The sequence below is a fragment of the Manis pentadactyla genome, chromosome 5 (assembly GCF_030020395.1).
Source record: "Manis pentadactyla isolate mManPen7 chromosome 5, mManPen7.hap1, whole genome shotgun sequence".
In the NCBI taxonomy this organism is placed as follows: domain Eukaryota; kingdom Metazoa; phylum Chordata; class Mammalia; order Pholidota; family Manidae; genus Manis; species Manis pentadactyla.
In genome coordinates, this window is record NC_080023.1 from 86,658,688 (window position 1) to 86,774,603 (window position 115,916).

The 115,916-nt window shown below is 37.3% G+C and overlaps 2 protein-coding genes and 1 pseudogene across 2 annotated transcripts; 1 reads left to right on the forward strand and 2 right to left on the reverse strand.

The window, feature by feature from the left end:
* Nucleotides 1-11,987: 11,987 nt before the first annotated feature.
* LOC118909069 (polyadenylate-binding protein 1-like) lies at nt 11,988-13,444 on the forward strand (annotated as a pseudogene).
* A 597-nt stretch (nt 13,445-14,041) lies between these two features.
* On the reverse strand, nt 14,042-81,574 carry SLC9B1 (solute carrier family 9 member B1; the record flags this gene model as incomplete). The annotated part of the gene is made up of 9 exons (XM_036879174.2): nt 14,042-15,724; nt 17,099-17,235; nt 29,975-30,083; nt 32,391-32,540; nt 33,387-33,493; nt 36,939-37,114; nt 78,901-79,028; nt 80,117-80,259; nt 81,394-81,574. Coding segments are annotated over 9 exons (1,344 nt in total), but the record flags the coding sequence as incomplete, so codon positions are not given.
* Nucleotides 58,973-59,404, reverse strand: LOC118909078 (molybdopterin synthase sulfur carrier subunit-like). The gene has a single exon (XM_036879203.2). The coding sequence runs from the start codon at nt 59,377-59,379 to the stop codon at nt 59,113-59,115; it is 267 nt and encodes an 88-aa protein (XP_036735098.2). The 5' UTR covers nt 59,380-59,404; the 3' UTR covers nt 58,973-59,112.
* Nucleotides 81,575-115,916: the final 34,342 nt, after the last annotated feature.

The following is a 115,916-nucleotide window of genomic DNA, read 5'->3' on the forward strand; positions in this document are numbered from 1 at the left end:
GAAATTGGAAGAGAAGGAGAACAAGATGGAGGAGATATACATTGAGGAAGGGAGCTGGCCCCCATGATGGGCCTGGAGGAGTGGGAAGGGGGGTAGCCGAGATCCTCCACCGAGTCCGTCAGAGAAGAGCCTCCCAGTAATAGGAGTGGTAGAGATTGGCAGTTTTTGGCGGAGGCCTGGGCTAACAAAACTTGGGAAGGAGTACACTTAGCACACAAATATGGCAGGTGCACAGAGTCCAAAAAGCCTGCACATATGGGATTTCACTCCACTTTCTGCTCTGATGGCAATAATTAGTTAAGTCGGTGAGGAGGCCAAAATCAAAAGTTCCCTCAGGGGGCCAGCGAGATTGGTTGTCCAAGGGATACTGAGGCCAGGCCTGAGAGCAAAGGAAGACCAGCTTCCATTTGTGAACTTCCCGGGACAAATATAGAGTAGCCAAATTAGAAATGAAACACCACAATGGGGTCTGGGCCTCCGCTTTTGAGGGCTGGTTCCCCATGTCTGCGTCACCCCCCAACTAATCCTGCTGAGAGGAGTGCCCAGCGTCCCAAGTGTGCCAAGTCAGGGGAGACATCCTGGGGCCTGGGGTAGGGATGTCTCCCACACCGCAGGGCCAGGGGCAGGCCGGATGCCCGCAGAGTGTGGGCCAAATGCCCAGGGGCCGGATGCTCCTGGACGTACATATGATTTCTAACAGACCAGGTAAAACAGAATTAGGAAGGGAAACAGACCAGGGGAAACTGAGGGACTCACCGGAAAAAAGTCCATGCAGCGGAGAGCAGGCTGAGGTCCCGGGTTGGGGAAGGAGGGGGCGGGGCTACCAGTGGCCAGTCAGGGCCCCGCCCTCATGCTCCTTCCTGGGATTTTGGCACCAAATGTAAGATAAATTCCAATAAATTCCAACCGAAATAAGCAGGCAAAGAGAGGCAACAAAGGGCCAGACAGTTTATTTGAATGCAATCCCGGGTGATGTTCCTCTGTCTGAAACACAGGCCGGGGAAGTCACACCCAGCAGGGCAGGCAGCAAGTCGTTAAAGAAGGCAGCAGGAGGGAGAGCAAAGGTGTACAGTGGCGTGAGGATTGGCTCACCTAGGGTACATAGGGGTCTCTCATTGGCTTTTAGCCAGGTACTGGAAAGTTACCTCTAATCTCTTAGCTTGGGGGAAGGGCTCTAGTTGGGAGGGTTATCCGATCAGGCTCTGGAATGTTGTCAGACCAGAACCTGTTGGTCTCTTTGCCTCGTGAGGCCTGAGCTTGTCCATCAAGCTCACCCCTTCCCTTGTGCCTCCATCCTTACAGAAGAGAGGAATGTGTTTGGCATGCATGTGATCCATTAGGGTATCTGCAGGTAATTTCTTGTTCAGTTTTGATGACTCTACTTAAGTAGACAAGTGTAACAGCCATGACTGAGCAGGGGATTCCACTTGGAGCCAGAGAGGAAGGTGACCTGGGCCCAGACCCCTCAGGGATGGTGATCTGGGCCGTCCCAACAGGTAGTGACCAAGATCAGCAGAGGAGCAGGCCAAGGGTGGGAGGAATGAGAAGAGACACATGGACAGTAGAGGAGGGTGATGATCAGCTGAAGGTACAAGACCAGCTGCGGAGCTAAGGGGCTGTGGTTCATCCCCCTAATGTTCCTTTCACAAACTTCCCCAGCAGAAGAACCAACCAGAATCCTGGAGGAGATTTTCCTAGAGGGAGTGAAATTACATAAAGCAATAGATGCAAATGGTGCAAGGGATGGACATAGTATGCTCTGTGACGTGTAGCTCAGACACCTCTCCAGTGCAAGGCACTCATTCCCCTGCCTGCTTTGAATGTTGTCTGTCTTTAAAGAGGATCCTGAGATCCTCTGTGGGAGTGTCTTTCAGACAAAAGGAATTCTGTAGCGCAAATTCCTTGGGGGCAGCACATATTCAATGACTACTTGATTGGAATTCATATTAATTGTTGCTAATAGAATTTTAGTTAACATGTTAAAGTGGACGGAAAAAAAGACAAAACTTGAGATAAGCTGATACAGAGTGGGAGTGTTGGTGGGAGAACAGGATATAAGGATGTGGTCAGTGAGGGTGCCTGAAGTTTAGAAAGTTATCTGAGCAGAAAGCCACTGAAAGAGGCTTTGAAGAGCCGCTGAAAGTGGTTTTGAGGCCCAGACTGGAGCACTGAGCAGTAACAATGTATCTGGGCTTCAATTTTCTCATCTGGAAGATGAGGGAGGTTAGGCTAAATGATCACCAAGTGTATTCTAGCTCCTGTATTCTGTAATTCTAAAGTCCTCTCCAGAACATACAAATACCCTTGAAAACTATACCTTAAAAAAACTATACCTTAAATATATAACTATCTTACTAATAGATTATTCTTTAATATAACGATACAGATGGCTATCCATAGCCTAAATGTTCCCACACATTAAATAATTCTTGTGTGTATATTTCAATTATCAATAACTCCTCTGATGAAGCACAGCAAAAATATTTTTATAAAAAAATAATATGGCATTAACAAGAATGCTCTTACCATTGGAGTATAATGTGCAGTATAAATTAATGCAGTAGCAAGTGTATTAAATGCAACAGTACTCATGCCCTGAGACAAGTTTAAGTCACTTAAACACGGTCTATTCAATACTTTCATGAAAAGCATTTAGGTTCCCTGATCCACAGGCTCATTCTATATGTCTTTCCCTGTGCAGTAGATATTGGATTGACTACTTTACTGCACATTGCTACACACTGTTCTCAAGATGCCCGCAGAGTAATATGAACTTTCAGTTCATCTGAAAGTTCTTAAAGAAAATAAATAATCAAGGAAAGTCATAGGGAAAAAGGAGCATTGAGAGTAGTTAGCTCTGCCAGATATTCAAACATACTATAAAGCTACTAAAACTTTAATTTTCTGGGATTAGTCAGTGAATAGATAAATCAGTGAAATAGAATAAAACTACAGAAATGGACTCAAGCATATATATGGAAATTTAATATATGATAAAGTAGACATTTCAAATCACATGGGGAGAAGGATAGATATTTTAATAAATGGTACTTATAGGTTAAATTGTGTCCTCCAAAAATTGTGTTGACATCCTAACCCCCCAGTACCACAGAATGTGACCTTTAGAAAGAGGATCATTGCAGATGGAATAAGTGAAGGTGAGGCCATACTGTGGTAGGCTGAGCCCAATCCATATGACTTGATGCCCTGATAAGAAGGGGAAATTTGTACACAGGAACAGACACACCCAAAGGGAGGATGATGCAGAAACACACAGGGAGAATGCTGTGTGAGGATGATTGGAGAGGTGCACCCACAGGCTAAGGGGTGCGCAGGACCACCACAAGCTACAACAGATCTAAAAAACCCAGCTCGTGATGGAAAGTTCTAGCTACATTGTCACTCAATTCCCATTGTCAGGTCAGTCCAGTAGCATTCCAGGAACTATTACTAATGTGTATAATTAAGCCATATAATTATATGACATATAATTATCAGAAGATAGCATGGCCTTGCAGGAGAACCCTATGGGACTATGTTGTGATTCTCCTATTGGGGTTTGCCATAAACTCCACTTGGTATTTTTTTCCATTGTGTGTACCTCTAATATCGTAGGGCCTCCTGGATTGTGTGCCCCGAATTGTAGAGTTGCTTGCATTGTAGCCTGGATCAGCTACAGAAGTCTTTCCTGCTCTGAGCTCCTATAAAAGCTGGAAGCCTCTGTCACTCCGCGAATATGTCAGAGCAGTGTTCCTAAGTTTGGAACATGCAGCCTCTAAAGCCCAAAGAGCCTTATGAGGTATTGTTGACAAGATATTAGGCCTAAAGATATCAAATTTTTAAACTGATGTGTATACTGCAGGTACTTCCTTCTTCACGGTGACAATGTGAGATGCCATAATTTGTCCTTAACTTTAGACCTACCCCAGATTACTGAACTTCCTTAAAATCTCTAGTGATATGGCAGATGCCTTAAGCTTCCTCTGGAAGCTTTGGAGGGAACATGTCTCTGCTGACCCCTTGATGTTGGACTTTCAGCCCCCAGAACTGTGAGAGAATAAATGTTTGTTGTCTTAAGTCACCCAGTTTTTGGTACTTTATTTTGGCAGCTATTCTAAGCTAACACTGTATCAGAGAACTGGATAATCTTTGGAAAAAGGTAACATTGAATCCATACCGCATGTCACATATCAGGATAAATTTGAAATGCATCAGAGAAGTAAAAGTAAAAAACAAAACTATCAGTGTGCCGGGGGGAAAATGAGTAAACACCTTTCTAACTATGAATCAATATTTAGAACCATAAAGAAAAAGTTTCATGTATTCACTATATGAAAACTCTTAACAAAGGAAGCACCATAGAAAAACTGGAAAAAATATTTATAATTTGTATCACAGATAATTGGCTATTCTCTCCAATGTAAAGATCCTTTTAAAATAGAAAAATACCAAAACTTTGATGAATGGACAAAAGATATGAACAGATAGTTTGCAGAAAAAGAAAGGCAAATGGCCTTTAAACTTAAGATACCCACTCACTCATAATCAGACAAACTTAAAATTATACTGAAATACCATCTGTCCTTTATTAGAATGGCAAAAACTATGAAGTTTGACAACATATGCTTTTGTTGTAACCCTGGAAAAGACTGCCTAAGTGTGCGCACACACATACATATACACACACACACACAACACAAACTCATGTGTTTATTTATCTGGGGATTATTTACAGCAGCAAAAGATTGGAAGGAACATTTATCAGTAGACTGCTTAAACTAATTGTGACATAGCCACAATGTACTACTATTGAGTGGTAAACAGGAGTGAGGTCAATTTATGTCTGTACTTCCCAGGACAGAAAAATATATACAGTATGGTTCCATTTGTATAATTAGAGGGGTGTAGATTTCAACAATAAATTCCTATTTGTGTATAATTGTTAAAAATATAAGAAAAAGAAGGATGGGAAGAGCCAAGATGGCAGTGTGAGTAGGGCAGCTGAAATCTCCTCCCAAAACCATATATATTTTTGAAAATACAACAAATACAACTATTCCTAAAAGAGAGACTAGAAAATACAGTATAACAGCCAGGCTACATCTACACCTGCGAGAACCCAGTGCCTCACAAAGGGGGTAAAATACAAGCTGCATCCCAGCAGGACCCAAGGGCACCCCCCACCCGAGCTCCCCAGCAGGAGGAGAGGAGTTGGAGTAGGGAGGAAGTGGGAGCCCAGGACTGCTAAATACCCAGCCCTAGTCATCCGCAATGGGAGGGCAGACACAAAGTGCGTGGTGTGCTGGATACTAGGAAAATGGAACAGTAAAACCTGCAGGCAGGTTCCCACAGCCAGCGCCCATGGGGGAAAAGAAAAGTGAGTGGTTTTTGAAAGTCTTACAGGGACAGGAGCCTCACAGCTGGACAGAAGCATCATGGCACACTCACCCAGCAGCTGGGAATCCCAGGGGAACTTTGGGTGCCCTAACACCCTGGGCACCAGTGCAGCTCTGAGGCCCCTCATGGTGATAAATAGCCTCCTGCCCGTTCACCCTCTGGTGCAGTCCTGGATAGCGGAGCAGCAGAATGAGACCAGCCATGCCCACAGCAGCTGCGCAAAGCCCCCTCCACAGCCGCCCAGGCCAGACTCAGAGGCCCCATTGGTGAACAGCTGCCCAGCACAAGCCGCTAGGGCTCACCATTCTCACAGGAGAGGAAGGCGACAAGCAAGCAGGAAAGAACTTTGTTCTCTCAGCTGACACACGTGGCAACTGCCCATGAGTACCTCTATCGCCATGGAAAGGCAGAAGAATTTGATCCAGACTAGAACCATACAGACATCCCCTGAGAGGGAATCTGGGGAGATAGATTTAACCAATTTACCTGAAAAAGAATTCAAAATAAAGGTCATAACCATGCTGATGGAGCTGCAGAGAAAAATGCAAGAGCTAACGGATAAAGTTGGGAGGGATGAGACAGAAATAAAACAGTCTCTGGAAGGACATAAGAGCAGACTGGATGAGGTGCAAGAGGCCATTAATGTAATAGAAATCAGAGAACAGGAATGCAAAGAAGCTGATGCAGAGAGAGATAAAAGCATCTCCAGGAATGAAAGAATACTAAGAGAAATGTGTGACCAATCCAAATGGAACAACATCTGCATTATAGGGGTACCAGAAGAAGAAGAGAGAGAAAAGGGATAGAAAGTGTATTTGAAGAAATAATTGATGAAAACTTCCCCAAACTGGGGGACGAAATAGTTGCTCAGACCACGGAAACACACAGAACTCCCAATAGAAGGGACCCAAGGAGGACAACATCAAGACACATAATAATTAAAACGGCAAAGATTAAGGACAAGGACAGAGTATTAAAGGCAGCCAGAGAAAGAAAAAAGGTCTCCTACAAAGGAAAACCCATAAGGCTATCATCAGACTTCTCAACAGAAACCTTACAGGCCAGAAGAGAATGGCATGATATATTTAATGCAGTGAAAGAGAAGGGCCTTGAACCAAGAATACTGTATCCAGCACAATTATCATATAAATATGAAGGAGGATTAAAAAATTCCCAGACAAGCAAAAGTTGAGGGAATTTGCCTCCCACAAACCACCTCTACAGGTTATTTTAGAGGGACTTCTCTAGATGGGAGCACTCCTAAGATTAAAGAGATGTCACTAGAGAAAATAAAATCACACCAAAGAAAGTGGACCAACCAAATACTAACGAAAGGCAAAAACTAAAATCAACTACCCATAAAAGCAGTTAAAGGAAACACAAAAGAGCATAATATAAAACACCTAACATATAAAGAATGGAGGAGGAGGAATAAATAAGGAGAGAAATAAAGAAACATCAAACAGTGTTTATAATAGCTCAATTAGCGAGTTAAGTTAGACAGTAAGATAGTAAAGAAGCTAACCTTGAACCTTTGGTAACCACAAATCTAAAGCCTGCAATGGCAATAAGTACATATTTTTCAGTAATGACCCTAAATGTAAATGGACTGAATGCACCAATCAAAAGACACAGAGTAATAGAATGGATAAAAAAGCAAGACCCATCTATATGCTGCTTACAAGAGACCCACCTCAAACCCAAAGACATGCACAGACTAAAAGTCAAGGGATGGAAAAAGACATTTCATGAAAACAACAGGGAGAAAAAGGCAGGTGTTGTAGCACTAGTATCAGACAAAATAGAATTCAAAACAAAGAAAGTAACAAGAGATAAAGAAGGACATTATATAATGATAAAGGGGTCTGTCCAACAAGAGGATATAACCATTATAAATATATATGCACCCAACACAGGAGCACCGGCATATGTGAAACAAATACTAACAGAACTAAAGGAGGAAATGGAATGCAATGCATTCATTTTGGGAGACTTTAACACACCATTCACTCCAAAGGACAGATCCACCAGACAGAAAATAAGTAAGAACACAGAGGCACTGAACAACACACTAGAACAGATGGACCTAATAGACATCTATAGAGCTCTACACCCAAAAGTATCAGGATACACATTCTTCTCAAGTGCACATGGAACATTATCCAGAATAAACCATATACTAGGCCAAAAAAAGAGCACCAGTAAATTCAAAATGAAATTCTACCAACCAACTTCTCAGACCAAAAAGGTATAAAACTAGAAATAAATTGTACAAAGTAAGCAAAAAGGCTTCAAAAAACATGGAGGCTTAACAACATGCTCCTAAATAATCAATGGATCAATGAACAAATTAAAATAGAGATCAAGCAATATATGGAAACAAATGACAACAACAACACAAAGCCCCGACTTCTGTGGGACACAGTGAAAGCAGTTTTAAGAGAAAAGTATATAGCAATCCAGGCAATTTTAAAGAAGGAAGAACAATATCAAATGAATAGTCCAAAGTCACAATTATTGAAATTGGAAAAAGAAGAACAAAGGAGGCCTAAAGTCAGCAGAAGGAGGGACATAATAAAGATCAGAGAAGAAATAAACTAAATTGAGAAGAATAATACAATAGAAAAAAAATCAATGAAATCAAGAGCTGGTTCTTTGAGAAAATAAACAAAACAGATAAGCCTCTAGCCAGACTTGTTAAGAGAAAAAGAGAATCAACACACATCAACAGAATCAGTAACAAGAAAGGAAAAATCACGATGGACCCCACAGAAATACAAAGAATTATTAGAGAATACTATGAAAACCTATATGCTAACAAGCTGGGAAACCTAGGAGAAATGGACAACTTCCTAGAAAAATACAACCTTCCAAGACTGACCAAGGAATAAACAGAACATCTTAACAGACCAATTACCAGCAATGAAATTGAAGCGGTAATCAAAAAAATAACCAACAGCAAAACCCCGGGCCAGATAGATTTACTGCAGAATTTTATCAAAAATACAGAGAAGACATAATACCCATTCTCCTTAAAGTTTTCCAAAAAATAGAAGAAGAGGGAATACTTCCAAACTCATTCTATGAAGCCAGCCTCACCCTAATACCAAAACCAGGCAAAGACGCCACCAAAAAAGAAAATTAAACACCAATATCCCTGATGAACAGAGATGCAAAAATACTCAACAAAATGTTAGCAAACCGATTTCAAAAATACATCAAGAGGATCATACACCATGATCAAGTGGGATTCATCTCAGGGATGCAAAGATGGTACAACATTTGAAAATCCATCAACATCATCCACCACATAAACAAAAAGAAGGACAAAAACCACATGATCATCTCCATAGATGCTGAAAAAGCATTCAACAAAATTCAACATCCATTCATGATAAAAACTCTCAACAAAATGGGTATAGAGGGCAAGTACCTCAACATAATAAAGGCCATCTATGATAAACCCACAGCCAACATCATACTGAACAGTGAGAAGCTGAAAGCTTTTCCTCTGCGATCTGGAACAAGACAGGGATGCCCACTCTCCCCACTGTTATTCAACATAGTACTGGAGGTCCTAGCCATGGCAATTAGACAAAACAAAGAAATACAAGGAATCCAGATTGGTAAAGAAGAAGTTAAACTCTCACTATTTGCAGATGACATGATATTATACATAAGAAACCCTAAAAACTCCACTCCAAAACTACTAGAACTAATATCTGAATTCTGCAAAGTTCCAGGATACAAAATTAATACACAGAAATCTGTGGTTTTCCTATTCACTAAAAATGAACTAACTGAAAGGGAAATCAGGAAAACAATCCATTCACAATTACATCAAAAAAAATAAAATACCTAGGAATAAACCTAACCAAGGAAGTGAAAGACCTATACCCTGAAATCTACAAGACACTCTTAAGAGAAATTAAAGGGGACACTAACAAATGGAAACTCATCCCATGCTCTTGGCTAGGAAAAATTAATATTGTCAAAATGGCCATCCTGCCCAAAGCAATATAGAGATTTGTGCAATCCCTATCAAATTACCAACAGCATTCTTCAATGAACTGGAACAAATAGTTCTAAAATTCATATGGAACCACCAAAGACCCCGAATAGCGAAAGCAATCCTGAGAAGGAAGAATAAAGTGGGGGGGATATGGCTCCCCAACTTCAAGCTCTACTACAAATCCACAGTAATCAAGACAATTTGGTACTGGCCCAAGAACAGACCCACAGACCAGTGGAACAGAATAGAGACTCCAGACATTAACCCAAACATTTTTGGTCAATTAATGTATGAAAAAGGAGCCATGGACATACAATGGGGAAATGAAGGCCTCTTCATCAGATGGTGTTGGAAAAACTGGACAGTACATATAAGAGAATGAAACAGGTCATTTTCTAACCCCATACACAAAAGTAAATTCGAAATGGATCAAAGACCTGAATGTAAGTCATGAAACCATAAAACTCATAAAAAAACATAGGCAAAAATCTCTAGGACATAAACATGAATGACTTCTTCATGAATATATCTCCCTGGGCAAGGGAAACAAAAGCAAAAATGAACAAGTGGGACTATATCAAGCTGACAAGCTTCTGTACAGCAAAGGACACCATCAACAGAACAAAAAGGCATCCTACAGTATGGGAGAATATATTCATAAATGACATATCTGTTAAAGGGTTGACATCCAAAATATATAAAGAGCTCACACACCTCAACAAACAAAAAGCAAATAAGCCAATTAAAAAATGGGCAGAGGAGCTGAACACACAGTTCTCTGAAGAAGAAATTCAGATGGCCAACAGACACATGAAAAGATGCTCCACATCACTAATCATCAGAGAAATGCAAATTAAATCCACAATGAGATATCACCTCACACCAGTAAGGATGGCTATCATCCAAAAGACAAACAACCAGAAATGTTGGCGAGGTTGTGGAGAAAGGGGAACCCTCCTACACTGCTCGTGGGAATGTAAATTAGTTCAACCATTGTGGAAAGCAGTGTGGAGGTCCCTCACAAAGCTCAAAATAGAAATACCATTTGACCCAGGAATTCCACTTCTAGGAATTTACCCTAAGAATGCAGCAGCCCAGTTTGAAAAAGACAGATGCAATCCTATGTTTATCGCAGCACTATTTACAATTGGCAAGAAATGGAAGCAACATAAGTGTACATCAGTAGATGAATGGATAAAGAAGATGTGGTACATATACACAATGGAATATTATTTAGACATAAGAAGAAAACAAATCCTACCATTGCAACAACATGGATAGAGCTAGAGGGTATTATGCTTAGTGAAATAAGCCAGGTGGAAAAAGACAAGTACCAAATGATTTCACTCATATGTGTAGTATAAGAACAGAAGAAAAAACTGAAGGAACAAAACAGCAGCAGACTCACAGAACCCAAGAATGGACTAACAGTTACCAAAGGGAAAGGGACTGGGGAGAATGGGTGGGAAGGGAAGGATAAGGGGGGTGAAAAAGAAAGGGGGCATTATGATTAGCACGTATAACGTGGGGGGCAGTATGGGGAGGGCTTTGCAACAGAGAGAAGACAAGTAGTGATTTCACAGCGTCTTACTACTCTGATGGACAGTGACTCTAATGGGGGTTGTTGGGCAGATTTGGTGAAGGGGGGAACCTAGTAAACATAATGTTCCTCATTTAATTGTAGATTAATGATACAAAAAAAAAATAAGAAGAAGAAGATAAAGAAGAAGAACCCAGAAATTAAATATAGAAATTGGGGTAGAATTTTTAAGGGACAGGAAAATAAGAGTTCTCCAAAATACCTTTCATTAGTTTTGACTTTTAAACCACATAAATGCCTTACATATTCCAAAGTCATACTTAAATCTTAAATATGACTGGATTCCTGATAAGAAGGGGAAGTTTGGACACAGGAATTTTAAAACAGGAAATTTATTTATTATTATTATTTTTTGCTTATGACCAAAGAAACTTATTATCTTACAGACCATAGGTCAGAAGTCCAACACAGATCTCAATGGCAAAAATCAAGTGTTGACAGGGCTGCTCCAGGAAGGTCTTCCTGGAAGAACTTTTTAGAAGCTCTAGGGGAGAATCCATTTTAAAACAGGAAATTTAAAAACAAATTTTGGAACCATATATATTGTAGTTACAGAAATAATTATATCAAGGAACTTTAGAATTCAGTCTTTAGTGAATATTTTTGGTGAGATACAGTCTATGGACAAAAAGAACTACAATGTATCTTAAATTTAGTTCAATAGTTTATTATAAATAATAATATTGGTATTGTTATTTTGAAGTTTTTGAATACTCTAAGATAAAGCTAATAAATATAATATTAGGAACCAAAATATTCAGTTTAGGGAAAAAAGAGGTTAGGCAAAAACCTATGCTACATTTGAATTAGAAATATCAAGTTGATCTCATGTTTTTTATAGTTTCATATTTTAAATTATTTAAAAACTATGATAATTTAGGAAACTAAAATATCTAGTCATTTTACAGAACCTATGTCCTATAATTGCATTGTTTCATATAATACTTTTTCACTTCAGTAATCATCACTGAGGGGATTCTGACTAAATATAATCAGTGCTATGAATTATATTCTAAAATCATGAACACTGAAAACAACACTTGCTATTCTATAGTGAAAGCGTGAACTGTTAAATTCTAAAACATGTATTTCTTAGTAATGTTTACTGGAAAGGACTAGATGCAATGATACTCCAGTAACAGTGAGCATCCCTGGCCCCCAGATACTGATTTCAACATACCCTTTCTCATAGAAAGTTACCAGTGTTTTTGGAGAATAGCTGACTCCATATCTGGAGTAGGGAAAGTGCAATATGAATCTGGAATAACTTGTTATGCCTGAAAATAAGAAAGCATTCCAACACTATGGCGTCATGTCCAAAAAGTACAGAAACAAATGTGAAGGGGACCCAAGGGCCAAATATAGGACAATCTGAGAATCAAAAACTAAATAATGATGGGCTGAAATACACTGCATATTTAAAAATCATGAGCTGACATGGAAAGAATACAGGGGACTTCCGGCTCTTGTGGTGACGGAGCAGCTAGTACCAAACTTAAAACACTAGCCACAAACACATTCCCCCTTCAGATTACTTTGACAGACATCCCACAGATTCTCAATCACACTGCATGTTATCTTCCTAGCCAAATTGCTCAACTGAGACCAAGTCCTCACTGGACCGCTCACGGTGCTGGACTTCTTATTCCAGTCCAAAATATGTCCAGTGCTATCTGTCCAGCAGCTCCTAGATCACCATATAGCATTATGAGCTCAGCTTTTTCACAGATTCCACAAATCGTGTCAACAGTGTTGCTAACACGTAAACACAGAGCACGGCAGCTGCTCTGTAGCTACTCCTGCACTCCTTACTCTTCCACAGTATACGCTGCAGGAGTTTACGGTCCTCAACAACGTCTTAATGCACAGCCGCAGATCAGCATGCAGCAGCCTGCTAATCATGCACACTGTCAGGAGCCTTTGCTGCTGTGTTGGCATCTGCCCCTCAGAAGTGATAAGCAAATTTGGGTGAACACTTGCTTCCTCTTATTCAAGCCACGCACCCTACCCTCGTCGGTTAAAATCACTGGCATATTGTTGGAGATGATTCAGAACTTCTTCACATGCTTGAATCTCCAGAGTTTTTGTCTGTTTTGAGGTTGATGAAGCTGTCCTGGTACTACAAACCCACGAAGCTAAACAGGCTGCCCAGGTAGCAGTAACAGTGCCCTGGGGTTCCAACTTTTTAAGATTAATCAGGGACCATGAAAAGAAACTTGTGCTTCACTGAAGAAAAATATCTAAACACCAAAAACTTATTTTGGAAAAAAATTGCTAAATATAAATTTAAAAAGGAAAGGAAATTGCAGCCTTTATATATTGAGCAAATACCAGGTCTAGCAAATGTAATGCTAGTCCTAGATTACTTGCTGATTTAAAAACACACTCAAAAGAAATTTAAAAAAGCAAAATATGAAAACTATTATTTTATAGATACTGGGAAAAACAATTTTCAGCAAAGTACAAAAAAGCATTCCTTTTAATTTGTACTTCTTTACTGTGGTAAAGACATTCTGTGCTCAGAATGTCACTTCTGTTTTAAATAACAGAATTAATAACTGAGGAAGAAAATGTAAGTTGGATTATAAAATTTTTGCTTTAATAAAAATTCATTAAATAGTGAAAAAAATTTAGTGAGTACACAAGGACACACTTGATACATTTATATGGAACAATATTTTTACTTTACTTATTTAAATACCTTGAATACTTGAATATTATACACATGGTTAACTGGTTGTAATTTTTAAATGACATTAATAAAGTTAATTTTTATAAAAAGCTTTTATAATAGAAAATTTCAAATTCAAATTAAGTATGGACAGCTGCAACACTAACTTAAAAAGGAGAATATTTGGTCTGGATGGACATATAAAACAATAAATTAAATACTTAGAGAAAAATCCATAAATCACAAAAAAGACAGTTTTCTCTATATTTTAATTTTTGTTTTAGTAAAAATATGCTCTCATGATTTAAATTTTAATCAAAACTTTGATGTAGTTTAAATATTTAGAATTTTAGTACTAGAATAAAAATAGTTGAAAATGAAGCATTGGGTCTCTGCTAAGTTGTAAAAGTATAGCAGAAAATGCTTCTAGAACAGTACTGTCTTATATTCTCCCAGAGTTATCTGGGTGTTTCAACTTTTGTTATATATTTTGTGAAAGGTCTCAGTCTTAATAGGAATAGATACATAGTTTTGGTTGCCTTTTAGTTGCCTCATTTTGCAAATTTATGTATAAATTTCATATTCTGTGCTGTTTTAATACTTTGCTTGTACAGAAAATGGAAGAGAGAAACCAAATTAATGTTTATTCCCTGCATTTGGCTTTTGCCAAATAAGTCTGAATAGTTTCTAAGAGGCCATTCACTAAAGCTGTCTGAGAAGCTTTTATGTTACCCCTCCAACTTTAAAAAGAGGAATCTTGAAATCAACTGACACTGCATTTTGCTTGTGATGGATTCTATATTGGCCTAGCAGATTTCATCAGCCAGAATTAAAAGTTGATTCTGTATTACTAAGGAAAAGAAAAATCCATATGGACAATAGTCTATTAATCTTTCATTCCTGCAGGCTGACTTTAATTCCTATAGTATTTTATACTAATTGAAAAATTATGGTTTTTTCCATTTGTGTTTTAAATTTATATCTGTAATTAAACACTACAGATAGTGTTTCATTTAAAAAGTACTAAACCAGACTGTCATTTGAAGAGTGTTGCAGAAGGAATACAAGTTTAACTTTGGTTCTTTTGCTTAACAAATTATTTATTCAGATCGTCAGTAAAATCAGAACGTAAAATCTTTCTTAGTTGACCCATATAAACTTGGTGTGTTTTATTCCTGTAATTGTTATTTCTTTTTCTGGTGATCTTTTTTTTGATGGACATTGGGTGGTTGTTACTCTCTGGCTATCGTGAATAGTGCTGCTGTGAGCACACATGTACAAGTGCTTGTGTGGACATATGTTTTCAGTTCTCTTGGTTATATACCTGGGAGTAGAACTGCTGGGCTATATTGTTTGATCCATGTTTAACATTTTGAGGACATGCCAAATTGTTTTTCAAAGTGGCTGTAAGTAGTTTACATTCCCATCTGGTGATATTTTTAACTGAATTGCTAAACTGATAGGGAGTTCTACTTCTCTTACTTAGAGACTTAGACGATCTTACCTTTCTGTCATTAGGTCCATTTAATTTACTGTTATGCTTAGTTTATAATACAACAGCAACTTCAGCCTGGTAGATTACTTTAAGCTTTCCTAGAATATTTACAGATTTACTTTGTTCTTGAGATATGAAAACAGTAAAAGGGCATTCTACTTCATATTATTTTTATTAACTTTGGAATAAAAAATCATACGAAAGTTCTGTAGTGAAATCACGTATTTACTAAATCCTTGGTCCTATGTGCAGTCTCCACATATTTGTATCTTTTAATTTTTCTCTTTTGTAAGATAATTCATTAAAGAAGTAGGCAGGTGATAGCAAATAAACTTTTTAATGAACTTCTAAATTTGTCAATTCCACTTTTATTTTGCTTGGATCATGGCATGTAAGTACTTTGGGCCCCAGTATGCCAATAATTAGAGCTCCATTTGGAGCTGTGAACAAGATGGCTAAAAATGCTACTGTCATCACATCCTTTGAATACGGTTCCAAGTGGGGTGCACTGATTCTTGCTGTTTCTAGAGCCAGAGGACCTAACACAGCCTGCATTCAGGGGGAAAAAGATGAGGCATAAAGAAAAATGTTAAGCAAAGTTAACATAATAAAGTAAATGTCTCTGTGAAATTAAACAAACAAAACCTCGTACTAGACTATTAGAAAAGAGATAAGACTTAAACTACTGAGGAATTTTCATGAATATCATTAATTCTATATTCTTCCTAGCAAACATGTCTGAAGGGAGAGTGAAATCAGCATGCACACATTTTGAGGATGATTTTTGTATTTTTGTCCTCAGCTTTTCCAGTTTAAGTATCTTTTTTTGATTGTTCACATTACTCTCAGTACCCCAGGAGTTCTAACTGAACTAGATACCTGCCTTTACCATGTACCACTAGGTTCTTGAGGCAACAAGACAACACAAAACACATGGCTTCTTATGCTTCTCTAGGATATTGTTGCTCACCTTCTCTTTGTTCTTCCTACTTAGGAGACTGTGTGATACAGTAAAACTGAGAAGAGGTTTGAGATCTACAGACTGGGTGCTGAGAGATGGTGAGGTGACTTGCCTAAGGTCATAGGCAAGGAACATGGTATTTCATGCAGGACGTTTGGCCCCATGGGCCTGCTTTTCCAATGACAGCACAGAGACTTGATGCATGGGGGCCCTCAACCTTCTCTTTTGGGATAACAATACAGAAAAGAATCACAGGAAATCAAGACATTATGCTGCTAGGTTAAAAAGTAACAATGCCTTTTAGTAGGAGGATATAATTGAATCAGAGGGCAAAATTTTCCTTTCTTTCATTTACTCATTCATTCATCATTCATCATTCATTCTTGCAGGCATGCAATATTTGTTTATTGTGTACCTCCTACTTGCAGGCACTGTGTTAAGAACTAGGAGAAAAAAATGGAAAAAAATAGATACTGTTCCTGTCCTTCCTATATAGTCAAGTGGGGAGATTCAGTCATTCATCAAATAGTCATACAAATTAAATGTATAATTAAAAATCCTCTGTGTGCACGCATTCATATGTGGTGGAGTGGGTGGCAGAGGTAGGAAAGGTATATTTTAAAAAGAATCAATGTATCGCTATTTAAACCAAAACATTTGTTTCTACACTATTCAGCAAAATATAAAACTTCCTATTTTCAGGTATTTTCTCTTATATTTTGGGAAAAGAGAAAATGTTTTCATAAGTTAGGAAGTATTGTCATTAAAAGTACACTTTTTGATTTCAGTAGAACTGAGATCTTAAAAGATTACATTAATTTTAATAGTAGTTATAATCAATCAGCATTTTAGAATTAAGGCTAATATAATAGTCCACATTTTGCAGTTGGAGTGACACTTTTCATTTAGAATTTAAAAAATCATCAACATTAAAATTTTTAGATGACTTAATATACTCTTACCTGGACTGTAGCTTTGGGTATCCATGATAAAGCAATAAACATTTTCTCCTTCAAATTAAAACCAGCAAAACACATCAATGTAAATGTAAAACAAATTCGAACCAATAATGCCAAACTGATGGTAGCAACACAAATGCCTACAACAGATAAGAACAAACATAAATAACAAAACATTTGGGGGAAAGTGATTCCTTATGCTTAGATATATGATTTGTAAAACTGTTGAACACATTTTAAAGGGATTGCCTCTTTCTGTTTTTGTGTTCTTATGTAAAAATAATAATCTTGAGAGGGCGGAGCCAAGATGGCAGCGTGAGTAGAGCAGCAGAAACCTCCACCCAAAACCATATATATTTTTGAAAATACAACAAATACAACTATTCCTAAAAGAGAGACCAGAAGACACAGGACAACAGCTAGACTATATCCACACCTGCAAGAACCCAGTGCCTTGCAAAGGGGGTAAGATACAAGCTGCGGCCCAGTGGGACCCGAGCGCCCATCCCCCCAGCTCCCTCGCAGGAGGAGAGGAGTCAGAGCGGGGAGGGAGAGGGAGCCCAGGACTGCTAAATAGCCAGCCCTAGCAATCCGCACCAGAGAACAGACACACAGTGCATGCATGGGGTGCTGGAAACTAGGGTAACAGGACAGTAAGACCTGTGAGTGGGTCCCTGAAGCTGGCGCCCCTGGAACAAATAAAAGCGAGTGCTTTTTAAAAGTCTTAAAGGGACAGAGACCCCACAGGTGGACAGAAGCGTCTTGGGACACTTAGCCCAGCAGCTAGGAATCCCAGGGAACTCTGGGCGCCCTAACCCCCTGGGTGGCAGCGCAGCTCGGAGGCCCCTCATGGCGATAAACAGCCACCCGCCTGTTTCCCCTCCAACACAGCTCCGCCATATTGGAGCAGCAGACTGAGGCCAGCCACACCCATAGCAACTGCGGATGGGTGGGCAAGACTCACAGGCCCCGTTTGCGTGCAGCTGCCTAGCTCAAGCCGCTACAGGTTGCAGTTCTCCCAGGAGAGGAAGGCCACAAACCAGCAAGAAGGGACGTTCTCACAGCTGACACACGTGCCAGCTCCACACAACTACCTCTATAGCCATGAAAAGGCAGAAGAATTTGATACAGACCAAAATTACAGAGTCAACCCCTGAGAAGGAGGTGGAACTAACCAATCTTCCTGAAAAAGAATCCAAAATAAAGGTCATAACCATGCTGACGGAGCTGCAGAGAAATATGCAAGAGTTAAGGGATGAATCTCTGGAGGGAGATTACAGAAATGAAACAATCTTTGGAAGGATTTATAAGCAGAATGGATAAGATGCAAGAAGCCAGTCACTGATGGAATAGAGAAAAGGAATGCATAGAAGCTGATGCACAGAGAGATAAAAGGACCTCCAGGAATGAAACAATATTAAGAGAACTGTGTGAACAATCCAAAAGGAACATATCCACATTATAGGAGTACTAGAAGAAGAACAGAGAAAAAGGGATAGAAAGTGTCTCTGAAGAAATAATTGCTGAAAACTTCCCCAAACTGGGGGAGGAAATAATCAATCAGACTATGGAAGTACACAGAACTCCCAACAGAAGGGACTCAAGGAGGACAAAACCAAGGCATATAATAATTAAAATGGCAAAGATCAAGGACATGGACAGAGTTTTACAGGCAGCTAGAGAGAGGAAAAAGGTCACCTACAAAGGAAAACCCATAAGGCTATCATCAGACTTCTCAACAGAAACCTTACAGGCCAGAAGAGAATGGCATGATATATTTAATGCAATGAAACAGAAGGGCCTTGAACCAAGAATACTGTATCCAGCACAATTATCATATAAATATGAAGGAGGGACTAAACAATTCCCAGACAAGCAAAAGTTGAGGAAATTTGCCTCCCACAAACCACCTCTACAGGATATTTTAGAGGGACTTCTCTAGATGGGAGCACTCCTAAGATTAAATAGATGTCACTAGAGAAAATAAAGTCACACCAAAGAAAGCAGACCAACCAAATACTAACGAAAGGCAAAAAATAAAATCAACTACCCACAAAAGCAGTTAAAGGAAACACAAAAGAGCACAGAATAAAACAACCAACATATAAAGAATGGAGGAGGAGGAAGAAGAAGGGAGAGAAATATAGAATCATCAAACTGTGTTTATAACAGCTCAGTAAGTGAGTTAAGTTAGACAGTAAGATAGTAAAGAAGCTAACCTTGAACCTTTGGTAACCACAAATTTAAAGCCTGCAATGGCAATAAGTACATATCTTTTAATAGTTACCCTAAATGTAAATGGACTGAATGCACCAATCAAAAGACACAGAGTAATAGAATGGATAAAAAAGCAAGATCCATCTATATGCTGCTTACAAGAAATGCACCAAAAACCCAAAGACATGCACAGACTAAAAGTCAAGGGATGGAAAAAGATATTTCATGAAAACAACAGGGAGAAAAAAGCAGGTGTTACAGTACTAGTATCAGACAAAATAGACTTCAAAACAAAGAAAGTAACAAGAGATAAAGAAGGACATCACATAATGATAAAGGGGTCAATCCAACAAGAAGATATAACCATTATAAATATATATACACCCAACACAGGAGCACAAGCATATGTGAAACAAATACTAACAGAATTAAAGGAGGAAATAGAATGCAATGTATTCATTTTAGGACACTTCAACATGTTACTCACTCCAAAGGATAGATCCACCAGACAGAAAATAAGTAAGGACACAGAGGCACTGAACAACACACTAGAACAGATGGACCTAATAGACATCTATAGAACTCTACATCCAAAAGCAACAGGATACACATTCTTCTCAAGTGCACATGGAACATTCTCCAGAATAGACTACATACTAGGCCACAAAAAAGCCTCAGTAAATTCCAAAAGAATGAAATTCTACCAACCAACTTTTCAGATCACAAAGGTATAAAACTAGAAATAAATTGTACAAAGAAAACAAAAAGGCTCACAAACACATGGAGGCTTAACAACATGCTCCTAAATAATCAATGGATCAACGACCAAATTAAAATAGAGATCAAGGAATATATGGAAACAAATAACAACAAAAACATAAAACCCCAACTTCTGTGAGACGCAGTAAAAGCAGTCTTAAGAGGAAAGTATGTAGCAATCCAGGCATACTTAAAGAAGGAAGAACAATCCCAAATGAATAGTCTAATGTTACAATTATCAAAATTGGAAAAAGAAGAACAAATAAGGCCTAAAGTCAGCAGAAGGAGGGAAATAATAAAGATCAGAGAAGAAATAAACTAAATTGAGAAGAATAATACAATAGAAAAAAAGTCAATGAAATCAAGAGCTGGTTCTTTGAGAAAATAAACAAAACAGATAAGCCTCTAGCCAGACTTTTTAAGAGAAAAAGAGAATCAACACACATCAACAGAATCAGAAACCAGAAAAGAAAAATCACGACGGACTCCACAGAAATACAAAGAATTATTAGAGAATACTATGAAAACCTATATGCTAACAAGCTGGGAAACATAGAAGAAATGGACAATTTCCTAGAAAAATACAACCTTCCAAGACTGACCAAGGAAGAAACACAAAATTTAAACAAACCAATTATGAGCAAAGAAATTGAAACAGTAATCAGAAAACTACCCAAGAACAAAACCCCCGGGCCAGATGGATTTACCTCGAAATTTTATCAGACATACAGAGAAGACATAATACCCATTCTCCTTTAAGTTTTCCAAGAAATAGAAGAGGAGGGAATACTCCCAAACTCATTCTATGAAGCCAACATCACCCTAATACCAAAACCAGGCAAAGACCCCCACCAAAAAAATTACAGACCAACATCTCTGATGAACAGAGGTGCAAAAATACTCAACAAAATATTAGCAAACTGAATTCAAAAATATAACAAAAGGATCATACACCATGATCAAGTGGGATTCATCTCAGGGATGCAAGGATGGTACAACATTCGAAAATCCATCAACATCATCCACCACATCAACAAAAAGAAGGACAAAAACCACATGATCATCTCCATAGATGCTGAAAAAGCATTCGATAAAATTCAACATCCAATCATGATAAAAACTCAGCAAAATGGGTATAGAGGGCAAGGACCTCAACATAATAAAGGCCATATATGATAAACCCACAGCTAACATCATACTGAACAGTGAGAAGCTGAAAGCTTTTCCTCTGAGATCGGGAAAAAGACAGGGATGCCCACTCTCTCCACTATTATTTACCATAGTACTGGAGGTCCTAACCATGACAATTATCCAAAACAAAGAAACACAAGGAATCCAGATTGGTAAAGAAGAAGTTCAACTGTCTCTATTTTCAGATGACATGATATTGTACATAAAAAACCCTAAAGACTCCACTCCAAAACTACTAGAACTGATGTAGGAAGACAGCAAAGTTGCAGGATACAAAATTAACACAGAGAAATCTGCGGCTATCCTGTACACTACCAATGAACTAACAGAAAGAGAAATCAGGAAAACAGTTCCATTCACAATTGCATCAAAAAGAATAAAATACCTAGGAATAAACCTAACCAAGGAAGTGAAAGACCTATACCATGAAAACTAAAAGACACTCTTAAGAGAAATTAAAGAGGTACTAACAAATGGAAACTCATCCCATGCTTCTGGCTAGGAAGAATTAATATTGTCAAAATGGCCATCCTGGCCAAAACAATATACAAATTCGATGCAATCCCTATCAAACTACCAACAGCATTCTTCAATGAACTGGAACAAATAGTTCAAAAATTCATATGGAAACACCAAAGACCCTGAATAGCCAAAGCAATCCTGAGAAGGAAGAATAATGTGGGGGGGGGATCTCACTCCCCAACTTCAAGCTCTACTACAAAGTCATAGTAATCAAAACAATTTGGTACTGGCACAAGAACAGAGCCACAGACCAATGGAACAGAATAGAGACTCCAGACATAAACACAAACATATATGGTCAATTAATATATGATAAAGGAGCCATGGACATACAATGGGGAAATGACAGTCTCTTCAACAGATCGTGCTGGCAAAACTGGACAGCTACATGTAAGAGAATGAAACTGGATCACTGCCTAACCCCATACACAAAAGTAAATTCAAAATGGATCAAAGACCTGAATGTAAGTCATGAAACCATAAAACTCTTAGAAAAAAATATAGGCAAAAATCTCTTAGACATAAAGATGAGTGACCTCTTCTTGAACATATCTCCCCGGTCAAGGGAAACAAACACAAAAATGAACAAATGGGACTATATCAAGCTGACAAGCTTCTGTACAGCAAAGGACACCATCAATAGAACAAAAAGGTACCCGACAGTATGGGAGAATATATTCGAAAATGACAGATCCGATAAAGGCTTGATATCCAAAATATATAAAGAGCTCACGCACCTCAACAAACAAAAAGTAAATAATCCAATTAAAAATGGGCCAAGGAGCTGAGCAGACAGTTCTCTGAAGAAGAAATTCAGATGACCAAAAGACACATGAAAAGATGCTCCATATCGCTAGTTATCAGAGAAATGCAAATTAAATCCACAATGAGATATCACCTTACATCAGTAAGGATAGCTACCATCTGAAAGACAAACAACAAGAAATGTTGGCGAGGTTGGGAGAAAGGGGAACCCTTCTACACTGCTGGTGGGAATGTAAATTAGTTCGACCATTGTGGAAAGCAGTGTGGAGGTCCCTCACAAAGCTCAAAATAGAAATACCATTTGACCCAGGAATTCCACTTCTAGGAATTTACCCTAAGAATGCAGCAGCCCAGTTTGAAGAAGACAGATGCACCCCTATGTTTATCGCAGCACTCTTTACAATAGACAAGAAATGGAAGCAACCTAAATGTCCATCAGTAGATGAATGGATAAAGAAGATGTGGTACATATACACAATGGAATATTATTCAGTCATAAGAAGAAAACAAATCCTACCATTTTCAACAACGTGGATGGAGCTAGAGGGTATTATGATCAGTGAAATAAGCCAAGTGGAGAAAGACAGATACTAAATGATTTCACTCATATGTGGAGTATAAGAACAAAGAAAAACTGAAGGAACAAAACAGCAGCAGAATCACAGAACCCAAGAATGGACTAACAGTTACCAAAGGGAAAGGGACTAGGGAGAATGGGAGGGGAGGGAGGGATAAGGGTGGGGAAGAAGAAAGAGGGTATTATGATTAGCATGTATAATATGGGGGGGGGATGTGGAGGGCTGTGCAACACCTAGAAGACAAGTAGTGATTCTACAGTATCATTAATCTACAATTGCATGAAGGACATTATGTTTACTAGGCTCCCACCTTCACCAAGTCCCCCGCACATCCCCGTTCACAGTCACTGTCCATCAACATAGTAAGATGCTGTAAAATCACTACTTATCTTCTCTGTGTTGCACAGCACTCCCCGTGCCCCCCCACACTATACATGCTAATCATAATGCCCCCTTTCTTTTTTTTCCCACCCTTATCCCTCCCTTCTCACCTGTTCTCCCCATTCCCTTTCCCTTTGGTAACTGTTAGTCCATTCTTGGGTTCTGTGCTTCTACTGCTGTTTCGTTTCTTCAGTTTTCTTTTGTTCTTATACTCCACATATGAGTGAAATCATTTGGTACTTGTCTTTCTCCACCTGGCTTATTTCACTGAGCATAATACCCTCTAGCTCCATCCATGTTGTTGCGAATGGTAGGATTTGTTTTTTTCTTATGGCTGAGTAATATTCCATTGTGTACATGTACCACATCTTTATCCATTCATCTACTGATGGACATTTAGGTTGCTTCCATATCTTGGCTATTGTAAATAGTGCAGCAATAAACATAGGGGTGCATCTGTCTTTTTCAAACTGGAGTGCTGTAATCTTGGGGTAAATTCCTAGAAGTGGAATTCCTGGGTCAAATGGTATTTCTATTTTGAGCATTTTGAGGAACCTCCATACTGCTTTCCACAATGGTTGAACTAATTTACATTCCCAGCAGCAGTGTAGGAGGGTTCCCCTTTCTCTACAACCTCGCCAACATTTGTTGTTGTTCGTCTTTTGGATGGTGGCGATCCTTACTAGTGTGAGGTGATATCTCATTGTGGTTTTAATTTGCATTTCTCTGATGACAAGCGATGTGGAGCATCTTTTCATGTGTCTGTTGGCCATCTGAATTTCTTCCTTAGAGAACGGTCTATTCAGCTCCTCTGCCCATTTTTTAATTGGGTTATTTGTTTTTTGTTTGTTGAGGTGTGTGAGCTCTTTATATATTTTGGATGTCAACCCTTTATCGAATCTGTCATTTTTGAATATATTCTCCCATACTGTAGGGTACCTTTTTGTTCTATTGATGGTGTCCTTTGCTGTACAGAAGCTTGTCAGCTTGATATAGTCCCATTTGTTCATTTTTGTGTTTGTTTCCCTTGACCGGGGAGATATGTTCAAGAAGAGTCACTCATCTTTATGTCTAAGAGATTTTTGCCTATATTTTTTTCTAAGAGTTTTATGGTTTCACGACTTACATTCAAGTCTTTGATCCATTTTGAATTTACTTTTGTGTATGGGGTTAGGCAGTGATCCAGTTTCATTCTCTTACATGTAGCTGTCAAGTTTTGCCAGCACCATCTGTTGAAGAGACTGTCATTTCCCCATTGTATGTCTATGGCCCCTTTATCGAATATTAGTTGACCATATATGTTTGGGTTAATGTTTGGAGTCTTTATTCTGTTCCATTGGTCTGTGGCTCTGTTCTTGTGCCAGTACCAAATTGTTTTGATTACTATGGCTTTGTAGTAGAGCTTGAAGTTGGGGAGTGAGATCCCCCCCACTTTATTATTCCTTCTCAGGATTGCTTTAGCTATTCGGGGTCTTTGGTGTTTCCATATGAATTTTTGAACTATTTGTTCCAGTTCATTGAAGAATGCTGTTGGTAGTTTGATAGGGATTGCATCGAAACTGTATATTGCTTTGGGCAGGATGGCCATTTTGGTGATATTAATTCTTCCTAGCCAGGAGCATGGGATGAGTTTCCATTTGTTAGTGACCTCTTTAATTTCTCTTAAGAGTGTCTTATAGTTTTCAGGGTATAGGTCTTTCACTTCCTTGGTTAGGTTTATTCCTAGGTATTATATTCTTTTTGATGCTATTGTGAATGGAATTGTCTTCCTGATTTCTCTTTCTATTAATTTATTGTTAGTGTATAGGAAAGCTACAGATTTCTGTGTGTTAATTTTGTATCCTGCAACTTTGCTGAATTCCGATATTAGCTCTAGTACTTTTGGAGTGGAGTCTTTAGGGCTTTTTATGTACAATATCATGTCATCTGCTAATAGTGACATTTTAACTTCCTTACCAATCTGGATTCCTTGAATTTCTTTCTATTGTCTAATTGCCATGGCTAGGACCTCCAGTACTATGGTAAATAATAGTGGAGAGAGTGGGCATCCCTGTCTAGTTCCCGATCTCAGAGGAAAAGCTTTCAGCTTCTCACTGTTCAGTATGATGTTGGCTGTGGGTTTATCATATATGGCCTTTATTATGTTGAGGTACTTGCCCTCTATACCCATTTTGTTGAGAGTTTTTATCATGAATGGATGTTGAATTTTATCGAATGCTTTTTCAGCATCTATGGAGATGATCATGTGGTTTTTGTCCTTCTTTTTGTTGATGTGGTGGATGATGTTGATGTATTTTCGAATGTTGTACTATCCTTGCATCCCTGGGATGAATCCCACTTGGTCATGGTGTATGATCCTTTTGATGTATTTTTGAATTCAGTTTGCTAATATTTTGTTGAGTATTTTTCATCTATGTTCACCATGGATATTGGTCTTTAGTTTTCTTTCTTGGTGGGGTCTTTGTATTTGGTGGGGTTTTGGTATTAGGGTGATGTTGGCTTCATAGAATGAGTTTGGGAGTATTCCCTCCTCTTCTATTTTTTGGAAAACTTTAAGGAGAATGGGTATTATGTTTTCTCTGTATGTCTGATAAATTTCTGAGGTAAATCCATCTAGCCCGGGGGTTTTGTTCTTCGGTAGTTTTTTTATTACCGCTTCAATTTCTTTGTTGGTAATTGGTCTGTTTAGATTTTGTGTTTCTTCCTGGGTCAGTCTTGGAAGGTTGTATTTTTCTAGGAAGTTGTCCATTTCTCCTAGGTTTCCCAGCTTGTTAGCATATAGGTTTTCATAGTATTCTCTAATAATTCTTTGTATTTCTGTGGGATCCGTCGTAATTTTTCCTTTCTGGTTTCTGATTCTGTTGATTTGTGTTGATTCTCTTTTCCTCTTAATAAGTCTGGCTAGAGGCTTATCTATTTCGTTTATTTTCTCGAAGAACCAGCTCTTGGTTTCATTGATTTTTGCTATTGTTTTATTCTTCTCAATTTTATTTATTTCTTCTCTGATCTTTATTACGTCCCTCCTTCTGCTGGCTTTAGGCCTCATTTGTTCTTCTTTTTCCAATTTTGATGATTCTAACATTAGACTATTCATTTGGGATTATTCTTCCTTGTTTAAATATGCCTGGATTGCTATATACTTTCCTCTTAAAGACTGCTTTTGGTGTATCCCACAGTATTTGGGGGTTTGTGTTGTTGTTGTCGTTTGTTTCCATATATTGCTGGATCTCCATTTTGATTTGGTCATTGATCCATTGATTATTTAGGAGCGTGTTGTTAAGCCTCCATGTGTTTGTGAGTCTTTTTGCTTTCTTTGTACAATTTATTTCTAGTTTTATGCCTTTGTGGTCTGAAAAGTTGGTTGGTAGAATTTCAGTCTTTTGGAATTTACTGAGGCTCTTTTTGTGGCCTCATATGTGGTCTATTCTGGAGAATGTTCCATGTGCACTTGAGAAGAATGTGTATCCTGTTGCTTTTGGATGTAGAGTTCTGTAGATGTCTATTAGGTCCATCTGTTCTAGTGTGTTGTTCAGTGCCTCTGTGTCCTTACTTATTTTCTGTCTGGTGGATCTGTCCTTTGGAGTGAGTGATGTGTTGAAGTCTCCCAGAATGAATGCATTGCATTCTATTTCCTCCTTTAATTCTGTTAGTATTTGTTTCACATATGCTGGTGCTTCTGTGTTGGGTGCATATATATTTATAATGGTTATATCCTCTTGTTGGACTGAGCCCTTTATCATTATGTAATGTCCTTCTTTATGTTTTGTTACTTTCTTTATTTTGAAGTCTATTTTGTCTGATACTAGTATTGCAACACCTGCTTTTTTCTCTCTGTTGTTTGCATGAAATATCTTTTTCCATCCCTTGACTTTAAGTCTGTGCATGTCTTTGGGTTTGAGGTGAGTCTCTTGTAAGCAGCATATGGATGGGTCTTGCTTTTTTATCCATTCTATTACTCTGTGTCTTTTGATTGGTGCATTCAGTCCATTTACATTTAGGGTGATTATTGAAAGATATATACTTATTGTCATTGCAGGCTTTAAATTTGTGGTTACCAAAGGTTCAAGGTTAGCTTCTTTACTATCTTACTGTCTAACTTAACTCACTTATTGAGCTATTATGAACACGGTCTGATGATTCTTTATTTCTCTCCCTTCTTATTCCTTCTCCTCCCGTCTTCATATGTTGGGTGTTTTGTTCTCTGTTCTTTTTAGGAGTGCTCCCATCTAGAGCAGTCCCTGTAAGATGCCCTGTAGAGGTGGTTTGTAGGAGGCAAATTCCCTCAACTTTTGCTTGTCTGGGAATTGTTTAATCCCTCCTTCATATTGAAATTATAATCGTGCTGGATACAGTATTCTTGGTTCAAGGCCCTTCTGTTTCATTGCATTAAGTATATCATGCCATTCTCTTCTGGCCTGTAGGGTTTCTTTTGAGAAGTCTTATGATAGCCTGATGGGTTTTTCTTTGTAGGTGACCTTTTTTTTCTCTCTGGCTGCATTTAATACTTTGTCCTTGTCTTTGATCTTTGCCATTTTAATTATTATGTGTCTTGGTGTTGCCCTCCTTGGATCCCTTGTCATGGGAGTTTTGTGTACCTCTGTGGTCTGAGAGGCCATTTCCTCCCCTAGGTTGGGGAAGTTTTCAGCAATTATTTCTTCAAAGACACTTTCTATCCCTTTTTCTCTCTCTTCTTCTTCTGGTACCCCTATAATGCGGATATTGTTCCGTTTTGATTGGTCACACAATTCTCTTAAAATTCTTTCATTCCTGGAGATCCTTTTATCTCTCTCTGCATCAGCTTCTCTGTGTTCCTGTTCTCTGTTTTCTAGTCCGTTAATGGTCTCTTGCATCTCGTCCATTCTGTTTTGAAGTCCTTCCAGAGCTTGTTTTATTTCTGTATTCTCCCTCCTTACTTCTTGCATATTTCTCTGCAAGTCCATCAGCATGGTTATGACTTTTGTTTTGAATTCTTTTTCAGGAAGACTGGTTAAATCTATCTCCACAGGTTCCATCTCAGGGGAAGATGTTGAAGATGTTGAAGCTGTCTGGGTTAGTCTTGTCTGGATCAAATTTTTTTGCATTTTCATGTTGATAGGTGCAGTGGAGTGGTATTGACACGTCTGTCAGCTGGGAGAGTCAAGCCTCTTTCCACTTGGCTCCTGTCCTTCCTTTACTGGGACAACTGGGACCCCTCGTGGCTTCTGTTGGGCAATTGCGTGTAGACTGGGTCTTTGTATCTTGCCCGGCCGGTATGGAGGAAGCTCCCTTGCTGAGTGCGTGGCCAGCCTCAGGCTGCTGTTCTGCTATGGCGTGGCCCCAGAGGGGTAATGGATGGGGGGGCTGTTTGGCTGTTTACCTCAGTGAGGGGTCTCAGAGCTATTGCCCAGGGGGTTAGTGTGCCTGGAGTTCCCTGGAATTTCCAGCTGCTGGACTGTGACCCGGGATGCTTCCATCCAGCAATGGGGTCCCTGTCCCTTTCAGACTTTCAAAAAGCACTTGCTTTTCTTTGTCACAGGGGTGCCAGCTTCGGGACCTGCTCACAGGTCTTACTGTCCTGTTTCCCTAGTTTCCAGCACCCCATGCATGCACTGTGTCTGCACTCTGGTGTGGATGGCTAGTGCTGGGTGTTTAGCAGTCCTGGGCTCCCTCTCCCTCCTCTCTCCGACTCCTCTCCTCCCGTCGGGAGCTGGGGTGAGGGGCCTCGGGTCCCGCCAGGCTGGGGCTTGTATCTTACCCCTTTCACCAGGCTCTGGGTTCTTGCAGGTGTGGATGTAGTCTGGCTGTTGTCCTTTGTCTTCTGGTCTCTCTTTTAGGATTAGTTGTATTTGTTGTATTTTCAAAAATATATATGTTTTTGGGAGGAGATTCCCACTGTCCTACTCATGCCGCCATCTTGGCTCCGCCGATTCTACAGCATCTTACTATGCTGATGGACAGTGACTGTAATGGGGTTTGTGGGGGGACTTGTTGAAGGCGGGACCCTAGTAAACATAATGTTCTTTATGTAATTGTAGATTAATGATAACAACAACAAAAACCTATTACAAAACAATAATAATAATAATCATGAAAAATACAAATATGATTGAGGCTTCTATGTAAAGTGCAAGGGATTATCTGATGGTGGAGGTACCATGAAATATAGTTTACATTTATTTAATTCTGAACTAATAGCCTGTGAACTTCTCCTATAAATGAAAGTATTCAAAGATGCTGGTGGTATCTAATATTTCCCTCAGAAAAAAATTCCAGTCTCCTTTTCTTGAGATCACACAGGGAAGATAGTCAGGGCTTTCCTTGGTAACAAGGAATACATAGGATATAGGAAGACCAAGGCGTATACAGCAAAAATGAGCTTCTGAAGAAGGTCCTTGCAGTATTCAAAGACATATTATAAATAAAAATTATTCAGAGTTTTTGTCACTTGTTCAACTCTTGTATTTATTGTGCCTCTCACCATTCTTACCAATAACATTTGATTTAAGAGATGCAACAGATACTTCCGATCCAACCAAACCAAAAAGAAGGGGTTGAAAAATATCCCATACAGCTTTAATAATGACTTGGACTCTGATCTGTAGGAAAGAGGAATACATTTTAAATTACTGTGGCACATAAATAAATAGCATTTCTGAATTTTAAAGTGTCTCAACATTTAATAGTGTTAAGATATTTTATTTGTATAAGAAATGCTAAAACAATAAAAATTTATTGAGTAGGTTAATTCTTTTATTCAAATACTTAGGTAGAATTTGATTAAAAGAAATCTACAAAGCTATAATATAAAAATATTATTTGGTAATTTTGTCATGAAGCAAGTTAAGGTCTTTGGAATTGCAGACATGTTCTGATGGTTCAGTAAGAGTTCTAGCTTTTGTTTGTAAGGGAACTGAACAGAGGTAGAACTACATCATGCCCAATGAGAAGGTATTCAAGATCATGCAGACTTTTCAGCTCTCAAAAGGAAGTTGAGAAGATTTCCCTGGAACTCAGCCTCATAAAAGTGAATCCTGACATGTCTTAAGCTATTAGGGAAAAAAAAATTGTGGTCATCTGTTAGGTCTGTTTCCAATGGACCCACATTAAAAACTTGAAAGTTGTTTTTTCCTTAAAACCAAACCAAAAACAACTAATAGTTTCTTAATTGGTTTCTTGCCTGGTTTCCCTTTCTGGCAGCAGATCTTTCCCAGGGCTACTTCCCCAGTTACATGGTTATAGCAAAGTCCCCTATGGACAAAACAGTACTCTGCCTCTTCTCCAGGAATTTGGATGAAGAAGATTTTATTCTCAGTCTGGGCTTATCTTTTTTTACAGAAGATAGCTATAACTTGGATATCCTTTGCTTGGGGCATAAGCTATTTTCATAATTATTCCCTTTATGACTGGGTTTTCTGATTGCCATTTATAAAAGCAAAGTTTAAAAGTGGAAAAAACAAATAAAGCATAATATTATTCTTTCTTTTTTATAGCACATTATAATATTTGTTACTCTTAATCTTTAAAATTTATTCTTACTGCTTGATTTCCTTTACCATATTTAAAAAGCTAGTAGTTTTCATTTTATTTATCCAACTGTAATTTATTGTTACCTATTTAATTGCTTTTATAATTATAATTTTTACTGGTACAAAAATAAACTATCCAATTCATATACATATATCTATATCTATAGATATGTATATGTATAAATCTGTCTGTGACTACATCTATATAAACATACACATATGTATATTATATCCTTATCTTACAGAATTCACAAAAATAAATTCCAGATGGATTAACGAACCAAAAGCAAAAACAAAACAAATAAAAACTACCAAAGTATTAGATGATAATATAGGAGATACTTCAATGTTTGTAATAATATAATCTTGAGTGAAGAAATCCTTCTTAAACAAGCTACAGAATCCAAAACAAAAAGGAAAAACTGACAAATTTGATTACAGGAAATTTTACTTCAGTACAAGACACATCATAAAGTTTAACATAAAGCAAAAATTATAAGCAATATATATACAGCAATAGTAACAAATAGAGAAACTCTATAAATTAGGAACAAAAAGGCAAATAAACCAATTTAAAAATGGACAAAGAATATGAATAGGTAGGTGAAAAAGAATATATGAAAATAAACGTACTCCACCACTAATCAGAGAAATGTAAATAAAGAATAACAATGTTATATAGTTTCTTACCTATCAGATTGTATAACAAAACAAAACAAAACAAACCCAAACTAATGATAATATCCAGGATTGTTGATGGGTTGGTGTATTAGGGACTCTCCTACACTGCTGGTAGTAAGAGTAGAGTAAGTTAAAATCTTTTGAGAGGATAATTGGGCAATATCCAACAAAATAGAAATGTACCACTTCTAAAATCAGCAATCAGATTTCTAGGAATCTATTTCTAAAGAAGTAGTTGTACATTTGCAAAAAGACACATGAACAGGACCGTTCATGGCAGGACTGTTTGTAATAACAAAAAAGTGGAAATGATCTCAATGTTTGCAAATAGAGGACACATTAGAGGAAATTATTAATCCTAAGAAGGGGGATTTGATAATTGGGAGTGATAGGGGGAAAAGAAGTCTTTTACATTTTATTCTATATATGGACCTTCTGTTTTAATCTTTTATGAATATGTTTTCATGTATTAATTAAATAACTAAAATTTTAATGAATAAAATAAATCAATAAAAGTTACATAACCATATTGTATAAAACTTGGGAAAAAGATTCATACACTTCCTAGAAGACACAAACTTTTGGAAGACCTTCCAACTAGAATGAAGAGATTTCCTAAATGTTCATTATAGATGTAAAAAAAGCAGTTATTTATCTTTTTAAAGAAGTTATTTTATCAGTATTCAATATATTCACCTTTTCTTTGGACCAATTCATTCCTGCAACAAAAGACAACACTAGTATGCATAATTCTCCAGCTCCATGTAAACCGATCTGATGGCTGCCTAAGACGGCAGAGACACCCATACTCACAACAAGGAATGCTCTCTTTAATGGAAGTCTTGTCTAAAATTAGATAGATATTTAGAAATTAATATACATTTAATATATAGTACAATATTTGCATCACCTATTGTTTGTTATTGACCCTTTGATACCATGTCTCTAGATGTTATATTAAATAATGTCTAAAACTTTGCTCTCTGCCTCACCAAATATTTTAGCAGTCTTGGTACCAAATGACAAAATGTGCAATTATTCAGTTTTATATTTTGTCACATCTCTGACACTAATGTCAATTAAATGGTATAACAATTTAAGTGTAAGTGAATGAGAGAGGAAAGAGACCTATATAACCCATAGTTTCATTTAACATATCCATTTTTAAAAGCAAATTTATGAATATCTCTTCAGCTAATACAATTGTTACAGGGAAATTACAGAAATACAAGAGTACTGATGCATCATTTAGGGCTAGAAAGGACTGAGTTTAATAGTGTTGCCTTAGTCAAAGGGAATGGGAGTGAATTTAAGCTAAAAATACCCAGTTACAGTAGGAATCAGTGCCCCTTAAAATGTTCAAGGGAAACGTTTAAGGGTAAAAAAGACCAGGAACAATTGTTAGTAGTCCACAGGGAATTCAGTGAATAAAGGGGTGAGGTGGAAAGGAAAGGATACTTTTATGATATTCCTAATTTGCCTAATCAGGAAGCAGAGACTTCAGTCATGGCTACTGACTGGTATCAACCACAACTAGGCTTGATTTTAAGCAGAGAATAGGCACTGGAAGCTACTTTTAGGGAAAGAAAATAGAATATTAAATTTAATATTTCATGGGCCTTCCAAAAGCTCAAATTTTTGAAAGAAATGTCTATTTTATACTTCTAAAAAATAGATTAATTTTTTATTTACCTGATCTTCACTTGGGAAATATTGAACAAAAATTCCCAAAACAGCTCCTGTCAGTATACCAACAAGTATGTCCCGAAAAGGGGCTAGGACATTATTAAGTATACTACCTGTAAGGGCAAGGACACACAGTAAGGAAAACGTTTCATAGAGAAATATTTTCACATACCCAACACATCAGAAAATCAAATTTGGGTGTAGAATATACAAAAATGGGCCTTCATTATTCACAAGCATGAAAACATATGTAGACCTATTTGGAAAATTAAATATGTACTCTTAAATGATTTAATATATGCACACAACTCAGAAATGTTCATTGAATAAACAGGCCAGAAAACAAAAGAAGTAAGTAGCCACAATATGCTCCCCTTACATACTCATCTAAAAAACCAGATAAGGTAGAAGAATAGACAAAGACTGACAAAGGAGCAGCTCCGGCACTCTCTGATGTACTATTATGACAAAGAAACAAATGACTTCAACACAAAAAGGAAAATTTCACAACAATAACATACAAAAGATTTATTCCAGGGTCAATATTCAATGGTCAATTGAGTTTCCAGTATATTTTATGCATCCATAAAGTCAGTTAAAAAAAATGATCCCAAGTCACAAAAAAAGTTGTTATGCTCTCTCTGTGTGTTTAATTTAACTCAATAAGGTATGTAAATATGTATATCTTAGAAATATATTTCCATTAAAAATAGAAATGGAGGGTGAAGATGGCAAGGTGTTGGGATGAGAAGCCCTAGAACCACGATCTCCCACAGAGACACCAACTTAACAATATACAGTCGAAGGCCTTCATGAACCTCTACAAACCAATTTAGCTGCATCAAGAGAAAAGCAAATCATCATTACAGGGGAGCTCCTGTAAGATTATCAAGGATTTCACAGCACAAAGCTTAGAGGCCAGGAGGGTTGGGAAAATATATGCAAAGTGTTGAAAGAAAAAAAACTGCCAAACCAGAATCTATTGCACACTATTGTCCTTCTAAATTAAGGAGAAATTAAGACCCCCAAATAAACAAGAGCTGAGGGAATTCATTACCACTGGACCTGCCTTATAAGAAGTGTTAAAGGTAATCCTTCAAGTGGAAATAGAAGGATGCTAGCACCACAAAAGCAATAAAATTAAACCTATGGTAAAGGTCAATATATAGATGAATTTAGAATCCTGTAATACTGTAATGGTGGTGAGTGAATCATTTTAATTCTGTTATAGCCTTTAAGATAAAAGCATAAAATATAACAATAACTATAAAACTATGTTAATGATCTACAATATAAAAAGATGTAAATTGTGACATTGATAACAGAGTGAGGACAAAGAGATATAAAGGAGTAGAATTTTTGCATGCAATTGAACTTGTTATCACTTTAAAATAGATTGTTATAAGGTTGGAAAAAGATAGTCCATGCAAATGGTAACAAAAAGAGCACAGAGGTGGTTGTATTTATATTAGACAGAAGAGACTTTAAGTCAAATATTGTCACAAGAGATGAAGGACATTATGTAATGATGAAAGGGCCAATTGATACAAAAGATAAGGTTAGGTCTTGATATCTATCATATTCCAAATATAGATGTATTGAAGATCAAATGTATAAAATAAAACCTTAAAGTGCTCAAAATTTTAAGCGACTGTATAATCATGCAGAAGAAGAGGATTTTCTAAGAATATACTTGCTTGGTTTTTCATTTTTCTGGTCCTCTTCAAATTTGGTTTGGTCTCCTATAGTGTGCTCCACAGCATCTCATACTATGTAATGTTCATCACATTTGTAATTATCTCTTTAATAAGAACTCAGTTCCCTTGTCTATAACATGAGTGCAGCACTATTATGACTATTAAATGAGTGGAATAGTCTATGAGACTTAGAGAGTGTGTCAAGACATTACTAATAAAAGCTAATATTATTATTCGTTTTTTTATCCTCAGTGTTTGGCACAGTAGTTGGCACAGTGAAAGAAACACAAAAATTAGTTTTTGAAAGAATGACTGATACTATTTTTGAAAGAAAAGATTTCCAGATTTGACAATAAAAATTTTAGAACTTCTGAATGGCAAAAGAGATAAAGTTAAAAGTCCCATTACAAATGTGGAAAACTACAGGATATAAAACAAAAGGTTACCATTCTTAATTTTTTTGCAGAATCTTAAATCAAAAAGAACAAAAGATGAACACACCTATAAGATATAGGCAAAAACTTCAAGAAAAGCAATTGATAAAACAATCCAAAATGCCAATGGCCAATAAACATGAATATTTGTTTAACATCATTATTATTCAAAGTATTTCACTTAAAGAGGTCTCACTTTTCTTCTATCAAATTATTAGAGGTTAAAAAAATCTAATACCTAGTTTTGAAGAAGGGTGAAGAGAAAGGGGCAAGCTTGTACACCTGATAGGATATGATATTGTGGCAATATATTTCAAAAAGCTTATAACTCTATATACTTTTTAGCTCACAGTCCCACTTTTAAGATTAAGAAAATGTTAAGATTAGGAACAACTAATTAGTGATAAGATGTTCAGCCAACCATCATTTTAATAGTAAATATTGGAGTCAACTTCAATTTTCAATAGGTTAAGTAATTGTGATGCAGCCAATAAATACTATGCAATCACTTAAAATGTCATACAAAAATATATACTTACTGAAAAGAAACATGTTTGTAATATACAGTTAAATGTAAAACAACTCAGGTTACAAATCTGTATGGTCAATGTTTAATAATTTTATAAGACTATAAGGGGAGAGGGAGAGAGAAAGAGAATCTGGGTGGATATAACATGAAAAGATTCAGAACTATTATTCCTGGAGATATGGTTATTGAAGATTTTATTTTTACCTTTGTCCTCTTTCCTTCTTATTTGTTTGTATGTAATAATTTAAAAAGAAACCATACAAGTATTTACTTTCAACTTAAAAATATCTTGGTGCTTCAATAATACAGAACACTGAATTCCAAGCATTGCAGATAATGAAAGCATTACTAAACGTGGAAAAGTTGACTTGCACAATTACTGCAGGGTGACATTCAGGACAAAGTATCACCTTGGATTCAGAATTAGTGCAGGATCTTACCACATCACTACTGGAAATGCACCCAGAGCTCTCCCTGTTGTATATATTTAAGTTTTCTTAATAATAGAGCAACCATTTATTTATAAATGATGGCCAAAGGTACATTTAAAAAATGTCTATTAAATATATTAGTAGTACTAATAATATTGTTGCTTAAAGTTTTCAATTGAAAACTGTGATCAAATTCCAAAGCAACATGAGCAGATTAATGGTAATAATATGGGTTATCAAATTAATTGAAATACGTGGTTGTTAACATGAAATCATTTGTGGTAAGTAGTGGTTTCTTAACCCACTGAAATTTCTTTCCTGGTCTAGAATGAGCTTTCTGTGAATAAAAATATGGTAAATGTGAAAAGATCTTGGTTAATAAATGAAGAATGAAGCCAGAAACCTCATTTAAAGAGCTAACTGAAAAAAGCTATGAATAATAGGGCAGCTATTGCGTTTTTCATTACCTGAGGAGAAGACTATGCTGAAGCATGTATTGAATCCAGTGATAGCCAGGATGTCGTCTAAACTGCTAGCAGCTATTAGCAACGTCGGAATGCCTTTCTCAATACCATATCCATTTTCTTGCAAAAGTAGCATGGAAGGGATAACAACAGCTGGAGAGACGGCACCTATTACAAAACTGAGAGGAGGACTTTGAAAACCAGTTTGAAAACATCCTTTTAACTAAATAGGATATATTTTATCATCAATTTTACAACAAATATGCTAACCATTACTGTAACTTCAAATGTAACAATTCTGCTTTAGAGTGAATGTCATTTAAGGGTGGCAAATTTTTTGCAGTTTTTTTTAGTGATGGCTAAAATGTAATAGAGACTTCATTCAAGATATTGAGCAGAACATAAATGCAGTCTCTACCTCTATCCCTAAATTCTTTGAGGTGAAGATATAAAAATAAAAGGAAATCCAAAATCCAGCTAGGAAAAAGACCCCAACCAAAGAGAGCATTCCTCAATGGACAAGAAACCAATGTATCCCAGAAGGTTGAGGCAGTTTAGGACTGAGAAAGGAAACCACAAGCAAAAATGTGTACAAGATAGCTTCAAAAGATACGGTGTACTTCTACAAATGCTCTAGGGCCAGAAATGTTGGATGCTGGGAGCAGAAGGGAACTCTGAGGAAATCAAATGAGTGATTATTTGGAGTATCACTGTAAGAATGGCCAGATAGAGAAGATTCAAGGTGGTGGCGTGAGAGGTGAGACAGAGAACTCCTCCCAAAAACACATATAATATGAAAATATAGTTAATACAACTAATCCTAAAAGAACAACAGGAAATAAGGCTGCACCAGACTGCATACACCTGGAGAACAGAGCAGACTTCACGAAACAGGGTAACGTAACAAAGCCTTGATCACATGGGACCCAAGCCCTTCTACAACCCCAGCTCACTGGCGGGAGGAAGAGAAACAGAGCCGGGAGGGGGTGGAAGCCTAGGACTGCTGAACACCCAGCCCTGGAGATCTGCTTTGGGAGCACAAACCTACATTGCATGGTGCTCTGGAGATTAGTGGGGTTGGAAAGCTAAGACAGGGCAGAATACTTGGAGAGACTTAGTTCCAACTGATTGTGGAGGACAGGATCCACATTCAGCTGCTCTGGAATGAAGGAAAGGTGGGCGGTCTTAGAGGCTTCGTAGCAGCGAGAGGGCTGCTGAAGGGGCGGGATTTGCATGGAGCTTGCTGACTGGGAGAGGGAAGAGAAGCACAAGGTTGTCTGGATACACTCTACCCAGAAGCTTGGGAACTTTTAGGAGATTCAGGCACTCCATTTCCCAGGCTGCCTACTCAGCTCCAAGGCCCACCAGTGTGATATGCAGCCCACTGAGTCTTCTTCCTGGTCTGCCAGCATGACTCGCAAACCAGCAATGCATGCCCTAGGGTCAGACCAGCCAGAGGGAAGCCCCACCTATGGCAGTTACAGATGCAAAGCACAGAGGCTTTACACCTGTGTGCTTGGACCAGTTGTTCTGACAGTGGACATAGGCACTGCAGCCTGGAAGCAGGAAACAGCTCTTTTCTACCCCTAGGCATGAGCACTGCACCCCTGTAAACCCCAACATCACACCAGGGGCTGAGCAGTGACAGAGACTAGAGATTCTGGGCCCTAGAGGGCACCACATACAAATATGAAATTTCAAAAGAACCTGGTTCAAACAAAAATCTCAGAAACACCAGAAAAAGGGCCAAATGAAACCAAACTCACCAATCTTCCTGAAAGAGAGTTCAAAATAAAAATCATAAACAAGCTTATGGAGGCACAGAAAAATATTCAAGAACTCAGGGACAAATTTAGGATGAAGATTCAACCATTAAGAAATTCCATATCTGAAATGAAACACTCAATGGGGAGATTTAAAAGCCGATTAGATGTAGTAGAAGAGATGGTACATGGAATAGAAATTAGAGAACAGGAATACAAAGAAGATGAGGCACAGAGAGAAAAAAGGATCTCTAAGAAAGAAAGAATATTGAGAGAACTGTGTGACAAATCCAAACAGAACAATATTCTCATTATAGGGGTTATCAGAAGAAGAAGAGAGAGAAAAAGGGATAGAAAGTGTCTTTGAGGAGGTAATAAAGCTTCCCCAATCTGGGGAAGGAGATAGTCTCTCAGTCCATGGAGGTAGACCAATCTCCCAACACAAGGGACCCAAGGAAGACAACATCAAGACATATAATAATTAAAATAGTGAAGATCAAGGATGAGGACAGACTTTTAAAAGCAGCTAGAGAGAGAAAAAAGATCATATACAACAGAAAACCCATCAGGCTATCATCAGACTTCTCAACAAAAACCTTACAGGCTAGAAGGTGTTGGGACCTTCTGCCTCTTTTAGGCCTGTGATGGCCACAGACTGGAGGTTTCCATCCTCCCTCATTACTTCCGCGTTCGTGGCCTAACTAGCTTCTCGCACATGTGCTCTTGGCCCTAACTCCGCCTCCCCACCTAACCCAAAACCTGCCTAAAGACCCTAGTGACAAATAAGATAATCAATTCCTATTGGTTTCTGTTACTTCCCTATCTTTCCCTATATAACTAAGCCTCTGATGGAATAAAGCTGAGTTTTGCTCTGCCTCCAAGGCTGACACATCTCCCCGCTTGGTGTGGTTTTGTTTTTCCCCGGATCTCAGGGGAGGGTGTCCAAGCCGCCGACACTTGCCCTCTCGCTCAACCCCGGGGATAACAGGCTTGTCCTGCTTGTCCCCCTGCCTTCTTGTTGCTGAAGAGCAACAACTGGTGCCCTGTGTGAGGAATGAGGAACTTCACTGATGAGCTAATAGGACTACGGGTAAGTGTAATCCCATAAAATATGGGACATTCTTCTTCCAAGCCTGATCCCTCTCTTGAATCCCTTAGGGTCCTCCTCCGAAGTAGAGGCCTAGAACTCTCTGACAGCCAAGCTATCAAAACCTGGGAGACCTTAGTTAAGGTCCCCCCGTGGCTGCCTGCAAGTAATTTGTTTGACTGGGAAACTTGGGACAGGGTGGAGCAACTCGTACGCAAAGCCCAAGTTAATCGGGGTGATTTCCCCCCTCTGGGGACCTTCCCCACTTTAGCAGCCCTTAAGAGTTGCTTCCCTCCTCAGCCATCGAGGCCAGCTGCCAAGAACTTAATAGACAGGGAAACCACCGGGTTGGGAGCCCCTTCCTGGGGAGATTATGATCCCCTTCCTCAGGCTGAGTCCATGCCGGCAGGACAAGAAAGCCATAAAGAGCTGGATGAGAATCATGGCAATGGCGCCCTCAACCCTTTTGATGCCGCCCCCTGGCCTCCCAAATCCACGGCTCCTTTGCACCTACCACTTCCTGGTACTAGTTCCTCTTCTAATCCTTTCAAATCATCATCAGCCCCCCCTCCTCCATGCCAACGGGCAGAAGTTTCAGCTCCTTTCCCATATAAGGACTCATGCCCTCCCATTGGCTGCCAACCCCAAGAGAATCCATTGTTCCACCCACAACCTAACCCAACGGGCCAACGAGGATTTGGCTAGCTTCATTAGTAGAGTTGAGGGGAGCATCAAGAGAAAGTTCCCCCCTGGGGATCTCAGAGATCATTTTGTTAAGATGATAGTGTGGGAGGGTATGAATCAAGAACATAAAATAGTATGTACAGGGTTAAAAGATAGATCCATGGAGAGGTGGATCATTGCCACCAAAGATATAGGAACCCACTCCCATCAGGCCCAGACCATGGCTTCCATGTTGCAGGCCTCTCGAAAAGATGATATGACCGCCCTGGTATGTGCTCTACAACAGGCATTTCCCGGTAAAGGCCGTACTTGTTTTGGGTGTGGTCAGGAGGGACACTTTAAGCGAGAGTGCCCTCATAAACAAAAGAGGCCTCCTCCTCCTCCAGCGAGGCCCCAGACTCCTGGCTTGCCTCGCACTCCTTGTCCGAAATGTCAGAAAGGGTTCCATTGGGCCAAAGATTGTAGATCTAAGACTGATATACATGGTAAACCTTTAAACTCCAAAGGGGGCATTCCCCAGCCCCGTTAAACAAGGGGAATCCCCCTATGCGGGATCACTGGACAGTTCCTCTGATGCCTGGAATTAGGCCTAAAATGATACTCACCAAGGGGGGGAAAGCTTTCAAATGCCTCATTGATACCGGTGTGGATAGAACTGTCCTCAGAAAAGAGGAGATTCCCCCCCAATGGAGATTGGTTCCCAGCCCTCTCCTCTTGGGGGTGGGTGGATAGACCAGCTCCCAACAAACTGCTGAATGGGTTCCCTGGGTTGACCCAGATAGAAATACAGGGGAGGTGCGCCCTCTTGTGGCTCCAGGCCTTACAGCCAATCTATTGGGCCAAGATGTCTTGGGGGAAGCCGAAGTGTATATTTCCACTGACCATAAGGCTTTTTTTGAGGATCCCCTAGATGAGGAAGAATACCAACAACAATTTCAAGGGGGCCAAAAGTGTCACCCTAACTATAGAGATGACCCCGCATTTGAAATGATCAGAAAGGGCCAACCTCGTTCAAACCCCTGGCCCCACCCCCAATCCTAAGGGCCACTGCTCCCCCTGGGGCGCCGAAAATAAAACGGATTCTGGGCTCCCCTGTCTGGGTGGAGCAGTGGCCTTTGCCTTCACAAAAATTACAACTACATCTTTTAGTTAAACAACAAAGATCATTGGGTCACCTCCAAAGGTCAATGAGTCCCTGGAGTTCCCCCATATTTGTGATAATAAAAACCTAATGGTAAATGGAGGCTTCTCCAAGACTTAAGAAAAATCAATGAAAGAATGGAACCTTTTGGGACCCCCCAAAGGGGGCTGCCCTGGGTTCCTGCCATCCCAAGTGATCAGCACCTAATAGTGATAGATATCAAGGATTGTTTCTTTTCCATCCCCCTCCATCCTGAGGACACCGAGAAGTTCGTCTTTTCTCTTCCATCCCTAAATTACAAGGGACCTGACCAGCGCTATGAGTGGACCATGTTACCCCAAGGGATGGCTAATAGCTCCCCCTATTTGTCAAAACTATGTCTAAAATCTTATCTCCACTAGCAGAAGAATCTGACATTCTCTTTTACATATATATGGATGATATTATCTTGGGGGACGCTTGTTCCCGCAAATTAAACCACCTCTTCAAATGGTGCCTTTCCCTGCTAAAAAACTATAACTTTCAGATTGCCCCAGATAAAGTTCAACAGGTAGCTCCTTTTAAAATTTTGGGGACTACTTTGACATTAGATGTTGTCTCCCTTGTTAAGCCCCAGTTATGTATTCAGGATGCATATACGCTACCACAGCTCCAGAAATTGCTGGGAGAAATCAATTGGATGAGGCCCTGGATTCCTATAACCACAGCTGATCTTATCCCTCTTTTCGACCTATTAAAAGGCCTTGATCTAGCTTCAACAGTGACTTTAAACCCTATACATAAAGATACATTAACAAAAGTTCAACATGCCATTGATAATGCTGCCTTAAAAAGATATGATCCAAACTTGCAGCTGGTCCTCTATATTATGGAGGGAGAGACCCTCCTCACTGCCCTTTTGGCTCAGAAGGGGGATCCCGTACATTGGATACATCTATCTGCAGGAGGGGCACCCCGAGTGTACTCTATAGTGGATCAAATGGCTGACTGCATTGTCAAGGGATGAGATCTTTCTGTCTGTCTTTTTGGGTGTGAACCCCACTCTTTGATCGTCCCTTTTCAGGTCAATGATTTCTCGTGGCTACAGAGAAATAATTCCAGATTGGCAATGGCCATGGAAAGCTTTCCAGGGATAGTGGACTGTCACTATGGTCCCTATAAATGGATGAGTTCTTTTAGCCAGTTGGCGTGGCAGCCACCAAAAATGTTCCTCACTGAGGCAGAACCCTCTTTCCCCTCTGTTTTTACCGACGGGGATAAATGGGGAGCCTCTATGGTAATGTTCCCCCCAGGCACAAGTGAGTGCCCTCCGGCCATAACCCTCTTTCATGAGGTACAGGGCTCCGCCCAGTTTAAAGAGCTTTATGCTGTTGTTTTAGCTCTGTCTGAGATCCAAAGCCCTATTAATTTGTTTTCAGATAGCCTTTACGTTGTCAATCTACTGCCCAACCTTGTGGGTGCACACATCAGACTGGACGACAATCCCATCACTCCTTTGATGATTCAAGCCCGCAATTTGTTAAAACAGAGACTAGTTCCCCTTTTTGTACAACATCTAAGGGGACATCAATATTTGACAAGCTTTTTGTTGAGAGGCAATGCTCTTGCCCACCGACTAGCTTCAGCCTACACAGTACAGGAGGCCACGTCTTTTCATCAATTTACACATGCTAATTGGAGGGGACTACAGCATCGGTTCCCTCAGGTCCCCATCAGAGACTTAAAAAAGATCATTAGGACATGTAAGTCATGCCAGCCTTTTCTACAAGTTCCTCCGCTTCAAAAGGGTGGAGTGAACCCTCAAGGCCTGAGGCCCAATAACCTTTGGCAGACTGATGTCACACATTTTGCCCCTTTTGGGAAGCTTAAATACATATTCTAACAGTTGATACCTTCTCCCATGCTTGTTGGGCTACAGCCCATATGGGAGAAAAATCTAAACATGCCATAAGCCATTTTCTCCAGTGGTTCACCAATCTTGGCCTGCCAGATCAAATCAAAACTGATAATGGTCCCTGCTTTATTAGTAAATCTTTCACTGAATTCTTGAGTAAATGGCAAATTTCCCATATCACTGTAATTCCTTATAACCCTAAAGGACAAGCAATCATGGAAAAACACAATCATACCCTCAAATGTCAAATAATAAAACAAAAAGGGGGAATACTCCCCCCCCATGATCAACTAAAGATGGCATTATTTACTCTAAATATTTTGAATTTTGCCAAAGGCGAACACTTCTCACCCTTCCAAAAGCACTGGACAACAACCGTTACTTATCGGACGATTAGAGCCCGATGGAAGGACCCCCTTACTGGAGAATGGAGGGGCCCAGACCCCCTCATTACAGCTGGAAGGGGATTCGGCTGTGTCTTTCCGACCAATGAAAAAAGGCCGATCTGGGTCCCCGCAAGGAATCTCAAGTATTACCCCCCTAAGGAGGGGGAGTTCACTGATATCAATGATGACCCAGAAGGCCCCCGGCCTCCTGAGGATATCTCTCTTCTTTCTCTCTTTCAGGGTCTGCAATGAACCCAATGATGCTGGTCTTCCTGTTAATGGCAATAAATCTCCCATTAGCTAGGACAGGATTTGGAGATCCCGGTCAAGCAAGAGCCATTCTACGAAAAACCATCAGAGACCCCTGCACAGCCTGCGCTCACTCCAAGGTCCCTCCCCCTGCACACTGTTATAATTCTACCAAAACCTGCCCTAATGGGCAATGGGCAGTTACACTTACGCAAGGGACAGAAAATGGATGTCCTGGGAGAGTTCTCTCTCACCATTGTTGGCCAGGCCCCAAAATATCTTCACCTGCCCAAGGGAAATCCCCCTCTGAGTGTCCTTGCACCACTTTTGTTGCCTCTGTTCATGCTCAATGCTATCAGGAGGTTATCCCCTGCACTCACCGGAACAAAACATACTGGTATGCAACTCTGATAAAAGGCAAGGATGAATATGCTGACTGTCGAAAGAATAAGGAAGAGAACATCTGCTGGAATAAATTTGCCCCTATAGGTGCCTCTGATGGGGGCGGAGTCCAAGATCAGGCTCAGCAGTACCAAAATTAAAAAACTGGTAGACAGGCTGATTGAAGACCAAAATCCCCTGATTTACCACCCTCTTAGCCTCCCGGAGATCAGGGGAGAATTGTTTCTTGATCCTAAGACACAATCAATCATACAGGCTGCTTTTACCTTACTCAATAGAACCAATCCCGATTTAGCTAAGGATTGCTGGCTGTGCTTGAGGCCGGGACCACTACAAGCCAATGCTCTTCCTGTTAACCTGTCACAGACCAAGCCCCAGTGCCAGCTGTTACCCCCAAGTTCTAGAGTCTATCTAGACCCTCTTTCCCCTAAAGACCCACGCTTCAAAGCTGACCCCCGTACTGATAATACTAGTAGGATAGATGTAGGTCGAATCCACTATTCTTTTTGCCAACAAAATATTACTGTGAACAATACCTTTCTCTGTCCCCCTAATGGAACAGTCTTCATTTGTGGGGAAGACGCGTTTGGCTTTCTTCTGACAGACTGGACGGGGCTTTGTGCTCCAGCTGTAATTTTCCCTGACATTGGAGTGGTCCCTAATAATCAGAGCCTCCCTATTCCTGCTTTAGACCACATTGGAGGTAGATCAAAAAGGGTCATCCAAGTTATCCCCCTGCTTATAGGCCTTGAGGTGGCCACTAGAGCTGCCACTGGGGCAGCAGGATTGGGGACCTCTATGCATTATTATAAAGCCCTTTCTCAACAGATGATATACAAGCTCTAGTCAGCACAATTTTGACCTCCAAGCACAATTGGATTCCCTCACGACAGTAGTCCTACAGAACCGTAGGGGGCTTGATCTCCTCACAGCTGAAAAGGGAGGCTTATGTCTCTTTTTACAGGAAGAGTGCTGCTTTTATGTGAACCGCTATGGCATAGTCCAAAATAAGGTCAAGCAACTTCAAGAAGACCTCGAGAGACGCCGAAAAGAATTACAAGCCAATTTTCCTTGGACTGAGTTACATGGGTGGTTGCCCTATATTCTGCCCTTTCTTGGTCCTATCCTTCTTTTGCTCCTACTTTTCACTTTTGGGCCCTGCATTATTAACAAGATTATCCAGTTTGTCCAAAAAAGAATTGAATCAATTCAGTTGATGTGTGTGCAGGTACATTACCAGAGAGTTGCCACAGGGGCCAGTGACCCCTATGATCGCTGTGAACCTTATGATGAGGCCGTGTCCATTAATTCCCCCTAACTATCTCCCCACGCGCCCATGATGGGTAAGATCTCCAAGGTGGAGACAACCTAAGACAGGCCACGGAGGATGAGTAAGCTTGGGACAACCGAAGAGCTGCAAGGTACCCAGTGACGGGTAAGAACCCCAGAGGGGGACAACCTAAGACAGGGGCCTTGCCTGCCGGGACATCCCAGAGCATTTATAAAACAAAAAGGGGGAATTGTTGGGACTTTTTGCCTCTTTTAGGCCTGTGACGGCCGCAGACTGGAGGTTCCCATCCTCCCTCGTTACTTCCGCATTTGTGGCCTAACTAGCTTCCCGCAGGCGCATTCTTGGCCCTAACTCCGCCTCCCCACCTAACCCGAAACCTGCCTAAAGACCCTAGTGACAGATGAGATAATCAATTCCCATTGGTTTCTGTTACTTCCCTATCTTCCCCTATATAACTAAGCCTCTGATGGAATAAAGCTGAGTTTTGCTGTGCCTCCAAGGCTGACACATCTCCAGGCTTGGTGTGGTTTTGTTTTTCCCTGGATCTCAGGGGAGGGTGTCCAAGCCACCAACACTTGCCCTCTTGCTCAGCTCCAGGGATAACAGGCTGGTCCTGCTTGTCCCCCCACCTTCTTGTTGCTGAAGAGCAACAAGAAGGGAGTGGCATAATATATTTAATGCAATGAAGCAAAAGGACCTCGACCCAAGAATACTTTACTTGGCAAGATTATCACTTAAATTTGAAGGAGGCAATTTTCAGATAAGCAGAAGCTGAGATAATTAACCTTCTACAAACCACCTCTACAGTGTATTTTGGAGGGACTGCTATAGATGGAAATATTCCTAAGGCTAAATAGCTGTCACCAGGGGAAATAAAACCACAGCAAAGAAAGAAGAACAATTAAATACAAAGCAGATGCAAAATCAAGTCAACTACTCCCAAAGTCAATCAATGGATAGACAAACAGTACAGAATATGATACCTAATATATAAAGAATGGAGGAGGAAGAAAAAGGAGGGGGAAAAAAAGAACCTTTAGGTTGTGTTTATAATAGCATATAAGAGAGTTAAACTAGACTGTTAGTAAGGGAATTACCCTTGAACCTTTGGTAACTAAGAATCTAAAGGTTGCAAAGGCAATAAATACATACCTATTGAAAATCACCCTAAATGTAAATGATCTGAATGCACCAATCAAAAGACATACAGTCACTGAATGGATAAAAAAAACCAGGCCCGTCTATATGCTGCCTACAAGAGAATCACTTCAAACCCAAAGACATACACAGTGAAAGTAAAGGGAAGGAAAAAGATATTTCATGCAACTAATAGGGAGAAAAAAGCAGGAGTTGCAGTACTTGTATCTGACAGAATAGACTTCAAAACAAAGAAAGTCACAAGAGACAAAGAAGGACATTACATAATGATAAAGGGATCAGTCCAATAAGGTGATATAACCATTATAAATATCAATGCACTGAATACAGGAGCACCTACATATGTGAAATGAATACAAACAGAATTAAAGGGGGAAATAGAATGCAATGCATTCATTTTAGGAGACTTCATCACTCCAAAGGACAAATCAATGAGACAGAAAATAAGTAAGGAGACAGAGGCATTGAACAATGCATTAGAACAGATGGATCTACCAGACATCTACAAAGCACTATCCAAAAAGAATAATATACATTCTTCTCAAGTGCACATGGAACATTTTCAAGAATAGATCATATACTAGGCAACAAAAAGAGTCTTGGTAAATTAAAAAAAATTGAAATTATACCACCGAGCTTCTCAGATCACAAAGGTATGAAACCAGAAATAAATTATGCAAAGAAAATGAAAAATCCCACAAACACATGGAGGCTTAATAACATGCTCCTAAATAATCAATGGATCAATGACTAAATAAAAGCAGAGATCAAGCAATACATGGAACAAATGAGAATAATGAACACTGCAAAATCTTCTGGGACACAGCAAAGGCCATGCAAAGAGGGAAGTATATTGCAATCCAGGCCTACCTCAGGAAAGAAGAACAATCCCATATGAACAGTCTAAGCTAACAATTAACAAAACTAGAAAAAGAACAAAAGAGGCCCAAAGTCAGTAAAAGGAGGGACATAATAAAGATTAGAGGAGAAATAAATAAAATCAAGAAGTATAAAACAATACAAAGAATCAATGAAAGCAGGAGCTGGTTCTTTGGGAAAATAACCAAATAGATAAACCACTAGCCAGACTTATCACGAAAAAAGGAGAGTCTACACACATAAAAAGAATCAGAAATGAGAAAGGAAAAATCAATATGGACAGCACAGTAATACAAAGAATGATTAGAGAATACTATGAAAAATAATATGCTAACAAACTGGATAACCTGGAAGAAATGGACATCTTTCTAGAAAAATACAACCTTCCAAGGCTGACACAGGAAGAAACAGAAAATCTGAACAGACCAATTACTAGCAAAGAAATTGAACTGGTAATCAAACTACCTAAGAGCAAAATGCCTGGTCAGATGGTTTCACTGCTGAATTTTATCAAACATTTAGTGAAGACCTAATACCCATCATCCTTAAAGTTTTCCAAAAATAGAAGGGGGAATATTCCCAAACTCATTCTATGAGGCCAGCATCACCCTAATACCAAAACCAGACAAAGACACCACAGAAAAAGAAAATTACAGACCAATATCCCTGAAGAACATGCATGCAAATATATGCAACAAAATATTAGCAAACAGAATTAAAAAATACATCAAAAAGCTCATCCATAATGATCAAGTAGGTATTCATTCCAGGGATGCAAGGATGGTACAACATTCGAAAACCCATCAACATCATCCACCACATCAACAAAAAGAAGGACAAAAACCACATGATCATGTCCATAGATGCTGAAAAAGCATTCGACAAAATTCAACATCCATTCATGATAAAAACTTCCAACAAAATGGGTATAGAGGGCAAGTACCTGAACATAATAATGGCCATATATGACAAACTCACAGCCAACATCATACTTAACAGCAAGAAGCTAAAAGCTTTTCCTTTGAGATTGGGAACGAGACAAGGTTGCCTACTCTCCCCACTTTTATTCAATATAGTTCTGGAGGTCCTAGCCACGGCAATCAGACAACACAAAGAAATAAAATGCATCCAGTTTGGCAAGGAAGATGTCAAACTGTCCCTGTTTGCAGATGACATGACATTGTAAATAAAAAACCCTAAAGACTCCACTCCAAAACTACTAGATCTAATATCAGAATTAAGCAAAGTTGTGGGATACAAAATTAATACACAGAAATCTGTTGCATTCCTATAAACTAATGATGAACTAGCAGAAAGAGAAATCAGGAAAACAATTCCATTCACAATTGCATCAAAAAGAATAAAATATCTAGGAATATATCTAACCAAGGAAGTGAAAGACCTATACTCTGAAAACTGCAAGAAACCCATGAGAGAAATAAAGGATGATACCAATAAATGGAAACACATTATTGTCATTTGTTACATATATTGCTTGATCTCTGCTTTTATTTGGTCATGAAATCGAATCTGCGCTCATGGATAGGAAGATTTAATATTGTCACAATGGACATCCTGCCTAAATCAATCTACAGATTCAATGCAATCCCTATCAAAATACCAACAGCATTCTTCAAGAAACTAGAGCAAATAGTTCTAAAATTTATATGGAACCACAAAAGACCCCAAATAGCAAAAGGAATCCTGAGTAGGAAGAATAAAGTGTGTGTGGGGGGGTTATGCTCCCTGACTTCAAGCTCTCCTACAAAGGCACAGTAATTAAGACAATTTGGTACTGGCACAGGAACAGACCTATAGACCAAAGGAACAGACTGGAGAGCCCAGATATAAACGCAAGCATATATGGTCAATTAATATATGATAAAGGAGTCATAGATATACAATGGGGAAATGAAAACCTCTTCAACAGCTGATGTTGGCAAAAATGGACAGCTACATGGAAGAGAATGAAACTGGATTATTGTGTAACCCCATACACAAAAGTAAACTCAAAAGGGATCAAAGACCTGAATGTAAGTCATGAAACCATAAAACTCTTAGAAGAAAACATAGGCAAAAATATCTTGAATATAAACATGGGCAGAGAGAGGATTAAAGATAGCAGTGTGAGAGGTGAGACAGAGGCTTCCTCCTAAAACTGTATATAATGTGAAAATAAAATTAATATGACTAACCCCAAAAGAGCAACAGGAAAGAGGGTTGCACCAAACTGCATACACCTGGATAAAAGAATAAACCTCACCGAACAGGTATGAAAGCCATGGCCTGGCTGGACACAAGCCCTTCCCCAACACCAGCTCACCGGTGGGAGGAAGAGAAATGGAATGGGGAGGGAGTGGAGGCATGGGACTGCTGAATACCTAACTCCTGAGATCTGCTCTGGGAGCATAAACCTATATTTTATGGTGCTTTCATGGTATTCTTATGATTAGGCAGTTGGAAAGCTAAAACAGGCAGAATACCTGGAGAGACTGAGATTCTAGACACTCATGGAAAGTAGGGATACATATCTGGCTGCTCTGGGACAAAAGAAAGGTGGGCAGTCTGAGAGACTTCCTAACAGCAAGAGTGCTGCTAAAGGGACAAGGATTCCACAGAGCTTACTGCTCAGGAGAAAGGAAAGGTAGACAAAATTGTCTGGACACACTCTGCCTAGCAGACTGAGAACTTTCTTGATCTTCAGACTCTGCAGCTTCCTGGCTGGCTACCCAGCTCCAAGTAACACCTCCATGTTATGCAGCCTACTGTATCTTTCTCCCAGCAAGCCCCACCTGGCTCACAAACTGGCAAACCCTACCCTGGCATTAGGTCAGCCAGAGGGCAGCCCCGTCAACAGCAACTACAAATGCAAAGCATAGAGGCTTATAACTGTGTGCTCGGCCCACTCGTTCTGGCAGGGGAGGCAGTCATAGCAGCTGGGAAGCAGGAAACAAGTCTTTCCTCCCTCCAGACATGAATACTGCTGCCCTGTGACCTCCAACATTGCTTCAGGGGCTGAGCAGCTCCAGAGAGTAGAGATTCTGGGAACTAGAGGGCACCATATACAAATATGAAATGCCAAAGAAACCTGGTTCAAAGTAAAATTATGAATACAACACCTCAGAAAGATTCAAATGAAATCAACCTCATGAATCTTCCTGAAAGGTATTTCAAAATGAAAATCATTAACATGCTCCTGGAGGTACAGAAAACTATTCAAGAACTCAGGAATGAATTCCAGTCAGAGATCCAATCATTGAAGAGCACAATGGAGGGTATTAAAAGTAGATTAGATATGGTGGAGAAGACAGTAAATGAAATAGAAATTAGAGAACAGGAATACAAAGATGAGGCACAGAGAGAAAAAAGAATCCCTAAGAATGAAAGAATATTGAGAGCACTGTGTGACCAATCCAAATGGAGCAATGTTTGCATTATAGGGGTACCAAAGAAGAGAGAGAAAAAGGGATAGAAAGTGTCTTTGAGGAGGTAATTGCTGAAAACTTCCCCAATCTGGGGAAGGAGATAGTCTCTCAGGCCATGGAGATGCACAAATATCCCAGCACAAGGGACCCAAGGAAGACAACACCAAGACATATAGTAATTAAAATTTCAAAATCAAGGATAAGGACAGACTATTAAAAGCAATCTGTGAGAGAAATTAGATCACACACAAAGGAAAGACCATCAGGCTATCACCAGACTTCTCAGCAGAAACCTTACAGGCCAGAAGGGAGTGGCATGATGTACTTAATGCAATGAAGCAGAAGAGCCTCAAACCAAGAATACTTTATCTGGAAAAATTATCATTTAAATTTGGAGGAGGGACTAAACAATTTCCAGATAAGCAAAAGCTGAGAGAAGTTACCTCCCACAAACCATCTCTACAGTGTATTTTGGGGGGACTGCTACAGATGGAAATGTTCCTAAGGTTTAATAACTGTCACCAGAGGTAATAAAACCACAGTAAAGAAAGCAGAACAGCTAATTACTAAGCAAATACAAAATTAAATAAACTTCCCCAAAGTCAATCAAGGGACAGACAAAGAGTACAGAATATGATACTAATATATAAAGAATGGAGGAGGAAGAAAAAGGAGAAGAAAAAAAGAACCTTTAGATTGTGTTTGTAATAGCATATTAAGTGAGTTAAATTAGACTCTTAGATGGTAAGGAAGTTAACCTTGATCCTTTGGTAACCACGAATCTAAAGCCTGCAATGGCAATAAGTACATACCTATCAATAATCACCCTAAATGTAAATGGACTGAATGCACCAATGAAAAGATATAGAGTCACTGAATGGATAATAAAAGGAGACCCATCTATATGCTGCCTACAAGAGACCCACTTTAAACCCAAAGACATACACAGATTAAAAGTGAAGGGATGGAAAAAGATATTTTATGCAACTAATAGGGAGGAAAAAGCAGGAGTTGCAGTACTTGTATCAGACAAAATAGATTTCAAAACAAATAAAATCACAAGAGACAAAGAAGGACATTACATAATGATTAGGGGGTCAATCCAACAAGAAGATATAACCATTATCAATATCTATGCACCCAACACAGGAGCACCTACATATGTGAAACAATACTAACAGAATTAAAAGGGGAGATATAGTGCAATGCATTCTTTCTAGGAGACTTCAACAGTCCACTCAGTCCAAAGACACTCAACCAGACAGAAAATAAGTAAGGAGACAGAGGTACTGGAGAATGCATTAGAACAGATGAACCTAACAGACGCCTACAGAATTCTACACCCAAAAGCAGCAGAATACACATTCTTCTCAAGTGTGTAGATCATATACTAGGCCACAAAAAGAGCCTCAGTAAATTCAAAAAGATTGAAATTGTACCAACCAGCTTCTCAGATCACAAAGGTATGAAGCTAGAAATAAATTATGCAAAGAACACAAAAATCCCACAAACACATAGAGGCTTAACAACATCAATGACCAAATAAAAACAGAGATCAAGCAATATATGGAGGCAAATGAGAACAATAGTTCAACACCACAAAAATCTGTGGGATGCAGTGAAGGCCATGCTAACAGAAAAGTATATGGCAATACAGGCCTACCTCAGGAAAGAAGAACAATCCCATATGAAAACTCTAAACTCCCAATTAATGAAACTAGAAAAAAAAAGAACAAAAGAGGCCCAAAGTCAGTAGAAAGAGGGATAATAAAGATTAGAGGAGAAATAAATAAAATCAAGAAGTATAAAACAATAGAAAGAATCAATGAAAGCAGGAGCTGGTTCTTTGGGAAAATAAACAAAATAGATAAACCCCTAGCCAGACTTATCAAGAAAAAAAGAGAGTCTGCACACATAAACAGAATCAGAATTGAGGAAGGAAAAATCACTATGGACATCACAGAAATACAAAGAATGATTAGAGAGTACTATGAAAAATTATATGGTAACAAACTGGATAACCTGGAAGGAATGGACAACTTTCTAGAAAAATACAACCTTCCAAGGCTGATCCAGAAAGTAGCAGAAAATCTGAATAGACCAATTACCAGCAATGAAATTGAATTGGTAATCAAAACACTACCCAAAAACAAAACCACTGGACCAGAAGGCTTCACTGCTGAATTTTTTCAAATATTTAGTAAAAACCTAATGCCCATCTTCCTTAAAGTTTTCCAAAGAGTAGAGGAAGAGGGGATACTTCCAAACTCATTCTATGAGGCCAGCATCACCCTAATACCAAAACCAGACAAAGACACCACAAAAAAAAGAAAATTACACACCAATATCCCTGATGAACATGATGCAAATATATGCAACAAAATATTAGCAAACAGAATTCAAAAGTACATAAAAAAGATAATCCATTATGACTAAGTAGGTATTCATTCCAGGGATGCAAGGATGGTACAACATTAAAAAATCCATCAACATCATCCACCACATTAACAGAAAGAAGCCCCAAAACCACATGATCATGTCCATAGATGCTGAAAAAGCATTTGTGAAAATTCAACAGCCATTCATGATAAAAACTCTCAACCAAATGGGTACAGAGGGCAAGTACCTCAACATAATAAAGGCCATATATGACAAACTCACACCCAACATTATACTTAAAAAGAACTGAAAGCTTTTCCTTTAAGATTGGGAACAAGACAAGGATGCCCACTCTCCCCACTTCTATTCAACATAGTTCTGGAGGTCCTAGCCACGGCAATCAGACAACACAAAGAAATAAAATGCATCCAGTTTGGCAAGGAAGATGTCAAACTGTCCCTGTTTGCAGATGACATGACATTGTAAATAAAAAACCCTAAAGACTCCACTCCAAAACTACTAGATCTAATATCTGAATTAAGCAAAGTTGTGGGATACAAAATTAATACACTGAAATCTGTTGCATTCCTATACACTAACAATGAACTAGCAGAAAGAGAAATCAGGAAAACAATTCCATTCGCAGTTGCATCAAAAAGAATAAAATACCTAGGAATAAACTTAACCAAGGAAGTGAAAGACCTATACTAAGAAAACTATAAGACACTCATGAGAGAAATTAAAGAAGATACCAATAAATGAAAACACATCCTGTGCTCATGGATAGGAAGATTTAATATTGTCAAAATGGCCATTGTATCTAAATCAATCTACGGATTCAATGCATTTCCTATCAAAATACCAATAGCATTCTTCAACGAACTACAGCAAATCATTCTAAAATTCATATGGAACCACAAAAGACCCCGAATAGCCAAAGCAATCCAGAGAAGAAAGAATAAAGCTGGGGGTATTATGCTACCCCACTTCAAGCTCTACTACAAAATTACAGTAATGAAGACAATTTGGTACTCGCACAAGAACAGAACCATAGACTAATGGAACAGACTAGAGAGCCCTGATATAAACCGAACCATATATGTTCAAATAGTATACAATAAAGGAGCCATGGACATACAATGGGGAAATGACAGCCTCTTCAACAACTGGTGTTGGCAAAACTGGACAGCTACATGCAAAAGAATGAAACTGGATTATTGTTTAATCTCATACACAAACATAAACTCAAAATGGATCAAAGACCTTGATGTAAGTCATTAAACCATAAAACTCTTAGAAGACAACATAGGCAAACATCTCCTGAATATAAGCATGAGCAACTTCTTTCTGAACACATCTCCTTGAGCAAGGGAAAGAAAAGCAAAAATGAACACATGGGACTACATCAAACTAAAACTTTCTGTATGGCAAAGGGCACCAACAACAGAAGAAAAAGGCATCCTACAGTATGTGAGAATAAATTTGTAAATGACATATTGGACAAGGGGTTAACATCCAAAATATATAAACAACTCACACACCTCAACACCAAAAAAGCAGATAACCTGATTAAAAAATTGGCAGAGGATATGAAGAGACAATTCTCCAAAGAAGAAATTTATATGGGCAACAGACACATGAGAAGATGCTCCACATCATTTATCATCAGGGAAATGCAAATTAAAACCATAATGAGATGTCACCTCACATCACTAAGGATAGCCAGCATCGAAAAGACTAAGAACAACAAATGCCGGTGAGGATGCGGAGAAAGGGGAACCCTCCTACACTGCTGGTGGGAATGTAAGCTAGTTCAACTATTGTGGATAGCAATATGGAGGTTCCTCAAAAAACTACAAATAGAAATACCATTTCACCCAGGAATCCCACTCCTTGGAATTTACCCAAAGAATACAACTTCTCAGACTGAAAAACACATATGCACCCCTATGTTTATCGCAGCACTATTTACAAAGCCGGGTATGGAAGCAACCTAAGTGTCCATCAGTAGATGAATGGATAAAGAAGAAGTGGTACATATACACAGTGGAATACTATTCAGCTATAAGAAAGAAACAAATCCTACCATTTGCAACAACATGGATAGAGCTGGAGGATATTCTGCTCAGTGAAATAAGCCAGGTGGAGAAAGAGAAGCACCAAATGATTTCCCTCATTTGTGTAGTATAACAACGAAGCAAAACTGAAGGAACAAAATAGCAACAGACTGACAGACCCCTAGAAGGGACAAGTAGTTACCAAAGGGGAAGGGTGGGGTAGGGTTGGTCTGGAGGGAGGGAGATGAGGATTGAGGGGTATTATGTTTAGTACACATGGTGTGGGGGGTCAAGGGGAATACAGTGTAGCACAGAGAAGGCAAACAGTGAATCTGTGGCATCTTACTACACTGACAGTGACTGCATTGGGGTATGGCTGGGCACTTGATAATATGGGTAAATGTAGTAACCACATTGTTCTTTCATGTTAAACCTTCATAAGAGTGTATATCAATAAAACCTTAATAAAAAATTAAAAATAAATAAACATGATCAACTTTTTCCTGAATGCATCTCCTCAGGCAAGGGAAACAAAATAAAAAATGAACAAATGGGACTACATCGTGCTAAAAAGGTTCTGTACAGCAAAGGACACCATTGGCAGAACAAAAAGGCCTCCTACAGTATGGGAGAATACATTTGTAAATGACATATCCGACAAGGGGTTAACATCAAAAATATATAAAGAACTCACATGCCTCAACACCCAAAAAGCATATAACCCTATTAAAAAAATGGATGGAGGATATGGACAGACTATTCTCCAAAGAAGAAATTCAGATGGCCAACAGGCACATGAAAAGATGCTCCACATCCCTAATAATCAGTGAAATACAAATTGCTTCTTCCATCTCTTGTCTATTGTAAGTAATGCTGCAATGAACATAGGTGTGCAGGTGTCTGAGATTTTGCTACCAATTCTTTCAGATATATACCCAGAAATGAAATTACTAGGTTGTGTGCTATTTCCAATTTTGTTTTTTGAGAAATCTCCATACTGCTTTCCTTTGTGGCTGCAACAATTTACATTCCCACCAACAGTGAATGAGGGTTCACATTTTTCCATATTCTTGTCAACACTTCCTATTTCTTGTTCTCTTAAAAAATTTTTTTTTATAGTAGTCATTCTGACTAGTGTGAGGTTATATTCTCACAGTGGTTTTGATTTGCATTTCCCTGATGATTAGTGATGTTGAGCATCTTTTTATGTAGTTATCTGTATGTCTTCTTTGGAGATGGTTTATTCAAATTCTCTACCATTTTTCAAATGGATTTCTTTTATGTTGAATTGTATGTTTTTATGTTGAATTAATATATTTTTGGATATTAGTCCCTTACCAGATATATCATTTGCAAATATCTTCTCCCATACATTAGATTGTCTTTTCATTTTGTTGATGGTTTCCTTTGCTGTGCAAAAGCTTTTTAGTTTGATGTAGTCCAATTTGTTTATTTTTGCTTTTGTTTTCCTTCACTGGGGATATATATCTCCCTCAAAATTACTAAAGCTGATGTTCAAAAGTTTACTGCCTATGTTTTCTTCCAGGAGTCTTATAGTTTCAAGTCTTATATTTATGTCCTTAATCCATTCTGAGGTTTTTTTTTTTTGGTGTGTGTGTATGGTATAAGACAGTGATCCAGTTTCATTCTTTTGCATGTAGCTGTCCAGTTTTCCCAACATCTATGGAAGAGACTTTTGCCCCATTGTATATTATTGTCTCCTTTGTCATGTTAATGACATTGCTAATCAATTAACTGGCCATACAGGCATGGTCTTCGTGGCTTGCTATTCTGTTCCATGGATCTATGTGCCTATTTTTGTGCCCGTATCATACTCTTTTGATTACCATAGCTTTGTAGTGTAGTTTGAAGTTGGGGAGTGTGACACCTCTAGCTTTGTTGATTCTCAAGATTGCTTTGGCTATTCAGGGTCTGTTGTGATTCCATACAAAATTTAGGATTATTTGCTCTAGTTCTGTGAAAAATGCCATTGGTCTTTTAGTGGGGATTGCAATGTATCTGTAGATTGCCTTGGGCAGTATGGCCATTTTTAATAATATTAATTCTTGTAATCCATGAGCATGAAATATCATTCCATTTATTTGTGTTGTATTTAATTTCTTTCATCAATATCTTTTAGTTTTCAGAATATAGGTCTTTTACCTTCTTGGTTAAATTTATTCTTACATATTTTATTCTTTTTGATGCAATTATAAATGGGACTGTTTTCTTCATTTCTCTTTGTGCTAGTTCATTATTAATATATATAGAAATGCAACATATTTCTGTGCATGGATTTTGTACCCTGTGACTTTTACTAATTCATTTATTAGGTCTGTTTTTTGGTAGAGTCCTTAAGGTTTTCTTTTTTTTTTTTAACTTTTTAAATCATGTGTTTATTTACCTTATTTTTAAAATATATAAATTTTGAAAATATGTCAAGATTGTATAATAACGACTTTTTATAAAAACTTCCAGTTCCACAAACCATCGAATAATTCATCCCTGATAACAGAGACAATGCGGGATGTGACAGTGGTGGGGCGGGGGTGGGTAGTGCAAGCTCTAAGACAAAGTTAGCTAAGGCGGGGACACCTCAGTGTGAGTTGAGCTATAATAAGAACTTAATCACGGAGTATCTACTACAGGCATCTTTCTTCGCATTTAAATTACTCTTCCATTTCTTCTTTAAGCCTTTCATCTATCTCTAGCTCCTGAATAAGCCCTCATCATAAACACCCATTCATTTTGTTTTTTTTCCTCCCTTTTGCCCACTTTTGCATAACAGAGATTGTGCTTCAGCAAACTACCAACTTCTGCAGAAAATCAAAATGCAATCAAAGATAAAAGATTACCAAATTTAAAACTTCAGTACTCTAAAAAATGCGTGATTTAATCATCAGTTGCCCAAAAGCATTCTTTGTTTCTTTTCCAGGATGATGATGATTCTTCATACATTTCCTTTTTACATATGGGTACCTTGGCTTTTAAAGTCTCAATGGCAAAGCTCACAGATTCAAGGGATGCAGTCCTGTGGGCTGAGAATATATCAATGATAATGCTTGCTTCTGACACTGGAACTAAGCCAGGTCTATGGAACACTGCTATGTGTTTGACTGGCCATTTCTGCCTAATATCACTACAAATTTTTCTGACTTCATTTTCTGCCATTGGTAGATACGCTTCATGTTCTAAGCTTATGACTTTTTTCCCTTCAAAGTTATTTCTTGTGGTCCCTACAAATAGGGATATTGCACCACAGAGTGGAGAAATCACCAACTGTGAGACTTCATTGACTGAGAGTTTGTCTGCAGTGAATTTTATTATATCTATAGATTTCTCTTCAACTTCATTCATATATTTCCCAGGTGGCTCAAAAGCACTAACCTCTACTAATGGGAGGGATAATGACAATTTCATCTCCTGATTGAAGCTGGAGGAGTTGATCTCCAAGCTTGACATATTCTTGACGAACAGCAAATATCACTTGATTTCTAATATCAGCCAATTCAGGATGTCGCGTTTCTATCTCATTCCAAAGATGCAACGCTTTTATTTCTCGTGGCACAGAAATGGTCTCTGAGTGAATTCCTGCTATTTCAGCACGTTTTACAAAACACAATACTTGAACCTGGCATCGTGGGACCATCCCACCGGTATCTCTGGTTGATTTCCTGGCCCTTAGGGTTTTCTATATATAGTATCATGTCATCTGAAAATAATAGCAATTTTACTTCTTCCTTACCAATTTAGATGTCTTTTATTTCTTTTTCTTGCCTCATTGCTGTAGCTAGGAGTTCTAGTACTATGTTGAATTAAAGTGATGGGAGTGGGAATCCTTGTCTTTTTCCTGATCTTAGAGGAAAAACTTTCAGCTTTTCACCATCAAGTATGATTTTAGCTGTGGGTTTTTCAAATATGTTCTGTATCATATTGAGGTGTGTTCCCTTTATACCCATTTTGTTGAGAGTTTTTGTCATGAATGGATGTTGAATTTTGTCAAATGCCTTTTCTGCATCTATCAAGATGATCACATGGTTTATATCCCTCTTTACGTTATTGTGGTGTGTAACATGTCAACTGATATGTGGACGCTACATTTCTAATGTATTTGGGTAATGCTAATGTTGCTGTCCAAAGAACATACACTTTATATAGCAAGAAATTCTTTATTAGAAAAATTCAGAAAACTAAGTTTTCAAAGAGCAAAAGATAGAATAGATTACCGTAAAAGAGGAATTAAAAGTTAGTTTGACAAGTGATTCCTCTTGGGTAAAATTAATGCAAAGAGCTAACAGTGATATCTTTAAAGTATTGTGGGAAAATAATTTGAACCTAAAATTCAATAGTAAGCCATATATAAGTCATTTCTAGACCTTAAAGGATGCAGTTTATCATTCAGTGATCAGTTTTAAAAGAACTAGAAGATCAACTCATCATAGAAGAAAGTTTATTATAAAAGTAAGGACATAAAAAGTAAAAGGATATAGGCAGTATAATGTAGACATTAAGAATAAATTCTCAAGGCATAGCCAAAGTTCTGGATCCATCAGTTAGTTATCGACCTTAGGAAAACCATGTAATATCTCCTTGCCTCAGTTTGTATGTTAAAAACAATGAGGATAATAATAGTATCTACTTCACAGGGCTGTTGTGAAGATTAAATAAATTGATAATTATCAGGTACTTCACAAAGTGCCTGGCACATGGCAAAGACAATATGAATTGTTTGCTACTACTATAATTCTTATGATGATCATTATAAGAAACTACTATGACCAGTAAAACTCATTGCTAAATCTTTAGAAGTGTTCACTGTAAAGAAAACTTAAAAATAATCTTAGACTAGAATTCGAGATTGTACCAGCTGGGACGAAGGAATATATGAGGAAGTGGAGAAAAGTGAAAACATGATGTAAATTTACATATATGTTTTTCCAAAATTATAGGCAATCAGTAGGAGAATGAGTTTATAATTTCTGAAATTAAAACAATAAACAAAAGTGGAACAGAGAAAGTACTTTGTTTCTAAGAAAGTAATTTTAGGGAGGGGCGGAAGATGGCGGTGTGAGTAGAGCAGCGGAAATCTCCTCCCAAAACCACATATATCTATGAAAATATAACAAAGACAACCATTCCTAGAATAAAGACCAGAGGACACAGGACAATATCCAAACCACATCCACACCTGAGAGAACCCAGCGCCTCGTGAAGGGGGTAAGATACAAGCCCTGGCCTGGCGGGAGCTGAGTGCCCATCCCCCCAGCTCCCGGCAGGAGAAGAGAAGGCAGAGCGGGAGGGAGAGGGAGCCCAGGACTGCTGAACACCCAGCCCCAGCCATCCGGGCCAGAGTGCAGACACAGTACGTGCCCAAGGGGCCCTGGATGCTAGGGAAACAGGGCAGCAAGAACAGTGAGTGGGCACCAGAGGCCGGGTGCTTGAGGACATAAGAAAAGCGGGTGACCATTTTTTTTTCTTTTTTTTTTTTTGCTGTTTTGTTTTGGCAAGCGCTTTTTGGAAGTCTTAAAGGGATAGGGCCCCCAATACTAGGGAAACAGGGCAGCAAGACTGGTGAGCAGATGCCTGAGGCTGGCGCCGGAGAATAAAGAAAAACGAGCGGCCACTTTTTTTTTTTTAATTTAAATTTTTTTTGTGTGTGGTCATTGTTTTGTTTTGGCGGGTGCTTTTTGGAAGTCTTAAAGGGGCAGCGCAGGACACTTAATCCAGAGGTAGGGAATCCAGGGATCTCTGGGCACCCTAACCCCTGGGCTGCAGGGAGCAGGGAGGCCCCTTAAGGAGATAAATAGCCTCCAGGCCGCTCCCCCTCCAACGCGACTCCACCACTTTGGAGGAGCAGCCCAAACCAGGCCACGCACACAGCAACAGCGGAGATAAACTCAATAGCAGCCAGGCAGGAAGCAGAAACCCTGTCTGCGCGCAGCAGCCCAGCACAAGCCACTAGAGGTTGCTGTTATCCCAGGAGAGCAGGGCCACAAACCAACAAGAAGGGACGTTCTTCCAGCCGTCACTCATCCCAGCTCTGCAAACTATTCCTATCACCATGAAAAGGCAAAGCTACAGGCAGACAAAGATCACAGAGACAACACCAGAGAAGGAGACAGACCTAACCAGCCTTCCTGACAAAGAATTCAAAATAAGAATCATAAACATGCTGACAGAGATGCAGAGAAATACGCAAGAGAAATGGGATGAAGTCTGGAGGGAGATCACAGATGCCAGAAAGGAGATCGCAGAAATGAAACAAACTCTGGAAGGGTTTATAAGCAGAATGGATAGAATGCAAGAGGCCATTGATGGAATTGAAATCAGAGAACAGGAACGCATAGAAGCTGACATAGAGAGAGATAAAAGGATCTCCAGGAATGAAACAATGTTAAGAGAACTGTGTGACCAATTCAAAAGGAACAATATCCATATTATAGGGGTCTCAGAAGAAGAAGAGAGAAGAAAAGAGATGGAAAGTATCTTAGGAGAAATAATTGCTGAAAACTTCCCCAAACTGGGTGAGGAAATAATCGAACAGACCACGGAAATACACAGAACTCCCAACAGAAAGGATCCAAGGAGGACAACACCAAGACACATAATAATTAAAATGGCAAAGATCAAGGACAAAGAAAGAGTTTTAAAGGCAGCTAGAGAGAAAAAGGTCACCTATAAAGGAAAACCCATCAGGCTAACATCAGACTTCTCGACAGAAACCCTACAGGCCAGAAGAGAATGGCATGATATATTTAATACAATGAAACAGAAGGGCCTTGAACCAAGGATACTGTATCCAGCACTACTGTCATTCAAATATGACGGTGGGATTAAACAATTCCCAGACAAACAAAAGCTGAGGGAATTTGCTTCCCACAAACCACCTCTACAGAACATCTTACAGGGACTGCTCTAGATGGGATCACTCCTAGAAAGAGCACAGCACAAAACACCCAACATATGAAGAATCGAGGAGGAGGAATAAGAAGGGAGAGAAGAAAAGAATATCCAGACAGTGTATATAACACCTCAATAAGCGAGCTAAGTTAGGCAGTAAGATACTAAAGAGGCTAACCTTGAACCTTTGGTAACCACAAATTTAAAGCCTGCAATGGCAATAAGTACATATCTTTCAATAGTCACCCTAAATGTAAATGGGCTGAATGCACCAATCAAAAGACATAGAGTAATAGAATGGATAAAAAAGCAAGATCCATCTATATGCTGCTTACAAGAAACTCACCTCAAACCCAAAGACATGTACAGACTAAAAGTGAAGGGATGGAAAAACATATTTCAAGCAAACAACAGCGAGAAGAAAGCAGGGGTTGCAGTACTAACATCAGACAAAATAGACTTCAAAACAAAGAAAGTAACAAGAGATAAAGAAGGACACTACATAATGATAAAGGGCTCAGTCCAACAAGAGGATATAACCATTCTAAATATATATGCACTCAACACAGGAGCACCAGCATATGTGAAACAAATACTAACAGAACTAAAGGGGGAAATAGACTGCAATGCATTCATTCTAGGAGACTTCAACACACCACTCACCCCAAAGGATAGATCCACTGGGCAGAAAATAATTAAGGACACAGAAGCACTGAACAACCCAGTAGAGCAGATGGACCTAATAGACATCTATAGAACTCTACATCCAAAAGCAAAAGGATACACATTCTTCTCAAGTGCACATGGAACATTCTCCAGAATAGACCACATACTAGGCCACAAAAAGAGCCTCAGAAAATTCCAAAAGATTGAAATCCTACCAACCAACTTTTCAGACCACAAAGGCATAAAACTAAAAATAAACTGTACAAAGAAAGCAAAGAGGCTCACAAACACATGGAGGCTTAACAACACGCTCCTAAATAATCAATGGATCAATGACCAAATCAAAATGGAGATCCAGCAATATATGGAAACAAATGACAACAACAACACTAAGCCCCAACTTCTGTGGGACACAGCAAAAGCAGTCTTAAGAGGAAAGTATATAGCAATCCAAGCATATTTAAAAAAGGAAGAACAATCCCAAATGAATGATCTACTGTCACAATTATCGAAATTGGAAAAAAAGAACAAATGAGGCCTTAGGTCAGCAGAAGGAGGGACATAATAAAGATCAGAGAAGAAATAAATAAAATTGAGAAGAATAAAACAATAGCAAAAATCAATGAAACCAAGAGCTGGTTCTTCAAGAAAATAAACAAAATAGATAAGCCTCTAGCCAGACTTATTAAGAAGAAAAGAGAGTCAACACAAATCAACAGTATCAGAAACGAGAAAGGAAAAATCACGACGGACCCCACAGAAATACAAAGAATTATTAGAGAATACTATGAAAACCTATATGCTAACAAGCTGGGAAACCTAGGAGAAATGGACAACTTCCTAGAAAAATACAACCTTCCACGATTGACCCAGAAAGAAACAAAAAATCTAAACAGACCAATTACCAGCAATGAAATTGAAGCGGTAATCAAAAAACTACCAAAGAAAAAAACCCCCGGGCCAGAAGGATTTACCTTGGAATTTTATCAGACATACAGGGAAGACATAATACCCATTCTCCTTAGAGTTTTCCAAAAAATAGAGGAGGAGGGGATACTCCCAAACTCATTCTATGAAGCCAACATCACCCTAATATCAAAACCAGGCAAAGACCCCACCAAAAAAGAAAACTACAGACCAATATCCCTGATGAACGTAGATGCAAAAATACTCAACAAAATATTAGCAAACCGAATTCAAAAATACATCAAAAGGATCATACACCATGACCAAGTGGGATTCATCCCAGGGATGCAAGGATGGTACAACATTCGAAAGTCCAACAACATCATCCACCACATCAACAAAAAGAAAGACAAAAACCACATGATCATCTCCATAGTTGCTGAAAAAGCATTTGACAAAGTTCAACATCCATTCATGATAAAAACTCTCAGCAAAATGGGAATAGAGGGGAAGTACCTCAACATAATAAAGGCCATCTATGATAAACCCACAGCCAACATTATATTGAACAGCGAGAAGCTGAAAGCATTTCCTCTGAGATCGGGAACTAGACAGGGATGCCCACTCTCTCCACTGTTATTTAACATAGTACTGGAGGTCCTAGCCACGGCAATCAGACAAAACAAAGAAATACAAGGAATCCAGATTGGTAAAGAAGAAGTCAAACTGTCAGTATTTGCAGATGACATTATAAAAAACCCTAAAGAATCCACCCCAAAACTACTAGAACTGATATCGGAATACAGCAAAGTTGCAGGATACAAAATCAACACACAGAAATCTGTGGCTTTCCTATACACTAACAATGAACCAACAGAAAGAGAAATCAGGAAAACAACTCCATTCACAATTGCATAAAAAAAAATAAAATACCTAGGAATAAACCTAACCAAGGAAGTGAAAGACCTATACTCTGAAAACTACAAGTCACTCTTAAGAGAAATTAAAGGGGACACTAACAGATGGAAATTCATCCCATGTTCGTGGCTAGGAAGAATTAATATAGTCAAAATGGCCATCCTGCCCAAAGCAATATACAGATTTGATGCAATCCCTATGAAACTACCAGCAACATTCTTCAATGAACTGGAACAAATAATTCAAAAATTCATATGGAAACACCAAAGACCCCGAATAGCCAAAGCAATCCTGAGAAAGAAGAATAAAGTAGGGGGGATCTCAGTCCCCAACTTCAAGCTCTACTATAAAGCCATAGTAATCAAGACAATCTGGTACTGGCACAAGAGCAGAGCCACAGACCAATGGATCAGACTAGAGAATCCAGACATTAACCCAGACATATATGGTCAATTAATATTTGACAAAGGAGCCATGGATATACAATGGCGAAATGACAGTCTCTTCAACAGATGGTGCTGGCAAAACTGGACAGAGAATGAAACTGGACCATTGTGTAACCCCATATACAAAAGGAAACTCAAAATGGATCAAAGACCTGAATGTAAGTCATGAAACCATTAAACTCTTGGAAGAAAACATAGGCAAAAACCTCTTAGACATAAACATGAGGGACCTCTTCTTGAACATATCTCCCCGAGCAAGGAAAACAACAGCAAAAATGAATAAGTAGGACTATATTAAGCTGAAAAGCTTCTGTACAGCAAAAGACACCATCAATAGAACAAAAAGGAACCCTACAGTATGGGAGAATATATTTGAAAATGACACATCCGATAAAGGCTTGATGTCCAGAATATATAAAGAGCTCACACGCCTCAACAAACAAAAAACAAATAACCCAATTAAAAAATGGGCAGAGGAACTGAACAGACAGTTCTCCAAAAAAGAAATACAGATGGCCAACAGACACATGAAAAGATGCTCCACATCGCTAATTATCAGAGAAATGCAAATTAAAACTACAATGAGATATCACCTCACACCAGTAAGGATGGCTGCCATCCAAAAGACAAACAACAACAAATGTTGGCGAGGCTGTGGAGAAAGGGGAACCCTCCTACAGTGCTGGTGGGAATGTAAGTTAGTTCAACCATTGTGGAAAGCAGCATGGAGGTACATCAAAATGCTCAAAACAGACCTACCATTTGACCCAGGAATTGCACTCCTAGGAATTTACCCTAAGAATGCAGCAATCAAGTATGAGAAAGATCAGTGCACCCCTATGTTTATCGCAGCACTATTTACAATAGCCAAGAATTGGAAGCAACCTAAATGTTCATCGATAGATGAATGGATAAAGAAGGTGTGGTACATATACACAATGGAATACTACTCAGCCATAAGAAAAGGGCAAATCCAACCATTTGCAGCAACATGGATGGAGCTGGAGGGTATTATGCTCAGTGAAACAAGCCAAGCGGAGAAAGAGAAATACCAAATGATTTCACTTATCTGTGGAATATAAGAACAAAGGAAAAACTGAAGGAACAAAACAGCAGCAGAATCACAGAACTCAAGAATGGACTAACAGGTACCAAAGGGAAAGGGACTGGGGAGGATGGGTGGGCAGGGAGGAATAAGGAGGGGCAGAAGTAGGGGGGTATTAAGATTAGCATGCATGGGGGGGTAGGAGAAAAGGGAGGGCTGTACAACACAGAGAAGGCAAGTAGTGATTCTACAACATTTTGCTATGCTGATGGACAGTGACTGTAAAGGGGTTTATAGGGGGGACCTGGTATAGGGGAGAGCCTAGTAAACATAATATTCGTCATGTAAGTGTAGATTAGTGATACCAAAAAAAAAAAAAAAGGGCAGTTCCTGTGTGGTAACCTCCAATGAGTTCTACACAAGGGTATAAAGGGCATATAAAAGTGTAGGCAAAGGGTCTGTTTGTGTTTATATAGAGGATCAAAGCCTAATTGGGCTACCCTGAAAATGAACTAAGATACGATATGAAAAAAAACTACCAACATCAGCACTCACTGGAAGACTCATGCCAGAAGATGATCATCAAAAATCCCCAACAAAGATCCACGCACTGCTACAGCTGTAGATGCACTCATCCCACCAGTTCCTGGACTTGCCATGGGAATGAAGGAGATATCTAAGCTGGCCTGTGCATACAGTAAAACAACAAATTTGACTGGATCTATACTGTTGGAACTCAACCAAGAATTAGGAGAAGTGCAAATTGTAGCACTCCAAAATCTTACAACTACAGACTATTTACTGTTAAAAGAACATATGGCATGTGAACAGTCCCCAGGAATGGGTTGTTTTAATTTGTCTGATTTCTCTCAGACTCTTCAAGTTCAGTTGGACAATATCCACCATATCATAGATAAGTTTTCACAAATGCCTAAGGTGCCTAACTGGTTTTCTTGGTTTCACTGGAGATAGCTGGTAATTACAGGTATGCTTTGGTTATGTAACTATACTCCTATTATGTTAATGTGTGTGCGCAATTTAATTAGTAGTTTAAAACCTATACATGCTGAACTTACTCTACAAGAAGATATGTCAAAGAAATAATCAATCTTCCCATGTTTTCTTCTGCCTGCTACTTCTATAGCTTTTCTTCTTCCTTTCTAATTACAACCCTTAAATAGAATTCGTGCCTCATATCAAATTTACCGAGTATCATAATTCTTCCAAGTGGTAAAGATACCTCAAGACAAATGCTGGGCATAGAAGCTACAGGGCATAAATATGCAAAGAAGTAAAAAGCTAACCATTTCAAACAATAAGGCTTCTCTCTCACTTACCAACTTTATATTTCCCGGTATGGCCCCGGAAGATGACTGGTTAGCCAGAGACGGGTAAGATTCCTCAAGGGAGGAACAACCTAAGACAGGCACAGTCGCAGGGGGGCCATCAGGTAAGAAATTGGGGATCAACAGAGGTGAGGCTTAGAACCTCACCCCCCCTGTTCTGAGAGAAATCTTCTGCATATGTGGATGTTTTATTGCCCTTGTCTAGCTTGGATTAACACATAGTCTACAGGCACACACCTGATCATCTACATTTGCTCTCTTACAACACTAAACTATGTTTTCTACCTTTATCTTGTATCTACCTACCACTTCAGCATTTTATTAAAAATAATAATAATAAAGAGAGAAATGTGGTATCCACATATAAATCAAGTACAAAAACCAAATGAGTATTCATATTTGAACTGACTGTTTATAGAGTTCATAATGCATGAGCAAAACTGAAAGTTTCTGTGATGACTGCCCTTGTACTGTTCACTATGTAACTTATTCATTATGTAAGAATTTGTTCTCCATGTAAGAACTTGTTTGTTATGCCTCAGAAGATTGGAGACTGACGAAAATTAGGCTTGGGGTGGATTAATGATTGTGCATTGAGCATTGACTCCCCTATACAGAATTTTATTGTCGTTAACAACCATTTGATCAATAAATATGAGAGATGCCCTCACAAAAAAAAAAAAAAAAAAAAGGACAGACTTCCAATGGTAAAATAAATAAGTAACCGGGATGTAATGTATAGCATAAGGAATGTAGTCAAGATATTGTAACAGCTTGGTAGGGTGATAGCTGGAACCTCGAATTATGTATATAAATGTTCTACCACTGTGTTGTACACTTGAAACTAATGTAATGTAATACTGTGCATCAACTACCCTTCAATAAAAAATAATTATTTAAAATAAAAAAAAAATAAATAAATGTTGAATCACTGTGTTGTACACCTGAAACTAATGTAATGTAATACTGTGTGTCAACTACCCTTCAATAAAAAATAATTACCTACAAAAAAAAAGTACTTTTAATCCAACAATAGATAGGAAAAGAGTAAAAGAATAAAATTCACAAGAATGTATAACATTCTAAAATTGAAATAAAAGCAGGATTAAGTAAAAAATGACCTTTAATGACTTGGTTGAATGGACCTGTTTAAGACAAAGTCTCTCTGACTACATCAAAAAAATTTAGCTCTGAGTCGTTAGTAAAATATACATTTAACCCAAAATGGTACAGGAAAGTTGAAATTATAAGTATGATAAACAAATTTTGTCCATTTCATGAATGAAACCTTCGCTTATATTAGAATATTAATCAACATAATTGACTACAATATAGTACAGGAGAAAACTCATATCATTATCTCAATAGAAGCAAAACAATTACTTGATAAAATTCTACATAAAAACTTTTATGATAAAAGCATTTAGCAAACTAAGAATAGAGGAAAACTCCCTTAATCTAATAAAGAGCAGCTACAGAAAATTTATAACAAATATAGGACCAAGATAAAGATGCTTACTATCTCACTTCTAATTAACATTATATTGTAGGTCCTAATCAGTGCCATGAAGAAAGAAAAACAGATGGTATATATATTGAAAAGGAAGAAATAAAGCTATCCATCCACAGATGACATAGCTGTATGTATAGAAAATCTAAAGCAACCTACAGATAAATTTGAATTAATGAGTATAGGAAGGTTGTTGGAAATAAAAGTAGAATGGAGAATAAACAATGTTTCTAATACCAGCAACAAATAATAAGAACAATAAAAAAATGTAAGGTACTATTAATAATAGCATCAAAAACTGTCAAATGCCTAGGAACAAATGTAATTAAATATATTCAGGACCTTTATCCAGGGGAAAAAAACCCTGATTAAGAAAAATTAAAGAATATCTAAATAAATAGTGGATTGTATAACTCAATATTTTAAATGCATCAATTATCTCCTAATTGAGCTATAGATTAAATATACTGTCAATCAAAATATTAATTTTTGGTGGAAGTTGACAAATGGATTCTAAATTTATATGGAAATACAGTGGGTTATGAATAGTGAAGACACTTCTGAAGTCCATAAAAGTGAGTTTTGTTTTAAAAGATATCAAGACTTCTTATAAAGCTATAGTAATTAACATAGAAGTTAGGCCATTGGGTAAGAAAGTCCAGAAACAGACCTATACATATATGGAAACTGTATATATGACAAAGGTGGCATGACAGAGCAGTGGGAGTGGGAACAGTGGTCCTTTAAGTCAATGGTGCTGGCTTAGTTGGGTTTCCCTAAGCCAGAGGGAAATGTTCTCACCAGTAGGGAATTGCGGGGTGGTGGTGGGGATACTTGGCCCTAGCTTACACCAAACACAAAAATCAATCTAAGGAGATTATGGATTAACTGTGAAAGGTAAAACAGTAAAATTTTTAGGAAATAATATAGGAGAATATTTTTATGACTTTGGATAGGGAATGATTTCTTAGACAAGATACAAAAGTACTAACAATGAAGGATTATGCTGACAATTGATGAACTGTAGTAAATTAAAACAAAGAATTTTTATTATATTGTTAAACCACTGTGTTGTATATCTGAAATCAATATAAGATTGTATATCAAAGATACTTCAATAAAAAAAAGAATTTCTATCATTAAGGGAATAAAAAGGGAAGTTGCTGAATAGAAGACAAAATCTGTAACACATTTAAAAAAGCTCTAGTATCCAGAATATGTTAAGAACTCCTTACCAATAAATCAGAAAAAAATACCCAAAACCCATTAGAAGTATGGGAAAGAAACTTGAACAGGCGCTTTTCTGCTTTTATTAAACATCAGGGAAATGCAAATAAACAAAACCATTGGGGTATCACAACACACCCATATGAATGATTCAAATTTAAAAGACTGATGGTCCTGAGTGTTGATGGAGATATGGGATGTTAAGCTCATATACTACTGTGGGACTGTAATTAGGAATTTTGAAAAATAACTTGGTGTAATCTACACATTTAAAAATAAAATATACTTACCTTATGAACTAAAATTCCATTCCTAGTTATATACCAATAGAAAACTATATACATGTAGCAAGAGTTATGTACCAGAATGTCTGTAAGAGCATTAGTAATAACCGGCCTAAACTAGAAACAATGCAAATTTCCACTGACAATAGAACAGATAAATAAATCATTGTATATTAATACAATGATATACTACAGACAAAAGAAAATTAATGAATGACATTTACACACAATAATATGCGTGACTCTCAAACATAATGTTGAGTGAAAGAGCTACACACAAAAGAATATATACTATGTGATTTCATTTATATAAAATACAACTACAGGCAAACTCAATTATAGTGTTAGGAGATAATATAGTAGTCATTTGTAGGAAAGGGAGAGAAATTATTAGAAGTTAGCATAGGGGCACTTCTGGGGTTCTGATAATGTTTTATTTATCTGCATGATGGTTACATGGATATTCACTTTTTGATAATTCAAGGAACAGTATGTTCAATTACTTGACACTTTTCTGAATGCTGTATTCTGTATACTTTTCTCTATGAGTTATGCTTCAATAAAAAGTTTAACAACTCAAGGATGGAGAAATTCATTCCAAATAGGGTACCCAATACAAAACAGGGAGAGAAATATCAATATTTGACAAAGTATAACTTGAGACAGATAACCACTAAAATTATTGAAAAGGATATTTAATGTTGGTATTAAAAAATTCACCAGGAAAATGTAAAAATCATGGATCTGATTTTTGCGGCCTAATAACATAACTTTGAAATATATACAGCAGAAAAATGGACAGATTTTTATTAGATGTTGTTATTAGAAAAGATGGACCAAGAATTCAAAACAAGCATAATATAGTAAACAAAATAAGTAAAGATAATAGCAAAACAAAGAAAAACCAGAAAACATAAAAAGTAACACATTAAAATATTTGGTATAAAAATATAGATCACAATATTTGGAGTAAACAAAATAATGAATACAGCTGGGTAATGAAATAGTGAGTTGAAAAATAAGATTGAAGAACTCTACCAGTAATAGCAGGAAAGGATAAAAAATTAGAAAATATAATATAATAGGTAAGAGTGATGAGAATAGCAGTAGATGTACCAATATGTGAATACTAAGAGCAGAATGATAAATATATGAAATTAGAGACAATAGTATACTCAAAGAAATTATGGAAGTAAATTTCCCTAATTAAAGACAAAAGAGTTTAGGTTGAAAGGGTTACTCAGGAGATGTAAGGAAAAATCCATACCTAAGTAATTTATAGTAATATTTAAGAAAATCAAAGCAGAAAATTCCAAAGGCATTTAGAAATATTATCTACAAAAAAAGAAGAATTAGATTGGCATCAGACTTTTCAATGGCCAGACTAGATGCCAGTTAAAATAGAGGAATATTTTTTCAAAGTTCAAGGAAAATCACTTTGAACATTTAAAAATCATCCAAACAGCCATTCAAATATGAGGGTTTCATAATATTGTGAAAATATTTGCAAGCATACAAGGCTTCAAAAGATTTGTCACACAAATACCACAGTAACAATAATTTTGATGAAGGTATTCAAATAAGAGAAAAATGAACCCAAAAGTTGCTGTGAAAGACACAAATTAGGGCATTCAAATATCTTAGGATCTTCTATACTTTATTTTTAAAGTATTTACTTATATTCTCTTTATGTTAAAAGGAAAAAAAAGAAAGCTAAGATGAAAGAAAATTGATATTGAATATTAAACTTGTCTTAAATGCTAGATGATTATCAGCATGAAGGAGTTTGATGCAGTGATACCATAATAATAGTATGATACCGAACAGGCAAAATCAACATAAGAAAATAAATCACAGTTCAATTTCATTTGTGATCCTAAGTAAGAATGAACAAATCGAATCTACCAGTTTATTAAGAGAATAAAAGAGCTGACCAATAGGTGAATGTATGGATGGTTCTACATTAGAAAACTCTGCCAATATGATTCATAACATTATCAGATTTGAAGAAAAAAATGATACTAAATTAAAAAAAAATTAAATGGGAACCTTTTGACAAACAAGAAATTCAGGAAACTTTCCTTAACCTGATAAAGAGCATCTATTATCACCCCAATTCATCATATTAGTGGCAAAATGTTAGAAACATTCATATTAAAATTATTAAAAAGGTAGAAATGTTTCTTTTTATCCACTACTAATATTCAACAATGGATGTTCTCAAAAACAACAAAATAGAGATAGCAGTACAAAACCTAGCAAAAGAACAGACACAAGTTTATTTGAAGACAGGGTGCTCATACAAGAACTATTAAGAGCACTAATCTGAACATTCAGCAAGGCAGTCATACACAAGATCAACGTTTAAAAATCAGAAGTTGACATCTGCCTTCTCTATGAAGGAATATGGTTGTGGAATATCCTGCTGAAATTACCTAGAAAACCAGACAAAATATAAGAAACAACTATTTTAAGACACTGGCTGACAGTATGACAGAAAATGGAAGATTAAAATAAAGAACAATGCATTTTTAGAAATAAAAAATGCAATATCTGGTGGAAATAAGTATCTGTCAATGGATGAGTAGATAAAGAATATATATATATGCAATGGAATATTATTCAGCCAAGAGAATCAAGGGAATCCTGCCATTTGATATATGTATGGATTTGAGAGCATTATGTTGAGTAAAACAAGTCAGACAGAGAAAGATAAATACTGTATGATCTCATTTATATGTGGAATCTAAAGAGCCAAACTCATAGAAATAAAGTAGAATGGTAGTTACTGGGGCCTGAGGTGTAGGGAAATAGAGAAACATAAATTTTCAGTTATAAGAGTATAAACTTCCAGTTCTAAGATGAATAATTTTGGGGATCTAATGTACAGCATGGTGATTATAGCTAATAATACTGTATTATATACTTGGAAGTTATTAAGAGATTAGATCTTAAATGTTTTCACCAGGAAAAAGAAATGGTAATTATGTGATGAGATGGAGGTGTTAGCTAATGCTATGTTGATAATCCTTTTGCAATATGTAAGTGTATTAAATCAATAGGTTATACACCTTCAACTTACACGATGTTATATGTCAGTTACATCTAAATGAAGCTGGAAAAAATAAAAATGAAAATATATGATGGCTTATGACAATTAAAAAATGCAATATCTGAATTGAAACTGTCACTGGTAGGATTAACAGAAGGTGGAACAGTGCAAAAGAAAAGATTAGTGAACTTGAAGACATACCAAAAGAATATATCCAAAATGAAGCACAGAGAAAATATGACTGGAAAAATAATTTAAACAGAGTATCAGGGACCTACAGAATAAGATCAAGCAGTCTAACACATGTAGTTTGTAACACATGTAATTGCAGTTCCAGAAGAAGAAATAGAAGGGAGGCAAAATATTTAAGAAACAGTGGCTGAAAAAATGTACATATTTGATGAGAAACTATAAAACCACAACCTGACACCATTATAAACCCACTAAAAAATGCTAAAATTAAATAAAGAGCTACTACCAAGTACTGGAGAGGATATGGATGGCCTGGAATTTTATACATTGTTGGTGGGTATACACAATACTACGATATTTCCGAAAACTGCTTGGCACTTTAAAAAATAAAATTAAACATTATCTTATCATATGACCCAGCAATTCTACTTCTAGGTATTTTCCTAAGAAATGAAAACAAATATCCATCCAAAGACTTGAATGCAAAAGTTCACAGCAGATTTATATGCAACAGCCCCAAACTGGAAACAATCCAAATTTCCATCAACAAGTGAATGGATAAAGTTGGTGGCATAGTCATACAATGAAATACTATTCTGCAATAAGATGGGATGAACTCTAGTAATAATATGGATGCATCTCAGAAATAACTTGCTCACCAAAAGAAGCAAGAAACAAAGAGTACATATTTTATACAGGCATACCACAGCAATATTGCAGGCTTAGTTCTAGAGTACCACAATAAAGAGAATGAAATGAATTTTTGGTTTCCCAGAGCATATAAGAGTTATGTTTATACTATACAGTAGTCTATTAAGTGTGCAATAGCATCATGTCTAGAAAAACAATGTACATATCTTAATTAAAAAAAGACTTTATTGCTAAAAATGCAAGCCATCATCTAAGCTTTCAGCAAGTCATGCTGGTGGTGTCTTGCCTCAGTGTTGATAGTTGCTGACTGATCAGGGTGGCATTTGCTGAAGGCTGGGGTAGCTGTGGCAATTTCTTAAAATAAGACAACAATGAAATTTGCCACATCTGTTGGCTTTTGCTTTCAGGAACAATTTCTCTGTAGCAGGCAGTGCTGTCTGATAGCATTTTACTCACAATAGAACTTCTTCCAAAATTGGAGCCAATCCTTTCAAGCCTTGCCCCTGCTTTATCAACTAAGTATATGTCATATTCTAAATCCTTTTTTGTCATTTCAACAATTTTCCCAAAGCTACACCAGGAATAGATTATTCCTCAAGAAACCATTTTCTTTGCTTATCCCTAAAAAGCAACTTTTCATCCATTCATGTTTTATCATGAGATTGCAGCAATTCGGTCACATCTTCAAGCTCCACTTCTAATTCTAATTCTCTTGCTTTTTCCACCTCATCTGCAGCTACTTCCTCCACTAAAATCTGGAACCTTCAGTTTGTAAATAATGCAGTGTCTACAAAGCCCAACAAAGGGAAGTGCAATAAAATGAGGTATGCCTGTGATTACATTTATTTAAAATGCTAAAAAAAATTCTAACCTTCTGTGACAGAAAAAAGATGATGAGTTGCCTGGGACCAGTGTGGAATTGACTGGGGTGGGACACAAGAAAATTTTGGGGGGTAATGAAAATGTTCTGCATCTTAATTGTGCTTGTGATTACATGTGTATATATATTTGTAAAGGTTCATTAAAATAATAGTTAAAAATGGGTGCTTATTTTATCATATGAGATATGAACTATGCCTCAATAAAGTGATTTTAAAAAATCAGTAGCTTTCTTATACATTTGCAAAAATTAGAAAATGTTATGAAAAAACTTTACCCACAAAGTTAACTAAATACACAAAATACCTAAGGTAAGAAAAAAATTATGAAGATACCTTTATAAAAATTACAAATACTGTAGTACTTACGATAACATCTGGATAATTGGAAAGATGTTTCACATTTGTGGATAAAAGCCTCAGTATATTAAAAAGATGTCATCTCTCCCCAAAATTAATTTAAAATTGAACTCCTTAGTTGAAATCCTCTCTTAATTTTTCATTGAATTTGACTAGCTGATTCTAAAATTCATTTGGGAGAATGAGATCTTAGAATGAAAAACAAGTCAATATAAAAAAACAAGACACTGTTTTTATAAAGGTAAGATAGTTAAAGTTGTGTAATAGTGAGACAGAAAGAGACAAGAGATTGGAAGAAAATAGATTACAAAGTGTAGGAACAAATCTATGGAATTTTTACATGGTAAAATCGACACTTCAAATCAATGCCAGAAAAAAGGACTTTTCTATGTGTGGTGTTGGGACAATATCTATTCATACAGGAAAGAATGTGGCTGGATTCCCACACAATAAATTTTGTTTAAAGAATCTTAAAAATTGAACTTAAAAACAGAGAAAAGTAGTGACTCCATAGCATCTTACTATGCTGATGGATAGTGACTGCAGTGGGGTGTTGGGGGGGAGTTTATAATATGGGTGAATGTAATAACCACAGTGCTGCTCGTATGAAACTTTTATAAGATTGTATATCAATGATACCTTAACAAAAAAGTTGTATATATAAAAATTGAACTTAAAAGTAATAAGTAAGCTAGAATATATATATATATATATATATATATATATATATATATATAATTTTGTTATCATTAATCTACAATTACATGAAGAACATTATGTTTACTAGGGTCCTCCCTTCACCAAGTCCCCCCCACAAACCCCATTACAGTCACTGTCCATCAGCGTAGTAAGATGTTGTAGAATCACTGCTTGTCTTCTCTGTGTTGCACAGTCCTCCCTATGCCACCCCGACATTATACATGCTAATCGTAATGCCCCCTTTCTTTTTCCCCACCCTTATCCTCCCCTTCCCTCCCATTTTCCCCAGTCCCTTTCCCTTTGATAAGCTAGAATATATTTGCAACCATGGGGTAAAAAATACATGGGGTAAAAATGACACATAGAAAGGCATTAAACATAAACGGAAATACTGGTAAATTTGATTATATTAAAAAACCTTGGTATATCAAAAGGAGCTATATTCTGCCTCCCCTTCTCCCCCCAACTTTTTTGTTTTTTGCTTTTCAAGATGAAGTGAATGGTTTTATGTATTTGTCCTTCTCTCTGTTGGAAACAATAAAATTTCCTTGTTAGTTAAAAAAAAGTCACCATAAGCAAAGTTAAATATCTAGTGGTGTACTGGGGCAAGATATTTGCAACACCTATAATAAACAAAACATTGACATAATCAAAAAGAGAAGACTAACTCAATAGAAAAATGGACAAGGAATATGAAAAGGCTAGTCACAGATAAGGAAAACCAAAAGGACAATACATATAAAAAAGACACTCAAGCTCATTAGTAATCATAGAAATGCATATTAAAACAACAAAGAAGTATCATTTTTGGTTCATCAGATTGGGAAAAAAATCATAGTTTGATAATCTCAAGAAGTTGCAAGGATATGAAAGAACAGGCATTTTCATACCCAGTTGGTGATAGGGCAAATAGGTATGGCAATGGTGAAGGCATTCTGATAGTATCCACTAAGACTGAAAATGCACATAACCTAGTTAACTATTCTAGAAAGCCTCACATTTGTGCAAAATGAGACAAAGTGCTATTCATTGTAACAGTATAAATAAAATCTGTTCTTGTCATACAATGTAATACTATACAACAATCAAAAGAATGAACCACATTTTGAACATGAATAAATCTCAAGAATATCACTGAGTGAAAATTGCAAAGTGAAACATTTGTTGATATGATTTATATATTATATATGTGTGTATATATATACATATATACATAGAAAAAGTATTAGTTGTATACTTTTATATGATTCATATATATTATATATCATAAATATATACTTACATATTACATAAACATATGTGTTTTTAAAAGTCTGGAATGTTATTTTTAAAGGTCTAGAATGACAATATAAAATTCACAAGAACTGCCACTTTGAGTAGGAGTATGGGCACTAGAATTGGAAATCATAGTCATAGGGCTTTTTACTTTTATCTATAAAGTTTTAAATTTTCAAAAGGGAAATGCATTTGGGTATTACTTTTATAATCAAAATAAAATTTAAAAATCCATTGGATTTGTCAGTAAGTAGGTAATGGGTGAATTTTGCTATAAATTTCATTGGAGTGGGTAAGTGAAGGCAAAAGTTAAATGGATTGATAAATGAAAAGAAGTTCAGGATCTAGAGATAGTTATTATAGGCTATTATTCAGATGAATCTGGACATGAAGGGAAATAGATGATCGATGATGGATGGGACACTGGACTTAGGGAAAAAGTTTGCTTTTTATGCCTTTTATGTTGTAATATCTGTATCTATACAAAATGTCTTTCATATATATATATAATACATAGTGCATAAGGAAGAAGCCATTACATTAAACATAAAGAAAATCACAATATAGGAGAGAAGAATACATTGATGAAGTGAACTGTCTTGGCACTAAACATTTAGGAACTGTGCATTTTTGCTAAGAAATGGTAGATTTAGAATATGGCTCTGCTTCTGACCAACTGATTTCCAAGGTTGTCTTTCAAAATGAAGGGAATCTGAATAAGAGGTTTGTCTATATAACATTCAGAATATTTCAATAATATTAAACTAAGCACCCTTAACTGAGTATTTTCATAGGGAAAAATGAGAAAAACTTACCCTAATAGAAATCCCCATTGCCAGGGAAAATTCAAAAGAAAGTGGGAAATAACAGCAGTTGCACATGCCTCCATGAGGCATGGACCCATAGCCAATCTTAAACAAACTCCCTTTAAATGCTTCAAAGCCTGAAATATAAAAATGGTTACATTTAGACAAACTTATAATGGTACTAAGAAAATTATTTAAGCAAATACTGAAATATGTAGTCTTTTTTGAGTAATAAGCTTTTACTAAACTAAATCTCCAAGACTGCCCCACTGGGCTGAACATGCTTCTACAGTTCATTTTATATGTCATCACAGATTGGGTCATAAACTATTTTATAAAACATTATTGTATCTAAATTATTTAAAAAGATACATTTCTCTGTGATTAAATAACTACTTCTACCTTCCTTCATTTTCCTAGTAAATACCATAATGAAAGTATCCTATAGGTTTATTTCCATCAGTTAACCTTTGTTAACTTAGTAATTACAAGTAGAAAATCAAAATGCCAGAAGAGAAAAATCACTTAAAAAACTGTATAATTAACTAAAAGGGAGAACTTTAACATTTTCTTACTGATTCAAATTTTTTGAAGACTATAATTATCACCGTCTATAATTATTTATGCTTTTGAGATATTTCTAATAAACTTATACATTTACCACATTTGAGTAGCTGTTACATTCATGAGTTTTATCTTTTTAAAACCCACATAGATTTATGATTCCTAAATAGAAATATTTTAAGAAATATTTTAAAAGATTAGCTTTCTCAGTAATGCAAAGATAATCAGGAACATAATTCTGTGGGAAAAAAGTCATGAAACAAAAATATTTCCGAAATTCTTAATCTCTCTGAAAAAACAAAACAAAACAAAGCAAAAACCTTGACCTTGTTTGTTTAAAGAAAAGTAAATAGTTCTCTATAGAAGAGCCACAGCTCCTAAATAATAGAAATGCTGCATAATGGACATTTATCTCTATGCAAAAAAAGATGATTTCTGATAGAGATTTTACATCACAGTGTTTTCTCTTCATATCAGTAACAATGATAAACGGAAGTAGAAATGAAGGTGTCAATATTTCTGCAAAATCTTTGTTCTTTACCTTAATTTTTGCTTACAGACTCTACTTGTAGCAGCCATAATAAAAATTCTGCCTCTTTTTCATTTCTACCAGCCTCTAATATTTAAAAAATATTTACTTAAGGTATAATGGGACATCTACCTGTGAATCCAGTCCAAGTCCAGCTTGTATTAGGATAATGGTAAGGGCAGTATTTCTTAAAGTTAAAGACCATGTGTTACTAACACGGATGCGTTCACTGAGATATGGAACATTCCTGATGGTAAAACCAGCCAGTAACATCCCTTAAAAGAAAGAAAATAAAGCATGTCTGATTCAGTCCATTTTTCCAAGAAAGAAAACAGGAATGTTTGGTTTCCTCTCTTCAAATGCACTCTCTCATGTAGGTTTCGTACAAGTAGAAGAGGCAGTATATATAAGGGAATGGGGACAAAAAATGGCATATCATACTGGAGTACAAGGAATTCAGTGTTGATGGAACATAAAGGGCAAAGATAGGACTGGAGAATGGGCAGGAGGGGCCGGATCATGGAGAGCTACCTTCCCCCTCTTTGGCAGAGTAAGGCAACATGGGAAAGTTTTAGGTGGGAAGTGACATAATGAATTTTGCATTTTTAATGTGATGGTCTTGGTGAATTAGATAGACATAAAACTGGAGGAGAGACCAATTTAGAAAGCTCTGCTATAGTCCAGAGAAGAGTTGGAAACAAATAGCATAAGCTAGAGCAAGAGGAGGAAAAAAGATTCGATGAATACTTAATAGGTGCTAAAGGGTGTTATGGACATAGAAGGAGTGTCAGAAGTAAGATGGAGAGATTACCTCTACTGACAATATACTGAATATTTGGATGTATTGAATACTTAGAAGAGATGACACATTCAGAAGTTCTTCCACTAATTCTCCTCTGTTCAGATGGAGAGTTATATAATAATGGTAATGAAGAAATAGGGTATAATACTAGTTAAGTATATGATGCATCCATGAATATACATAGTGGAGATGCCCAAACACCTTACTCAAAAAACATGGGACATTTTAGTTTCCTTGTTACCATAATACTTGAATCTCGTAATTGTATTCGAATTAGGTTATCTATAGAAAAAATCAGTTTTCTCCAATTTTTTCCTTCTCTATAATGTATTTAAAATGAAGTAAAAAATGTCTTACTAAATAATGCATCAAGAATCACATACTGAGTATAGTTAAATTATTTAAAAGATTTAAAACGTGTGTAGGAAAAAAACAAATGCTTCTATAAATGGCCTATATATACACATTTATAGTAAATACATATATAAATAAGCTGTATGATCACATTACATTGAAATATTTCTAAATTATATCTACTCTGACTAGAATATGTTCATAATCTACATATAGTCAGTAACAAAGAAATGAGAGCTAATTATACACTTACCAAGAAGAGGTGGAAGCTGAGGCACTGAAGGTATTCTAATGAGTTCCAAAAGTTTTCCCCCAATAATGGCACTAAAAAAGATAATTAACAGTCCAAATAAATTTCCACCAGGGAGAACTTCAGGGCCTGAGAATGACCAACACATACACCATATCATAAGAAGTACAACTCCTGAAATAAAAAGCACACATTTATATATTTACATAGACATAGATATATACATACAAAAGATGAATTCTATTTTATCAAATATCATTAGTAGCCATTCCTACATGTCTATACATAGTGTAGACTAGTGTGGTTTCCTAGTATGGTTGAAGAAATATCGTTTAACATTATGTTCCAAAGTCTCTGTCAATTGATGGGACAAGCTTTAAACAAAGTAAATTCTTTTTAATTAAGGTATCATTGATATACACTCTTATGAAGGTTTCACATGAAAAACATTGTGGTTACTACATTCACTCACATTACTAAGTCCCTTCCATACCCCATTGTAGTCACTGTCCATCAGTGTAGTAAGATGCCACAGAGTCACTATTTGCCTTTTCTGTGCTGCACTGTCTTCCTGTGACTCCCCCTACACACCATGTGTACTAATCATAATACCCCTCAATCCCCTTCTCCTCCCTCCCCACCTACCCTCCCCCACCCCTCCCCTTTTGTAACCGCTAGTCCTTCCTTGGAGTCTGTGAGTCTGCTGCTGTTTTGTTCCTTCAGTTTTGCTTTATTGTCATACACCATATGCATATACAAATGAGTGAAGTTATTTAGGACTTGTCTTTGCTCTGCCTGGCTTATTTCACTGAGCATAATACCCTCCAGCTCCTATCTGTGTTGTTGCAAATGGTATGATTTATTTTTTTAATGGCTGGATAATATTCCATTGTGTATATGCACCCTCTTTTTTATTCATTCATCTACTGATGACACTTGGGTTGCTTCCAAGATTATCTTGGCTATTGTAAATAGCGCTGCGATAAACATAGAGGTGCATGTCTTTTTGAATATGGGATCGTGTTTTCTTTGGGTAAATTCCTAGGAGTGGAATTCCTGGGTCAAATGGTATTTCTATTTTTAGTTTTTTGAGGAACCTCCATATTGCTTTCCACAATGGTTGAACCAATTTACATTCCCACCAGCTCCTGCTTTCATTGATTCTTCCTATTGTATTCTTCTCAATTTTATTTGTTTCTGCTCTGATCTTTATTATGTCACTCTTTCTACTGACTTTGGGCCTCATTTGTTCTTCTTTTTCTAGTTTAATTAATTGTGAGTTTAGAGTGTTCACATGGGATTTTTCTTCTTTCCTGAGGTAGGCCTGTATTGCAATATCCTTCCCTCTTAGCATGGCGTTCACAGCATTCCACAGATTTTGTGGTGTTGAGTTGTTTTCATTTGTTTCCATATATTGTTTGATCTCTGTTTTTATTTGGTCATTGATTCATTGATTATTTAGGAGCATGTTATTAAGCCTCCATGTGTTTGTGGGCTTTTTTGTTTTCTTTGCATAATTTATTTCTAGTTTCATACCTTGTGGTCTGAGAAGCTGGTTGGTACAATTTCAATCCTTCTGAATTTTACTGGGGCTCTTTTTGTGGCCTAGTATATGATCTATTCTTAAAAGTGTTCCATGTGCCCTTGAGAAGAATGTGTATCCTGCTGCTTTGGGGTGGAGTGTTCTGTAGATGTCTGTTAGGTTCATCTGTTCTGATGTGTTGTTTAGTGCCTCTGTCTCCTTACTTATTTTCTATCTGGTTGATCTGTCCTTTAGAGTGAATGGTGTGCTGAAGTCTCCTAAGACCAATGCATTGCATTCTATTTCCCCCTTTAATTCTTTAGTATTTTTTTTCACATATATAGGTCCTCCTATGCTGGGTGCACAGGTATTTATAATGGTTATATCCTCTTGTTGGACTGACCCCCTTATCAGTATGTAATGTCCTTCTTTGTCTCTTGTGACTTTCTTTGTTTTGAAGTCTATTTTGTCTGATACAAGTACTGCAACTCCTGCTTTTTTCTCCCTACTAGTTGCATGAAATATCTTTTTCTATCTCTTCACTTTTAGTCTGTGAATTTTATTAATAATGTATAATATTGGTTTATCAATTATAATACATAAAAATGTATTACACTAATGCAAGATATTAATAATAGGGGGAACTGTGTGTGTGTGGTGGTGGGGTAATAGTGGTGGTGAGGGGTTATATGGAAACTCCCTGTATTTCTCACTCAATTGTTTTGTAAATCTAAAAAAAGTTGTTTAAAATAAAATCTATTAATTAGAAAAAGAAGAAAATCTATGAAACAATATTAAAATGGTGTAACATATGTATAATTGAAATATGGGTAGGAGAGGAGATAGTGAATGCAGCTGGATAAATATTTGAAGAGAGAATGACTGAACATTTTCCAGAAGTGATGAAAGACAATATACAGATCTAAGAACCTTAGTGGACCCCAAGCATGACAAATATAAGGAAGAGTATACCTTTGCAAGTATTTTCTCCCAGTGTGTGGTTTGTCTGCTCATTCTCTTGACATTGTCTTTATAGCGCAGAAGTTTTTAATGTTTAAGAAGTCCAACTTATAATTATATCTTTCTTGGATTGTGCCTTTGCTGTTGTATATAAAAAGTCATCATCTTACCAGTCATCTAGGATTTCTCCTATGTTGCTTTCCAGATGTTTAATAGTTTTGAGTTTTACATTTAGGTCCATGACCCACTTTGAGTTAATTTTTGTGAAGGGTATAAGGTCTGAATCTAGTTCCATTTTTTTTACATGTATATGTCCAGTAGTTCAACATTTGTTGAAATATTATCTTTCTTCCATTGTACTGCCTTTGCTCCTTTGTCAAAGATCAATTCACTATACCTATATAGGTGTATTTCTGGACCCTCCATTCTGTTTCATTAATATATTTATCTAGTCTTTTGCCAACACCACCTCTCTTGATTATTGTAAGTATACAGCAAGTCGTCTTGTGGTTGGGTAGTGCCAGTTCTCCAACATTTTATTTTCCCCTTCAGTATTGTGTTGGCTCTTCTCAGTCTTTTGCCTTTCCATATAAACTTTAGAATTAGTTTGTTGACATTCACAAAATAATTTGCTGGGACTTTGATTGTGGTTGCATAGAATCATAGCAATCAAGTTTAAGAGAACTGACAAGTTGACAATACTTAGTATTCATGGAACATGGAACTTTATGCATTTATTTATGACTTTTTCTATGACTTTCATCAGAGTTTTGCAGTTTTCCTCATGTATATCTTGTAAATATTTTGTTAGATTTACACCTAGGTATTTCATTTTGGGGGTATTATTAGTGGTTCAAGTTTCTTTGATTTTTCAGATTTTCTACTCAATTATGTCATGTCTGAACAAAACTTTCTTCCTTCCCAGTCTACATAACTTTTATTTTCTTTTGTTGTCTCTCTGTATTATCTAGGGCTTCCGGTCCAATATTGAAAAGGAGTGGTGAGAGAAGTCATCCTTACCTTATTTCTGATCTTAGTGGGATAGCTTCTAGTTTCTCACCTTAAGTAGCTGTAGAAGTTTACTTGCTGTTCTTATCAAATTGAGGAGGTTCCCCTCTATTCATAATTTGCTGAGAGTTTTTAACATGAAAGGGTGTTGGATTATGTCAAATACTTTTTTTGCATCTATTGATATGATTATGTGATTTTTCTTCTTCATTCTGTTGATGTAGTAGATTACATTAAATAAATTTCAAATGCAAACCAAAATTTACATACCTAGGATAAGTCTCTCACATTGATTGTGATGTGTAATTTTTAATACACTCTTGAGTTTGATTTGCTGCTATTTTGTTGAGGATTTCTGAAAATATGTTCAATATAGATCTTGGTCTATAGTTTTCTCATTTGGTTTTGATAATAGGAAAATGCTAACCTAGATGAGTTGGTAAGTATTCCTCTGCTTCTACCTTCTGGAAAAGATTGTAGAGAATTGGTATAAGTTCTTTCTTAAATGTTTGGTAGAATTCACCAGTGAAATAAACTGGGTCTAGTTGCTTTCTTTTTTGAGAGGTTTTTTGGGTAAATTTTTTATGCAATAAAGTTTATAAATAATATTATGTTGATTTCAGATATATAGCAGACTTGGTAATTGTATACATTACTAAATACTTGCCACATAGGCATATTTACCTCTTTATACCAAGATTTTATAATATTATTGGTTAAATTCTCTGTTTTCCTTACATTCCCATGTCTAACTTATTTTCAGTTTGTACTTTGTACCTCTTTATCCACAGCACCTATTTCACCTATCCCTAGAGGTTATTAGTTACTGATTCAATTTCTTTAATAAATACAGGCCTATTCAAATTGTCTACTTCTTCTAACATGCATTCTGGCAGATTGTTGCATCTTTCAAGGAATTGCTCCTCTTTTTTAGGTTGTCAAATTTGTGGGAAGAATTGTTCAGAATATTATCTTTTTTGATGTCCCTGAGATTTGTAGTGATGTCCCCATTTTTATTTCTGATATTAGTGATTTACATCTTCTCTCTTTTTTTCTTAGTTAGCCTAGCTAGAGGCTTATTGATATTACTGATTTTCAAAATCCATCTTTTGGTCACTGATTTTCTACTGATTTATTTCTACTTTTCAATTTTTTCTACATTACTTTTAAAAAATTAAAACAATTACATTAAAAAAATACAATGAAATTTGTTTTAGAGTTTTTCTTCCTTTCTTAAAAACTGCTATCTTTCTCATTATGAAAATCCATGATTGAAATTGAACTTTTTTTTCTGTTCTTTCTTTTTTGTAAAAAATTTTTATTAAGGCATTATTGATATATATTCTTATGAAGGCTTCACATGAAAAAACAATGTGGTTACTGCATTTACCCATATTATCAAGTCCCCACACATACCCCATTGCAGGCACTGTCCATCAGTGTAGTAAGATGCTGCAGAGCCACTATTTGCCTTCTCTGTGCTACACTGTTCTCCCCGTGACCCCTCACACCATGAGTACTAAACATAAGTCCTCAATCCCCATCTCCCTCACTCCTGACCCACCCTGTCACACCCCTCCCCTTTGATAACTGCTAGTCCATTCTAGTCCAGTTTTGCTTTGTTTTTATACTCCACAAATGAGGGAAATCATTTGGTGCTTGTCTTTCTCCACCTGGCTTATTTCACTGAGCAGAAAATCCTCCGGCTCCATCCATGTTGTTGCAAATGGTAGGATTTGTTTCTGTCTTATGGCTGAATAGTATTCCATTATGTTTATGTACCACTTCTTCTTTATCCATTAATCTAGTGATGGTCAATTAGGTTGCATCCATATCTTAGCTATTGTAAATAGTGCTACAATAAACATAGGGGTGCACATGTCTTTTTTGAATCTGAGAACTTATATTCTTTGGGTAAATTCCAAGGAGTGGGATTCCCGGGTTAAATGGTATTTCTATTTTTAGAGTTTTGAGGAACCTCCATATTACTTTCCACAATGGTTGAATTAGCTTACATTCCCACCAGCAGTGTAGGAGGATTCCCCATTTCTCTGTATCCTCGCCAACGTTTGTTGTTCTTAGTCTTTTCGATGCTGGCCATCCTAAATGGTGTGAGATGATATCTCATTGTGGTTTTAATTTGCATTTCCCTGATGATTAGTGATGTGGAGCATGTTCTCATGTGTCTGTTGGCCATCTGAATTTCTTCTTTGGAGAATTGTCTGTTCATATCATCTGCCCACTTTTTAACAGGGTTATTTGCTTTTTTGATGTTAACCACTTGTCAGATATGTTGTTTACAAACATAATCTCCCATACTGTAGGATGCTTTTTTGTTCTGTTGATGATGTCCTTTGCCATACAGAAGCTCTTTAGTTTGATGTACTCCCATGTGTTCATTTTTGCTTCTGTTTCCCTTGCTCAAGAAGATGAGTTCCGGAAGAAGTTATTCACGTTTATATTCAGGAGATTTTTGCCTATGTTGTTTTTTAAGAGTTTTATGGTTTCCTGACTTATATTCAGGTCTTTGATCCATTTTGAGTTTACTTTTGTGTATGGACAGGGGTTAGACAATAATCCAGTTTCATTCTCTTGCATGTAGTTGTCCAGTTTTGCCAATACCAGCTGTTGAAGAGGCTGTCATTTCCCTTACTGTATGTCTATGGCTCCTTTATCATATATTAATTGATCATATATGCTGGGTTTATATCTGGGCTCTGTAGTTGGTTCCACTGGTCTATGGTTATGTTCTTGTGCCAGTACCAAATTGTCTTCATTACTGTGGCTTTGTAGTACAGTTTGAAATTGGGGAGCTTACGCCTCCTGTTTTTATTCTTCCTTCTCAGGATTGCTTTGGCTATTCAGGGTCTTTTGTGGTTCCACATGAAGTTTAGAACGATTTGCTTTAGCTCATTGAAGAATGCTGTTGGTTTGGTATTTTGATAGGAATTGCATTGAATCTGTGGAAAGTTTTAGACAGGATGGCCATTTGACAGTATTAATTCATCCTGCTCATGAGCACGGTATGTATTTCCATTTATTGGTATCTTCTTTAATTTCTCTCATGAGTGCCTTGTAGTTTTCATAGTATAGGTCTTTCATTTCCTTGGTTAGGTTTATTCCTAGGTATTTTATTCTTTTTGATGCAACTGTGAATGGAATTGTTTTCCTAATTTCTATTTCTGCTAGTTCATTGCTAGTGTATAGGAATGCAACAGATTTCTGTGTATTAATTTTGTATCCCACAACTTTGCTGAATTCACATATTAGATGTAGTAGTTTTGGAGTGGATTCTTTAGGGTTCTTGTGTACAATATCATGTCATCTGCAAACAGGGACAATTTGACTTCTTCCTTGCCAATCTGGATGCCTTTTATTTCTCTGTGATGTCTGATTACCATGGCTAGGACCTCCAGAACTATGTTGAATAAAAGTGGGGAGAGTGGGCATCCCTGTCTTGTTTCCAATCTTAAGGGAAAAGCTTTCAGCTTTTTACTGTTAAGTTTAATGTTGCCTGTGGGTTTGTCATATATGGCCTTTATTATGTTGAGGTACTTGCCCTCTATACCCATTTTCTTGGAAGTTTTTATTATGAATGAATGTTGAATTTTGTCAAATGCTTTTTTAGCATCCATGGAGATGATCATGTGGTTTTTTTCCTTCTTTTTGTTGATGTGGTGGATGATATTGATGGATTTTTGAATGCTGTACCATCCTTGCATCCCTGGAATAAATCCTACTTGATTATGATGGATGATTTTTTAAAAATTTTATTTTGGTATCATTAATATACAATTACATGAGCAATATTGTGGTTACTAGATTACCCCCATTATCAAGTAACCACCACATACCTCATTACAGTCACTGTCCATCAGCGTAGTACGATGCTATAGAGTCACTACTTGTCTTCTCTGTATTGTACTGCCTTCCCAGTGGCCTCTCACTACATTATTTGTGCTAATTGTAATGCCTCTTATGCCCCTTCTCCCTCCCTTCCCACCCAACCCCCACAGTCCCTTTCCCTTTGACAACTGTTATTCCATTATTGGGTTCTGTGAGTCTGCTGCTGTTTTGTTCCTTCAGTTTTTGCTTTGTTCCTATGCTCCACAGATGAGTGAAATTATTTGGTACTTGTCTTTCTCCACCTAGCTTATTTCACTGAGCATAATACCCTCTAGCTCCATCCATGTTGTTGCCAATGGTAGGATATGTTTTCTTCTTATGGCTGAATAATACTCCATTGTGTATATATACCACATCTTCTTTATCCATTCATCTACTGATGGACACTTAGGTTGCTTCCATTTCTTGGCTATTGTAAATAGTGCTGCTATAAACATAGGGGTGCATATGTCTTTTTGAGACTGGGAAAGTGCATTCTTATTGTAAATTCCTAGGAGTGGAATTCCTGGGTCAAATGGTATTTCTATTTTTAGTTTTCTGAAGAACATCCATACTGCTTTCCACAATGGTTGAACTAGCTTACATTTCCACCAGCAGTGTAGAGGGGTTCCTCTTTCCCCACATCATCACCAGCATTTGTTGTTCCTATTCTTTTCAATGTTGGCCTTCCTAACTGGAGTGAGGTGATAACTCATTATGGTTTCAATTTTCATTTCCCTGATTATTAGCAATGTGGAACATCTTTTCATGTGCCTGTTGGCCATCTGAATTTCTTCTTTGGAAAATTGTTTGTTCATATCCTTTGTGCATTTTTAATAGGGTTATTTGCTTTTTGGGTATTGAGGTGCATGAGTTCCTTGTATATTTTGGATGTTAACCCCTTGTCAGATATGTCATTTACAATTATATTCTCCCATACTGTAGGATGCCTTTTTGTTCTGCTGATAGTGCCCTTTGCTGTACAGAAGCTTTTTAGCATGATGTAGTCCCATTTGTTGATTTTTTATTTTGTTTCCCTTGTCCAAGGAGATGCGTTCAGGAAAAAGTTGTTCATGTTTATATTCAAGAGACTTTTGCCTATGTTTGCTTCTAAGAGTTTTATCGTTTCATGACTTACATTCAGGTCTTTGATCCATTTCGAGTTTAGTTTTGTGTATGGGGTTAGACAATAATTCAGTTTCATTCTCTTACATGTAGCTGCCCAGTTTTGCCAACACCAGCTGTTGAAGAGGCTGTCATTTCCCCCATTGTATGTCCATGGCTCCTTTATCATATATTATTTGACCATATATGCTTGGATTGATATCTGGGCTCTCTATTCTATTCCACTGGCCTATGGTTCTTTTCTTGTGCCAGTACCAAATTGTCTTGATTAGTGTGGCTTTGTGGTAGAGACTGAAGTCAGAGAGCAATAATTTACCCCTCTTTATTCTTCCTTCTCAGGATTTCTTTGGCTATTCAGGGTCTTTTGTGGTTCCACATGAATTTTAGAACTATTTGCTCTAGTTTGTTGAAGAATACTCTTGCTATTTTGATAGGGATTGCATTGAATCTGTAGATTGCTTTAGGTAGTATGGCTGTTTTGACAATACTTATTCTTCCTATCCATGAATTCTATCAGTTTTTCACATGTATTTTGATGTTCCATTTTTAGACACATAAAGATTGTTAAGTCTTGGAGAACTGACCTCTTTGTCATGTAATACCTCTTTATTCTTGATAATATTCCTTCTTCTGAAGTCTTCTCTATCTGAAATTAATATAACTACTTCATCTTTATTTTGACTAATATTTTTATAGTGTATCTCTCTCATCTCTTAAGTTTTAATTTATATGTCCCTTTACATTTAAAGGTGGTCTTATGGTATACTCTGACAATTTCCATCTTGTAACTGGTGTATTTAGACCATTGACATTTAAAGCTATTAATGATATAGTTGGATTAATAACTACCATGCTTGTTACTGTTTGCTAGTCATTGCCCTTGTTCTTTATTTCTGTTTTTTGTCTTCCATTCTTTTTGTATTTTGTGGTTTTAACTGATCATTTCATATACTTCCATTTCCTCTCTTTTCTTGGCTTATCAATTATAATTTTTCGTTTTTAAGAATTTAGTGGTTGCTCTAGACTTTGCAATATTTACAATTAATTCAAGTCTACTTTCAAATAACACAGTACTACTTCATGGGTAGTACAAGTATCTTATAATAAAATATTTCTAATTCCTTCTTGATGTTTCTTATATCATTGCTATTACTCATTTCACTTATGTACTGGCTATAATAAATTAATATATTTTTGCTTTTATTATTTTGATCAGTTAAGAATATAAATAATAAAAACTTATTTTACCTTCACTTATTCCTCCTCTGATGCTCTTCCTTTTTTATGTAGATCTGAGTTTCTGACCTACATCATCTCCTTCTTTCTGAAGAACTTACACATTTTTGCAAAGCAGGTTTATTGGCATCAAAGTCTCTCAGTGTTTGTTGGTCTGAGGAAGTCTTTATTTCTCCTTAATTTTTGAGGGATAATTTAATAGGGTACAGAATTCTAGGCCCATGTGATTTGTTTTTTTTTTTTTTTGTCTCAATACTTTAAATATTTCATTCTACTCCTTTTTTGCTTGCATGATTTCTGAGAATAAGTTGGATGTGATTCTTATCTTTTCTCCTCTATAAGGTCCTTTTTTCTCTGGTTTCTCTAAAAATTTTCTTATCTTAGACTTTCTACAGTTTGAGTATAGTATATCTAAGTATATATTTCTTGGCATTTATCCTGCTTGGTAGTTTCTGAGATGCCTGGGCCTGTGGTTTTGTATCTGTATTAATTTGGGGAAAATTCTCTGTTATATTGCTTCAAATATTTCTTGTGTTTCTTTCTCTTGCTTCTCTTTCCAGTGTTCCCACTACCCATATGTTACACCTTTTGTAGTTGTCCCACAGTTCTTGAATATTGTTCCTTTTCTTTTTTTTCAATATTTTTTCTCTTTGCTTTTCAGTTCTGGAAATTTCTATTGACATATCTCCAAGTTCATAGATTCTTTCCTCAGCTGCACAGTCTACAACTGAACCCACCAAAGGCATTCATTTCTGTTATAGTGTTTTTAATTTCTAGCATTTCTTTTTCTGTCTTAAAATTTCCATCTATCTGCTTACAGTACTCATCTGTTCTTACATCCTATCTCCCTTTCCACTGGCGCCATTAATATATTAGTCATAGTGTTTCAAATGCACAGCCTGATAATTCCAACATCCCTGCCATTTCTGGGTCTGGTTCTGATGTTTTCTCTGTCTCTTTAAACTGTGTTTTTTGCTTTTTAATACATCCTGTGTATTTTTGTTTAAAGGCAAATTTGATGTCCTTGGTCAAAGGACCTTTGTTAATGTGGTGGTAAAAGGGGGTAAAAATGCTGTGGTCCGATGAATAAGCCTCAACCTTTTTAGTAAGTCAGTGACCCTGAGCTGTAACCTTCACAAGTGCCTTTCAGTTTTTTGTTTTATCCCATTTGGTTTATAGGACAGCTAGAAAGGGCAGATGTTGGGTGTTTCTCTTCTTTCAGGTAGTCTGGGCTCTGTCAAATAGCTTCTCTTAAGGGCAGGTCTTGTTAAGAACAGAATGCTCTTGTGTAGTTCACAGTGGTTACTTTCCCCCTCCTCCTGCCGGATGGCTTTTAGAGGGAAAATTCAGGAAAGTGTGTCTCCCACACCATGACAGGGCTCCCCCTGGAGTTTTTAACTCTCATGTGTGTCCACAATGAGCCTCCAGACACTTTGTCAATTACAGTTTAGGTTTTCCTCCCTTAGTACTGGTTCCCACAGAAGTTTCTGCTCTTGTAAGTTATGATTCTTTATGTCCACCTGCCTGTCTCCAATTTTGGGGGCAGTAATTTTCCCTGTTAACAGAAATAGAGTTGTTGATTTTTCACTTTGTTCAGCTTTTTAATTGTTAGGATGGAGTGATAATGTAGAACCAGGAATTGGGAGGACTTGGATATTAATTTTGAGCTCTACTTCCAAGACTGCTTATTTAAAACTGATATGATTTTAATGGAGAAATTCTGGCACCAAGATTATCTGAAAATCATAGTTGGATGTATAATAACGCCCTCCTTTTATTTATTTAAAGGAAAAACTTCATGAAAATAATCATCTTTACCGAAAGCAAGCTGAAAAGAAGCACAAAGGGAGTAATAGCCTAAACCTAAACCCACTGCCCTCAAATACCCATTTCTCTGGGAATAGGCAAACCAATCCCAAAATATGGGATATAAGCAGTGGAATTAAAAGTGATGCACATGGTTGAGAGTTTAGATATCTTCTTTAAATTAACTTTTCTACACTGTGGGATTGGTGAAATATGATTTGTAGAGAAGCTGCAAATAATCCAGACTTAATGTTGTTTTAAGAACACAGGGTGTGTGTGAGAGAGATTGAAAAAGTTGATACAAGAATATGCACTCCCAAGATAGAAACATGGAAGCTTCTTTTCCTATAAATTTGTCTAAAATTGCAAAACCAAAAATGAAAAAAAAACAAAGGGGGAAGTGAATTATAGATCTAAGCATCTAAATTTGTAGTTCCAATACTGGTGTTTTAAACCTCCTCAACTAGTTACTGAGCAAACGATAGTCAGTCCTCAAACTCAGTGGATAATCTTTGGTGACAAATACATATTCATGTCTTCCCCAGGTCCTGGCCCTACTCCTAACGACTGCTCTACAGACAATGCCCACTAAATATGGTCATGGGAACATGCACATAAGACCTGTGTGCAAAAGTTATATTTACAAAGGAATCCAATCACACTGGCAGATTTTCAACTTCAGTTTAGTTTAGATTCAGGACCTTAAACATGCTGATGGTAATTAAAAACTTTTACTAAATGAAAAATCAATTAATAAAATTTGCTTTCATATGTTTAAAGTTAACAAGCAGCAAATAAGAAAAAAATTTTTAAACTTCAATTATCTTTCATCACATTTTAGTCTAATTTTTGTTTTCTGTAGGCTCTATACCTACAGAGGTCAAAATCTCTCTTTCTTAACATATCAAATATGTAGAAAAAATGTTTGGTGCAATGAGATGCTTTAAAATTTTAATGGGAAAAAAACTATTATACAACTCTTTACAAGGCACTAGCTGTTTTAAAATCTGGGGCCTAAAAACCTTAATACTGTCAGAAGCATAATGGTCCTTGCACTACCTTAAAACTAAATGTCAAAAAGTTTTAAATAAAAATCTTTAATAAACGTTGTTTCTAATCTCCAAAATTTAACATAAAAAGTTAGGAAAAAACATTAAAAGATAGATCTGTTCAGAAATTATTATTTTCTTAACAGATTCAAGTTAATATTTCCTCTTTGTTCACATATTTCTTTTACTAGAGCTGATCATCTGATCTGGAGTATATACATTAAGCAGTGGCTTTGTTGGCTTATGTTTCAATATTTATCAAATATATTTCTAATTTTACTTCATTTACACTTCTTATTTCACATACCATTTGTAATATATTTATTCAAAGATCCTTGTGGAAGACAGGAACTCTTCTTTTCCAACTGTGGTTTTGTTTCCTTTGTTTTTGACAAGTCAGTTGCCTCTCCTTTATCATGCTCACTTGTATTACTATCTTTGAGGATCTGAAGTAAAACAAGGAATTCTTTTAAGAAATAAACTTTCTACACAATTTTATGAATTTATAAAGCCATAATCTCATAATTGAATTCATACTATTACTGTCAACATGGAGCATTACACATACAAAAGAATATTCATGTTCTATATCAATAGATATTTGAGGCTGCACAGCAGTGCATTTTGCAGGGCCCTTTGATTTAGTCTTTTACTGATTTGAGTTCCTGCCATTTTAATTGTGACTTAAGCAAAATGGATAAGTGAGCCTACAGTGAGGGCAGAATAATTAAAAGTGTTCCTCCTCAGTTTTACCTCCAAAGATTATTCAACAAAATTTTGTGGAATGAAAATACAACTAAATTATACAGGAGGTGAAAAATAGTTTTACTTGGACTCATTTCATTAGATGAATTATGTAACCAAAAGAAAAATGAGAAAAACAGATCAAGCCTTCAGGAGTTCAATGTTCACGCTTCCACTATTATTTATAGTAACATATTTAGATAGTCTGTGGGTGTACCTCCATCTTCCAGGCTTTTAAGGTAGTAGGTCTAATTATGAAACCACTGATTTAGGGGGGGAAAAAGACATCTTATAGTTTAAAAGAATATGTAAGAATATTTTCCAAGGTAGAAAACAAAACAAAAAATCAAAAAACAAAATACAGTTAACCCTGGAATACAGATATTCAAATTTGCCTTACTGTCAGGATACGTGTGCGTTTATCCATACTACTCTGATCCAGTGGAAGAGAACTTTGTAACAAAATAGGTTAACAAAGGCTAGAAAGCATGGAGAGATAAAGGAAAGGAGGAGGAAACATTTAATGACTAGGGAGACAAAGGATCATAGGGACTAATGTAAATGAATTAGGCAGCTGTTTAAAATAACTTTTAAACCTCATCTTGGTTCATTTGGTGGAGATCTGGTGTAGACCCTTTTTTGGAAAGTGGGTCACTATACAAAAAGGCAAGGTGAAAACACAAAAGTGAGTTTTGACTAAGGTATGTGAAAGGTCATATTTAGTAAGACAATAGTAAGTTTTATTATTTTAGAATTTATAATAAATTGACATAGATAAGGATAAATGCTTTACAGAAAAGTAAAGTAATTATAATCAATGGTGAATATTTCAAATATTTAACAGAAGGACTTTTGAGTCCTAAGAACTGTATTAACCTCTATTTTCAAAAATGAACAATTTATAATTCTAATTATGAGACATTACTTAGTAAAACTAAGCCAATAATAGGTCTCATGACTTACTCTGTACACTTGCAAAAATAAAAACTCGGGCGCCTTCATATATACAGCACAACATTTTAATTAATTAAGATTTGTCTTTACTTCTTGTAGCGTAAATTACTGAATTTCTCCTGGAAATGGCAAGAAGTAATAAGCCATATTTCCACTATTCTTATGATCTGCCCTCTTTAACTTCAAAATAATCTGTAGTCATCCCTTTCCATTTTTCATTCTTTTTTTTTCTCATTTCTGAGAAACTATTAAAACCATTTTAAAATGACCACTGATTATTTTTTTAACCAGACATATAAAAGAAACCTAATAAGTAAACTTCAGAGATAAATTTAAAGATCATATTGATCTTTATGTCACACATTACATACAGTTTCCATTTTTACCTGAGGAATTATAGATGATTGGCCATTCTTATCCTCCAAATGCTCATTTTTTGATTCTGTGGTATACATACTAATATTTAAAAGAAAATAATTTGAAAGAAACAGCACTATAAATCCATCTGAAAACAAACATGTTTAAGTGGGATTAATTTTTCAATGATTTTTAAAATCAAAGTTGTATCATAGTCAAGTCATATTTTTATAGTCAAAACATTCTAAAAAGTTCTAAACATCAATTGTAAAGTTATTAACCAAAGTTATGCACATAAGTTTTAAAAACCATTATCACACAGAAATTTAATACTTCTTAATAGTTCATAATACTGGGCTATATCTTAAAAGCATCAGATAACTCAGTTCTTTATTTCATGTACTGAACTAGTATGTTAGAAATAATTTCTACCATTGATTTACTCTATCTTCCATCACACTCCTGCATTAGAGACTCCAAAAAAATTTGAAATGTAATATGATCAGCTACAGTTGAACCTTGGACAATATGAGGGTTAGAGGTACTGACCCCTGAACAGTGAAAAATCAATGTATAACTTTTGACTCTCCAAAACTTAACTGCTAATAGTCTATTGTTGACCAGACACCTTACTGGTAACAATCAATTAACACATATTTTTATATGTATTATATACTGTATTTGTACAATAAAGTAAGCTAGAGAAAAGAAATTGTTTTGAAATGATCTCAAATCTCCAAAAAATTTTCCAGTATTATTATTGAAAAAAATATGCACATAAGTGGACCCACATAGTTCAAACCCATGTTGTTCAAGGGTCAACTAAACATTAATATGTACATGTATGTTATTTATATATGGTATTTTTATACATGACCCATTTGAAAGGTCTATAGGTCTAACATTTAATCAAAATAAAGTAGGTTTTAGAGTCTGAGGGCGGGGGGAAAGATGGTGGAATAGGAAGGCAAAGTGGAAATCTCCCACATACACACCAAGGAAGCAACTATAGCAAGTACAGCTAACACTGAAAATGACCTGAGGACTGCAGAACAGACCACCTACACCTGGTGAAGAAGAGAAGACCACACAGAGAAGGGTAAAGTGGCAAGGCCATGACTGAGTGGGATCCAAGCCCTTCTCTCATTGCAGCCCACAGGCAGGAGGAAAAGGAATGGAGACAGAAGGAGATAGGTGCTCAGAAACTGCACACCTGGCCCTGGAGATCTGCTCTGGGAACACAAGTCCACATTGCACTGGGTTCTGGTGATTAACAGGGCTGGACACTAGGGACAGTTGAAACACTTGAGGAAGCTGAGACCCCAGTCACTAGTGCGGGGACAGGTATGCTCTGCTGGTTCCACTGAAACCCAAAACAGAGGTGGCAGTTTGAAATATTTGCCAGCAGTGGGAGAGGTGCAAAGGGACAAGGGTGGGACAGAGCTCTCTCTGCAGGAGAAAGGGCAGGTGAATGACACTTCCCAAGCCCTCCCTCAGCCCAACAGATGGGGCACTCTCTGGAGCCCCAGAAACCCCATTCCCCTCACTGGCAGCTCAGTCCCAAGGCACTTCCCTGCACACCACCTGCATGCCAGCATGCTTGGCCAAGCTGTGTCAGACTTTGCTGCCTGGCAGGCAGAGGAAGGCTTTCCAAACTTTCTCAGCCCTGTTTCAGCCCAATTAGAGAGGAAACTGCAGAAGCCAGCTCTGAGTGCTCCTTCTTCCTTGCAGGCTGCCAAGCTAAGGGCCACATGTCTGACTGCTGCTAGGGCATACTGCATGCATGCCCTGCACAGAGCTGGTGACTGCACTGCTCACCCCACTAACACAGCAACCCGTCATCACTGCAAGGCAGGCAGAGGGCAACCCACCCACAATGATCCCAGCAGAAGCCATTGTTTTCATTACAGAGTGGTTGAGGCAAACTGCCAACACCAGCAGAGCAGATAGATCACCGCCAGCATGCAGACAGAAAGAAAGCCCTGCCCACTGCCCACCACTAGCAACTGGGACTCCATCACAAAGGAGAACCAGGCACTGGAGAGTAAAGTGTCTTGAGCTTCTGGGTACTACAGTATGCCTTCTTCATAAAGCCATTACTCTGTAAACCAGGAAGCATAGCAGATCCATCTAATAGAAAACACAGAAACGCTGACAAAATGAGGACGCAGAGGACTATGTTCCAAACAAAACTACAAGATAAGACACCAGAAAGATGGCTAAATGAAATGGAGATCACCAATCCTCTTGATAAAGATTTCAAAGTAACTGTCATAAGCATGCTCACTGATCTGCGGAAATGTGTTAAAGATCTCAGGGGGACTTCAACAAAGAGATACAAGAGCTGAAGAATATAGTGACTCAAATGCAACACAAAATGGAAGGAATGAAATAATGGATTTCTGAAAGTATAGGAGACAATCAGTGATAGAAATTAGGGAGTAGGAAAACAATGAAGGTGAGGAACAGAGAGAAAAAAGAATCTCTAGGAATGAAAGAATGGTAAGAGAGCTGTGTGACCAATCCAAGTAAAACAATACTTACATAATAGGGGTACCAGAAGAGGAAGAGAGAGACAAAGGGATAGAAAGTCTCTTGAAGAAATAATTGCTGAAAACTTCCCCAGTCTGGGGAAGGACAGGTCATGGAAGCAGAGAGAGCCCCTAACAAATGGAACCTGAGGAAAATAACACCAAAACAGATAATAATCAAAATTATAAAGTTTAAGGAAAAAGAGAGGGTACTGAAAGCCTCCAGAGAGAGGAAAAAAGATTACTTAGAAGGGAAACCTTATCAGGCTATCAGCAGACTTCTCAACAGAAATTTTACAGGCAGAAGAGAGTGGCATGAAATATTTAATGTATTGAAACAAGGACCATCAACCAAGAATCCTCTACCCAGTGAGATTATCATTCAAATTTAAAAAAGAGATAAAACATTTCCCATATAAATGAAGACTGAGGGATTTATAACCACTAAACCAGCATTACAGGATATGTTAAAGGCACTGTTGTAGATGGAAATGTTCCTAAACCTAAATAGTTTACACCAGTGAAAATAAACCCACAGCAAAGTTAGTAAACCAATTACTTACAAAGCAAGTATGAAATGAAAACAAAACAAAAGTAGTAACAGCAACTATACACAAAATCAGTCAAGGGATACACAGAAAGTATTGATTATGACATCTCCTACATAAAGTGTGGAGGAAGAAGAAGAAAAAAGAAGTACTTTTAGATTGTGTTTGAAATACAGCAGTCATCAACTTAATATAGTTTGTTATATAGTTAGCAAGCTATCTTTGAACCTTATGGTAACCACAAACCTAAGGCCTAAAATAGATACACAAAAAATTATAAAAGAGAAATCCAATCACAACACTAAAGGAAACCATCAAATAACAAGAGAACAGTATAAGAGAGGAAGAAAGGAACAGAGAAGAACTATAAAAACCACCAGAAAACAATTAATAAAATGGCAATAAGTACATTCCTATAAAAAAATTACCTTAAATGTAAAAGGACTGAATGCACCAGTCAAAAGACACAGAGTGCCAAAATGGATAAAGAAAAAAGACCCATCTTTATGCTACCCACGAGAAACTCATTTCAGACCTAAAGACATACATAGACTGAAAGTGAAGGGATAGAAAGAAGATACCTTATGCAAGTACTTATATCAGACAAGATAGACTTCCAAACAAAGAAAGTAACAAGAGACAAAGAGGGACATTACATAATTATAAAGGGGTCAGTCCATCAAAAGGATATAAACATTATAAATATCTATGCACCCAACATAGGAGCACCTAAATATGTAAAACAAATACTAACAGAATTAAAGGGGGAAATAGATTGCAACTCATTCATTGTAGGAGACTTTAACACACACTGAAATCAATAGACAGATTAACCAGAAAGAACATAAATAAGGAAACAGAGGCACTGAACATATTAGATCAGATGGATTTAACAGATATCTATAGAACACTCCACCCAAAAACATTACAATACACATTTTTCCTCTTGTATATGGAATGTTCTCCAGAGTAGACTACATCTTAGGCCACAATGAGAGCCTCAAAAATTAAAAAAATATTGAAATTGCATGAAGCAACTTCTCAGACCACAATGGTATGAAGCTAGAAATAAACTAGACAAAGAAAACAAAAATGTGTACAAACACATGGAAACTAAACATGATTCTAAATAATCAATGGATGAATTAAAAGTAGAAATCACGTAATACAAGGAGACAAATGAAAACAAGAATACAACAGCCCAAAATCTGTGGGATGCTGAGACAGTGGTTCTAAGAGTACTCACAATAGATGCCACAGAAATACAAAGAATTATTAGAGACTTCCATGAAAAACTATATGCCAATTAATTGGACAATCTAGAAGAAATGGACAACTTTGTAGAAAAATACAACCCTTCAGGACTGGTTCAGGAAGAAGTAGAAAAATCTGAACAGACCAAATACCAGTAACAAAAATGAATTGGTTATCAAAAACTCCTTCAAAACAAAATCCAGGTACAGAAGGCTCCACAGCCGAATTCTATGAAACATTTAAAGACAAGCTAATATCCATCCTTCTCAAAGTATTCCAAAAAGTGGAAAAGGAGGGAATACTTCCAAACTTATTCTCTGAAGCCAGAATCACTGTAATACCAAAACCAGACAAAGACACTAAAAAGAAAAAAAGAAGATTATAGATCTATATCCCTGATGAACATAGATGGAAAAATCCCCAACAAAATATTAGCAAACTGAATTAAAAAATACATCAAAAGGATCATCCATCATGATCAAGTGGGATTTATTCCATGGATGCAAGGATGCTATGATATTGGTAAATCAATGTGAGATACACATTAACAAAAAAGATATAAACCACATGAGCACCCCAATAGATGCTTAAAAATCATTTGAGAAAATTCAACATCCATGCATGATAAAAACTCTCAGCAAAATCTGTATAGAGGGTACATACCTCAACATAATAAAGGCCACATATACAACAAACCTAAAGCTAACATACTCAATGACAAAAAGCTGAAAACTTTTCCTCTAAGATGAGGAACAAGACAAGGATCTCCACTCCCACCCCTTTTGTGCAACATAATACTGGAGGTCCTAGCCATGACAATCAGACAAAACAAAGAGACACAAGGCATCCAAATCTGAAAGGAAGAAGCTAAACTATCACTATTTGCAGATGACATGATATTATACACAGAAAATCCTAAAGACTCCACCAAGAACTGTTAGAACTAATAACTGGATATGGCAAAGTTACAGAATACAAAATTAATACACAGAATTCTGTTGTATTCCTATATTATAACAACAAACTAACAAAAAGAGAAATCAGGAAAACAATTTCATTTACAACTGCATCAAAAAGAATAAAACACCTAGGAATAAACCTAACCAAGAAGGTGAAAGATCTTTACTCTGAAAACTATAAGTCACTCATGAGAGAAATTAAAGAAGATACCAATAAAGGGAAATATATCCCATGCTCATGGATAGGAAGACTATTGTCAAAATGGCTATCCTGCCCAAAGCAATTTACAGATCAGTGCAATCCCTATTAAAATTCCAACAGTGTTTTTCAATGAATTACAAGAAATAATCCTAAAATTCATAAGAAATCACAAAAGACTATATAGCCAAAGCAATCCAAGAAAGAAAAACAAAGCTGGGGGGATTATGCTAATTTCAAGCTCTATTACAAAGCTACAGGAATCAAAAGAGTATGGTACTGGCACAAGAACAGACCCATAGATCGAGGGTACAGAATAGACAGAGCAGATATAAACCCACACATATATGGCCAATTAATATATGATAAAGGAGCCATGGATATACAATGGGGAAATGACAACCTCTTCAACAGCTGTTGTTGGCAAAACTGGACAGCTACATGTAGGAGAATGAAACTGAATTGCTGTCTAACTCCATAGACAAAAGTAAACTTGAAATGGATCAAAGACCTGAATATAAAACACAAAACCATAAATCTCTTAGAAGAAAACAGACAAAAATCTCTTGCACAGAAGCATGAGCAAATTTTTTCCTGGACATACCTCCTTAGGCAAGAGAAGCAAAATAAAAAATGAACAAGTGGGACTACATCAAACTAAAAAGCTTCTGTACAGCAAATGATATCATCAGCAGAACAAAAAGGCAACCTACAGTATAGGAGAATATATTCATAAATGACTTATCCAATAAAGGGTTAACATCCAAAATAATGAACTCCTATTTCTCAACACCCAAAAAACAAATTACCTGAGTAAAAAATGGGTGGAGGACCTGAACAATTTTTCCAAAGAAGAAATACAGATAGCCAACAGGCACATGAAAAGATGCTCCATATTGCTAATCTTCAGGGAAATGCAAATCAAAACCACTGTGAAATATCACCTCACACCAGTTAGAATGGCCAGTATCCTAAAGATTTTTTGTTTTTTTGTTTTTGTTGAATTGTAAGAAATAACAAGTGTTGGTGAGGGTGTGGAGAAAGGGGACACCCCTACACGATTGGTGGTAAACTGGTGCAACTGCTGTAGAAGACAGTATGGAGACCCCTCAAAAAACGAAAAAATAAAAATACCATTTGACCCAGCAGTTCCATTTCTAGAGATTTACCCAAAGAAAACAAAAAATCCCTAATTCAAAAAGATATATGCACCCTTATTTTTATTGCCACATTATCTACAATAGTCAAAATAATGGAAGCAACCTAAGTGTCAATCAATAGATGGATAAAGAAGATATGGTAGATATACACAATGGAATATTATTTAGCCATAAAAAAGAAATCCCACATTTGCAACAGCATGGATGGATCTAGAGAGTATTGTGCTCAGCCAAAAAAGCCAGGCAGAGGAAGACCAATACTATGTGATTTCTCTTATTTGTGGAATATAAAAACAAAGCAAAACAGAACGAACAAAACAGCAGTTGACTCATAGACACTGATAAGTGACTGGTGGTTACCATGGGGGAGGGGCTGGAGTGGGTGGGTGAACAGGGTGAGGGGGATAAAGTGGCACAAAGATTTTCAATCATAATATAAGTTGGTCACAGGAATAGTACAGCATGGAGAATATAGCCAATGATTCTGTAACATATTCCTATGGTGACAGATAGTAAGTGCACTAGTAGGGGTGAGGATTTAATAATTGAGTAACTGATGAACCACTGTGTTGTACATTTGAAACCAACATAAGATTGTATATCATCGATACTTCAATTAAAAAATAAAATAGGCTTTATTTTGAATAAGAATTAACTTAAAAAACTATACCAAAAGAAGAATTAGGTCTACTATTTTGTTTTTGATAATAGCCATCCTAATGGGTGTGAAATGATCTCTCATTGTGGTTTGATACCCATTTCCCTAATGATTAGTGATGTGCATTTTTCATGTGCTTATTAGCCATTTGTATATCTTCTTTGGAGAAATGTGTATTTAAGTCCTTTTAATCATTTTTAAATTTTTTTTTGTTGTTGAATTGTAAGAGTTCTTTGTATATTCTGCATATTAAACACTTAGTTGATATGCAATTTGCAAACATTTTCTTTCATTTTGTGAATGCCTTTTCACTCTGTTGATTGTTTCTTTCAACACATAAAATTTTTAATTTTGATGTAGTCCAATTTATCTTTTCTTTTATTGCATGTTCTTTGGGTGCCATATTCAAGAAATAATTGCCAAATCCAATATCATGAAGACTTCCCCTGTATTTTTTTCTAGTTCTTACTATTATAGTCATTTTAATATGTTTGTACACTAACTCAAAATCTGCATCACATTTGAGTCTGTTTCTGTTTTAAATTTTCTATCTTGACTTGTGGTCATATAGTATTATCTAACAGCAACCATGGCTAATAATTTTTATTGAAAGCTTGACATTGTGTCCAAAAAATTACACAGCCCCTGGATGTTATCTTCCTCTAGAAAGAAGTATATGGAAAGGGGTAGTGCTAATCACAGTAAGCAAATCAGAGACTGGGTTCAGTTAAGACAACGTTTTAACACTCAGCCCTATCTCAATTTGTCCTGGTTCCTAGGGAATAGTTCTCTAGGGATTTTTCCTTAGATGATGCCCTCAATAAATTGTGGTAGTCTCACGTGTTTTTCCCAGATCAGGGACACCTTAATCATTTTTCCTTGGTTCATTTTCACTCCTATTGTCCAGCTTTTCTGTCCTAGAATAGTGAATTAACTTCTCCAAGTTCACATAGCTATAAAAGGGTTGGGCAGGGCCAAAATTAGGCAGTCTGACTCCTGAGCGCACATTCTTAAATCTAAAGGGTCTATAATATGCTAGACACTGTGCCAGACATAAACTAAAACTCTCACAGGGGTTTAGATGCCAACATGTAGAAAATGAATGGCCATAACTTAAATCTATTTCTAAAAAGAGAGAAGAAAGTTTAGATTTTTGTCTCATTTTAAAAAAGAAACTATTAAAAATAAGGGCCTTAGGACAACCTTCAAAATAGAATATAAATAATGAGTAAGTCATAGAAGACTAAAATTATTTAGAAATAGCTCATTGGAAATCAATTATTAAAGCGTTAAGGCTCCTGGCCATCCATTGTGTATATGTACCACATCTTCTTTATCCATTCATCTACTGATGGACACTTAGGTTGCTTCCATTTCTTGGCTATTGTAAATAGTGCTGCAATAAACATAGGGGTGCATGTCTTTTTGAAACTGGGCTGCTGCATTCTTAGGGCAAATTCCTAGGAGTGGAATTCCTGGGTCAAATGGTATTTCTATTTTTAGTTCTTTGAGGAACCTCCATACTGCTTTCCACAATGGTTGAAATAGTTTACATTCCCAGCAGCAGTGTAGGAGGGTTCCCCTTTTTCCACATCCTCACCAGCATTTGTTGTTTCTATTCTTTTCTATGCTGGCCATCCTAACTGGTGTGAGGTGATATCTCATTGTGGTTTTAATTTGCATTTCCCTGATAATTAGCGATATGGTACATCTTTCATGTGCCTGTTGGCCATTTGAATTTCTTCTTTGGATAAGTGTCTGTACATATCCTCTGCCCATTTTTTAATAGGGTTATTTGCTTTCTGGGTGTTGAGGCGTGTGAGTTCTTTATATATTTTGGATGTTAACCCTTTGTCGGATATGTCATTTACAAATATATTCTCCCATACTGTAGGATGTCTTTTTGTTCTGCTGTACAGAAGCTTTTTAGCATGATGTACTTCCATTTGTTCATTTTTTACTGTTTCCCTTGCTCGAGGAGATGCGTTCAGGAAAAGTTGCTCATGTTTTATGGTTTCATGTCTTACATTCAGGTCTTTGATCCATTTCGAGTTTACTTTTGTATATGGGGTTAGACAATAATCCAGTTTCATTCTCTGGGTCCAGTTTTTATATTCTCATATAGAACCTTGATCATTTTCTTCAGAATAGTTATCTCAGTATGTAATTACGTACAGTGATTGTTTAATGTGTTAGCCTCATTAGGCTGTGGACTCCATAACAGTGTTCCACAGGGCCTTGAGGCTCTGTTCATTTTATTTTTCAATCTTTTTTCATTCTGTTTTATAGATTTGATAATTTCTATTTATCAATCATCAAGTTCACTGATTCTTTCCTCATTCATTTCTATTCTGATATTGAAACCATCCAGTGGATTTTAGATTTCAGATATTGTATTTTATAGTTCAAAATTTTTTCACTTGTTTCTTTACTTTTTCTATTTCTGCTGTGAATGAGAATCTTCTCATTTATTACAACTATGTGTATCTTACCACATGAAACATAGTTATAATGGCTGCATCAATGTCTTTGATAATTCCAGCATTTGTGGCATTTTAGATTGGCATCGCTGATTTTCTTTTCCCTTAAGACCATCATTCACTGGTTCTTAAGTACTTCTGGACATTTTGGTGTGCAGACTAGTCCTGTTAAATTCCTCTGAGAAGTATTTAAATTAGTTTGTTTTAGTAGGCAGTCAAGTTGATGAGGTACATATCATTAGCTTTATCTTGCTTTCTGTGGGTACTGGTTCCACTCTGTTGTTTTCAGAACCTTTGCCATGCTGCCTTTGGTCTGTCCCATGCATGAACTATTCAGGGGTTAGTCTGAGACTGGAGTGGTGGTTTTTCATTGTTGTTTCATTGTTGTTTTCATTGTTGTTTCATTGTTTGTCTTTTTAATCGTCAGTTCTTGGAGCCATCACTACCGTGCTTTGGGCCTGTCCCATGCATGCACACTGCAGGGACCCAAGGCCTGAGGCTGGGTTCATACAGAGGATTATAGAACCTCAGTCTCCAGCTCTCTCCTCTCCTGAATCTGCACCACCTCCCATCCCATTATCTCTCAAGGTCTTCTTTCTGGTTTCTCTGGTCAGAAGATGAGATTTTCTCTGAGTTTGCACCGCCCATAATGCCATAAATAGAGCCTGCCCTTCAGGGAAAACCACGAAAGGAAAACAACAGGGATTCCTCACACTCTCTTTGGACTATAGGGTCCCTTTTCCCATATATTTAGGTCATAAAAATAGTTTCCATTGTAGTTTTGGCCTCTTGTGCTGTACTTGCATGTTTGCAAGACTGGGGCCTATTTTCAGGTCAAAGCTGCAAGAGCAAGGGAACTTCACTCTTGGGCTTTCGACACTTTGACGATCTACCTGCTTTCGTTTATTTTTCAGAGTCCTCAGGTAGTTGCTCATTGCATTTTTGGTTGTGAATAGTGGAAAAGAGGTTGTAGTGGGCCTGTTACATCTGGATGGAACTGGAAATCTGCATTCCATGAAAGGAGGGATTGTATCTGGATTTACCTGGGATCTACGTAGAGCCTAACCCTTAGTAGGCATTCAGTAAGTATTTGTGGAATAAATGTTGAATAAACTGAGAATCTAAAAATGCCAGAATTTATAAATACATACACGCTACATATTTTGTTATTATGGGGGTAAAGGGAGATGTTTGTAGAGTTCACTGCAAAAGCTGTGGTATTCAACTGATCATTTTTATTAGGAATATGTACTGTATCATCATACTGCTAAGCTTTGCTTTTAAAGTAGGAAAATTTAGATGTACTTAGAAGTTCTATTTCACCTCGTTTTATTAGAATGTCTCTTTGATTGTAGGTATTGATAATGGACAGTGTTGTATTATAAAAAGAAATGGGCAATCTAATCTCTCTGCTTTAATTTGCTACATAATTATGAGTAAATTTGTCACTTCACCTCCCTATATCTCAAATTCCAAGACTATAAAGTGGAGTAGGGAGGGAGATATTTGATAATCTAAAGTCTATACTTCTATTCTCTTATGGACCTACTAAGAAACAGGGTGAGAGAATACAAAACATGCTGCTTGAGAACTTCACATCTTATACAAATATCATGTATATACACACTTATTTCACCTAATGGAAACAACTTCTTGTCTTTCCCTAGTGTTGTACAATACATTGTAAGTGGTGGTAGTGGTGGTGGTGTGTGTGTAGGGGTGGGGGGGTTGTGGGGGCCTGCGTGCGTGTGTTAATCCTTTGGAGCAATGCTGTACAACAGTGACATCTAGAGACTATTTTGTGTTTATCCTTTTGGAGCAATGTACAGTTGTGATATCTAGTGACTACACCACGTATCATTCAGCAAAAATTTATGGTCAATTCTTAGTCCTCTATATGTAGATGATTCACTTTGTGGCTTAGTTAAGTAATTTAATAACATCCCTCATCTGTCCCTGCTACAGATTTTTAAAATATCAAACTTGACAGCATTAACAGGACACATAAAACTGAAATTTCCTTCAAAAAATCATAAGCATACAGAGTTAAATATAAACTATTCTAAGTGAGACTGCAACTTTTTCTTTCCACTGAGAGTGGCAGAGCTGGGATTTGAATTCAAGTGTATGTAGTCTGTGCCTTTAGCTACTATACATCACTGCCACATAATAGCCATTTAACATAAGTTTATTAAATGAATATTAGGTAAAGCATATGATCAATATCTGTGTTTATGAATATGATTTGCTTAGACTCTTTGGAACTATTGCTGCTTTTCAGACAAAGAAAGCCTTTTTAAGTTCACATCAAAGGTCACCAAACTATAATATAAGTAAAACTATAACATAAGTCTTTGCACTGAATGCATTTGAGAGTTATATCCACAAAGAGAATATTCAAAGAGCATTCAAACTAGATCAATGTTTTTTTTAAAGATAATGACTAGCTGCCATTATAATTTAATCAGGACAATACAAATCTGGGCTAATTTATTACTCCGGTTCAAATTGAGCTTGCCACTGTTAAAATTCCTAGAGCATTTATTAGTGTTTGTTCTCATTAATCAGACAGTATCTTGAATTTTTATTCTTTTCAGGTACCTAGATCTTGTTTTCACAATAAAATCATAAGGTGCTCCAGGGTTCAGAGCATGTTTCGTACTTGTCTTTCCTGAGCAACAAATACAATGTTTTTTCTTGTCTACAGAATAGTTGCCCACAACAACTAGCTTACAATCCAAAGTTTTCCACAGTGTGACATCAATCTTTCTTGTCAAGCTTTCCCTCTAGTTCTTTTGAATGTACATTTCAGTCAAATTGTTAATTGTTCTCCCATGTATTATTTGTCTGTTTTTTTGCTTGGAATACCTTCCCACTATGTGCCTTCTTTGTAATGATATATATCTACTGCTTAAGTGTCATTCCAAGTAAAGCTTCCTGCAAGGTATAGCACAAAACTGGAAGCTCTCTTCCCCTTTTGAATCTCATATCATTTTGTCACTTGTTCTACCATCCTTCTACCTCTCTGGTTGTTCTTTCTTGGTCTTCTTTTCCTCTATCTGTCCCTTTAATGTTGGGGTTCCTCAGGATTCTGCCTTCTGCTCTTTCCTCTTCTTATTCTACATATATTTCGTAAGAAATTTTTTTTACTCCAATGGCTCCAACTATGACCAATACACTGATGAGCTTGGTCCAGGGAAGCTCTCTCAAGAGTCTTCCTAGTGTGTTTAACTACTGATTGGATATCTCTATTTTTCTTTAAGCATCTTAGGCTTAATATATGTAAAACTAAAGTCAACACCTTTCCCTACCAAATCTATTACTTCTTAAGAGAATTTTGTATCTCAGAGAATGAAGCTGTCATATATCAAGTTGCTCAAATTAGAAACTGGAGTCATTCCTTCTCCCCACTTCTAATTCCCTGCCAACAGCCAGTGGGTTACTAAAGTGTGTTAATACAAGCTCCTAAATACTTTTAAAAAATTGTCCTCTTATCTCAATATAAATTGCCACTATTCCAGTCCAGACCACACCACCTTTCCCCACAAAACCTGTAATGAACTTCCAAATGTCCCTTCCACCTTCAGTCTTGGTCCTCCCCATTGTAACTTCCACAATGCAGAATAATCATCTAAAATGCAGGATGATTAGTATTCCTCAGTGGATTCCCATAGAAGACAATGTCCAAATTCCTACAACTCTCAGCTTACAGGGTCCTTTGTAATAAGGTCTAACCTTGTCCCTGCCTATCTCCTCATTCTTTACTTGGCATTCTAAGCTTCAAGCATAGTAAATTTTAGTCCTTCACACATGCCGCACATCTCTGTGACTTTCTACATTCTGTATGCTGCCTTCCAACCTCACACCTCTGCTTTTTGCCCAACTAACTCTACATCAGTTTAGAAGTCATTCTTGCAGAAGCTCCCTTCAGTATGCATCTTATCATAGCATCTACCCCATTACTGTAATCATTGCAATTGCTTGTTTAACTATCATCATTCTTTTATTTGACAAATATTGAGAGCCCACTATGTAACATATGGTATTGTCCTCTGTATATAAATTTAGTTGATACAGGATATTGTGGAAGCACATATGTCATATAAGGGAGGGTCCAAAAAATGCTTCTTAGTGACTCACTAGATTAAATCACTGGTGATTTCATAATCATTTCTGGGTTCTTTGAATTAAAACACAGTAGATGATAGATACATATTTAATCCCATTAACTACTGGATTTTAAACACAAAAAAATCTTGCATTGTAATAGGCCTCCAGCCAGCCATTACTTTCTACCTAGTAGAGTTGTTTTCTGATATCAACTTTGGTTATAATGGAGTGTAAAAAGCAAAGAGACAAACTACCACAGTGAAAAGTATGGGACTTCTTGTCAGAACATATGGTTAATAATTCTCCCACTTACTAGGTATGTGTCCTTGGTCAAGACCCTTAACCTCTCTGAACCTCAGTTTCCTCATCTGAAGAAGGTAGTTACAAAATCAAATGAAATAAGAGAAAATAAAAGCATTGCACAAAATGTAAAGGGCTATCCAAATGCTGTTATTATTGTTGTTATTAGAGTGAATACAGATAAGGTCTCCCTGTTACTGGCCATCCCAGCTTTATAGACAACAGAATTTATAATTTCATCCTTTACTTTCTCTTTACCATTCATGGAAAAAAAAAACCCATAAAGAAAAACAAACCCCAAAATTTAACAAGTAAACACTAATGAGACAAGAAATAAGTACCAACCTATGAAAACCTAGAATTTGGATATGTGGACCAAAAAAAAATCAGGCCACAGTTTTTTGTTTTTAGGTTAACTGGAAGGGTAGGTGTCACAAAAGAATAATGTTCTGAACCATTTCTCAGTAAAATGCCAACCCATTGAGCTGGCAAGTCAGGGTATCTGGGTTCAAGGAGTAGTTCAGCTATGGACGTAACCATGTTATGCAGGCAGTGTATTCACCCGACACTCGGGTCTTTCAGTTCCTTGATCTCCTTGGCTCCTGTACTCTTTTCTCCCATCCTATCTCAGCTTCCCATGAACAGGGTCACAGATCTCAAGAGGCCACTTGATCCTGCCCAGATACGCTACTGTGCTTCTCTAGGATTGCTAACTGTTTGTGTCCCCTCAAAATTCATGCATTGAACTAACCCCCCAGTGTGACGGCATCAGGAGGCCAGGCCTTCCGTAGGTGATTAGGTCACGAGGGCACAGCCCTTATGAATGGGATTAGTGCCCTTAATAAGAGAGACTCTTAGAGTTCTCTCATCCTTTTTGGCCATCTATGAACCAGGAATGAGGCTCTCAACAGACACGGAATCTGTGGGCACCCTGACCTTGGACTTCCCAGCCACAGTTCCCAGAACTGTGAGAAATGTTTCTGTTGTAGAGAAGCCATCCAGTCTATGGTGATTTTATTATAGCAGCCTGAATGGACTAAGCCAAATATAACTGCCTGTCTCCAAAACCACTATTTCATACCTTCCCTTCAGATCTTAAACCTTCTATGCAAACATTCGTCCTCCTCTCTTCTTACTGATCTTGCCTCATACCATACACATCATTGAGAGAAAGAGAACCAATATCAAGCATAAACTCATCTTCTACTCATTGAATCTACTCATCTATCTGCCTCTCTACACTCATTGCCTTTCTTTTATTACTACACATTTTATCTTCATATTCTTAAGCCGACACTTCTACATATTCCCTGGAGCCCATTCCTTCTCATTTTCTCAAAGACTTCTCTCCTAAAATATATATATTCTCTCTTATACTATATTTCCCCCCACTCTCTACTGGATCATTCCCATTAGTCTAAAAACATATTTGAGTATCCCCACCTTTAAGAACCCTACTTTGACCCAACACATTCCTCTATGACCTACACTGCTCAGCTCTTCTTCACAGTAAAATATCTCAAGGTGTCTATAGTGCTATGTCTGTTTCTCCACATTTTCTCTTCATTGTGCTTGTCAAGGTATGTAACTACTGTGTTGTCAAAATGCAATGGCCATATCTCTTTCACTTGACCCCTCACACATTCCGAAGCATTGGCTGTGCTGTGTTGTCTTGGCTTTTAAGTCATCACACTCTCCAGGTTTTATTCCCTCTTCACTGGCTACTTCCCCATCTCCTTCACTTGCTTCTTTTTTCTCCTCTACCTCTGATCATTGGAATTCTTTCTATAAACACACTTTCCTTAGGTAACTTTCCCTACATGCAGATGACTCTCAACTTTGTAACTTTGGTCTCTTACACAGAACTGAATACATTACTTTAGATTTTTTCGAATAAGCATATCAAACTTAAGGTGAGTAAAATAAAAATACCCCCTCAACACACACACTTTTTCTTCCCTTGTCTTTTCCATTTGGTAAATGGCATAATCATCCACTCAAGTTCAAGACAAAAACCTAGGAGCTTCTCTTTTTGTCTCATCCCTATATTCAAAACATCACTAAGTCTATAGGCTCTATCTCCAAATACATATCACATCCACCCACTTATTTACCATTTTTGCCCAAACTACTGTCATTCCTTCCTGAATTACCACAGTTCTTTTCTACTAATCTTGCTCTGCAACCACTGTCATCCATTCATCACATAACAGGAGGAACAAATTTTCTACAGTGTAAATCAGATTATATTACTTCCTTCCAAAAAACTTCCTGCTAGTTTCTCATCACACTTTAAATGAATCCAAATTTATTCTGTGGGTAGATTCCTATGGCCTATTCAAAGTCCTGCATGGTTTGGCCCCTACCTATCCAAGTTCCTGCTGTACCACTTTCTTCACATTCCCTTCATGATGTTCTTGGAGAGAGCCAAGCTCTTTCCTACCTTAGGGCTTCTGCAACTGGAGTTCCCTTAACCTGCAATGCTCTGATCCCAGATATTTCTATGGTTGGCTTTTTTAGGTCACTGAGGTCTCAGCACAGCTCTTAAGAAAGGCTTTTTAACCAATCTAAAATAACGCCTCTCCCAGTCTCTTTCACTTCATACTATTTTACTCCTTCATTGCATTATCATTACCCAAAATTTCCTTGTTCATAGTTTATCTGTTTATTTTCTATCTTTCCTCACTAGACTTTAAGCTCCATGGGAATAGAACTCTTGCCTTTTTTTTTTTTTACCTTGTATTCCAAATGCTTGGCCAAGTAGTATATTCCCTAAAAATTTTTAATAAATGCCTGTTCTTGAGCAAATCACTTGACCTGTCCAGTTCACACCTGTGGGATTACGAGTGCTAGACTTAGCTCTGGGTCTGGGGAATACACAGGCTAATAAAGTATGGCCCCTTTAGAATCTCATCCAATCATCCCTTCAACAAATGTATATTGAAAATATATTATACTAGGTTACAGGGACTGTCCAAACTGTTTTTCATGTCTTCCTCAGTAAAATAGAGCTTTGTTAGACAACTCTATCTCGCAGAAGTACATAAACAGAATAAACATGAAAATAATGTACAAAATGAGGATTACCATAAAATAATTGCTTTATATATTACTAGTACTGCACCTGCCTCTTTCCTTCTGTCTGCTAACGGGCAGGATCTCATGCCGAGAGCCACCAACAAAAATGGCAGTGTAAATTCTAGTACTCGCAGAAGGCAATAAATATGAATGACTTTTTCATAGGCACATTGTGACTAAAACTTTCAGGGCGTGAATTCTTTAGGTGTGATAGTAATGTGCTAGTTTTACATACTTTTTTGCACAAACAATTGTAGTTACCCTTATGGAAAATCAGCGAGTATCCAGTCAGTTGCCCCTCTCCAACTCCCACCTGACCTTTCACAGATTACAGGGCAAACAGAGGGCCGTCAGGGACCTAGTATGGACCTGCAGAGCTCTTCTGACTCCTGATGTAACTTCTTCTGATTGTGATGTACCTGACACAGGGTATGTGTGCAACAGTTATCCTTACTCCTTCAAAAGCACTGATCTAAAGTGCTTGTCCACTGTGATAAAGCCAACAGAATAGGCCGGGGACCGGCGGACGGGATGGGAGGTATAGGCAGGACAGCTCTGCCAGGGTCAGCAATCAGTCCGGGAGGGAACACATCTCCAATCAGGTTTATCTGCAATCATCATTTGTACAACGGTCTGTCCTTAATAAAAACTTTGCAGTCAGCCTTGACTGACAGGCCTCTTTTTTCTTACTGGCGAGTACCTGTAAAATGAGAGAAAGAAACAGGAGGAGGGGAGAGAATAAAGGAGATTGAGACGTGGGATGAGAGTAAAGGAACGATTCAGGGGAAGGAGAGAAAAAGGTCTGCAGCTGTTTCCCCAGCGTCCGGCAAAGGAGCCCAGGTCTGCTTCTCTGGACGGAAGCGGGAGGGAAGGCCTTGCTGGGGTCTGCGGGAGGGGAACGGCCACGGGGGACGGGCTAGTGCCCAACGGCCTGGAAAGGGAGAGAGCGAGGAAAACGGGCCGTACCTACAACTCCTTTAGCATCCCTCACTGTGCCGGAGCGGCCCTGGCGCCCAGCAACCGCCGCGCATACCGCGCGCCGCTCGGCGGGCCAAGCAGCCAAGCACCGCTTTCCCGTGGGCCGCAGGCGGCGCTGGGCGTGCTGCGGACAGCGGGGCGGGGCCGGGGCGGGGCCGGCGGCAGTGGGGCTGGTGGCGGCTCCCGCTTGTGGAGGCCTGTCTAGGGCCTGGTGTGTTGTCTGTCTAGTCAACATTGAAAGTCTCTTGTGAATACTGACTTGTAAAAGTCCAGGCACAGAGGTGACATCTCAGGGTGTTTTAGCCAAATAGCAGTGCCAGGGGCTGCACATGCCATAACTAATTTGTCCAAACTCAGATGTTATTTCTTAAATCAGCATAAATATAATGCAATCCTAAAAGTGTAGAGTCCCTGGGGTCAAGAATGTCTAGGCTCAAAGTTCAGCACTGCCACATAGCTATGGGACTTAGAGTGAAATAGGCAATCTCCCTGAGCTTCAGTTTTCTTATCTGTAAAGATGGCTGTGATATTAAATAAACGGATACATGACAAGTGTCTGCAACACGGCCTGGTACAGAGTAAACACTCAATATCCTGTCGTTTTCCGCGTGAAATCATGTGGAAAACTTCATATGAACCAAATGAACACAGAGCTGCTCTGGTTGAAGGTGGGCGTAGAGCTTTGGATTCTCAGTCCTAAGGTTCCTATAATGGAATCCCCAAGCTTTCTAAATATAGACAAAAACAAGTGTTATTAGATTAAGTCTGAACTTCTCAGAAAGATAAGCTGCTCTTTGCTAACTTTTCTCCTGATATTCCAAACTATGACTCCTGCACTGTATTCCTTTTTGCCCACTTGGATTTTCTAAAGTTACTCTATCCAGAGTGTTCTCTTTCTCCTTTACTTACTTATTAGTTAATATCTGATTTAAATTGCAACTCTTTCATGAGTGACCAAATAAATTATCTTTTTAATGTAAAACCCTCCCACCTTCAGCATGGTGTACCTCTCTCATCAAGGATTGCAAGTTATTTTCTTCCTTGTTTTATGAAAGTAAAAAGGTCTTTTGTGATTGCAGTGTTAAGGAAATGCTTTGTTTTCATGATAGGGAAGGGAAAAACAGGATTCTGGGAGAGAGACAGTGGTAGAGCTGTGAAAGAGGACACCTGAGAGGAGTCTGATGCCTCCAGGCACACTCCTGTGTGCCCTAGATGCAGTGAATTGTTGGAGAGTTAAGCGCTTTAGTGCCCATCTAAGGAAGACGGAGGGCACATCCAAAAATGGAGTTTTGGAATTCTCACCATGTCAGAGGGCTCAGGCCAGATTTAATTTGAGTTAATCAACAAAAACGTGATATTACTCGTTCCCAAAATGGCATGAAGCCATTCCCACCTGTTAGAGAACTACATAAATTATTCATATGGAAATATGACTTTCTGAAACATTTTAAAAATAATGTCTTTCATTTATTTAAAGATGAAAATTTAATGGTTTAAAAAACATAAATATCTGATGCCTTTTCTTATAAAAATAATAGTAACTTAAAAATAACCAATTATATTTGCAACAATGCCATTGAAAGTAAAAACTTGAGTAACAAGATTATTCATGATAGCATTTTTCA

Excerpts from the sequence above, each read along its gene's own strand:
- LOC118909078 (XM_036879203.2), bottom strand. The coding sequence starts at position 59,379 with ATGGTCCCACGATGCCAGGTTCAAGTATTGTGTTTTGTAAAACGTGCT.